This window comes from Astatotilapia calliptera, chromosome 19, assembly GCF_900246225.1.
Source record: "Astatotilapia calliptera chromosome 19, fAstCal1.2, whole genome shotgun sequence".
NCBI classification, from domain to species: domain Eukaryota; kingdom Metazoa; phylum Chordata; class Actinopteri; order Cichliformes; family Cichlidae; genus Astatotilapia; species Astatotilapia calliptera.
Window position 1 is genome coordinate 134,509 of NC_039320.1, and position 144,179 is coordinate 278,687.

The window sequence follows — 144,179 nt, forward strand, 5'->3', positions numbered from 1 at the left end:
ATAAATGATGGATGAACAATTTCTAAATAAAGTATTAAGTACTGAGATGTTACTTAGGAGCTGTGAACGGTTTATGGTATCATTCAGAAAGCCTAAGTAAATGATTAATGACATATTTAGATGTACATTTCTACATATACAAACTGCAAAATAAGCTATTTGATTGTTAGTATGTTAATCTGGGTTTTATATCTATTTAAATGTAATTTGTGTTTTTTTAGGCAAAGTGAGGAATACTTATATCTTACAAAGCATTTACATTTTGAACTCAAACATCTAAAAAAACCACACAAAGCATACAGGGATATGCTAAACACACATTTAATCTTTAAATAATATATTGCTCAGGCTTTATGATCTTAATTAATGATTACATAACAGCTCAAAAAAAATATGAACAGTGGTTATGGATTTCCTACTGTGTAAGTATTTTGAGAAATTGTATATTTATTGTGGCCAATATTGATGAATCTTTTATGGAATACCACCCCTGTTCTATACAGGCTGGAGTTTTGAAATTTATGGAACTGCTATTTGCTTTGGGATTCTCCAAAACCACAGCAAACTAAACTTGAGGAATTCTTAAAGAAATTCTAAATATCCATTTTCTGGACATTTTTTTCTTAGAATGCCAGATTAATATCGTGTTTTGGGATGTTTGCACTTGTTTGTGAAATTCTGTGGAATATTTCTCATTGCTTTGTGAAAAAAATATTTTATTTATTTATTTCAAGAAGCTTTAGTACATTCAGGCTACAGTACTGTGTGACTCCAGCTGCAAAGTGTTTCTCGTTCTCTCTTAGACCCCTCCAACATTCTCAGACTCTAGTCAACAAACATTTCAGTTTTTTGCAAAATGTCAGTGAGTTGTGTTTGCATCTTCTAATAAATATTTGCATGTTTTGTATCACTTTGTGCTTTTTCTGTATTGAAGATGAAACTTGACCTTCTAATTTCATTTATAATTGCTTTGTGAGGTATAGATGGTTCTCACACAAAATACTTAACTAATAACTTGGAACTGCCTGAATTAGCCATGAGTGATGAAATAAAAGTAAAACCCCTATTAACGTACTCACAAACAAACAGTTCATTCTATGTACACACATTTAATGGTGTATTTAGTCACTATTATTAATGGTTCATCAGACCATGGACCATAAACAGCTCCTAAATAACTTGTTTGTACTTAATATAATATTGTATTTATAAATAAATAAATATCTTGTAGGATGATAACACAACAAAAACACTGAACACACAACATGCCCTGAAGTGTTTGCTGAATTTTCTGTCTCTGCAAATAATCATCTCTGTCATATAAGAAGCGCTTGTGTTACTCTTTTTGTTTACAAAAATATCTTTGAGTAAAGTAAAACTGTACAAATGACCAACCGTTTACCTGATTCTCATGTGTTACAACACAGCTGCACCCAAACAGCTGATGAACGGATCCAGTGCCTGTGTGAAAGTGCTGTGGCTGAACACTTGGGGCTGTTTGTTGATGCTCTAACACACATTTAATCCACTGACCCTTCAATTATCTTGTAACACAATCTGTTCTCACCTGGGCTTGTGCCTCCTTGGCCATGTAAAGGCAAACATTCCCAATGCCAGGCCGAGCCACACGGAACTCCCCGTAGACATCGTTCCCCCTCCTCCATTCTCATCCTCCGGCACATCCCAGCAATCCTTAGATTTAACAAATGTGGTTAGGCCAATCACCTTATGCCTGTTTGAAGCTCAGATGCACTTTTGCAGAAGTTTCCTGGCGCTAATGATCAGATCAGTTATTTAATAACAGCTTGGTCTGTCTGGGAGAATCCTGTCACTGGTTTTCTCAGAGCTCCGAGTCCTGCAGGGATTATAGAACCGGTGACTGTTGCGGTAGCATGAGGAAAAAAACCAAAGCACATCCTTGGGGAAAACAGCAAAACAATAGGAGTGAAACCTGGAGAAACAGGTGATGCATCAGGGACTTTCATTTTTCTTAAATGGGCAAGGCATGTTGGCTTTCCTGCAGAAAACCCTAGTGGGCTCCATATAGGCTAGCCCAAAATTGGCCCAAAATTACATAAGACTGAATGTCAGTGGCAACAGGTCTTATGGGAAAATTAATCTAAATTTGAACTTTATAGATTAAAAAGGCTGCCAAAAAGCTCTAAGACAATTCAAGCTGTGGTAAAGAGTAATTGTGGTCATACCAAATACTGACTTTCAAGTTCATCAGAACTGGAAAAACTGTTTTGGTTGTACATACTTAATTTCCACATATTCTTGCCTCAATTACTCTCTGCACCTAATTCCCATTTTCCTATCAGCTTTAAAATAAGCCTACCTTAGCATTCTGATTGGCGGACATGTGCCCCTGGCCCCTCTCCTCTCATTAATCCCTCACATTTCAACTATAAGTATGAGTTTTGCAACACATCTCTCACTGGTATTTGGAGTCACTGATTTGAGAGGTTGAAATCAAAGAGTTGTGCAAATAGTTTAAAAAAAAAACGAAAGAAAGAAAATTTGCAGGGCTCATTAGGATGTGTGGTTTTTTTTGTTTTGGGTAAATCAGTCTACACATTTGTGAACATATTCAGAAGAAAAGTAAAGCAAACGTTTCAAAAGTTAGATTTTTTTCTACAAGCTCTTGTTTTGTATTCTGTGACTACACATTCAGTCTGCGTGTAAATATGACATGCACTGTAGGATTTTATTTGAAATATTTTTGCACTTTATAAATTCTCACACGATGTCTAAAGGTGCTCGTGTTTTGCAACATATTTGCCTTCATATTTGAGCCCAACCCAAAGTGAGTCAGTTCGCATAGACTTGTATCAAAATCTCTAAAATTATAGTTTTAAAAAGCATTTTTAAAGCCTGTTATACAAAATGCTTTTGGCCTCTATGATTAGGTCCGACATTTAAAGCAAGTGCTAAAGATTTTCTTTATATTTCATCCATCCTGACATTGGAGTTAATTGTCACATGTCGGATAGACAGCTGTAACCAAAGTCATATACTACACCTCACCTGGGCAAAGTGGCATCTGTTAGTGCTTTGTAGAGCAATTTCAACAGGATTACCTGACAAATAATATGACCTGCTGTGAGGTACAGCAGGTCATACCTGCTATTTCATACCTGCTATTTCCGGTTTCGGGCAGGTCATGGCGGACATGCGATAGTTCACGCTGATGGACGTAGGAAGTGTTATGAACAGCTGATCGGATCGGCAAAGCGTGTTTCTGGAATATTATGTTTTTGTTGCTACAAGTGCTTTTCATGCAGTTTTTGCAAAGCTATATGTGGAAGGACACTGTGACATAGGAAAGCTGATGTCATAAGATGTAAGTACAACTCCTCCGGTTTCATATGAAAAAAAAAATTATTGCGCTAGCTCACGTGGTTGCAGAGCTGCCAGGATTTAAAAATAGTTACGCAAAATGGAGCGTGTCCGCTCCGACCGGCTTTAAAGGGTTAAAACTTGTGTATTTTTCTTTGTTCATTGTTTAGCAGTAATGAGCAATGTCCCTGTATAAATCCTTTGCAGAACAACTTTGCTCGCACGAGTAGTTGATTACCACTCTGTCATCCAAAGATTAGAGAATGAAGTTGTGGTTACAAATAACCAACCTGTTTATGGAACATGTTGAATATTTTAGGTAATGTTCACAAGCAATGCTACTACAAACTGGGAACCTCTCTGTGTTGGTGTTCCTAAAAAGATTAGACTACTTTAATAGAAAGACAAAAAACACAACTTCTCTTAAAGATGCAAGCTTAATATTGTGTCGTTAATATCACTAATCATTAACCTCAGAACATCGATTTTTTTTTCAGTACATACACTTATATATATATACATACATATACACATACATACAAGAATTTAGTTACTCTGTTACTCAGTTGTATTCTTATATACTCTTTTCCCTCTTTCATCTTCATAGTTCCTTTAACAGAAAGCCTTCAGACATTCATCTTCACCATCTTGTGTTTACTCAGGTGGGCTACCTGGTGTTAGCTTTCACCTTCACAATGCTACTGCTTAGAGAGATTTTAAAGTGATAGGGAAAAAAGTGAGTCTGGTTTCTGCAGTCAGATCAAACACATATAATAACTGTAACTGTAATAACCACTTACTGTAAATGAAACAGTTTCATTGCTTATGCAAAGGAAAGTGTTCTGGTTTCGGTTAAAATACAACATTTTACAACATTAAATACACAGTAGAAAGCTCTATTATCTAATTTACCAGTTAGTGACACTGTACTAGCGCACATTTCATGCACTATTCTCACAGCAGCTGGAGATGACTTAACTTTAAAATATGACATTTTATCACTTTCTAGAAATGTGTCTTGAACACTAAATAAATGATAATGGTTTGACGTGCAGACTCTGGGACCAACCCTAAATACCCTCTACTGGTCATACATTTTTTTTCTAACCAAATCAGGCATCTGTGTTGCAGCTGACTACAAAAGTCATGACCCCCTTTTCCAGGACTGTAGCGTACGTGTGCAGGAGTTAAAATAAATGTGCACACTCACAGATTGTACAATTGTAACCACTGCTCTGTGCAGGCTGTCAGAGAGCAGCAGCTGGGTTTTCTCTTGGTTCCTGTCGTTTTCTGGCTGTTTGGATCTAAACAGGGCTGGCTGTGTGCTCAGGTTACAGCCTTTGTTCCTGCAGCAGAGTTCAGATATCTGACAATCCTCCTCCTTCCTTTCTGCTAACCAGCCATTAGCTGATTGGAGGGCGTCAGTGTGTAATAATATTCCAGCAAGTCGTCGTCAGCGCTGGAGATACTGGTGTTGGTGTGGTGGGTATGGTGTGGTGGGGAGAAGGGGGTCCAGCTATCCCTCCATCCATCCAAATCAGCATTAATCAACACTGCTTGGTTCATTCTTCTTCATATCAAATCAGACAAATGATTACTGGCATTCAGGCGACGAGGGCCGTCAGCGGCGAGGGGCAGCACCGCAATCAGCCCGCCGCTCGCTTCCTGGAGATCCTGCTGTAAAATCACTGTGTTTTTCTTTTCTTAACTAATCGTTTAATAAAAGTGACGAAGACTGACAGACGGGGAATAAAGGCAATGCATGCTTCTGAGGGAATACACGCCTTAAATCTGCACATCACAAACCCGAAGCTGAGAGTATTTAGATCGGCAAAGATCAGCCCAACCTGAAAATACTCATTCTGTTTTTGCCCCTTTTCTTTTCTTTTTTTTTTAAAATCTCATCTTCTTTTAATCAAGCTCTGTTTCAGAAGGGATAATTTCATTTCCAATGTAGTGTAAATACTGCAGACGACACCACAGAAGAAGAAAGCGAATCACAGGTATATTTGTGCTGAGTATGTTTTGTGGCAGCATATTTTTGATTTGTGCACTTTTTTCATATTAAAGGCAAAAACAAGCAGATTTGAACCTGCCAATACAAAGATAGAACAGACACACATTCATACACTTTATAAACCACGACCTTAATCTTAACCTGAGATAAGTGAGAGCCAGATTAAATATCAATCTCCTGGAGTCAAACCGAGAACCAAAACATTCAGTTTCGAAACAACATGTTCACTTTTCAGCAACAGTAATGTTTTTTCAGAACCCACCTTACATTTTTATACACTAAAAAACTGATAAATTAAGAGCTTGGAATGTTGAAACCCTGTAAGTGTCACGGCGAGTGAGAGGAGCCGTGTGGAGGAGGAAAAGGAGGATCCACACGCAGGCAGTCGTGAAGGTGTAAAAGGTGATTTATTGAACACAAAAGGAGAGGCAAACGGCAACACGGAGAACTAAACTATACTGGGAAACAACTAAAACTACAAAGCACAAACCTGAATGAGCAGAGGAGAATGATGATGGACAGCAGGGAGAACACACGGGTGAGACATGGTAGATACACAGACGGACCAGCAACAACAATGACGAAAGACATGACATAAATACCCAGAGAACCACAGGGGAATTACACACAGGTGGTGGACACAGCTGGGAATAATCAACAAGACGAGACAAAGGTAAAACTGAACACACTCACATGAGACGCAGACCTTCACAATAAAACAGGAAACAAAACACACTTTACTAAGACACAGACTAGACAGAGACAGACTTGAAATGACATATGAAACTAAACCCACATCTTAAACCCAGATAAACAGAAACATGGAACTCTAACAATAGACATAAACATTACCATAACACGACAAGAGAACAAGAACACAATCCCTGATGCAAACTTAAATCAAAACACAATAAACTCAAAATACTGGGTCCAACGGACCCAGAACCGTGACAGTACCCCCCCTCTAAGGGCTGGCTCCCGACAGCCCTAAACAAAATAAAAAAAGCATGAAGCACCAAGCCAGGGCAGGCGGAGGGGGTCCAGGAAGGAGGGTCCGAAACAAAAAACAAGGAGCACAAGAGACCAGAACAAACCAAAAACAGGTCAACACAAAACAAGACTATTCACGAGTCCACAGCAAAGCACGGGGGTCGACCGTGCACACGGCAACGGCGGCAACGGGCAAACAGTTCTGGAGGCTGACCGTGCGTGCAGCAACGGCGGCGAGGAAGCAGGTCCGGGGGCCAACCGTGCGGACGGCAACGGCGGCGCGAATGCAGTTCTGGAGGCCGGCAATGCGGAAGGCAGTGGCGGCGCGTAGGAGGTCGTCCACGCAGAAGGCGGGGGTGGCAACAGAAGTCCGGAGGGCGGCCACGATGCCAGCGGCGGCGACAAACCTTTTCCGGAGGCCGTCCCCAAAGGCCATGATGCCACCTTATAGGCCTGGAAAATGGCCGGCAGAGGCTAGGCGGAACAGGTCGAGCTGGCTCTGATGGCGGCGTGGCAACCACAGGACCAGGCGAGGCCGGACCAGGCGAGGCCGGACCAGGCGAGGCCGGACCAGGCGAGGCTGAAGTGAAGGCACGGAGGCCGGACCAGACGAGGCTGAAGTGAAGGCTGGACCAGACGAGGCTGAAGCTGAAGCCGAAGCGGAGGCTGGACCAGGCGAAGCTGAAGCTGAAGCCGAAGCGGAGGCTGGACCAGACGACGGCGTGGGCGGAGCTGATGGAGCAGCAGGCAGCTGAATGGGCCCCTCGGACCCTCCAGCGGAGACGGGAGGCTGGACGGGCCCCTCGGACCCTCCAGCTGACGTGGCATGAGGCTGGACGGGCTCCTCGGGCCCTCCAGCTGACGTGGCATGAGGCTGGACGGGCTCCTCGGGCCCTCCAGCTGACGTGGCATGAGGCTGGACGGGCTCCTCGGGCCCTCCAGCTGACGTGGCATGAGGCTGGACGGGCTCCTCGGGCCCTCCAGCTGACGTGGCATGAGGCTGGACGGGCTCCTCGGGCCCTCCAGCCGACGAGGCAGGACGCTGGCTGGGTTCACCTGAACCCCCAGCTAACATGGCCTGAGCCTGGACGGGCTCCTCTGGCCCTCCAGTGGAAACAGACACTGAAGCAGCAGGTACGGAGACCTCTGCCAGTGTGGACACTGGCTGGGACTGAGCAGCACAGTGGCTAAACTCAGGCAGCAACAGTGGGATGCAGTCCTCAGAGGGCTGAAAGTGTTCCCCAATACGCTCAGCAGAGGACTGAGGCGGACGGGTGAACTCACTTGAACTCTCAGGGGGTGCTGAGAGCTGAGACTGGTCAGGTGAGTTCTCCGGTGAGGCTGCTGGCACTGGCGTCCTGACCTCTAGGGGTCCAGAGTTGGCTGGTGACTGACACCCAGCCTCTGGGGAGGCCCTAGAGGGAGCAACTGTCTCTGACATGGCCAGCGTAAGAGAACCAGCAGATGTTGTGGTGGAGTGTGTTCCCTGCTTGTAATGAACAGATGAAAAACAGTTCTTTTCGGGTTGAATGGACTTAACTTGTTGTGCAGGAGGAGTTGGTGAAGATGATGGCTGAATAGGTGGCTGAGCTGATAATAAGGCTGATGAGTCTTCTACCAACTGAGCTATTGACTGGGCTATGGATTGTAACATAGTGTCTACTAAGTCTGGCTGAGACTGTAACTGGGCTATGGGTAGTGAGGCTGAATGTGATGGAGGTGACGGCTGGGCAGCTAACTGAGCTTCTGGCTGGGAAACTAACTCAACAAACCCAGCCCCGGTATAAACAGTCACAAGATCTGGCGAAACAGACAGTGTGTCTTTTCCACTCACCACAGCCGGCAACTCAGGAGTCCTAATCTCCGGCTGTGGGGTGACGCGATCGTTGCTTCCTCCTGGGCAAAACATCCAGCGGGCCGGGCAAAACCTCCGGCGGGCTGGGAAAAACCCCCGGCGGGCCGGGAAAAACCCCCGGCGGGCCGGGAAAAACCCCCGGCGGGCCGGGAAAAACCTTCACCGCCCGGCTGGGTTGGGAAGCGGTAGCGGCTGGAGGATGGAGGTGAAGTTCGTGGAGAACGTAATCCTGCACGAGCGGATGCAAAGAGTCCAGTAGCCAGGGATAACAGGTAAGGAGGTGTTGTAGATCGGCTTCAACGGAGTGAAGAGGCGCCCCTCCCTCATGCTCAAGCAGCCGGTAAACCAACTTAGAGGCGGAGCGGATAACGGCCTCCTGAAGCTCCCTGGGTGGGGTGACTGCCGCTGGATCCATATCTGGCTGGTCCGTACTGTCACGGCGAGTGAGAGGAGCCGTGTGGAGGAGGAAAAGGAGGATCCACACGCAGGCAGTCGTGAAGGTGTAAAAGGTGATTTATTGAACACAAAAGGAGAGGCAAACGGCAACACGGAGAACTAAACTATACTGGGAAACAACTAAAACTACAAAGCACAAACCTGAATGAGCAGAGGAGAATGATGATGGCCAGCAGGGAGAACACACGGGTGAGACATGGTAGATACACAGACGGACCAGCAACAACAATGACGGAAGACATGACTTAAATACCCAGAGAACCACAGGGGAATTACACACAGGTGGTGGACACAGCTGGGAATAATCAACAAGACGAGACAAAGGTAAAACTGAACACACTCACATGAGACGCAGACCTTCACAATAAAACAGGAAACAAAACACACTTTACTAAGACACAGACTAGACAGAGACAGACTTGAAATGACATATGAAACTAAACCCACATCTTAAACCCAGATAAACAGAAACATGGAACTCTAATAATAGACATAAACATTACCATAACACGACAAGAGAACAAGAACACAATCCCTGATGCAAACTTAAATCAAAACACAATAAACTCAAAATACTGGGTCCAACGGACCCAGAACCGTGACAGTAAGGTACCTCCATTCTACCCTTTACTGGGATTACTTATTTGAACTCTTCTGTTTTGTAACTTAATGGCCTTCTGGTGACAATAAAGCCGCTTTTACTTGCCACAGCAGGTATCTCCACATGTTTGATTTTACAGCAGGTCCTTCCTGACACAATCCCAAAAGAGCCTGCTCACTTTCCAAACAAATATGTTAACCACTACACCAGTGGAGGAATCTGAAGGTAGCAAAATGCATCTTTCTAGGAGTAAATATGGATTTGTTACTTGGGAATGGACTAGTACTTGTGTAATGTTATCATTTACCACTAATATCTACACCTACTGTATGACTAATGTAGAATCACCATTTAATATTTGTCAACTGTGTTGGCACACAGTTGTCCACACAGTCTGATAACCAGTAATTAGCCTTAGTTTGTACATTTATAAGGATTTTACCTGTACCTGAAACCTTGTTTCTGAGAGTGTGACTCCAAAGTGAGGACTATAAGTCTTCACTTTAACAAAACTATTTATACACGTACAGGGACATGTTCCTATAAGATTCATATTTTGTCTTTGCTGATGTCTGTTCCTCTTCGGTCTTAAACAGCATGGTGAAAAGAGATGGAATCAAGCACAAATATCCAAAAAAAGGATGAATCTGCTGCACTCTTAGGTACTGTATGTTGATTCATTTGCTGACCTTCATCCTCTTCTCAAATTTCAGATTCCCATAAACCTGCTGGTTGGATGGTTGGACGAAACCAGTGCTGGTTTTGTTGGTGTTTGTGACATTTTCTGCTCACATGGGTTCAGCCTGAGCCTCTCCATCAGCTGTGGGCGCCACGCTCTGCAGAGCGAAATAAACGCCTTCATTTTTTATTCAGGAAACAACTTTGATGAAATTTGCTTTACCCAGTGGTGCTTGAATCAAAGTGCAAATCAGGGACACCGAGAGCTGGCTGCAGGTCGGTGATGGAGATGATGGAAAAGACATCTGATCAAGAAAAATCAAAGTGTGGCTGCCTCACCTCTCAGGAGGGGGAGAATCAATTTATCCTGACTCCTGTAGCCTGATGATGATGATCTAAAAATACTTTTTTGGTGCAGAATAATCTGCATGTTTTGGCAGAAAGCCTCCATCAGTGTTACATGACAGACATGCAATTGATTTTAAATACCTTCTAAAAAATGGGCACTTCTTCTTGTCCGTCGTGTAGTTCTGCTCGTTGAGATTATTTCAGCAACTTTAACAACAAAATGAAAAATAAATTAAAACATTTATCTTGCCATTATTTTGACTCCCGTAGATACTGATTAATGATCTTTATTATTCACGAAGAAGACCAAGGAGGTAGAGGTGAGGTTACTGTTAAGGGTGGTCGTGATGGAGGAATATGAAATGGTAAGTTTTCATTTTAATTAGCAACTAGTCTTTTTGCTTTTTTTTCAGTCTAACAAAAGTGTTTGAAAGGAGCCAGAAATGTGTCAGATGTTTTTTCTTATTGTCACTGACAGGCAATACTTGCAATACAGACACAGTGTTACTTTTGTTTGGCACAAAAAATCTAAAAAAATTTTTACAACATTTTTAACGTTAAGAAAATATATTATTCATCACTGTTTTTACACAGTTTTTCTGTTTTTTCTTTTTAAATTCCTTAGACTGTTTTCTCTATTTTAAGTAATTTACTGATTTTATGCAATTATTGTAATCACATAGCATAAGTATTTAACCTAGAAACGGATATCATTACAAATCCCTATCTTCTCATTTACTAAACTTATTGATCAGTTAAAAATAAATAATAATATAATAAATTATTTTAATAATTTACATGAAAAACTAATTTAATTACACTTCTTTATGTGTGCTTGCATGCTTCTGTTTTGCTGAATTATCAAACTCCATGAGCATGTCAGAATGATGGCAAAATGCATTAGCCAAAAGGTCAAAATTGATTATAAAGTAAAGTTGTACTTTATTTTTTATTTTTTAAAATAGTAAAAGTACAATGATGTTAAAATATGCCATTATTCTGTGAAACCTAACATATAAAACACATATTATTATTATTATTATTATTATTATTATTATTATTATTATTATTTTAGTTTGCTATCACTGAAAAAAATTAAAACAAGCAAATGTTGACAAACTGGTTCCAAAGAATGTCATAAAAAATAAAACAAATAAAAAAATAAACTATGAAATCTCACTTGCTGGTTGGCCCACAGGTGCCGAGGGAAAGAAATGGTAGTGATGGATAGACAAACACAACTGAGAATAAAAATCAAGTGCTGTTTTAGTTCTAGTTAAGCGTAGTTAGTTTCTTTTGTGCTACAGCAACCTCACTCCTTGTCGAAGCAGTCACCTGCTATCAATAAGCAGATACAAAGTATATTAAACAATTTAAAATCACATTGTTCCAGGAAACCAATGTTTTTGTCAGAAACTTGCTGTGGATAATGTGGATCCACATGGTAATTTCACATTTGTACAATTGTTTGGATGTCAGAACAACATCCAAACAAGTGGGTTTAGCCTACATACTAAAATTAATTTACATTAATTAATTTACATGTACAAAAACTGTACATGTAGTGTATGCATTTTATTGATCCATTTCCTTCCAGAGATACCTTACAAATGTAGGCCAAAATGGATATCTGCTACATCTGCTCTGTGACCACTTTATTGTGATGCATATAATAACTAACTAAATATATTGTACCTACTACCTACCCTACTTTAGTGTTTTAAAGACTTTTTAAAGAGATCTGCAAGGAATGATTAAACATTTCAAATTTCAAATCCATCACAATATGAATGTAATATTTTTTCCCCACTTTTGGGGAAAAACAAGTTTAAGTTCCCTTTAAAATGAATCTTTGTATCTTAATCTAAATATATGAATTTTAGTCACTCGTGTTGGTAATTTCTTAACCAGAAGAATCAGTTCATTAGCCTCATATTTCTCCCCATGTCATTCTGAGAGCAGTCGAAAAGGCTAGTATTAGGTCCTGTTTTAATTATATCTGTGAATACACAAATACATTTTGCCAGATTAATTTGATGTTGCAAAAAGTAAAAATAAAATATAATTATTGTCAGTGAACTTCTGAACTTTTTAAACAGTGAAAACATCATGTTTATTGATGTTACTTTGACTTGTTCCACTGAATTTCAAAGGACCCCAGGGAACATTCCATCTAGCACTTCCCTGTAATATTAAGACCATCTGAATGGGCATTTAGTTACAGTAACTAATGGTGAGAGGGTTTAGGCTCAAGATGTGAGAGCCACTTTCATATTAAAGTTGCTTTAATTTGATTTGTTTTAATTCCAGTGAACTTAACATAAAATGTTTTCTACAGTTAGTATTTTTAGAAATGGAGAAAGTCAAATCACCTCATCAGCATAGCATGTTTACTGTTTAGACCAAAGCAGTCCAGTGTGAGGACGAGTGGAGGCCCAGTCTGAACCTGCCTCAGTCAGCTCCAATCAGCTGCTGCCTAATGGTTGTCAAAGCAGCTGGTTCAAAAGGTGTTTGAAGTGGGGAAACATGACAGTAAAGCTGCCTTGGCTTACTACACTGACCAATCAGCTGCTGCTCCCACCACTGACATGTGACAGCGCTTATAGCTCCACCTGCTGCAACCAGAGGCCTATCTAAGTGTCACAAGACTGTTTAATCTGACCAAGAGGGAAAAAAAGAGAGAGAGAGAAAAAGACTGGAAAGAAGCAGACAGCATGAGACGGGAAAAGGAATGTTTCATGTGAATAGGGCGGAGAAAAAGTAGAGGTCAGGTCTAGTCCCAGAGTTCTGTTTTCATTTTGTTTACATTTCCTTCCTTCCCCCTTCCCTGGTCCAAAGATGTTCTTACCTTACAGAAGAAGCTAGTGAATCTTAATAATTCTAAATTACATGTCTCAACTCACTATTGGCTGTCTGCAGACCTCCATATAAGAAAACACAATTGTCTTGAGATGTTGTAAAAAACTGGTGAAGCTGACTGAGAAGCCTGCATCACTAAACCACAAAAGTAGAACCAAATCCAAGAAACTGAAACAATTGCTCAAGGTGTTCAAAGAGGAAGCTTAAAAGCCTTTAGAAAACTGTTTCCCCAGGAGTGAAAATGGTTTAAAAGAAATAAATACAGCAAAAAACTGAGGCTCAAGCTGAACAAAACAAGCTTCAAGCTCATGGTCAAGGTCAAGGTTCAGTTTCTGTTTGTCTGTACAGGCATCCCAGCAGACTCTTGGGGAGAAGTGGGTACACCCTAGACGAGTCACCAGTACATCACAGGCTTAACACAGAGAGACAGAAAATCCTTCAGACTCAGATAACTGAGATTCACCAACTAATGCAGTACTCATGCCTCTGGACTGTGGGAGTACCCACATGAAAATTCCACACAGAAAGACTGCAGCTGACCAAAAGGTTCAAACTCAGAGCAATAGTTTAAACAACTGCACCACCATGCTACACCTCATTTGGCACTAAATGACAAAAAAAAAATACTACTACTAATACTATTACTAATAATGTGAATACTAATACTCAAATGTGGCTGGAACACTACTATATTTAGCTTTAGACTTTTATTGGTTCTTTTGTACCAAATACAGAAAATGTGTGTGTGTTTTCTTTAAGCTACTGGCTGACTTCTCAGTCATCCAGGTCATCGTAGTCTAAGGAGCTTGGAAAGAAAAGTGTCTGGACTTCTTTAGGTTGCTTGAAGACGTTTCACCTCTCCTCTGAGAAGCTTCTTCAGTTCTAAGGTCAAATGGTGGAGAGTCCCAGATTTAAACCCTGTGGGAGTGTCCCCCCAAAGAGGGACAAAAGGACCCCCTGATGATCCTCTACCTAATCACATGAGCCAAGGTGTGAAAGTGGGTGTGGGTCACAATCAGCCAGGGTTTCGGGTGAGCTCATTGTGCAACCTAGCCCCACCCTATCATGTGATTTCCTGAGGTCAGATGTCGTTAAGGCGTCTGGGAAGAGATCTCAAAACTGGATTATAGATGGCAGACAGTTGGTGTCGTAAACCACCGCCTCTGTTCGAAGATGGTCACTCACAGTGGACGTAAATGGCTTTTTTCACTCCTCTTTCAAACCATCTGTCTTCTGTGTCCAAAATGTGAGCGTTGGTGTCCTCGAAAGAGTGACCTTTGTCCTTTAGATGCAGATGAACAGCTGAGTCTTGTCCCGTGGAGGTGGCTCTTCTATGTTGTGCCATTCGCTTGTGAAGTGGCTGTTTGGTCTCTCCGATGAAGAGGTCTGGGCATTCCTCGCTACACTGTACAGCATACACCACATTGTTAAATTTGTGTTTTTGAGCTTTGTCCTTTGGGTGAACCAGTTTTTGTCTGAGTGTGTTGCTGGGTCTGAAATGCACTGGGATGTCATGCTTGGAGAAAACTCTCCTGAGTTTTTCTGATAAACTGGCTACATAGGGGATGACAATGTTGTTGCGTCTGTCCTTCTTATCCTCCCTCGCTGGTGTCTGATCTTCTTTTCTGTGCCTCTTTGCTGACTTTAGTAACGCCCAATTAGGATAACCGCATGTTTCAAGTGCTTCCTTTACATGTGTGTGTTCCTTCTTTTTCCCTTCAAGCTTAGAGGGAACATGTTCTGCCCGGTGGTGTAGGGTCCTGATTACTCCAAGTTTGTGTTCCAGAGGGTGATGGGAGTCTAAGAGGAGGTACTGGTCCGTGTGTGTGGGCTTCCGGTAAACTTCAATGTTGAGGTTGCCGTTCTCTTCAATGTGCACAGCGCAGTCCAGGAAAGGAAAACAGTTACAGTATCCTTTGTGTCTTCCCTGGTGAACTTGATGTTTTTATCCACGGCCTTAATGTGCGCAGTGAAGGATTCCACTTCTGTGTTTTGATTTTGATCCAGGTGTCATCTACATATTTGTACCAGTGGCTGGGTACTCTCCCTTTAAAAGAGCCAAGAGCCTTTCTTTCCACTTCTTCCACTTTCCTCTGTCAGTGCCGCCCCAGGGCAGCTGTGGCTACAATGTAGCTTGCTATCGCCAGTGTGTGAATGTTGTGTGTGAATGGGTGGATGACTGATGGGTAGTCTAAAGCGCTTTGGGGTCCTATGGACTAGAAAAGCGCTATACAAAATGCAGGCCATTTACAAATGCAGGCCATTCCGATTAAAGATTGGCACAATAGGTGACACGGGCGGCCGCCCATGGCACAGCCATGTTTTGTCTGTAGAAAACCCTCGTTGTATTTGAAAATATTGTAGTGGTGAGGCCAGAGATCTACAGTGTGCAAATCTGATCGGGTGTGAAGCTGGTCCTGTCTTTCCAAGGAGCCGTCTTCTCTGTAGGTAGTTTTCTGACAGTCTCCACTGCCTCTGTGGTGGGTATGCAAGTGAAGAGAGAGACTACATCAAAGGACACCATGGTTTCATCTGAATCCAGGGTAAGTTTCTGGGCCTTGTCGGTGAAGTCGGTGGAGTTCTTGATGTGATGTGGGGTGTTCCCCACAAGTGGTGCAAGGATGGTAGCAAGGTGTTTCGAAATGTTGTAGGTAGCTGAGTTTATGCTACTGACAATGGGTCTGAGTGGAACACCTTCTTTGTGGATCTTAGGAAGTCCGTAAATGCAGGGTATGGTATCCCCTGGGTAAAGGCGATGATATGTAAGGCGGTCAGTGATTTTGTCCTTTTCAAGGTCTTAAAGGCAAACTATAACTTTCTTTTTGTAGCTGCTTGTGGGGTCTCGCTTTAAGGCTTCGTAGGTATTGTTGTCACTGAGGAGAGTAGTGATCTTTGTGTGGTAATCCGTAGTGTTTAGGACCACGGTGCACCTTCCCTTGTCAGCTGGTAATATAGGGATGTTATGGTCTTTGCTCAGGGAAGCAATTTGCTTTGACCTCAGGAAATCATGATAGGGTGGGGCTAGGTTGCACAATGAGCTCACCCGAAACCCTGGCTGATTGTGACCCACACCCGTTTTCACACCTTGGCTCATGTGATTAGGTAGAGTATCATCAGGGGGTCCTTTTGTCCCTCTTTGGGGGGATACTCCCGTGGGTTTAAATCTGGGACTCTCCACCAATTGACCCTAGAACTGAAGAAGCTTCTCGGAGGAGAGGTGAAACGTCTTCAAGCAACCTAAAGAAGTCCAGATGCTTTTCTTTCCAAGCTCCTGTAAAACGCATTGCCAACTTCACGTTTAATTGTTTTCAGAATGACTGATACTCCGTAGTACATACAAATGGTAACAAATAAATGTATACTATTGCTACTGGGATTTAGAAAATATTGATGGCAGCAGATTCTTGGTGTAATTACATTCTTACCGTATTTCCACCAAACACATTCTAATTGAGTGAGAATAGGAGGCTGGTGGAGTTTTAATGACTTGTTTTTCTTCAGACACTTTTCAAAGTCTAAATTTGCTGCTGAAATTACTTTTTCTAACATAACTTTCAATTAAACCGAGAAACACTGAAACACCCTGACATCAGCCTTGATTCCAGCTCCCCCAGAGATCATTGTCTCATCAGCTTGTCCCTAAAATAGAACAAAAACTTGAAAAACATCTCGACAACACATTTTCACTGAACTCCGTGCATATGCATTTAAATTATTCTAAGAGGGAATAGATTTGGCACTTTAAACCTCTGTGTTTTTATTTTTTTACTGTTGCAATGGTATAACAGTGTGTTTTTCTAATTACAACTGCAGGAACCAAACTAAATAAAAACAGATATATTGGCTACGTGTAACAATATTGACACATTATATGCCCTTACTTTGTTTGTTCTGCATCTGTTTGCTTTGTTCAGACTTTAGAATTTGTTCAGATTTTACCCTGCTGTCACATGGCTGTAAAGTTTACTGTTATTTGTAATGTGAAAACAAAAACAAAGTACCACAATATAGCATACACAATGTGCAGTTTCCTGAGTGAAGTATCGGCATGGAAGGCACAAGAAGCTGGTCACATTCTCTAAGAACTAAGACAATGGGCTTTTGTGTGTCCTTTTTTATCTCCTGCAGTAAAGGATACACTAAACCATTATATATAATATTTAAAAGAATATAAAAGTGGTCCATCTTATGCCATAAATTGATTAAAAAAACAACAAACAAAGAAAAACATGTTATAAACATTCATCAAATTCAAAACATTATGCCTATTCTTGCCAGGAAGTTGTTGCCATGTGTAAAGCACATCGTAATGTGGTTTTAATTTTGAGGACTATGAACTTACATTTATATCAGATCTACTCACACTTCAGTGATGGAGCAGTGATGTTAATAAAATGATTATCTTTTTTTTTGCCACCTTTCTTCCTGGGCTTTTGATTGCAACACATCTGATGCTTTTCGCCTAGTTTATGTTTTACCTTTATATTATATATATATATATCCAAAAATACATTGGGAAGATGGCCCCAACTGACCAAGTGCTCAGTGAATACCTCAGGCAGCAGAAACCCAAGAAAGAGGAGGGAAACGAGGAACCATCATGGAAGGACAGGCCCCTGCACGGTATGTACCACCGGCAGATAGAGGAGGTGGCTGATATCCAGAAATCCTACCAGTGGCTGGACAAAGCTGGACTGAAAGACAGCACAGAGGCACTAATCATGGCAGCACAAGAACAAGCTCTGAGTACAAGATCCATAGAGGCTGGGGTCTATCACACCAGGCAAGACCCCAGGTGCAGGCTGTGTAAAGATGCCCCAGAGACAATCCAGCACATAACAGCAGGGTGCAAGATGCTAGCAGGCAAGGCATACATGGAACGCCATAACCAAGTGGCCGGCATAGTGTACAGGAACATCTGTGCCGAGTATAACCTGGAAGTCCCGAGGTCAAAATGGGAGATGCCCCCAAGGGTGGTGGAGAATGACAGAGCTAAGATCCTGTGGGACTTCCAGATACAGACGGACAAAATGGTGGTGGCTAACCAACCGGACATAGTGGTGGTAGACAAACAGAAGAAGACGGCCGTAGTGATCGATGTAGCGGTTCCGAATGACAGCAATATCAGGAAGAAGGAACACGAGAAGCTGGAGAAATACCAAGGGCTCAGAGAAGAGCTCGAGAGGATGTGGAGGGTGAAGGTAACGGTGGTCCCCGTGGTAATTGGAGCACTAGGTGCGGTGACTCCCAAGCTAGGCGAGTGGCTCCAGCAGATCCCGGGAACAACATCGGAGATCTCTGTCCAGAAGAGCGCAGTCCTGGGAACAGCTAAGATACTGCGCAGGACCCTCAAGCTCCCAGGCCTCTGGTAGAGGACCCGAGCTTGAAGGATAAACCGCCCGCAGGGGCGTGCTGGGTGTTTTTTTATATATATATATATATATATATATATGCATTCCTGAGTGAAGTATCGGCATTGTATTTCTGTTGGGAAAATAATAATTTGATCCCCTGCTGAGATTCTAAGTTTTCTAAATTACAAAGAAATGATGAAATGAAATGAAAATGTTGCAAATTTTTATTGTAGTTTTAATGAAGTTGACAAAAAAAAACAAACAATAAAAATACATTTAATTTCCAATGCGTCTTTTAGGACACTCAAGGACATTTACAAGTCATTAAATACCAAAACTGCTGTATTCCTAAAATAAATAACAGTTTGAAAAATTGTACAATTAAAAACATGTGCTTTATGAACAGCTTTAAAGATAGGGAGAGTCCCAAAGTTAAGTGTTCAGCTCAGGTTTTAGGCTGCAAGCTCTAAAACCTATGAGACAGAGAAGGAGAATCTCTGGGTATGGGAAGATTAAAGGGATACGGAAGTCTGAGACTACGGAGAGACTCTCGGTTGGCAGTTCTCTCAGATCACATCCTCATCTCCATTTTCTGATTATCTCTGCAAAGGTCACATCTAGAAGTTTCACCCTCTCCTAAATTTTTTTTTTTTTTTTACACAAGCTCCCTAAGAAGTACATGCGTGCCTTAAACAATGTCCATATTTTACTCCTTTTCTATCCAAATAATAAATACATTCCATCTGTATAATGAATAAATCTATACATACAATTTTGCACAAGTGAAACAAAAATCAACACAAAGGTGATATTGCTCTATGGAGAACGTGTTGACTTTTCCTCATCATCGTCTTAGCTGAGATTCTTGACCACTGTTCAATGTCAATTTTCTTCAGCAGGAAGATGCTTGAAGGTTTTCTTTCAAAGCCTCTAATCACATGTCATGGATTCATACAGTGGCTTGCAAAAGTATTTGGCCCCCTTGAACTTTTCCACATTTTGTCACATTACAGCCACAAACATGAATCAATTTTATTGGAATTCCACGTGAAAGACCAACACAAAGTGGTGCACACGTGAGAAGTGGAACGAAAATCATACATGATTCCAAACATTTTTTACAAATAAAAAACTGCAAAGTGGGGTGTGCGTAATTATTCAGCCCCCTTTGGTCTGAGTGCAGTCAGTTGCCCATAGACATTGGCTGATGAGTGCTAATGACTTAATAGAGTGCACCTGTGTGCAATCTAATGTAAATAGCCTGTATTTATATAGCGCTTTACTAGTCCCTAAGGACCCCAAAGCGCTTTACATATCCAGTCATCCACCCATTCACACACTGGTGATGGCAAGCTACATTGTAGCCACAGCCAGCCTGGGGCGCACTGACAGAGGCGAGGCTGCCGGACACTGGCGCCACCGGGCCCTCTGACCACCACCAGTAGGCAACGGGTGAAGTGTCTTGCCCAAGGACACAACGACCGAGACTGTCCAAGCCAGGGCTCGAACCGGCAACCTTCCGATTACAAGGCGAACTCCCAACTCTTGAGCCACGATCGCCCCTGTGTCAGTACAAATACAGCTGCTCTGTGTAGGCCTCAGAGGTTGTCTAAGAGAATATTGGGAGCAACAACACCATGAAGTCCAAAGAACACACCAGACAGGTCAGGGATAAAGTTAAAGAAATTTAAAGCAGGCTTAGGCTACAAAAAGATTTCCCAAGCCTTGAACATCCCACGGAGCACTGTTCAAGCGATCATTCAGAAATGGAAGGAGTATGGCACAACTGTAAACCTATCAAGACAAGGCCGTCCACCTAAACTCACAGGCCGAACAAGGAGAGCGCTGATCAGAAATGCAGCCAAGAGGCCTATGGTGACTCTGGACGAGCTGCAGAGATCTACAGCTCAGGTGGGGGAATCTACAGCTGCTGTCTTAGTCGTGCACTGCACAAAGTTGGCCTTTATGGAAGAGTGGCAAGAAGAAAGCCATTGTTAACAGAAAACCATAAGAAGTCCCGTTTGCAGTTTGCCACAAGCCATGTGGGGGACACAGCAAACATGTGGAAGAAGGTGCTCTGGTCAGATGAGACCAAAATGGAACTTTTTGGCCAAAATGCAAAATGCTATGTGTGGCGGAAAACTAACACTGCACATCACTCTGAACACACCATCCCCACTGTCAAATATGGGGGTAGAAGCATCATGCTCTGGGGGTGCTTCTCTTCAGCAGGGACAGGGAAGCTGCTCAGAGTTGATGGGAAGACGGATGGAGCCAAATACGGGGCAATCTTGGAAGAAAACCTCTTGGAGTCTGCAAAAGACTTGAGACTGGGGCGGAGGTTCACCTTCCAGCAGGACAACGACCCTGAACATAAAGCCAGGGCAACAATGGAGTGGTTTAAAACAAAACATATCCATGTGTTAGAGCGGCCCAGTCAAAGTCCAGATCTAAATCCAATCGAGAATCTGTGGCAAGATCTGAAAACTGCTGTTCACAAACGCTGTCCATCTAATCTGACTGAGCTGGAGCTGTTTTGCAAAGAAGAATGGGCAAGAGTTTCAGTCTCTAGATGTGCAAAGCTGGTAGAGACAGACCCTAAAAGACTGGCAGCTGTAATTGCAGTAAAAGGTGGTTCTACAAAGTATTGACTCAGGGGGCTGAATAATTACGCACACCCCACTTTGCAGTTATTTATTTGTAAAAGATGTTTGGAATCATGTATGATTTTTGTTCCACTTCTCACATGTACACCACTTTGTGTTGGTCTTTCACGTGGAATTCCAATAAAACTGATTCATGTTTGTGGCTGTAATGTGACAAAATGTGGAAAAGTTCAAGGGGACCAAATACTTTGCCACTGTATATGGTGTTTGACTGTGTTTTAATAGTCCCTCATTTCCTAGTGCATTTTTCATTTGTTATTATGTTAAGGAGTATTGTGGTGTTGAAAGGTTGATTTTCAGTTTTGCTTTTTGATAGATGATTTCATATCACCTTCAAGTACTTTTACGATATAGAACTGAGAGAATCAGAATCAGAATCAGAATACTTTATTGATCCCTGGGGGAAATTATTTTTTGTTACAGTGCTCCATTTTAAACCAACATTAAGACAAGACAGACAATACACTAACTAAGAATAGTACAATATATACATATATATACATACATACATACATAAGTCACTCATAAATAAATAGTTGGAAATAAATAAATAGTTGAATCAATGCGTGATTTTTTTCAACATGAACATGTCCCAGCCAACAAAGTTGAAAAAGTAACATTTTAATGCCAGTGAAATCTGGTTGCAGTACAATGGCAAAAACTGGTGACACTCTTTCCACGTACCACAGTGGTCCAGTCAGTGAATGGACCTTAAAATCAAGTAAGCAAATGAGACATAATTTGATTTTTCATTAGCAAATGATATAAGTTATCAGCCACATAATATATAAAACTACCATCACCATATGCTTTAAAAAACACAAACATTCATGACAGTTATTAATTATGAGTATTATCAGTGATCACACTGTTGATCTGTTAACTCAGTAGAAGTCAGTATCTGCAGACCAAGTGGTCATCAGTTTGTGTCTCTGTCACAGCAAGTTTTTTATCCTTCAGTTTCATTTCTAATTGATATGAGGATGAGAGCTGTACACAAACATTACCTTGCTAGAAAGTCCATGAAGGATATCCACCTGCCATTTAAGGTGAGCAAACAGCAACAGTAACCCTATAGGCACAACAGTGGAAATTATTTTTCAACCAAAGTGACAGAATACAAAGTCAGCATATACAAACCTACAATCTATGTGTGGCAGGGATAACAGAAAGTGAAGCATTAGTACTGTTGTATTATGTACCTGCAGGGTGACACTGTATATATTACTCCTCTAGAGTGATGTAAATTAAACAGAACTGTACTTCAGGAGTTCTGAAGATAACAGAAGCCTGTCAGCCAAAGTCGGAAATAACTATTTTCTGCAGCCATAAGTACAAGTCGAAAAAAATAATCCACAAAAATTATTTAGCTAATGAAAACTAGTTGCATATGAAGGTAATTCTCGGGAGAAAAGGTTACATTAGCCTTCTAATTCACATCTGATTGGTAGGGGGAGCGGAGTCACCCTGAGAGCCAGAGAGACAAAGACTGGTTTAATTCCCTTAGTGAACGCCGGAGCTGCATGAGAAACCAATCTGAGAGCTATTATCTTCCCTTCTCTCATCAAATTGGAAGCAGGTCTGATTTGGCCTTAATCGAGCTAATCTCCCCTGCTGCTCTTTCACAAAACTGGCTGCAGCTCAAATCATTTCCCTGCCTGACGAAGAGTATTGGTCATTTTCTTTTAGCACCAGGATCCTTATTAAGAGCCATCTCTAATTTTCTCTCTGTCTCACTGAGGGGTTCATGTGAGGAGGAGGAGGAGGAGGAATGGGGACCGGGCGTCGGCACGGTGATTACAGTTACCTAGACGACAGTCCAGCAGTGCTCCTGGGATCATGGCCGGGCAGGGTGATAGAGAGCAGAGGGAGAACTGAAATTGCATTCCATTAGTGCTAATACAAAGACATTAAGAGTCTGTCTGAAGCATGGCCGCTAACGATTACGGTCACTAATTCATCCAATCAGCTCGTGAGCAGACGCCTCATGAAGTCATAACGACCTTGCTGCCTCTCCTCGCTGGCTATTACCATGTGATTGACAGCAGCCAATGCTTTGTTTTAAACTGAGCGAGAGAGGAGAGAAAAGGCCAAGATCGGAAACATTATTCTCCCACTGAACAAGACTTTTTCTATTTGATTTCTCCCTATATGGATACTTCCTTAAGAATAAACAAAAGTGACATTTTAATTCATAAAGCACAATTTTGCATTCTGCTTTTCCTGCTGGTCATCTCCCCAAATCAGTCTCAGATGCAGTTCCCATTGGTTTTTATAAATGACTATTTCTGGTTCAGTTCAATTCAATATTTATTTATACAAGACCAAATCATAACAACAGCCCCCTCAAAATGCTTTATATTGTAAGGTCTAAAGGAAGTTTAAAGTGTTCAGTGAACAAGTATGTGGAGTTACCTTTCAACAACACATAATAGACAGATAGAGATGTTGCTGCATTAATATATCAGCCAATTCTGCATCAAATGTGTACTTTATACACTCAATAATAATGATACTTTTTGTGATCTCTATGGAAAATTTGTTGAGTTCAATATGTGTTTTATCCTTTTTCATCTGAGATAATTTTGGATGACTGAAATTTGTACTTACCTTTCAAGGTATTCATTGGTTATGGGTAAACTAAATGTGTAGCGCAAAATTTACCTGCTAGCCCCTTAATCAGGAATTATAAATAGATAACAAAAGGTAGTACATCGTTGATATACAGTCTGTTATTTTGGAGCTGACCCCTTCTGTGATGAGTTGTAAGTGGAAAAAAATAAACAGCTGATATCCATGCTAACTAGCATAGGTCTCATACACTTTACTAAAAAAAATGAGTGGCTGTATGTCAGCTGTGTCATAAAAATAATTGGAAAATGTGAATGCTAACACTGAAGTAAACAAGTCAACTGTTGATAGCTAAGGTTAGCTAAGCATGAAAACATTACACAAAATGCTGCATATTTAAAACATTAATTTACAAGGTTAACAAGGTTTGTGAGGCACAGTTCAATATAACTCCTAAAAGTATTTGTTTGGTTTGGTCTTTAAGGTGGTCGTGAGTTTGTGTCTATCATTTCATTTTTATCCATTGTTTGATTATATTTAGGCATCTTCATTTAACTAGTTTAATACTAGTTTAATGCCAAACAAACAACGCATTCTGTGATGTCGCTGTAATTTTTTATCCAGAAACACTCGAGGTTGTTGTGATTGAGTTGAGCCACATTCATCCTTAACCACTAACGATTTTGCTCATTTTATTACTTTATCAGGCTGTTGTTTTGCCATCTTTGTTGTGTTTCGCTGTCTTCCCCCTCTCTCTCTCACACACACACATATTCTTACAAACACAGATCTTTAGGTTTTCAGTTGTTGTGGCCAGCAAACACTGTAAACGGTCAGCTGGTGTGTATTCAAAACTAGCAAACTCCTTTCTAAACCTCCCCTGGGAGCATAACAACAGCACTGACACAAAATCGATCCGGCTGACAGAACATGAAAGAGTCTGGCTGAGAGTGAGAGGCCACATGTCAGTCTGACTCAGGAATTTTTTGTAGAGGGATAGCTTGGACTGAAGAAAAAACGTGAAGCGAAAAGGAAGTGTTCTAACATCCACTGGATCACACAGAGAGGAAGTTAAGGCCACTTTAGGCTTCATTTTTTAGCCACAGTCATAAACAAGCAGCTGCAGTGCATACTGGTCTTGGTCTAGTGTTGCTCCTATATTTAATGCTGCATGTAGCTAATTGTAGAGTGGGGCCCATTATTTGGTCATGGAATGAGAAAAAAAAAACCATAAAGATGCTTTAGGTGGTTGCTTTTTAGTTTTTGTTACGATTTAGAAATATATTTGAAGTATTTATTATTAACTTCATTCCAACAAGTTATTTTGCAGATCCCGTGTTTCCCTGGGGTGTGTTATTCAGAGGTTCTTGGCTCAGTCACAGAAGTATTTTTATATTTCTTTTGTGTATTTCTTCAAGGTAGTGAAATGCATAACTGCTCTGTAATTTATATCAAAAGTTTCCTCATGCTTCTAAAAAGACTTTATGTAATCAGGACTGGAAATCTATGCTCCTCATGCGTGGTGTTTTTTCACTGACTCATGATTCCTGTTTTCAGTGGAGGACATCTCCTTCCATAACATCTATCTCGGGGTATTTATTTGGTGGAAGATATTCTAGGCATGATCAGGATGTTCCTGACATTACACTAGATTGAAATCATGTTTGTGTATCCTGTAGTTTGATTAAACTGACGTAATAGGGGTGTCTATTCTCCGTTTTTTGTCTTCAGTAGGTATTTTTTGACACATTTTGTTTTTAGTGCATATATTGTGTTTTTCTAATATCTTAATTGTTTTTTTTTTTTTATTTCACATAGTTGGTGTCAAGGAGATCTGGAAACTAAGCTTGAAATCTTAGGCTTTTCTATGGACATTTATGTAAATGCTTTGACCAACAATTGGAGGATCTTTGGTAGTGACGAGATCCATAACTAAACTATCTAGAAATGAAAAGACTGTGTAAGATAGACTTAATTTAATTAATCCACATTAGACAGTTGAACTGAGAAGCTAATGGCAGTGCACTGGACAGTCAGTGTAATCGTCTCTTCAGTCCCGGCTTGCCTTCTTCTAGAACTGTCCCAGTATGCTTAACCCCAAGGAATCTAAACCAAGGAGATTCCATAGGTTCCTCCTACAGTCCAAAGACAGACAGCTGGCTGGGTTAGTTTAACTGGTGAATCTAAATTGCCCATAGGTGTGAATGTGAGTGCGAATGGTTGTCTGTGTGTGTTAGCCCTGCGTCAAGATGGTGATCTGTTTAGAGTGTACCCCACCTCTCACCCTATGGCAGCTGGGATAGGCTCCAGCTCCGCCACGCCCCTGACAAGGATAAGCAGAAAAGAATGGATGCATGGATGGATAACATGGTGGTGATGCATTGTTGCCTTATAGCAAGAAGGTCCTGAGTTTGCATCCTACACGCACCCTAAGTTTCAAATGTAGAAGAAAATGGTGGGATGTTGGTGGGAGTCTTTCTGTTGCCACATCTGGATCCAAGACGTTTGTGAAGAAATCTTTAATATATCACATATATTAATGTTTATAAAATGGGGCATATAATCTCGATAGTGTCAGGAAAATATCATAAACTAAGGTCAAAATTGTGACATGTTGCCACTGCCTTAACAGGGTGTTGGATTTCTCATGTTTCTGTATTTTTTATTTTTTTTTATTGTTTGAAATTTGAATGCTGTTAAAATGCATGAAGAAAACGGCTGGATGGATACATAGATGAAATAAATAGCAAAGATTATCATACATCTGTCATCTCAAAATATTATCTGTTGTGTACTTGTGCTGAAGATTGTCTGGAAACATTAACCAGAAATGAAAACATATATGGAAAAAAAAAATCAGCACTGTCTCACTTTATTATGTGTTGGGGGAAGAGTTTGCCTTTCAGCGTGTCGTATCATGCCTTGTTCCTGTTTATTTTCTGTATGTGCATCAGGTAATTTTCTTTGTCTCTGCGTATCAGTCAATAATGTCTCATCTCATCTCAATGAAACAATAAACATCTGAGAGGAGAAGCAGGCACTCTGAGAGGAAAAATGAGTCGATGGTGGGGTGATAATTGTGAGGCTCAGTTCATTTGTTTTTATTCTTCTGTTGTCTTTGCTTGTGCTGTGTGTAATCAACATGTGAGCGAGTATAGCGGACAGATGGATGGATGAGGGAAAGATGGAGGGATGGATAGAGTGAGGGAGGGGTGTTCATGTTGTCTAGTCTCATTTTGTTTCCTAACAGACACAACTAAATCAATTTGACGTGGGAAAACTGTTGTATTTGTATGTCGTCACTGGGTGATGCTGCTGGTGCCAACAGAGAGAGGCTGAATGAAGGAGTTACTACGGCAACAAACCCATCATCCCTCTGTCTGCCAGATCGAGAGAGAGAGAGAGACAGAGAGAGAATAGACAAGTGCAAGGAGCTGGAGAGTCAGAGAGAGAGAGAAAGAAAAGTGAAAGACGGTGATCAGATGAAGAGGAGGGAGTGAATAAAAGAGTGAAAGATGAAGACAAAGAGACAGTGGAAGAGAAAAATTGTGCGAGACAGTAGCGGAATAAAAAACAGAGAAATGAAGAGGCTGAAAGGTGCTGAAAACTGAGATAAAGAGCCAGAGAGAGAACAGTTCTCTCCTGTTTCTCCCTTTGTATTGCGAATGTTTGTTACATATTTCGCAAGGAAAAAAGAGGCAAGAAAACAATAAAAGTGCTATTGCAGCTACATTTAAAAAGTGTTTTTATTCATGGATTATTCATGCTTTACAAAAACACACAGATCTATTGAAGATACTGAGATTTTATCATTCTAATTTTAAAAAAATAAGATGTCTTGGATCTAAGTAGCATAATTTAGTGACCTCCACAAAGGTTCGAGTCAGGGTGACCAGCCAGGTAAACTCTGACAATAAACATTCAAGCCTTGAGTTTACTATTGCAGATCTAACTGAAACAAATGAAACATCAAAACTATTTCAGTATTTAGCTATAGTATATGAGGCCACCCTGAAGCATCCGAAGTATTTGGAAGCACAATTCACAACTTGAAATCTGTAAATCTAAAAAAGGGAATCATCAATAATGCAGAATTGTAAATGTAAATGCATTTTTCTACAGTTTGTTATTTGTGGGAATTACTTTAGTAGGAGTGATTTTCTGTATATGTGTAAGTGATTGAAAACATTATGCACCCTTGCACAGTTTCTGTTTGGACACGTTGCATTTTTTTTTGGGGGGGGGGGGGGGGGGGGGGGGTTGGTGTGAGCTGGAATTTGCTCAGACAACTGGTGTAGTAAGTCTCAGGACGTGAGTGTGTGGTTGTCAAACATACACATAAATTAAAAGTATACTGTACAGGTGACCACTCTTTAGCCACCTAGCTGTTCCTCTGTGCTTGAGACTTGTAAGTGTGCACTAGGCATTGTTGAGATTTGGGAAGTGTGCATCTTTTTCTTCCCATTAAATATTCAAATGTTTCTTTTTTAAAACAAAATAGAGCTATTATATCATGAAACAGGACTGTAAATTATCCACAATATGGCTAACATTTAACCACAAATAATCTGCAGTCAACAGTCACCTTGTGTTTTAAAAAATGAAAATGTGGACAAATTGTCTCATGTTGTGTGTGCACTTTTTCATCACATTAGATGTGTTTACAACATCAAAGTGCTCAACTCAAGATGTTTAATAGGAGGTTGTCGTTTATTTATTTATTTAATTTTTTTTTTTTAATTTAAAGTCACACCACAGCATGGTTGTGTATACAGAGCCTGATATTAAACAAAGTGGGCAACTGTGTGAGACTCCCTGGGGTCCTAGAAGCTCTGGGTTCACTGCTTGTCAGTTAGTTTTGGTAATTTGATTAATTGCAAACTTACTGGGGAATTTGCAGCTCTTAAGTATTATATTAACAAGGGGGGTCCTGCATTATTAGTTCACCTAGTGATCTTGCATCAGAATCAGATTTGAAGAGCTTTATTAGTTTAGTTTATATTTTACTTGATAAATATGTGGAGTGCGAATTATCATAAAGTAATGACTGAGTAGTACTAGATTTAAGGGGACTATTTTGAGCAGCGGACCGATCCACAGTTGTTGTCTTAGTGAGGTGTATGCAGAAACAGCAGATACCGTCATGCTGACAGTCAGTCGGGTTTATATCTCTGATTAGCTGACAAAAAAAATTAAATCACAGCAGAATAATCAATATCCATGTATTGTTTTATTATTAGTGCATTTAAATGTACAGCAAAAGTGTCTTGTTCTGTTTTCTATGAAGAGAGATCTAAAAAAAATATATAATAAAGAGGTAAGAGCATGAACGATTGAAGGGAACGAAAAGAGAGTAATGAAGCGAGAAAACGACAGAGAGCGAGGAAGAGACATATGGTGGCTTGTGGTTTGCAGACTTTTCTGCCTGGCGGCGTTGAGCTGACAGCTCGCCTCACCGCTCCGAATAACATGAGAACACAACATGTAAAAATAGAAAGAAAAGGTAGAGACAATAGAACGAGGCAGGAGCGCCAAACTAAAAGCAGCAGCAGCAGCAGCAGCAGCAGCAAATGGAGATGAAAGAGCAGAAAGCAAATGTACGTGCAAGGCTGTGTGTGCAGAATGTAATGTCAGTTAAATGAAGAAGGAGAGGAAAATAAAAGAAAACATACGAATTAGATTCAATTATAAATAAAGGCTAGAATAAAATAAAAATGTAAAAAACACTTGTACAGAAAGCAAGGTTATTTTTACTCAGAAATGTACTCTGAAATATAAACTTTGAATAATTTACAGGAAAAAAAAAAGAATTTACAGGACATTTTAATAGCTCAAACTGTAGAGAAATCAAATAAATACGGTTCAGTTCAATTCAGTGGTTTACAATATTATCACTTTAAATACTTAAAGTAATAATTTATTAAATATTTATTATTATTATCATCATTAAATAATGTGCTGCATTTCTTCCCAAATGTAAAGTTTACCCTTGTAAGCAGCTTTGTAACAAAATCTTAAAATAAAGACAAAAAGAAAAATAACCTAAAAAAGCATAATCTGTTAAATAATAATCTAAGAAATTATTATCTATTAAAACATTTTGATATGTTGCAAATAAATACAGATATATGGTGTTTATCTATACGATTTATTAAAAAGAAGCAAATATTTTATTATTTTTAGATATTTATATACATATATATTTTGCAAATTAATTATAAATGTGGTGTGTACCAGCCTCTGCTGAATTAAATACAATATTAATAAAATAAGATTTAAGAAAACACACACACACACACAAATAAACTTTTACACAAGTCATAATTAGTCCTAAAATATATTTTCTATTTCACCATTGTAAATAATTTAAACCTTTCTTTCATAATAAAACAATAATAAATAATAAACATGCATTTTTCTTTTGATTAACAGAATTTTATTCCTTGTTTAAACCTTCCTGAGTTTTTGAATTCCCTGACTGTACATATAGAATCATCGATGACGAGCTACATGTAGCTTTCTTTCTGATTTGGTTGCCATCTCAGCAGGCAAATACTTAACACAGAGAGCCACAGCACAAAGAATGTGGAGAACGGACTGAAGGTTCTTTCTGCTGCAAGAAACAAATCGGCAGACAGAAAACGGAAGCAGAAGGGACTGAACGAGCAAGAGAAGGACAGAGAAATTCAGCTCAGTGTAAAGACTATTTCAGTGAATTTAGTAACACTTATAATACACCGTGTGATCATACAGGTCCATTTGATTTCCTAATATAATTGGTCTTGCTGATCACAATATTAGCGGGTTGGGTGTAATTATTTTTTCAACTGTCTGATGTTTTTCATTATCCAGTTTTTATTTATTTACTTTGAGATTTAAGAACAACCAAGCCTACAACACTGTGTGACTATGGTGGATATAGATTCTGATACCTTGATTTCTTTTTTTATTTAAATGAAATAAACAAACTAAAGCTTTAAAGCTTTAAAAAAAAACTCAAATTAGTCCCTAAAAAATAAACATGTAAAAATAGAAATGATACAAACCACTTCTTTTAACATCATTATACGATCACACTTATTTTTTTGACATTTCTTTTAGAATAAAAAACATTTTCGTTGTTAAACAGTTTACATATATAGTGAGATATATTTATATAAATTTAGTAGTTTATAAATATATATAATATGAATCTTTTAAATAAAAAACACTTAATAGATATAAACCTAGAAGCAGACAACATGACATCAGAAAAAAAGAGTTTTAAGTAAATTCACTAATGCAAGGCAGTTTGAATCATCTCAAACCACACAATCAATAAAAAAAGTTTACACACACACACACACACACACACACACACACACATATATATTTTTATAAACAAAGTGAACTGAAGTTCAACCTGATTGACTTGTTTGGCTTAGAAAATCTATGTTTGTTACACAAGATGTGATTTAATATGGTTCAGTGTTGGAAATTAATACCAACTACTACTGGACTTTACTTTGAGATTTTGAGAATGAAATCCAAACACAGACACACACGTGCGCACACACACACTCTGTCTGAAGACAAAGAGGATTCAGACATCAAGTAAGGAATTCAGTTCTGTTTTCCTGCAGCTGCTTTTACTCGCCTCATTGACACACATGTGACAGCTTTCAATGTGTGTGTGTGTGTGTGTGTGTGTGTGTGTGTGTGTGTGTGTGTGTGTGTGTGTGTGCGTGTACAGGGAGAGAGAGCGAGAGAGTAGAAACATGAAGCCTAGCTATCAACGGGTGTTTTGCTGCATTAAAAATAAAAAACAAAGTCACAAAACCCTAAAAAACAGAAACCAAACTGAACCACATGTGGGCTGTTTGGACTTCACTCTCAAGCTAAAATCCACAAGTCTCAAGGTTTGCTTGTTGGTCATTTTCAAGTAAACTTTCAGAGTTGGCGGATTTCAGCCTGATGACTGTCGTTTTTCTTTAATTGCTCACAGACTCTCAAAAATAATTCAGTTTTTTGTCTTAAACACGCCTCCCTCTCTCCCACTCTCTCTCTCTGTCCCTGTGTTTTTTAATTGGCATATAGGGAGGCTTGTTTGTTTTTGTTGTCTGCTGTTTCTTAAATGTGTGTGTTCGTGTTCATGTGGCCCCCAGTGTCCCAACAAGCACCGCGGTAGGTGTTGGGAGGCGCTTTCGGCGGCAACAACAAAACAACACAGAAAACACACGCAGGAATACACACAGCAAAATACATAACAAACACACAGACATAGACAGACACACACCGCTCAGACACAAAAACCTGTTAAAACACACGAAAGCATAAAACACACAGACACACACACACACACACACAAATGTGCACATCCTCACAGAAACACTGAAAAACACATAAACAGTAAACGGAGACAGTGACACGCACACACACACACACACACAAACGCACACACTTCTGTTGCCTCTCATGGGGCGCCATCTTGTGGCGATAGAAGAACCAACAGACACTTGTAGAAAGGCTTTTTTGTGCTTTTTGTGCAAATATGCCACTTTGAAAATACAAAAAGGAGAAGAAATTCAAACTTTAATCGTTAGAAGGATTCTGATATATTTTGTAACACATAAAGATTATTAAATACAACACACCATTGGATAAATCTTTATATATGAGAATTGTTTTCATTTTTGTTTGAAAAACATTCAACATTTAAAAATCCTCAAATTAAACACTTTATGCAGATATTTGACAAAGAAAAAGACAATTTCATATTTTTGAAGCTGCAAACTAAATTAATTCATGATATTACTGCTGTAAACAGTCTCAGAAAAATATCATTATTTATGACATGTGTTACTAGTTAGTTTTGTTATGTGTTTTTGCATTTATGTATTGCTTTTTTCAGAGTATTGCAGCATAGCTAAGGTAAGACGGGGAGTTGTGTGCTTTGTCTGTTTGTAAGACAGGTTTAAACTGAGTAAGATTAAAGTTTCATTTGTAACAGTGATATGTAAAATAACATATTTTTCACATTTTTTACTGTAAAACATGTACAAATTTTGTGTACATAAAGATAGACACACTACTTCTCATATATATACATTCAGTTGGTAGACAAAGGATTGAAAGTCAGTTACAAATAGAAATATATCCATTAATCAGTGTTAAACCAGTGTTTAACATGTATCTATGTTCACATCTTTAAGCTGCTCCTTCTGTGAGATAAGGCTTTATGTTTGTGGGTTTTTCATTGTCCCATTCCTCTGAAGACACTAACTCAGTAGCACCATTAGCAATTTTTCTCCAAACAGCAAAAATGCTCCCATGGACTTGTGGATAAACCAATCAGAATTTGGTGTTCACAAGGGACAGTAATTTCATTGCAGATAACTCAATAATTCATGTATAAATTGTGACAAAAAGCCATGCAAATGTGTAATAGGATTAAATCATAATGACCTATTATTTCCAAAAGTTCAAAGATCACACATTTTGTATCATAAAGAGCACGCACTTCACATTTTGTATCACTTTCACATCTCTGTGAATATCCTTCTTATATGCTCAGACACTGAATATGTTCCCACTATGAAACTATTGTGTGCTTCTGTGCTGCTGGACTGTTGTGTCTAAGCATCTTTAAAGTATGTCTAAGCATATTTTCTTGGTTCTTTGCAGCAACATACATGCATTTGAGGCACTCAAATTGTTATATCAAAATCAGCTTTAATTGTGAAGCGTGTGAATTCATCTAAGGAATGTGTTTATTTCTTATGTATCTGTCTGAGAACTTACACAAAGACATAGAGCATCAGAAGAAAAAAGGCTTCACAAAGTCAGGTCCAACCACAAATCAAATGGGTGCTTCATTGTCTGGGCACCAAATGAGATCTTCTGCCCCTTGACCTTCACATCAGATGATTGTCTCACTGCATTCAGCAATAGCATCCACAAAAATAAGTAATACTGTGTTTTAATGTCATAAATTACTGGCATTTGTAGAAGTACATATATTACTAATACTAGCATTTAGAGTATTTTATTAGTGCCTGTTACTACTAATAGATGTTGCAGTAAGGGTGTCAACAGCATGTACAGTACAGTGTATTTACACCATGGTTGTTACAATAGCTGTAATGGGACAATATTAACAGGACCTTTTCAAATCACTTTTAAAGTACTCTACAACAGTACTACTGTAGGTACTGGGTTACCTTGTTATATTATTATTTGTCTCTGGCATATTTAGCAATAGCATCATTTGACTGGTTTGGCACCATCAGCAAGTAAAACAGTTCCTAACAGCAGCAGGGCTACTCTTGCTGCTGCTCTATTCTACATTTCCACTGTGTTTCTACTTCAGGCAGAATAAAATAGATTTAATGTTTTTTATTTCTATTTGAAAATGTACGTTACAAATTAAAATGGATTTTCATGCCGCAATCATGTCAGTAGTCTTGACTTCTGGTTTCACCTCTCTGTGTCAGACAGAGGGATTACTTGGTGTCAGTGTTGTTGACCCTCTCAACTTGTCTCTCTAAAAAGCTGTTTCCTCCTCGTACCCCTTATGCCTCCCCGAGGCCTCATTTCTGCCACCAGCCATTACCATCAAACTCAGAAAACAGAGGAAAAAAACCAGGCGGCTTCAAAAAGTCTGCTGACAGGGCGCTCTAGTTCGGCAGCCTCTTATGCTTCGTCCAGCATAAGTGTGGAAAAGGCAAAATAAGGAATATTTGAGCATTGTCTAATCATAATCAAAAATAAAAACAATGTTGTGAAAAGTTATATAAAGAGTAGTTAGTACTTAGCATCTATATGCTTAGCAGAACAGCTGGAAGTAGGAGGAAGCTCCTAGCTTTGGAAATTATTTCTGCAACTCTACAAGTTTGTTGCTACACAACTATGACTGATTGTTTTCCAGTCAGTCTGGAAATTAGAATTTAGATTTTTATCAATGTGTTTTATCAAATACTTTCAGAGGAGCCACAGTATCCAGGAGGATGTAACATTTTTAACAACATCTGCCTCTGTGTGAGAAGAGTTTAGGTAGCTGCCCTCCACTGTGATTAAACAGTAGATGAATCACTTCCTTAAACCTAGTAGCAGCGCTCTATACAACATGCAACATTCACACAAGCATTAACTTGCCTTGAGGCGACTTTTGTTGTGATTTGGCGCTATATAAATAAAATTATATTGAATTGAACTTCTATGCTTTTAACTGCTTACCATTCCTACTCCCATGGATGCATCAAAGAACAACTTGGGATATTTGGCATGCAGACTGGGGGAGCCAGGGATCAAACCTCTAATCTGCTGATCAGTAGATGACCTGCTCCACCTCCTGAGCTACGCAAGTCTTCTGGCAACATCACTGTGGTTTTCTGCTTGATGACAACCAATATGTCTGGTTGGTTGGTGAATCCCTCAGGGCCATAGCCCTGTTGTTCCAGCCATATTTGGCTGTATCTCCCATCAAGAACTGGGGACTTCTAACTCATATGTGGCAAAGATGTTCTCATACAGGATCCTAACCACTTGGTTGTAACTCTCAGTTTATGCTTTTACAGCTTGCAACTGAGATCCGGCTACCATGTGCCGGACCTTGGGTTTATTGCATAACGTAGTAGAAACCACTAATGATGATGAAATGTGAGATTTAGGTAATCCTAGAAACTAAATGGAACCTAATATACACATAAAATCCAATTGCCTTTGTATTTAACCTTAAATTTTCATTTGTACAAACTCATACATTATGGCATTTGCCATCCTTACGTACTGGTCATAAAAATCTCATCCAATGATTGACTTGTAGAAATGTTAGTTGGCTATTTGAAGCAGAATATATTTGGATTTGAGTTAATGAAAAAAAAACTCAACACACTACCAAGAAGATTTTAAAATATCTTTATTTGAACATGGTCCGAAAAAATACATCTTTAAAGTTTCTGTAGATAGCAAATGCTTTGTGAGCACTTCAGGCAGGCTGTTCAGAGCGCAGACAGCAAAGGGATGAAGCCATACAGCATCAGGAAACAGCTGGACGTTCTGCACATTGACAGACACTTCAACAGCTCAAAGCGAAACACATTCAGAGAAAACCTTTAGACCTTCTTCTACTAATACATTTCATGTTTTCTGACCAACAGGCCAGGCAATAGTTCTTCATTATATTTTAATATAACTACACTTCATCCAATATCCACTGCTGGTGAATATCAAAATCTTCAGTGATTGTTCATAAAATGAAAATAAGCTAGTTAAGTAGATTGTACTAAAAGTAGACAGTTTATGTAAAGTCAGGTAAAGTATATACTCGTGTTTGTTCTCACTGAGTTAGATAATAATGGATAGGGATCTTATTTCAGTCTGTAATACAAAGCTGAAGCACAGCAATGACTAACTTAGCTTAGCAGAACGCAGGAGCAAACAGCTAGCATATCTTTGTGGAATGGTTGAAAAAACAAAACAATGAATTCTCACATCATATACATTTTTTTTAAATCCACAAAAATACTACAGTGTAAAAACATGAATTTGTCTTTTTTTTTCAAGCATTATATGTGGTAATATTAACTACAGATATATCAGTCTGTCCAATTAGGAAGCATAAACTGGTTTCACCTGATCTGGTGCAAATGAAAGTGTTAACAGGTGCTCTGGAGAGCCAACAACAAGACAACCCCCAAAAGGGGAATTGTTTTGCAGATGGCGGCCGCACACCATTCACATCTTCTTATCCCTCCTGACTGATTTTTCTCCTGTTTTGCTTTTTTCTAGTGTCCTTGTCACTGCCGGTACCATAAGACAGTACCTGCAGCCCATACAGGTACTTCTGTGTCTCCCAGCACAGTCTTAAGTTTGTGAAATGGCACATCTACTGCAACACTAGATTTGCCATTCCACAAAAAGAGCTGGAAAGGGCCACAGGGGCCATGAACACTATTGAGCCATATTACAAGGCAAGTCGGATCAGTAAATGATTTCAATTTTAAACTTGGATTTTTGGTGTCATTTTAAATCCAGCCCTAAATGCGTTGATGATTTTGGTTTCCTATGATTTTCCCGTTGTTCTCAACAAATTACGTTGTATATCTGTAAGAATTACTTACTGATAGTAAGAATGAGTAATTAAGATCCATGTGATCACTGATTTAAGTGTTTCTTTAATTTGTTCAAGCACTGAAATAAATAGCAATAAAAGATTTTTGGATTCTGTAACATGAAAACTAACAGTTTTATTTTTTTAAACCAAGTTAAACTTCTGAAATTCCCAGAGACACAAGTACAAATATCTAATACCTAATTTCTGAGAAAGGCTTAATACCTGTAAGAAAATTATCAGGTTTAACAGTCTTTGCTTTCTGTATCAAACTTTCGCTTAGTTAAAAAGTGTACATAACCTAGAGCTCTACTTCTGCTTGCAGTCATCTACAGATTCTTCACAATAAAACATGTACAATGGTTTAAGCATGTTATAAACAAAATACTTAATTGAATGCTTTATAAGTCAACCCTTTACAGAGACAAGACACAAGACACTTAACATTTCAATTCCAGTTAAAGCTGGAATGCCAATTTTGGAGTGTACAGAAGTTTGATCTGTATGAAAGAGGCACAAAGAAGATGATGCCATAGAGTCTTGAGAGAAACAGCCCTTATGTTTAAGACTAATGGCAGTATCATGATATAAAAAAAAAAACCAATGCATACTGTTCTCCTTTGTTTCTGTGTGGGACAGGTTAAAATAACCGGTGTTCAACTTTGCCTTGCTTATCAGTAAACAAGTATCTTGCAGAGCCTGGTAGGAGCCCTCTCCTAAACTATTATTTATTGTCTGGGCAGAACTCAGGCCGATAAACTATAACCTTCTAAAATCAACTTGCAGTAATTGCTGGCCACCATTTTTTCTGCGGGGGAGAAAAACAAAGAAAACGACAAAACAAAGCAAAGCAAAGCAAAACAAAACCAAGCTTAAAAAAAGGAATTGTCATCAATAATTATCGATTATGGAAAAGATTGCCATGGGTGTATGTGTGGACCTGAGAGCTTTGCTTCACTCCCTCAACCTCTCTATCATATGCTCTGCAAACAGTCTTCTGACTGCAGCGATGCATGTCCTACAGAAGGTTAGCTGGTTAGACACAGCAGCTAATTTTACCACGGGCAACAACAGCAACACATGTAAGCAGGATCACACCTTTTATTTGGCTTTGACCACATGTTCAACCACCTTACAGAACTGCAGGAACATAGTCAACAAACACTCTGTCTGTGTCCCCCAAACACACATATACTTTGTTCTCTTAGTCTTAGTCCTTAGTTAGATCTTTGCATGTTTGCAGTCATTACTTTTGTAAATAAATTCTCATTAATACATATCCTGGTGTAATTAATGTTGTATAGGAGGATGTTGACCACGGCTGGTAGACACAATTCTCAAATCCCTCATCGTTACTGATTCAGATATAACTTTAAATGTAATTTTAAATTTAATTATTAACCAGTTTCAAATAACTCATTTAGTATATTTTGTGGGTCTGATATATTAATAACTTTTCTTGATTTGATTGTTTTACTCATTCAAGTCCCCAAATTAATGGTTAATCAATTGAGAAGAGGTTAGTTGTTTTATCAGTGTATGTTCATTTGAAGGTGGTGTCTCAAAAAAGTAAATTCTTTTTCAGGGACAAATTCTGAGGTACAGCGATAACGCTGGTTGCTACTAACCTCTACACTACAATAACAGTAGATAGTTATTTCAGTACAGTGGCACAAACCACCTTGCGCACAAAGGGCTTGTTCTGTAAACAGTAGGTAGTAGCGATAGTACCCATGTACCACAGTTGCTCTCTCCTGAATTCTGAAAGCTGAAAGATGTCCAACATATCCATCCTTACAGACTGAGCTGATCACAAGCGACTGGTCCCTCATCGAATATGTGAATACGGAAATGCCTTTCCGAAGTGACTGAATGGCAAGATTGAGTATTTAAACCCAGGAAGAGTGGTTGATGTAAAAACATCAAGTTAAGGTAATTTTCTTTACTTGCTGGTGTGAATATTAATAAGCTGGATAAATGCAAACTTGTCCTAATTTTATGGAGTATTTATTTAGTATGGGATCAAGAGAACAGCAGCATTTTTAACTAACAAATATCCAGATGTTTTGGCTGGATGACATTCTGCTGTTTCAGCTAAATAAGTTATTGCCAGATGACCCAGAGCGACCTGCACTGATGAAGATGATAAGGATCTTCATGGATCTGAGGAAGTGCTTCAAAAAGTAGAAGGAAACAATTATGCTAGTGCACAAAGGTAGCTTTTTGATTCCTTTGGCTTGACTTTCTACTAGGAAGAACTGAAATGGGAAGTGGAGGTGGCTAGGAGAGGAGATACGAGGATTGAGGTTGAACTGGGTGCCTGAGTTAAGCAAACTGGTGACAAAACTGCTTTACTGTGGGGGGTCCATTGAGAGAAATTTTGAATGAGAAGTAAAACACACTGGTACTTCAAAAAGGTCGTCGTATGAACAGGATCTCTGACACATTGTCAACAAAATCTTGTCCTACACAATATCTTTCGCACCTGATTCAAAGTATGCTCCACACGTCTTATCCTCTGCTAGTAATTTAGTTAACAAACAGAGATAGGAAATGGAATCTTGACACAGGGACTGGCTTGTCTTTTGTCCAAAAGATGGTATAAGCCTTTAATCCTCAGTCTTAAAAAAGTTTCTACATAGAAGTATTTTTGGATAAATTGGTATTTGCTAAGTATTAACATACAGCATATTACCAGGAATGCATCAGCTCCAGTCTCTCAACTGTATAGAAAGAAGACATGAAACCTGCTGATTAAAGCTTTATTCAAATTCCAAAATTTTAAATATTAAATATTTTCATATGTTTACTAGTAAGCAAGGCAGAGGTGGACAGTCAAGACCATAAACAGGGAGATGAAAACTAGTTTGTGTGTTATTTTATATGAATGTTTCAAAAAGATTCAGAAGGTTAACTAAATGTTGAGCTAAAGATGGAGCATTTCCTGAAAAGCTTAGGTGAAAACATGGCCTTGATGTTGTCCCTTACAAAATCAAAAGAGCATGTATTTGGGTCCTAGATTGTGCTGAGACACTAACATTTATACTGTTTACAGAAGGCAAAACATAGCATTCAAGTGAACTTCCTGTCAAACGAAACCAGACACATCACCTTTTATCTCATCTCATAGGAAAAGAAAGAAAACCACAGCAATGCAAATGTATCAGTGTAATCATATATTCCCATTTGGATTAGATATTTGTGGCTCCACTGTTAAAAAAAAATACTGACACATTAAAACATTTATCTTGTTGTTTTTGGTATGTCACTGGCAGTGTGTTTTTAGCAACTGAGGATTTTCATTCCAAAATGCTACATATCCATTTTTGGAAAACATGGGGAAAGTAAAAACGTCTCAAATCATAGTAAATTACTTTTCACTGAGCAGTCACTTTATCTGTAAATGACTTAATGACAGTACCTTGGATATCTCTTTTTGGAATGAAACCCGAACTCGTGACTTTTCATTGCTACAAAGGAAAATTAGGAATTATGTTTCAGTTGTGAAGATCAACTGTCCTTCTACTTTGTGTTTATCAGACAGAAGACAAACGTTACCTTAAATAATTTTACATGACGAGCAAAAGAAACGACTTTTGTCAAGGTTGAAGAAAAATGCTGTTTCCTTTTTTTAAAATCAAGTTTAGAACTTTTTTTTATAATGAATAATGTATATACATTTTTAAAGAATTGTAAGGATTTAATCTACACAACATCCAGAGTGAATACTCTTTACTTTAATCTGACGATATGAGTGTAAACACTTGGTAAGTTTTGATGGTGAATGAGCTCTGTGTTTTGTTTTGAATTTGTTGTGAAGGAAGCCATGGCTTATTTCCACATCTGCAAAATCTTGTGCAAGCTGCAGGAAACTCGTGAATATGTGACAAGCCCTAAATAGCAAGTTTCATGTTTGTACAGTATAAATTAAATATTAGTTTATGATCGCCTTCTGACACACTTTCTGATGTGTCATTTTCAGTGATTTACTATGATTTATGGTGAAAAAAATGTAGTGGTTCCTAACAATTCACATTCATCTTTTTATTTTCTAAGTATAACTCATATACGCTACTGTGCAAATTTCCTGAGCCACCCCTCATTTCTTTATATATTGCTTCCAAGGACCCAAACTTGATTGTAATTGGTCTTTTGTATTTCTCCAGGATTTCTGAAGGCCTTTTTCTTTGGACAATGGCTGCTTGTTCACTCATTTTCAGTCCAGTCCAGATCATTTTCAGGAGAATATTCTTTTGTTTGATGAGCCATTTAACAATGACCCACGAATCACAGAAAAGGCATAGACCGTAACACATGAACCGGTGTTGTATCTTCACATTAAAGACAACTTAGTACAGAACCAATTTTACACTTTATCCTTAGCACTTTGTTGTCATTTTCCCTACGTCATTAGTTTGTTCTATGAAAATGGCAAAGATTGCACAGGCTTGCAGGCATAAAACAGTACTTGTGCACCAACGAGGCGATTTGGAAAGAAAAATTCACAGAAAACTTGGCAAATCTTGGCATACAGTGTTCAGTGTTCCCTTAACCCTCCTGCCATCCTTTAAAAAACTCACACCCATCACCCTAGGGACCATTCTCAGCCACGCCATAAAAAGACCATATATCCATATTTTATTCCACTTTAAATTAGCCAACCTTGTAAAACTACTTCTCCCTGAAATATTCATGTAAAGTTTTAATTATATTTTCGTTGTTTTAACCCTTCAAATCCCAGTGTTATTACATGAGCGCCCTGTGTTATAAGCCCCAAAAACCAAAAAAACGAAACTAAATATTTCCACAAAAAACCAGTTGAAGTAATATGTGATTGTCATTATAAGTAGGCCTTTAGATGGACCAAAGATTGGCACCAACATACATTTTGACCTGCCATTATTTTTTTTGCATTTTTTTTGCAATTTAAAAATTAAAACTTCAAGGCCCTGAGTCTTCATTGACATCCAAGAAAAGAAGAAAAAATAAAATCATATGATGATAATTTGGGGTTGAAAAATAGCGTTTGTAATGGAAGTCAATGGGCAGAAAATGGTCCCCAGGGTGATGGGTGTGGGGATTTCTGCTGCTCAGCCATTTTAGGCTGATTTAAGGAATTCACACTGGAATATTAACATTGACAGGTAAAAACTATCCTGTGGCAAGTTTGGTTATATTCCACTGAACACAGTGGAAATGGCAGCCATTTAACACATAGCAGTGGCACAAAAAGGTCCCAAGAAGGCAGGAAGGTTAAGAAATCGGAGGAAACAGGACATGTGGAGTACAAAAGAAGAAGTGGCAGACCTCAAAACTATCTACAGCAGATCATCAGTATATGAAATCATGTCATTAAGAAATAGGAAAAGATCAGTCAGTCAGATGATGGTTTTTGGGATCTTACCAAAATTTATGAAAATATGGTTGCATCAGATTTTGATGCACTATTATACTTGCCAGTGGCGTCATCATCCAGGACGACAATGATCCTAAACACATAGTCAGTATAGTAAAGCATACTTTGGTAGAAAAAGCCCCACCTGCCATGAATTGGCCTAGCCACAACCCAGACCTCAACATTACTGAAGCAGTGTGCGCACAGGTGTTTTCACCTTACATTCTGTTCCCATTCAACAGAATTCTGTTCTATAAATCACTGCACGGATCTGCCATTTCCCAAGCAAAACATAAAGAATTGAGAGATGTCTCAAGATTTCTGCCCAGTACTGTAATTTGTAGCTCTTCATGGAGAAATGACATTTTTGTTTCATAGCAACAAATTAAGGATGGAACGATTATGTTGTTTTAAATTTATTTTACTACATTTAATAAGGATAAAGATTACAAAGGGAAAAAAATTGCATGAAATAATGATCCAGTAATTACAACAGTGGATCATATGTGTCTCCACTGTATATTTCGTAATTATACTATCTTGCATGACGTTAACTTTTTTAAAGTCAAAATTAAGAAGTCATTTGAAAAATTCGCACCTCTTAATCAAAAATCAATATTGCCTTAACATAGGATTTTTGTTTTGGTATTCTGGGATAGGGTGAGTTTATCAAGGTGCTTATTCATCTACGAGATTTAAAAGGAGCAAATGTTGCATTTGTAAATTGCGAGAATAATTCTTTGAAATCAGGAAACAAAAGACTTGTAATTACATAAAAATAATTACAAGATCCTTACATATAACAATAATCTCAAATATATTTGAAAGTTCTGTGCCTTGTAAAGGTAATAAATAGTTTGAGCTTCACAACCCTATTGAAAAAAAAACTATGGGATAAATAACACAAGGACCTTCTAATTAAATACAAAATTGTTAACTCCTAATTATGCAGTGACTCTAGCATTACAGATGTAATTCTAAGAGCCTTATCTTGCAAATACGAAACAACTACTTGTTAATTAGATTAATTAGAATAAGATTCGTTATGATTTATGGAAGTAAAGTAAGGATCTAATTTTTTGTAAGTTTTCATTTTGTGCTTTTTTCATTTTGTGATAGTCATTGTTTCTCATGTTGTTTGGAAAATAAGTCTTCTTACTTCCTCATAGTTCACTCACCCTCTCACTGAGGGTCTCCAGCTCTTCCTCCTTTTCCTTGTAACGCTTCATCCCCTGTCCAACTTCACCACAGGGGCTGTTGGTTAGGTGCATGGGGTAGTCTAGGCCGCTGAGCTGGGCGTGATGATGCCATCGCAGGTCATCACTCTCATGGGTGATATAGCGCTCGTTTATCCGAGACTCAAGGTTTCTTAGATCCAGCCACATCTGGTAGTCCTGGCGGAGAAAATGAACACACCCATAGCCTAAATAATTTAATAACACCATTATCTTGTCTTTTCTCTTTTACAAAAAACACAAATAGCAAACACTTTTGAAATCAGATAATGGGTGGCTGGTTGTATTTTCTCGTTGTCTGCGTTTGTCTGAAAACTTTGTGGTGAAAGTCTGAAAACCACAAACTTTGGTTGTGGTGACAAATACATAATATATAGATAATTGTGTTCCATTTACTTCTGATTAGTGTCATTCAAAATACTATCATTTATAAGTGTACAAAGCAAGTGTACTTTCAGTTGGGACAGTGGTTAGCACTTTTGCCTTGCAGCAAGGTTTTGGGTTCACATCCACCATCTAACCAGGGACTTCCTTTATAGAGCTTCCATGTTCTCCTAATGGTTGCCCAGGTTTGCTCCAGGTACTTCAGTTTCCTCAAACAGGCCATAGGCAGTTAGTAAGGTTAACTGTTTGTTCCAAAATGCCTGTATTTGGATTTGCATGTGAAAAGTTGTCTGTTTCTCTGTGTTAGCCCTGCAACGGCCTGGCGACCTGTTCAGGGTCCTGTGATAGTTGAAAGAGAATGAAGGGATGGATATATTGTTATCTAGTGACCTCCTAAATCCCCTACTGAATTCCTTACAGAGTATTCAAATCTCTTTGCATGCCACCAGATATGTTAATACTGCAAAATTGTTTTATTAGGTCCATCATGGTTAATGGTCCAACTCATGATGTTGGACACATCCTGGACCTTGTTTTTGCTCCTGTCCTATCCTTAAACTCGCTCTTCATGTCTGTTCTACAACCAGTTTGTCTTCACAGAGGTAGATGCAAATTATCTTTAATTAGATTTGGGCAGCTAGATTTTCAACTCTGAATTGATTTAATAATCTGTGTACATTAGCCCTTGATAATGTAAAAATCCAAATTAGCTCATGCTGTAATTTCCTCCCCTTGGATGAGTGGTTATATTCATCATCACAGAACAGACTGCAGAAAAGCTGAACCAAATACAACCTTCTATGTGCACTAGCAGCACATAAAGGACCTACTAACCACATTCACTCAACTTGTAAAATATGCATAACATCCTACTTGTTTGGCTTGACTAACAATAATAAGTGCAATGCAAGCTTCCTCTTTAGCACTATCAACAGACTTTTTACGCCTGCTCTGTGCAGTTTTCCTACAACATCATCTGATGATTGTGGAAATTTCTTAATTGTTTTCCTGGCAAAAATCAGTGGAATCAGATCAAAGTTCAAGCCTGGAACCTGTCACTCTGTTTTAAAATAGTTTTTATCATACTTCTCCAATCTTCTCCAATCATCAGATCAGGATCTCCTAACTGTTCCACACTCTAAACCAGAGGTGACCACGCATCTGAGGTTGTAGCACCTAAACTTTCGAACAGTTTAGGCACTACAACTTCACGCCTAAACTGGTCCATAACTACATGAACAGATTTTCTGGCTCAGTGGGGGAAGCAAAACTGGCTGTAAACACAAAAATTGTTTGTTTGTTTTTTTTACCTACACTATATTTTCTGATTATCATCAACATAAGATATAAATCTAACAGATAGCAAATAAAATGCAGCATTAGCATTATTGTGGAATTGTGCCTCTGGTTTTTATCCCATACCAAAGTGAAATGCATTGTGATTCAACAACTAGATGTTTAATTCTTATTCACTACATATCATTCAAAGAATGTGAGATTACATGTTCTCAGCTCATTCAGTTAATTCAGTTTGGAACTTCATGTGTGTCAGAAGTCTAGTCGGGTTGCTATACCAGAATGAAATCCTTTTCACAATACAGCATTTCCTGATTACTGCAGAAGCTGTGACCTTAATGTGGCCCCACTTACTTTGCCTGCAGACAATAAAGTTTAGTTAAACAAGATGGATTAAGGTTGCTGATGTTAAGTAAACAAAAAGAAAAAAATTCCCAAAACTCCAAAATGTTTTTACATGCTACACATATGGGGTTAATGAAAGCTCTAAATCTTAACTGAAACAGTAATCATATAAAGTGAACCCTTTATATGATTTGGATGATGCTATATTAATCTGAAATGTATTATTGACTGATTCTTGATTGTTATGTTACAGATTTGTATTGAACTTGAAAAATGCTCCCAAATTGATTTTAATGGAGTTATTCAAATGACTGATTTCCTACCTGCAACCAGGGGTGGCTTAGTGTCTTGTCAACACTATATCTCTTTCTCATCTTCACTTGCAGCAAGTTGTTGATCAGGTCAATCGCTGCATGGAGGAATACAAGAATGTAAGAAAGAAAGAACATAGGGAACACAGGGGGAGAATGGAAGTGCAGAGTATTAGTAGGAGGAGAATTTGGGGTTGAGGCCCACCCATGGTCATGGGCCAGTCAGGGCTAATGAGCAAAGCTAACATGATGTTAACCTCTCTTTAGGGGTCAGTGGTCTGAACAGCTCTGGGACCCCAAGGCCCCTCAGGTCTACAGAGGCCTCCATCACTTGGTATTATGCACATGAATGGACTACCATATGAACCCACCCCCCCTACAAACCTAAGATCCTCATTCCACAAACTGATGGACTCTCCTAGTTCTTCAAGTTTCTTTACCACATACATTCACCTCTCCTTAACTCCTCAGCAGCACTGGCTCTCTCCTGTTTCCCAGACCTGTCTCATGACCTCATAATTTGGATAATCCAAACCAAAGGCCAAAGAATAACAATGTTAGTTTACAGTCATTCTAAACAGTTATTGAACTGCAGTGTTTAGTCTCACAAGAAACCTGATTTAAAGACATACAACTGTGAATAAATAATGAGAAATAGTTTATTGTTATTACTTGACCAGATCGACATCCCAGGGACACCTTTTATACCCTATCCATACCCTATTTTGAAATGTAGTTGTTTCCTTACTTTTAAGCTAAATCCACCTAAAGTATAGATTTCAGAAAATTCTGTCATGTAGATATAGAATATTTGATTCCTGTGTTGACAAGGGGTTCAGAGAAGAGTGGAGAGGGCAGTGGGGAAGAGAAGGGCATGGATGTGTGAATTTCTTGGTGACATTTGGAAAAACATCTATAAAGTTCTCAGTCATCCAGGTTATGGTTATATCTAAGGAGGTTGGAAAGAAAGCAACTGGACTTTTTTCCACAAAACTTAAAGAAGTCAGAAGGGCCCCAAAACAAACAAAGCAAAACAAAAACAAATCCTATTAAAGAGATCAAAAGTTTTGAAACTAAGATTAACCAGAATTATATAAAGAGAAAGGTATGGAAAAGAAAAGGAACTTCTCATGCCGTCAAGCAGATCATCTGTCAAACATGGTGGAGCCAATGCTATGTCATGGTCATGTATAACTGCCATTGGAACTAGGTCATTAGTATTTGTTAATCCTGATAAAAGTAGCAGAATGACTCCTGAAGTGTTAAGGCCGATACTCTACTGACAGACCTGGTAGAGCATTTCAAAAGAGCAACAACATTTGTTGATATCTATGGACTCTAGACTTCAATCAGTCACTGACTGCAAAGGCTTTTCATCACAGTATTAAAAACAATTCTCATGTTTAAAGCTATCTTAGATTGTCATTTTGAGCCCTATAAAATAGCTAAAATGAAAATAACTATAATCCCTGAAATAATATCTGCAACATTTTGTTAAATGCCTTAAATTAAATATTTAAAAGCTGCACTCTATGGTGATGTGCAGAGAATAACAAAATCTGTGTCAAATATTTATGGTCCTAAATAAACCTAAATATGAAGTAGTGCAATCCCAGTGAAAGAGAGGATATGAACTGTATATAACTGTAAATGATAAATTATACAACATATATCTCTCATGTAGTGTGATATGCATATGTAGGAATTAAACATTTTTTTAAAACAAATGAATGAATTGTAAAATGCAAACAATTTAAATAATTGTCAATAATTAAATCAACTTTAATTAATATTTTCCCTATTGTTGCCTCTCCAAGGAATCCTTTATCGCTTTTATTTGGATCAAAGGAAGTGAACTAGGTTCACAATAGATTATGCCTTCTAACTGGGTAGATACATATACCTGAAGTTTACCAGACTTTGTGCTATATTGTAATTCTCAAGTGTTCCCTTAACTTTTTTGAGCAGTGTACAAAATATCCTTGCACTAATGTGTGAACACAGTGCTCTGTCTTTGGTCTTTCTTTTCCGTTTATCACAAATAGACCTGCTACTAGAGAGCTCGGTCTTTTCTCTTTGCAATTTACGATTTAGAAATGAGGATTGCATCATCATTAAAAGCTGCAGATATTAAAAAAGTTATTAGTGTATACTTCTGTTAATTTTGGCTGCTTCTTTATATCAATTATATTTTATAAATGTACTAGTATAATATCATCTGAAGCCCCAGCATGCTTTAAAAACAACTTGTATTATTTGGGATGTGCAAGAAGGTTGGCTAATGCAATCTTATTGAGTCTCAGGTAATGGCAGTTAAAGAGTAGCACCTTCATCAATGAATGGGTAACAAGTGTCCCCTTCATTAAGGTGCAGAATTGTAGTCAGAGTTTCATGACTGCACCACCAGCTACAAAAAAGAAGCATACAAAGTTTTTGCCCCATAAAGGGCTCAATGGCAATACCTTAGAGGGTACCACTAAGGTAATGCTGGTATATAATGGCACAGTGATGTGCCATTATACCTTTAAAGGTAAAACAAAATACTTTTTTCCTGGGGGAGGAAGACTACCTCTGCATGACCATAAATGTGGTAGACTTTCAAAACTTTATTTCATCTCCATTTAAAAACTTGAATTGTGTATGCTTGTAGGCAAAAGGGTCTTATTTAAAACTGATCTTTGCAAACGCACATTTCTTGGCGCACTTAGAGTTTATTCCCTGACATTTAATCCTCCTGTGGCCAACAGAAATGGCTTGTATTTATTTTGAAGCACAGCTCAAGTCATTCTGGCAGCATGAGGAGGTGGAGGGAAGGTTAAGAGCACTTCGGGGATCCGGTTTAGGAGTGAGTGAGTCAGGCGATTTTAAATCTGTCTCATAGTCAACAGGACAATTCCAGCCAACACACACGGCAGACACATTTAGAGACAATGACGGCAACAACATGAGTCATACAGCAGCAGAGAATGGCTTGAACTGATTTCAAGGAAATGTTGGAGTTATTATACTGCAACATAAAACATAATTACCTCTGCTTGTATGCTGTCATACATGGTGTCATACAGAAAGATGAAACAAGCAATTCATCTTTGATCACACATTCAACATTTCAGTCAGTCTCGCAGACATGAATCTGCCTGTTTAATATATTCTAATTTAAAAATCCAGACATAGAAATAAACAGGTATTGGTCTCTAAATTTTGAAGCTTTGGTATTAATGCTTTGGCTGCTGTTTTGTTAGTTTTAGTGTCAGAAGCAGTGTTGGGAAGGTTACTTTTAAAATGTATTCCATTACAGAATACAGAATACATGCCCTAAAATGTATTCTGTAACGTATTCCGTTACGTTACTCAATGAGAGTAACATATTCTGAATACTTTGGATTACTTAACATACTATCTTACATTTTACAACTACGTGAATGTACTATTGCTGTGATTTATTACTATTACTGAAGGTCCGCGGCTCCGAACCGTAGTAAAGGGACCTCTGACTAATATGGGTTCCGTGTCGGGCTCGTAGCCGAAAAATAGCTTTACTTTGTTGTCTGGGTCAACTCTGTTTACGAGAGACAGAGAGAGGTGTTGAAAGGCTGCTCCAACGGAACTTATTGTTTCGGAGGAAAACACGAACAAAGCGTACAGTCGAGTCTTAATAGCTTACTTACAACTGGGCTCGTCAGGCACTCTTCTTGGCTGCAGTGGTTATTATTATATTTACATGCTTCCAGCTCCCGTTTTTGCTCGATGACAACTCGTACCTTTCGACTCTCCTTTTTCTCCCACCTCGCGCTCACAGACACATAACGAGTATGGCAGTCCATTCTCCCTGCAGCACGGACTACACTGCCTATGATGCTACATTCTGCATTCTGCCTATTAGCTTAGCACAACAACAACAACAAAAAGGCGCTCTCTCACCCAGGAAACACGCAGAGCGAAAGCGTCACCCTGTAACCATGGCAACCGCAACGCTGCCGCCTGGAACTACAGAACGTAGCTGTCAAACAAAACCGAAACAGTCCTGACCCACCACAATATGAAACAGGAAAGTACCGCAGTGTAATCCATTTATTTCAACAAAGTAACTGTATTCTGAATACCACCTTTTTAAACGGTAACTGTAACGGAATACAGTTACTCATATTTTGTATTTTAAATACGTAACGGCGGTACATGTATTCCGTTACTCCCAAACACTGGTCAAAAGTGACTATGGTCGTGTCCAAATTCATGGGCTGCATCCTCCTGAGGCCGCATTTGTAGACCGATTACGTCACAGCGACGCGCCGAAGGCTGTCCAAATTCGTAGACTCCTCCGAATGCAGCCGACAAATGCGTCCTCCTTTTCCCCAAATTTGAAGGATGGGTCGGGTGTGTCCTTCGTGGCCCACCATATCCCAGAATTCATAGCGCGGCCCAGCCAAACTCCAGTTTCCAACAATGGCGGCCGCTACTAAGTTTTAAAATTACTCATACTAATCTTTCTGGGTCACAAAATAAACTTTTAACATTTTTTTAGGCGAGAAAGTAGCTGTGTAAACATCAAATATCTGCTCGGTTTATCAAGATATCGCATATTTGCAAAAGTGCTTTGACGTTTTCGGAGACGTCTGCTACCCACCAGCTCGATAGCTAACCGGGAGCTCGAGGGTCACTGATGCGGCCGAGAACGGCACAACTCCCGGCACATCATTTTCAGATCACCGCGGACTTTCGCTACTCGGGTTAAGTCACTTAGAAAACCTAAAAATGTTATTGTTGGGCTTTTTTCAGTGTTTTGTTTGTTCGTGAGTAAATCGGTTTGGCTGAGATTAAAGTTATTAGATTAGATAAAATAAAACTTTATTAATCCCCCGGGTGGGTCCCTCCTTGGTTTTTACACAGCTGACTAAACGTCAAATAGAAAACTGATTAAACAGAAGTATGAGACGGTCGAGAATTTACGCCAGTGTCCTGTTATATTTTAGATAGCAAGGAGCAGACAGCTGAGTTTATTAAACTCCACCGAGACAGCGGTGACACTAATCAGAAGGCTAGACCATCCAATTTCCCCAGCCGTTTCCGGCCTACCCGACCTTCTGACGACCCGGCCCACGTAGACCGCGAAGGCTGGGTCCTCAGCCCATGAATTTGGACACGACCTATATTTGGATAAGATTCCAGAGTGCCATGTCATAAGCTAAGGCTAGCAAGCTCTGTTAGCAACTAGTGTCCATAACATACAAGCTAATGACAGGCTAATAAAATACCAAAACTAGAGCACTGATTTCTTTGACAGTCTGAACCTTGCAACTATTTTTCTCAGATAATTCCAGTAAAAATGCTTTAGAAGAAACTGACACCAGCAATGTTCAGCTCATCTTTGAAACCAGGGAAGCTATCCTCTGCTGGCTGAAAGAATAGGCTTCTTTATTAGTGATGCATGCATTAACCTAGCTTGTTGCGCCCCTCTGCAGCCCCTAATCTCTTTGAAGTGGTAGTGAAGGAGTGTTCAGCTGTTGCTAATTGACCACACCTAGTCAGGTGTGGATAAAGGCATATATGAGGCAGGCTTTCATGGAGGCACAGTAGTCTCTGTTTTAGTATTACCAGCTATTTTAGCTAATGTGTTACATAAATAATAAAAGGTGCTATATATAATAATAAAACCTCTTCTCATTTAAATTCTGGTATTAGTCTCCATATTTGTCATGGCTGCGGCAACAGACATGTGGAATGATAGAAGAATGAGGACCCAAATGCAGACACGGATGCAGGAGAATGTTTTGAACGGACAGCGAGGCTTCGGCTGAACAATACTGCAAACCGGTGGAACAGAGAAAACTAACAACACCTAAACTTGGGAAAACTAAGCACAACATGTAACCTGAGGGTGGAGCAGAACCGGGGGATGAGGAACTGGGAAACAGGGAAAGCTGACAGAGATAACGCTGAGGCAACATAGGGAAGACACGCAGAGGTAACACAGGTGGACCAGTAACAAGCAGAAGAAAACACAGGGCTTGAGCCAGGCCGTAAAACATAAATGGGGGCTCGTCCAGGATAGTTTGGACATTTTTGTGGAGAGATATATATGACAATTATGTCACAAATAGATGTTACTCATCATGTCAGATCTTTTTTGAATGAAGTAGGTTTTCTGTGGGTTAGCTTTAGGTCTTGTAGACTTCTGGTTGAGAGGCTCAGCAACATGCCACACCTTCTTGGGAGATTTTTTTCCAGGGGTGAGGGGGGTACATGAAGGCTGCATTCTGGATCTGATCATTAATATCTTCATCTTCATTGAAAGGGAACGTCCCACTGAGACTGCAAAAACATAAATACTTTTAGTTTTTTGCACATTTATCACTAATCTTTTCATAATAATAGAAATTCATTAAAGTATAGATAGTATCCTATAGATGTTACATTGTGTTTACAGTAACACAACTAAAAAAGGAGAAGGATGAGATAAAGGAAAAACTCAGAAATAGACAAGCAGAAAGAAGAATACAATTTTAAACCAAAATCTACTCAGACTATTATGTTTATCAGTAAAGGTATCATCCTACCTGACATAGATGATGACTCCAACTGACCACATGTCCAGAGAGCGGTTGTAGCCTTTATTTCTCAGAACTTCAGGAGCAAGATATGCTGGTGTTCCGACCACTGAACGCCTGAATGACTTCTCACCAATGATTCGAGCAAACCCAAAATCACACAGCTTCACCTGCAGCAGGAGCAATATAAATTACTAAAGCTGTTAGTAGTGGAGGTAAAAGTAAAACAATGTAAAAGCTGGCTGGTCATTTCACAGCATTATATCTATGGTCTTAACCTACACAACTGTCAGACTGGTAATACTAGACTATAGCAGTGATATGTAGTAAAAACATGGGGTTTGTCACAAAAAATGTCTAAAACAGTCAATTTTTCTGTGTAGTGTGACACATTTGACATTCATTTGTCTTTATAATGTGAGGCTTATCAGTGTCTTGGACAGGAATTTATTACTCTTTAACCACCTGATCTAACATAGTAACCATCTAGCCAGAAAGAAATATCATGTAGCCAGAACCTGGTGTTAGTATTTAAATGGACATGTGGATTGATTCTAAGTGTAACGAAGCTACTAAAAGTTAAAAAAAAAACTGTTGGCTGTTAGCTTGCTGGATGATTCACTCACACTCAGGAGGAAGATGGAAATTATTATGGATATGTTGGCTCTTTTCAAGGTTGTGATGAATCATTTCTCTTTTGCAGACCTAAACATGCAATCTCACATCGTTGTCTAAATGTATTTCGAGTTGTTTCATGGGCTGTCTCTCCATCCTGATACATCCTGATACTCAAATACTGAGACTTAGTTTTGGAGTCTTAATGTAGGAAAAATCAATAACTATTTATCGAGCAATAACCACACAAGGTGGTTTCAGTGGATATCAAAATTGTCTCTCTGTAAGGTTGTAGAACCACATGGATTTATCAGGTTATGTCAGGGGTCACCAACCTTTTTGAAAGTGAGAGCTACTTCTTGGGTACCGATTAATGTGAAGGGCTACCAGTTTGACACACACTTCTCAAATAACAAATTTCCTCAGTTTAACTTAATTATGTGTTATCATTAATAATTAATGATATTCATCTATGTACGGACACTAATTATGTTAATTATTTTTCACCATAATTATAAAGAATGCAATTAGGAAACAAGGTAGGAAACATAAATATCAATATGCAACGCTTTATTTCTATATATCTCTGCAAGTATTTACATTTTGAAGTGATCACTTCTACAACATTTTCACTTACCACTAACAAATTTTAACAAATCATGCACTGTTACATACATTATTTTTGTATGCATGTAACATACAAAAAATCAACTTTCAAATTTTACAGAACTTTTCACCAAATTGGCAGCATTTTAAAGCAAATTGTCACATGTTACACTTAACAAACACATTTGTTTTTCAATAATTAAATTCAACTTTGACATGACACTGTAATGTTGCCACTGAGAACATCTAATATGGCTTTCTTTGTCTGTTAGTGGGAAACCTGGCATTGCATGCTCTTCACCAGTGTGTTGTAATCTGGGGTATAACTTGACACTGCAACTCTGAGTGAGTCTTGCAGATGTGCATCGGAGAGGCGTGTTCTGTGTTTGTTCTTGATGAAGTTCATGTCAGAAAAGGCTGATTCACAAAGATAGGTTGAACCAAACAGGCTGGCAACCTTCATAGCTGCTGTGCACACACCACTGTACTTTTCTGTGTCAACAAGGCACCAAAAGTTTGGTGCACCCAGATAGGCTTTGAGGTGGACGTCATTTTGCAATGTTACAATTTCGATTTCCACCTGTCCAGCATCCAAGCTGAACATTGAACTTAGTTGCTCAGCAATGCATGTTGTGTCCACATTCATGAAAGGATTGGAAACAAATGAGACACATGGCTCAAGCTGATCAAGGTCACAAAACCTGTTCTCAAACTCTTGACCAAGTCGGTTTATGACTTGAGTGTACTTTTCTGCAACTTTGTCAAAAGTCTCAGATGCAGAAGCATTGTCTTTCAGCACCATCTGCACAGAGGGAAAGTGCAGCACCTTTTTTCTCTGTAAATGCACAGAGAAAATGTTCATCTGGGCTTTAAATCCATTTAAAGCACTAATCATGTCAGCAACAGTCTTACCTTTGCCTTGCAGCTCACAGTTCAAATGGTTCAGTTTCCCAGTAATGTCTGTTAAAAACGCAAGGTCAAGTGTCCACTCAGTGTCCTCCAGCAGAGATGTGTCTTCCCCTTTGGATTGCATGAACTCCTTGATTTCACCCAAAAGTGACAAAAAACGAAGCAAAATCCGTCCCCTGCTGAGCCATCGGATTTCCGTATGTAGTATCAGGTCACCATATTCAGCTGACAGCTCCTCCAATAGCACCTTGAATGTTCTGTGCTGTTTAGCTCTGGAGCGGATGCTGTTTATGATCTTCACGACGGGAGTCATGACGTGCTCGAAGCCGATCACCTTTGCGCATAACGCCTGCTGGTGAATGATGCAGTGGTAATGCATGAAGTTTGGGAACTCTGTGTCACCTTTACAGTGAGCGATGAATCCCGTATGTCGGCCGATCATAGCAGGAGCCCCGTCGGTAGTCACTGATACCAGCTTTTCCAACGGTACCTTTTTCTTCGCGAAAAACTCCTTCACCGCGTTATAGATGTCAACTCCCTTCGTTGTTGTCTTTAGCGGCAGTAGTGTCAGAAGTTCTTCTTTTGTGGAGAAACCATCAAATACCATCCGGATAAAGACCACCAGCTGTGCTGTACTGCTGCTGTCGACGGACTCGTCACACTGGATGCTAAACCAACTGCACTTTGCCAGATCCTGATCCAACTGATCGGCCAAGTTCCCGGACATAGCCGACACTCTTCTAACAATTGTAGTTGCCCCCAGCTGGACATCAGAGAGAGTGGAGATTACATCGTTTCCATATTTCTCGTCTTTAAGCACAGTTTTTGCAATTATCATCATTGCTTCTTTGAAATACTCCCCGTCTAAAAATGCCTTCTTTTTCTTAATCATGAAATGTGTAGCTCTAAATGAGGCTTCGGTTGCTTTTTGAGAGTTTTTCACCGGTCTCGTGAAAAAAGACTGCTGTTTGCTCAAACCTGCCTTTAATTCGCGGGCCTTTTCCGCTCGCAGTGTGCTGCCCTTTGGATAGTTAGCATGGTAGCTTGTGTGACACGTTCGGAAATGTCTCTCCACGTTGTGCCGCTTTGCCGTTGCCACAGTTGCCCCGCAAATGAGACACACGCATGAATCTTTCACAGAGGTAAAAAAGAACTCTTCCTCTCATTCACTGTGAAAATTATATGTATCCTTCCTTTTTTCCGCCATGTTTTCCTCATCTCCTCACCTTTGCCTTTGCTGGTCTTCACGGCAACTGTTTCCGTGGAGACCAGCTAGCACTAAATATTAGATCATGATCTAATATTTAATAATAAACATTTTTTTTATATATTATCTCTAACAAATTAACGCCAATGCAATTGTGATTAAAAAAAAAAATAGCAAGAAAAAATAAAAATAGATGCAGCTTACTGGTAAGTTGTTATGGTGAGCTATTTTTAGAACAGGCCCGCGGGCGACTCATGTGGTCCTTGCGGGCGACCTGGTGCCTGCGGGCACCGTGTTGGTGACCCCTGGGTTATGTGATATAGTGACATTGTTGCATCTCATCAATCAGCATCTGGGCAGAGCATTTTCAAACTTTAGTGTTCTTCCAGAATTCAGGAAATTCAGTTTTTCACCCTAACCTATTCCCACACCTGTGGTCATAACTAAAAATGGTAGGCTGATGAAACTGGCACATTATATGAATGAATAGTTATACTAAATGTTTACATATGCATTGCTTGGTTTTGGTTTCTAAAAATTACATTTGATGCCTGGAAATTTGAGATGCTCTAGTCACCTGAAACCATCTCAAGTGATGCAAATTATTTTTAGGCATACATCAGATGCATCAACTAAGTCATACTTGTGTTTTTAATTTATTTCTATATTAAATATAACACATAAAAACTTAACTTATAACTTTTAGCATAGTAGAGCTCAGTAGTCACAGAGCCACAGTGATCTAGCAGATCTTCTAGCAGTAGTTTACCTCATTTTTAGAGCTTTTCAAACTATAAATAATGTGATTTTACCGTGTTTTATGACCTTATAGTACTTCCCACCAAAAAAGAAATATCATATGTTCATAGTTTTCAGTCACATTATTGACTGAATTGACTATTATTCTCTAGCTGACAAAAATTTACTCCATTATGACAGACAAAACTGGACAAAAATGTTTTGGGAGGTCTTGGATCATCTATCCGTGGAGGAAAAACAATAATATACAGAGAAACTATGAATTTTACAGACTTGTGATCCATACCCCCCCCCCCCCCCCCCCCAAGCGACTTTATTTCAAAGTACAGACAATTACATGTATTTTTAAATATTCTTTGTGCATTTTTCTGGATAGGTAAATTATGCCGCCATGTGGAACAAGAAATTGTTCAGCGTTCAAATAAAGGTAAGCGCTACATAGACACGTAAATCTTTCATTTTGACATTTGCTGACTTGCACTTTTATAGTGTAGAACCAGAGAAGTTACTATAGTATTCATTTGTCACATAAATGTTATGTCATAACAATAAAGCTGAGTGAGTATTTTTCCATTGTCAGGCTAGGAATGTGTTTTCTCTCTATATGATTCAAAATATCAAACTTGAGTTCAAACTTTTTGACCTACTTAATATTCCTTTCTTAACATATGCTAAATATATTGTTAGCTTTCTAGCTACCTGTAGCACAAACTAACTGTGTACATTAGTTATATAGACTAAACAGAACTGTAACTGACAGTTTTATTCAGCTATGCCAACAACATCTCTCTTTCTCCCAGTCGTATTAAACTAGTTTACATACTTTCTCTTTACTAACACAGACATAAATCTGATGCCAATTACCTCAACTGATTCTGAGAAAGATAAAAAAAGAGGATTTTGATAAAAGTCATATTATTCTTTAAAATTATTGATTTCACTTGTTTATGGCAACCGGCTGACACGCGAACGTTAACACATCTCTTCCAAACGGAGCCAGATATTTGTATTTTGTTTGTTTCATGATATTTCAGAGGAACAGGCTGTGCAGATGATACACACTAAGTATCATGTGAGGAATTATGAGCCAAACAGCTAAATGATGCATCACTAGAGTTAACAGTTAGTCTGTCTGACACTAACAGCTATTTCTAAAGACCGAACACTGAAGGAAGCTGCTAATAGTTACACTGACAGCTAATGGAGTGTCTATGTCCAACTTTTATTGCTTGCATCCACAAATACTAATACGTGTGCGTGTTTTGTATTTTCTGTTTCTATCACTGCATAACTTCACTCTTTCTGCAGCTCGGAACTCAACACACATCATTTTTTTTACTACTGTTGTTTGCCAGTGTTGTCAAGACATGCAAATTTTTCTGTAGATAATTCAGATAAAATTAGAAATTAGAAGAATTCTGACACAACTTTTAAACAGCTATACTAAAAGTTACAAGATATTAATAACTGAGAATTTGAAACCTTTAACAGATTATTTGCATAAGCCTGAATAAAGGTAGTCAATATTATCTAAACGGTGCAGGACCTGGGTGGAAACACAACATCTATTTAACAGTCTCACAAATATCATCTTCAGCCTTAGCAAAAACATCTACTTGACAGAGCAGTTCTATTACTATTACATATTGTCATGAATAATATGCAGAACCAAGGCTGAATCATGATAGAGCACCTGCAGCAACACGCCAGCAGCTGAATTGAGAAAAACAGTGAGTGCTGATGAGGATATTGGGTTTAATGTTTAAAACATTAAGATAGTAATACTCCATTTCAGTCCACCATACAATGCCTGAAAGATACGCTTTGTGCCTTGCTTTCCCAACTGGCTTCAGCAAGTTCAGGTTCAGAACATGCTTGCTCTGTTGATCTGATTGTTTGAGGTTTACCTAGGATAACTGACTTCTTTTGGAAGCGCTTGCATTTTTCCACTGAAAACTTCGTCACAAACACTTTAATCAACTGGCTCCTTTCGATGTAGAGGAGTAGCGAGTCTACTCTAACCCCATCGCTGATTGCGAAGCTCTTTAAGGGAGAGGCAGCTTGTATCCATGATCTTGTTGTTCTGGTCATTACCCAGAGTTCGTGTGCATAGTTGAGGGTGAGAACGTAGATCAACGGGTAAATACAGAGCTTATACTCTCAGCTCTCCCTTCACCACGATGCACTGGTACAACACCCACATCACCGCAGCCACAGCCACAGCCCCAATCTGTCTGCTGATCTCCCATTTCCCTCACTCGTGAACAAGACCCCGAGATACTTACACTTAGGGTGGATACACATCTCCATTTGAAAAACAGGTACTGTCCAAGCACATAAACATACTACCTGGGGGAAAGAGTCTGCAGAAGCCAGCAGGACGTTTTCAGGTTTCAGATCACAGTGGACAATGTTCTTGAAGTGGAGATGACGCAACGCCACCAAGATCTGACAGTGAGACAGAAAAACACAGATTGCATTTGCTATAATAATGTTGGACCTCTTGTCAAACACTCAATGCTAATGGCACCGGTCAGGCAGTAAATCTATGCAAGGGGAACACTAAAATACTATGATCAGGCCGTAATTCAATTCAATTCAGTTTTAATTTCAATTTTAGTCCCCAGTCAAAAGTACAAACATAACTGACAAAAGCACAATGCAACATAACACAAATGAGACTCACTTACTGTCTGAACTTTACAACCTCCCTTTGAGATGCTCTGCCAGGCCTTTACTGAATCCATCTTTAGTTACTGCTGGTTTGCGAGTCTCTGCCTTCAATTATGTTCTATTCGTTTTCTTACCCATTGTTCATGTGCACAGTGAAGTGTCTGATCAGTGTTGCATCATTTGGCTGAATGTGAGCAGAGATTATAGACCTATACAATCAGAATTTTTCCAGTAATTCCTATCAGCAGTAACATGATTATTAAACACTCTAAGCTCAGGAGGTAGAGCAGGTCACCTACTGATCGGAAGGTTGGTGGTCCGATCCTTGGCTCCTCCAATCTGCATATCAAGTATCCTTGTGCAAGATACTAACCTAAAGTTGCTCTCCGATGCAGCTATTGGAGTATGAATGTGTGTAAATGTACTGAGAAAGCACTAAGTTCAGAGAAAGTGCTGGTGAGAATGGGTGTGATTGGGTCAATCAATCAATCAATCAATCAATCAATCAATCAATCAATCAATCAAGGCTTTATTCGCCACGTGCAGTGAAATAGGATTCCCCCCCCCCCGACCTTACACACACAACACAGACATCACATGGGGATACAGGTCGGAGATCGTTAGCATTACATAAATGTCCACAGCACAACATTATGGAACACGTGACAAGCCACAGGGTTGGGTGGGGGGTGAGGAGTAATCCACAGCAAACACAGTAGCCATCCTGCCCAGCGCTACCATTCCAGCGCGGGCTCAGACCCACCGTGTTCCCAGGAGGGAACAAGCATCGAAGGCGTTGTACAGAGTGCTTTGAGTACTCCAGGAGAGTAGAAAGGCGCTATATAAGAATCAATCCATTTACCATTTGTCCTGGATGTTGTCACTGGATTTTTCTTAATTAACAAAGGCTAAATTTATGGACCCAAACCTTTGTGACTTTGTTTTTACAGTTAGGGTCAGACAGGGTGATGTTATAATTGAGGCAAAGTATCACCTGTGTCACCAGGAACTTTGTGATCCTCTCAGGAAGTCGGCCTTTCTCACTGGACAGGATCATCTCCAACATGTCTCCATGAAGCTTCTCCATGACCACAAACACTCGCTCTGGTGTCTCAAACATACAGTCCAGGTTGACCACCCCTGGATGATGCAGGCTCTGAAAGGACAAGAGAGATCAGTTTAGACAGTTTAAGAACAGTTTACAATCTCCTGGGTGGGAGATTCAGTTAAAGATTTTTAAAATTGGATTTCTTCAGGTGAACCTACCATATTTGGTAATAAAAATGCTTTAATCCTAAGTATTTACTATGAATTGCATACTTTTTAGCATTTATGTTATTTGTATGCAGTGATGGTTTAATTAAACTGGAATACAGATTAAGATGAATTGTGAATAGAGTTATGTCCACATCTAAATTTAACAACACAAGCACCTTCTTCTTCATTTTAACCCTTGCATGCTTTTTGGGACAAATTGGACCTGTTTTGTTTTTTGACACCAGAAGAACTAGGTGTACTTCTTTTATTCTGAAATTTGATGGTTTAAAGTTCAAATATGATATTAATGAAACATTTTATACAGTTTTAAAGGTGGTAAAAATATTTGTACACTGAGGCTGTTTCAGTTTGACTGAACGAAAATCAACGAGTTTGAGGATTCTTGAAACTCTGAAAACTGTACATGCCATGTCTTTGTAACATTTTTAAGGGACAGTGATAACAGACTTCAAGAGTTACCCTGACACTGTCACAAGAACTGTCTGTGTTCTCACTGCATGTGTCTAGGTTCCAATGACAGGCACCTAAAGGTCTTTGAAGTGTTATGGGTGAGTCTCAAAACAGTGAAATAGTAAAACAGCACAGGACTGATCACATATGATGCACATGAGGAACAGAAGTCAGACGTCAGAGACTGCCATGACACAAACACAATATGTAACAAAATAATCTAACACGTTACAGTCTTTTATCCTAATCTGAGATTAAAACAGAGATCTAATGAGGGGTTTTACATATAAGTAAATATTAGTATAAAATAAATTCATCTGAGCTGTGAATTTAAGAGTGGGAAAGTTATAACATCAAGATTTTCTGTTCAAAAAACGCTTCACCTAATCTTCCAAGATGAACGATGAAGATAGCTCTGAGGCAGCAAAGGAAACATTTATGTCAAAGGCCCTCATGACTCTTTGCATGCAAAAATGACACCATCTTCCCTGCGTGGGAGCTTTAGCAGCAGTGGCAATGGCAGCACAGCAATCTGAGCCTGGCCCTGATCAACACGTCACACAAGAAGCCAACACAAGGAGACAGAAGGGAAAGAGATGCAACTTCTGCTCTGCAATAGATGACTGCGAAACAGGGACAGCGTGCTTCAAACGTGGGAAATACATGTCGAAGTCCCTAATCCCACAGATGCAAGGTTTCCCACCATTGCTTTGAATGCACTGACTGGTTTGCAATAAGCCACTGATATGGAATATTAACAATCACGATGGCACTTGTGAGTATTTTTAATGGCCTCGGAGGATGGATAGCGCTGTTTTTGCTATTTTCACTTTCAATAAACTAATATTTAAATTATTATGGCTTTTATGTTGTCATTTTTGGGAAACAGAGAGCATAATATCGTGTTATCATAGATGTATTTGATCAAGAACAAGTGTGCCTGCTTCTCACCCTGGGAGGTACGGTGGCAAATATATTACTTCTTTACTTGTACTTCCTGTCCTGGCTCACATTATAATTTATATTTAGCAAACCAAAGCAAAAACATGATGCTCATGAGATGAAGAAGAGAGAGCAGGATGGGTATAGCGCCAGGATGTTGAACTTAAGCAGTGCTGGCATGACTTGGCTAAGTGAAAGGCATGAAACACGCAGTTCTGAGAGTGTTTATATAAAGGAATGCCACGGCTTATATTTTGAAAAAAACACTGTCATACTGTAATATGTGTGGGTGGTTTATGTAGACGCTGCAGTTGTATAAATGAGCGTGCTTGTTTGGTTCAACGATCCCATCCAACCAATCTGTGAAGAGCTCTGGTTGTTCCAAGCTCATAGACATTACTTTATGTCACTTCAGCGAGGATAAATCTGTTTTGGGTGAACATGATATGACTTTATACAATAAGCTTAAGTAAATGTGCCAGTGTACACTGACCACAACTCTTTCTCTAATATGAAGAACGTAAAATTGTATCCACTGTACTTTGCCTCTTATAGAAACGATATTAATGATTAAAGATTCAAAGATCCGAAAGCATCCTCACCCATTTCCCTAACGGCTACAACAATCATTCAAATAAAATGCCAAAAAAGCTGATATGGACCCCAAAGGTAGCAGGAAGCCATTTCCCAAACAGCTCCAGTCTGCTGAGCAGCCAAGCAGAACAGATATCAGCTGAGGTGAACTCAAGTGTGTTTTATGTGCAGGTGTGTGTAGCAGCAGCGGTGGCAGAGCAGGAATATTTTCAGATGTCACACCCCTACAGTGTTGCCACGGTTCACAACAGGAACTTTTACTCCCTGCCAACAGTATCCTGAGCAGCATGGATGTGTGTGTGTGTGTGTGTGTGTGTTTACCTGCAGGATGGCCACCTCATTGCGCAGCTGACTCTCCTGTTTGGTGGGGAAGCGGAGTTTGTCGATGATTTTGATGGCAACGTCTCGGCCGGACTTCCTGTGCTTACCTGCGTGGAATAAAACCCCAATCTGAGTCACAAACACACTCAGCTGTTCCAGAATGTAATCAAAGCAACAAGTTGAAGAACCTGAATGTGAGAATTGGTTTTCATGGGTTTAAACACTGTAAATGTAATATTCTTCAATATTCTCGATTTCTGGAGCGTTGGTTAGGTAAACTTTGACATCTGAAGAATGTTTCCAAAGTTTATCTTACCTTGTGTCCTCCAGGATCCCCTTTTAATGGGAGCTTTTCTTTACCAACATAATCATTATTAACATATGTGTTTAAGCACCACTGTGAATACAGAAAGTTCTACATCCTTATGGTCTTACTTTTAGTATCCTCAAAATCTAACCACATATCTGTGATATGGGTATGGTGTTGGCAAACACAACGACAGCCAAGCCTCAGCTAAGGAGTTTTGAGCTTGTGTGCTTGTGTGTGTGCGTATAATTTTTCTGTGATACTGGATTGGAAGAAGAGAGCAGAATTAAATAACTGTAGTAAGTGAAGCTGGTGCCCTGAGATAAAGCTGCAGTGATTTCTACTACAGAATCGTGTCTTTTTGTTGCATGTGGACCTGGCGGTCACAATTACTCCCTGATCTTATCCCATGCTTAAAGATATTTCTCAGGATTATTGAACTTTTTAAACATCGGGCACCACAGATGAAATTTCCAATTTTTTTGCAGTTTTATGTCGACAAACAAAATCACTGAACTTTTTCCCTGCACTGTGTTTCACAGAGGTTACATTTCATCTTAATGAATCGGGCTCTTTGTGACACGTTTTACAAAACCTTTTTCTGAAACAACAAAAACGAATTGTGATTAAGTTTCATGTTGCCCAACTGATTTTTTGTCTCTCTCTCTAAGTTAAAACCAAGTAATATTTCCTGTGTTTTTAGCTGTGCAGAGTCTCATAGATGAAGAATGCGTTCCACAGGAGAATAAAGTCACAGAATTTTAAAAAATACATTTACATGTATTGGAAATAGAAGATTAATTTTTTTGTGCTGAAAAAGAAAACATTATGCATTTGGTGCAATGACAGCGTGTCTCAAATTCAGGTTTTACCTCCATACACAATGCCAAACTGTCCTGAGCCAAGAACCTCGTCTGGGAAGATTTGATACACTGAGTTGATGTCCTGGAAAACACAAAACACAGTCTGAGTAGCAATTCATAAATCATCAGATAGGGTCCAAGAAAAGGGTCAAATGAAAGTGAAATAAATGACTGAGACCAGTGTAGCGAAGCCTAAACCCCCTGCCAAAGGATAATGGATGCAGGGAGAGGCTGAAGTTCAGGGTGTCCAAATCTATGAGCCCATGGAGATAAAAGAGCTGGTTGCAGGGGCATGCCACCCTGAGGATGGAACTGAAGTTTAATGTTTTGTCCTCAGTCTTTTTACAAATGGACGCATTAGGAAATGCTTGTTGGGCGATGGCAGATGTTTTGAAACCAAGCATAACATATGCAGATCCAAAATGAGAAGATGGAAACTAAAAAAAAATCCTTTAGTCAAGTTAGCAGAGCAAACACCGTCCGCTATGACGTCACCCATTGGTGCTTTTACTGAGGTGCTCTGGTGTTAACATCACAAGTGACTTTTACCAATTGGAATACAGAATAGGTCCATCCTGAAGCATGACCTTCTTTGGGATTCTGTTTGACTATAACGGGGACCACAACCTACAAAAGACTAATAATAAAAAGATGATAAAAAATAAAAATCTTGAAACTACTGATTGAGACCATAACCTCATTCTCCTCGTTGTTTCCTGAGGTCATAGATCAAATTAAGTGCCAATACAACTCATTTTAAAATTGAGAAGTTTCCCCCCCCACCTACTGGGAAAGAAACAATGTCTCAGTCTCAATGAACTGGTCCCACCCAACTTAACTAAACATTTATAGCCCTACACCACAGCACTTAGGTCTACAGACCAACTAAGTTGGATGTTCTCTGAGCCAGGCTTAAATAGAGGTGACAGAGCGTTTTTGGTGTCAGCCTCTAATCTTTGGAACCACCTACCATTGCACGTAAGAGCTAACCCAGTCACCCTGTGATTTGTAAAATGTGGTTAAAAACCTACGTATTCTCTTTGGCTTTCAGCTCTAGCTAAGCTGTATATCATAGCTTTTACTGTGTAAACCCTGTTTGTTGTTTTGATTATGTCTTACTGAGACTGTGTATTTTAGCACATATTTGTTGCTAATTTAGTCATCATTTGTATAGCTTGTATAGTACTTTTCTCTATTAAGTTTTTTGTTTTACGTGTGCTACAGAAATAAACATTAACTTGACTTGACTTACATTTTCACACACAGGAGACACCGTAGGTCCTTTTTTATATAAAGTCTATGACAACAAGTTGTAAAACATTCTTATGCACTCTGGGCCATAAAACATACCTTTCTCGGGTTTAAAATAGCCTGAAACTGCAAGTTTCTGTAATTAAAGTTTCAGGTCATGGTTAAGTTCCTTGAATGGAAAACTGCAATGAAGGAAAGCAAGGGAGGCTCACAGAAAGTGGGTTCAACAACAAAAAAAGTGAATGCATCAATTCATCACCTGGCAGAGAAGATTTCCGGAATTAATTTTTTGGTAGAGAAAGCCTACTGTGCACCTCTCTCAGTGTAACTACACAACGTCAGTGATCCTCCACAGCTTTGACACCAAAGCTGCAAAATATTTTCTCCTTCATTTGTCTGTAATTACGTCTCCTTTTTCTCCCCTGTTAGCTGACAGCCTAATATCACACCTCAAGCAAAGAGAACAGAAATACAATATTATAAACTTCCTCCCCCTTCCCCGAGCTCACTGCGTAATTACCATCGTCACCATGGAAACCGTTTGGCTGAGTGAGTAATCACAGTAATCTCCATTTGAGGTGTTTGAAGACGTGCTCACCTTGGAGACGGCGAGGTGCACGTCTGCATAGAAATGGGACTTGATGTTCTCTGCAGTTGCATTTATATGCAATGCAATGAATAGAAAAATGAATAGAATTTGCAGATATTGGAGCCTGATGTAAATCTTTTTGATGTAAATGTAGTGTTTCAAGCATAGTGACACGCTCTGGGAATCTCTGCAACATGACCCAGAAGTCTTCAAATGCAAATTAAGAAGAAAGTGACAGAAAGCAGGAAAAAAAAGAACTGGATGGAGGTGATTTGAGTATGAACAGGATGTTGTGTTGTCTGTCAGAGGTTGAAGATGGGGACTCTGTTTATAAGTGTGGGTATACAAACAACATGTCCTGATGCTGGTTTGAGTGCAGTGTCAGTTGGAGTGCCAGGAAATAAAGCATGAATGAAAGCATGGTGCTGATGTAACATCTAATTCAGGTTTGGGTCATCCATGTAAAACATTAGCTGTCCAATATCATCATGCCTAGGGGGACACATCCTACCACATGACTTAACTGACTGACCGTTAGTGGAAGGTCGGGTGAAACCTCGGTGCAAAAATGTCTCAAAGGTTCAGTCAAAGCAAGTCAGTGTCTCATTTAAAATGAGAGAAAAACACAATATGCACTCTTGCCTGATGAAGATTGTGACATGCTTTGTTTGCCCTGTGAACTTGTAGATCTTGAAAGAACACTGTCACTTTCTTTAACTCTTATTTACAGAGCAGGTATCTGCAAGGAAGTTTATTTGCCAGTGACATTCTGCAATTCAGTGTTTCTCAGCTTTATTACTTTGATCTCAAATAAAAATTGGTTGGCTCCCTTACTTTGTGACATCACTTTCCTGATGGTTTTATAGGCTAGTTTGAGATTAGTTAAGGAATCCTCATTGGTTAAGAAATTGTCAGAGAAAAGTCATTACCCTCAAGTCTCAAAACACCAAGACAGCAAAGGTGAAAATGCTCAGCACAAGGCTTCATGATATAACATAAGGACTTTACTAACCAGCGGGTGACATGGAGATAGACGGCCATGTCAGTAGTTTTAGAGGCTCTTGGTATTTTGATGTCGTCGATGTCATGGGGTGCATGAATGTGTGAACCAAATTTTAAGAAATTCCACTGAACAGTTTTTATTCGCATAGCGATTTCATTTTGTCCTCAAATGCCAGAAAACACTTTACAAGAGAATTAAACCTTGTAATATGGTGCACGAAGAAGAAGCTTCCTTAAGCTACACCCTTGTTACAAGGGGTCATCACTGCAATGGATGGCCTTACTTCCTGATCTGGCTTTCCAGCTGGACTCAAACCACAAAGCTTTGGCTTAACAAGCAAATATGTTATCCACTACATTATGGAGCCACAGACTTTATGCAAAAGCAATCCAAAAATGTGTGTGTGTTTTGTTTGGGGTGGGGGGTGGGGTGGGGGGTTTTAAATTTGGGTTTTTTAAATTTTTTCTCTTACGCATCATTTTCCCTGGACTGGCAGTTGGAAACTGAAATACTGATTGAAATCTCCTCTGTTAATGAGAGACACAAGTAAGATTAGAATTAAAAAAAAACAGGATAACAAAAAACAGTGAATTAGCATCCTCCTGTTATTCTGAGGTCTTTACCTATCAATGTGAAGTTGACTGTTGTTGTGATTTTGTATGATTAAAAAAGCATCTGAGATAATATACATTGTGAAACACAGTCTTTCAGTTGAAATGAGATTTTTTTTCATCAACATCAGAAGGACAGATTTCAGCGGATGCACATCTCTCTGTGAAGCAAAAACAATAAAAACAGGGCATCTGTAAAAGGATATTAACTTGTTTACTCTAAGCCACACTTCTGGTGTGCATTAGAAATAAATATGTGATAAATGTGAACCAGTTAGCAATCTGCTAGTTGAGACACATTTCTTTAATCATAAAAGGTACTACGACCACACTGAAGTGTTAGTCATGATGGTTTGACGTCAGTGAAATGCCTGAAATATCTCTGATGGGTTTTGTGTGGGTGTTGTTGGCCCTGAATGGATCTGAGACTCTCTGGGAGAATTCAGTAGCAACATGGATACAAATACTTGAGTTGAAAGAAATCATACATTGAATTTGTGATTTATCTGTTCCAAATAGTCTCTGGCTGGAGACAAAGTGAAAACTGTGCTGGAAATACTTTAATGTGGTTGAGATAGGTGTGACCCTGTACATGTATACAGCTTTGAGACTTCAACTCATTTTTTCAATGAGTGGCTGAGATTGTCTGCTACTAGTTCATCACTTAATTTGTTGAAATCAAGTGGTTGTAACAGCACATTTTTATTTGAACTCCCTTTAAGCTTTTTGTTAAAAAGATAGAAAGAAAAAATCTTCAAAAAATGCTAACTTATACATGTAATATTAACAGGCCAATAATATTACAACAACGTACTGTGTCCACTGCGGTGGGAACTGTGGCAAATTCCTGTAGAAACCGCTGGCATCAGAGCATGCTGGATGGCCATTTCCCACATTCGAGCCACATCCTGCCCAACACCGCTGACCTGAAATCACAATTCTGGTACTCACAATTTGATTCAGTAAAAGGACTAGATGTTACAATCCCTGATAATACATTGCTTCAAATGGAGAAAATCTTGGCTGTTATGAGGAAAGGCAGCTCAGAAACTTTATCAGCGGCATACAGCGTTGTGTGCCTGAGCTTTCAGTCTTTTACCCAGGCTAATCTGCCATTTTTTTCTTCCTTGGTTAGGTTTAGGGATTAGGGATCTTATAGTGGACCTTAGATTCATTGGGTGTTTCGGCCCTTATCACTAGGCACCCTCATCTAAGAAGGCCCTGCCAGTGTGTCACTGGTTTTTGTTATTTTTCTTCTTCTTTCTTCTGTTTAGTTTTCTACAGTTTATTTTCTTCTATCTCATCACTGAAACTGAGAAATAATACTTACCTCTTTAACATTTATGGAGCCTCACTTCTTCAAAGGGATAGAAAAGGTGATAGAGAGAAGTAAGACAAAAAGGGACAAGATAGGAGAGAGCAGAGAGGAGAGCCGGAAGGGGGGCGCCCAATCTGGCTTCCCACACCTCGCTGCCAGATCGGGCTGTACGCTTTACCTCCCCACTGGGAGGAAGAGCAGAGGGGAGAAGAGCAGAATATTTTTCTTTTCTTTCATTCCTCCTTTTGGTTTCACTACCATGAGGTTAACTGCACAGTCCCCAGGAGGCCCTGAGACAGCTGTATCAGTCAACCAGCAAAATTTCTAATGTTATATTTTACCCTTTTGACGCCCCCTGTTGAGGTAGGCACACCACGGGTTGATAAATCCTGGGCTTGTGTCTTGCGGTTAGCTGACTGCCTTAGCTACCCAAGGCAGCCCTTTTTAGTAGGGCTGGGTATCGTCACTGATTTCTAGAATCGATTCGATTCCGATTCACAAGGTCCTGAATCGATTCGATCCACGATTCGATTCAATTGGATTTGAATCTGGGAAATTTTGCCTCAGACAGTCAGAAATATTATAATTCAGATCAGTACATTTACATATTTTTGTATCTATAAAAAGGAAGCTGACACTTTCGAGACTTTATCAAAGGTGTGAGCATGACAGCAGATGCCTTTGTGTCAAAGTAGCTGAAGATAAAACACAGAAAAACATGAAGGTGATTTTCCTGGCCTGGGATTTTATAAAAATATTCCACAGTACATCAAAAACCAAAGAAAACCATTAACCAGCACATGAACATTACCTCTGAAGTTACAGCGGTTTTATTACAGACACAGCTGAGCGTTTTGCATTTTGCATAATTTTAAAAAGTTCAGAAGCCTATTGAATGGCAGAAATTAGGTTTTCTTTTCGGAAGTAAGTAAAAGGGAAAAAAAACATCAGCCGACAGCACTGTAAATAACGGTAGTCTTGTGCGTAACAAGCAAGCGAATAATGCAGAAAACAGATTTCGGGGATAGACGGGAAACTGTTCTTGAAGTACACTGAGAGAGAGAGAGAGCTGTGCATGAAGTGTGATTTTATTGTGGTGGAAGCAAAACAGCAAAAGTAAGAGTGAATTCATGACGATGTTTATGTGAAGCGTAGTTTGGATCTTCTTTTGCTGCTGGTTTGGTCAATATTGTTTGGAGAGAGATAAAACTAACAGCTTTAGAATCAGCGCAAAAAGGGCGCGAACACAAAGCGCGGACCAGCCGAAACATCAGAATCAGCGAGCTGTTGGCTTTCAGCCCCGACCGTGTCCGTGCCGTCGGATGAGAAAGTCACATCTCACTGATTCTGATCCGCGGGTCCGCGCTTTGTGTTTACGTCTTTGTGCAGAAGCCGTGTACCTGCTCTCATTTACTGTTTTAGCTGTTTGGTGGTTGTCAAAATTTTGTGACGTTTCACCTGAGATTCTGGAATTTCGGGCAAAATACATTTATATTAAAAAATCGATTCAGGATTTTAATGAATCGATATCACGTTATCCAAGCCAGAATCGATTTTAATCGATGAATCGATTATTAAAACCCACCCCTACTTTTTAGCCATAGCCAGTGACTGGTCCTCTCAGCAGTGTTAGCCAATTCTCTTATAGCCTGCCATTGCGCCTGTCCTCTGATCCCAATCTCTCTAAGCAGTTTTGCTGTTGGACTGGCAACAAAGCCCCTGCATCCCACTTCCACCGGGCGCACCTTGATCTTCCAGCCTCTGTCCTCTGCCTCAGCTGCCAAGTTGGCATACCACAGCTTCTTACGCACAAATGTTTCCTCAATTGCTTCCTCCCATGGTACCGTCAGCTCAATGACATACGCAAGTTTTTGGGAGTTAGACCAAAGGACGAGGTCTGGTCGCAGAGTAGGTGCTACGATCTCTGTGGGATCCAAGTCCACTTGCATCTGCCAATCCCTGGCAACCTTCAGTGGGCCCATTTCTGGGGTTAAGGGGCTTGTACTCGGCCACAGAGGAAGACAGGGGGAGCCCTCATGGCTAATTGAATGGAGAATTCATGCTTTTATTTTGTCTTTTGTTTTTATATATTTATTTTAAATATTTAGTTATTTAGTTCCTATCAGAAAAACATAAATTCACAAATGCAAAGAGTTTAAAAAACAAGTCTTTAGAGCAGTCTGAATCCTGAATGAGACATATAGGAATTATTAGTACTGTACTTTGATCTAACTTTATCTGAAAAGATTTTTAAAATCGCACTTCATCACTTTAAACAAACTTTAAAAATATTAGTAGTTTCTGATTTTTTTTAAAGTAAGTTATGTAAAATTTTAACTTGAAAGTATTTCTCATTGCAGAAATAACTAAGTATGAATGGTAGAAGAAGACTGTAATCCATGTACCACAGAGGGGAAACGTCACTTTTTCGATTTCTGTCTTTTAGTTTAATATTTTTATAGCTGACATTTTTTAAACTTTCACCCCCTTAATTTTTACACCAATATCTCTCAAATATCTTTCTTAACATGATTGCATTTGAGGGGTGTTATTATTTCATGTCACCAGTGTTGGGGAGTAACAGAATACATGTACCGGCGTTACGTATTTAAAATACAAAATATGAGCAACTGTATTCTGTTACAGTTACTGCTTAAATAGGTGATAATTAGAATACAGTTACTTTGTTGAAATAAACGGATTACACAGCAATCTTTTCCTGTTTCATATGTTATGCTATCCCCTCTCTAATTTTGGTAATTCCACACATTGCCGGAAACCCAAACAAAGCACACAATAAGAGGCTCTAATGTGAGCGTCCAGTTAATGTTGGTGGTGTCAGTTACACAATGAACCCAGAGCCAGCACAACAGAGCCAGCAGTGAACGGGCAGGAAGGCATTTCTTACTTGGAAATTCTGACACCACTTCATGAGAAGAATGGGATGGGCAAAATCTGACCTTGCAATGCAAACTTTGTTTGCCAGCAACCAAGCTGCTCTCAGCATCAAAAGACTCCAACCTAAAGAAACATCTGGAAGTAAGTTCTTTATTTAAAAACTAACATTAGCCTACTGCAACTACCTTGTTCGAGTTATGGTAGCTACCATAGCTATGGTAGTTATGTCCCACTTCAGTATCTTCGATGTACTATTGCTGTGTGATTTATTACTATTACTGATGGCTACAACCTGCTAGCTGCAAATAATCATCACATTTGAACTGAACTGAACTGAATGAAGAAAGATGTAAGAAAGAACAGAGTTGGAGAAAAAGAGATTTTAGTAAGGAGTACTCAGTGACATTTGATCAACTGTGAATTTAAATCTTTCATGTAAATGTGAGTTTTTCAAAATTTTGAAAAACAAATGTGACAAATGTCTTGATTTTGCCAGCTCTGACGTATCCGATTTAAGACTTTGTTGAAAAACATTTCTCCTTAAAGTGTTTGCATGATATCATGCAAGCACATTAAGGATGATATCAAATCTATCAATAATATCAAATCTAATTATGATCTTAGAGAACCTATCTTGCATCATATCAGATTAAATCTGCATCTCACCAGAATGCTGCTGCCTGTCACAGATGATTCAGGTCTCTGCAGGTTCTCTCCAACATAATAAACCAGTGATGCCGTGGCGATCTCAAAGCAATGAGGATTGGCTCCATCAGGAAGTAGAGAAAAATTCTGAGCAGGCTCCAGAGACAAGATTTCAGACAGAGGGATTTCCTGCAGAGAGGATGAAGTAAAGGGGTCTGGGTGGAATACAGTTTACAGTATCAGCACCAGTACACCATACATGATGTACCTCCTGAATCTGTAGTTGAGGGGTGTGCTGTGTTGCAAGTAATTTACATTCAAATATGAATTAACATATATCTCATACCAGTAGATCACATTGCTCTCAGACTGCTGAGTTTAGAAAGTAGAATAGGTATATCAGGCCTCTCTCAGCAGACTCAAGTTCAAAAAAGACTACTACTGTAAACTTAGCAGTTAGTCTTTAAAAGACAGGCACACCTGCAGTGATGACTTTGCAGCAACAAATAAACTGCTGGAAGGTAGTGGTCTTACCTTGTAATATTTACTTCCTGTGTCGTTCTGAAACAGCGTAATGCATTTACTGTCTAGCCTCCAGTAATGTCTTTTCCTCTGAAACATTGGAAGAGAGAAGAGGAAGAAAAATAAGGGAATACCACAAAGAAAAAAGAGTGACATTAAAGAGCAAAACAACTGAGGAAAGAAAAGAGAGCAAATAAGTATGAAGCAGACAAACAATGACAACCTGTAAATGCCTCTCAACTTGTTTTTAACACTCTGAAGAATTTCAGAACAGCAACACATCCTCAAACCACAAGTGGCAGTTTTCTCAGAAATAACTCTTGCTTCTATTAGGAATGAGTTTAACATTTATTATTTCTCACTATTTGTTTCTTCGATATTTCCTACCATCTCCGTTATTTAAATAGGAAGAAGCACAAACACTTAAGACAATCTTTGTACGATTCAAAGTGTATATTTATAATAATGTGTCAAACAAAGTTGGAAGCAGCACTTTGATTACAAATAGTGAAATATCTGCAACGCGTTCTGTCCTGTTTCTGAGTCCTCTTATCCTTCACTCAAAGACTTCAGAAACAGCATCACAACTGGATTCTTTGCTTGTTCTTGAAATGTAATGAGAATAAACTGTGTTTTTCCACATGGTTCAGGTCTTTTTTTTATAATTTAATTATGAATTAAATTATAATTCTAAAGTGTACCATCTTTAAGTAATTGGGAAAAATTTAACAATTACACGAATTCTCCCCAGGGTGCTGATTGACTAATCATTAGACTGAGAAGCCACTGTTTCATGTCACAAAGACAGAGGAATCGGTGAAATTAAAGGAGTAGATGACAAAGCTAAGACTGAGGCAAAGCCTGATAACATCCGAACCAGTGAACAGAACGAAAACAAAACAAACAAACAAAAAACCCTGAGGGCGCTAGCTGTTTGCTTCATGTAAGACAACATCCACAACACAAATTTGGTGAGGTAAATAGACTGTTAAACATAAAAAGAAAGATGTACCAGAGTGTCCTTGCTGGTGTAGTGGACCATCCAGCCCTCTTTCATCACATTGCTGCTCTTCCTCTTTGTGTGTTTGACAGACTGGACGACTCGCATCAAAGGAATGTTGTTGCTGGTGGAGGGGCTTTAAGGGGCACGAAAAAAAACACAGCCTCAGAAACATCTCAGTACTATATATTTTTCTTTGTGTGTAATTGTTCTGTGAGTACCTGATGGCTCGGTTGGACTCATCTAGGTCAGGGTCGTGCATGTCACAGAGATCGCTGGGTCCTGCCTCTAGCAGCAAGCCACTCTCTGAGGCCAGCGCTTCATCCATGTCATCCAAGAGGCTACCCCCTCTGTCAATATCATGGTCATCAAGGCAACCCTCCACCATGAGGGCATCCGATTCTGCACCTGGGCTCAGAAGTTCTATGCAACAATAGAATTCAGGACCTTCATTTTGTGTTTCTAAACCATTCAGAGGTGGACTTATGTGTTATGCTAATGTGTTTCAAACCCTTGTATTGATACATAATCCGAGTGTGCTAAGCTTCAGGACAGGAAATTCTCCTTCAGAGTTTTAGGTTGAGAGCAGAATTCAAGATTCCATCAATTACAGAAAGTCATTCAGATCCTCACTCTACTACCACCACGTTTGACTGTTGGTCTTTTTATGGCTTCCTGTTTTACTCTCATGCCAGAAGTAACGGGACACAAACTTTTCAAAAAGTTCAGCTGTCTTGTCAGCCCACAAGTGGTGTTGTGGAGGTCAAGAGTGTCAGACACTATCATGAGTTTGAAACTAGATCGAAGGAGTGACGTTGAATGTTATCATTGAAATTTTAGAATATATTCAACAACCTGTAGAGAGTATCCCAGAGATGAGACAGTAGTGATTAGACCTCAGTAGAAATGTATGTGAAGAGTAGGGAGCGGATGAGGTGTTGGGAAAGTATGATGTAAGGAATTGCAGAAGAGCAGGTAGTAGTGGTGATCACATGCTTTAAGAAAAAACAAAACAAAAGGTGACGTATAAGAGTGGAGAAAGGTGCACAGAGGTTGATTTTTGTAGAAGGCGTCATATGCTAAATTGGCAATACAGCTAACAAGGCTGCAAAACAGGACCCAACACTGACAAGTCTAAAGTTCAACAGGTTTATTGAGTTAAAGTAAGTGAGAAGTTGAAAGGGGAGGTAAACACACGGATTCCTGACAAAACAAAGCAGGTAGGAGGACCTGTCACTGAGTCACTGAGAGAGTTAGCCTTGGATAATCCACAGAATAGCTCCAGAGAGTGTTGTTTAGAGTGAATTTGACTGCCTACTTGGTTGGTCTGGAAGAGATACTTGCAGGGGGACAGAGTCGTAGGAAGGTGAAGAGGCAGGTGAGTTGAAATTGAGAGTTTCTTGATCAAGGATTTCAGGAGGAGGAGAAGACCAGTTTGACAGAGACAGTTAGGGGACACTGGAGGTGGAGCTGCTCTTAAGGCAGGGGACAAATGGGACACATGGCAATGAAGGTGTTACACTTGAAAGCTTGTGTCACCACAGGAGACACGGAGGAGCCAGATTACCAGTTAAAGGAGGCATAAAATCTGGTGGAGAGTGAACCCTGGATCTGGTCATACCAAGATCTGCCCAACCCAGCATAAACCCAAAACAGCAAACAGACCATGAAGGACCATGACAAAGATTGGAGACTGCAAGGTAGTATCAGAAATCTAGCTAGGCAGCATTAGGTGGTAGTCTGCAGGATGACTTTGGAACTCAAGAAGAGTAAGGGAATGAGAAAAGGACTAAGTTATGGAAGCTGAAGGAAGAATGTTATGCAGCATTTAGGAAGGAGTTAAGGGTTGTAGGGAAGAACTGCCAGATGACTGGGAAAAGTACAGCTGACGTGGTTAGGGAAACTGCCAAGAAAGTATTTGTCTACAGCCCCTTCTTGCTCTGGCCCCTTTACACTGAATACATGTGTGAATGAGAGACAGGTAGGAGTAACAGTGAAACCGGGGCAAAAGGAGTTAAAGTACATGACTGGTCCATTACCAGGGATCAATCATCCAAAGCATTGGTCAGTGCACAAAGGTGTTGGTGGAGATGAGTGTCAGGGTTGAATGGACAAAATTAGGAATGAGAATTAATAATGCAACGGAGTGATAGCTTAGGTTGAGTTGTTTGGAGACAAAGCTAGAGAGGCAAGGTTTAGACATGTTAGACGTGTGCAGTGGTGGGATGGTGACTACATTGCGCAAAGGGTGTTGAACATGGAGGCAGGAGGGAAATAGGATAAGCACAGAAAAGATACATGAATGTAGTGAAAGTGCATATACAGAGGGTTGGTTGTGAGAAGGATACTAGGGATAGCAAGAGACTGAGCCAGATGAAACACTGGGAGAATATATATATATATATATATATATATATATATATATATATGTGTGTGTGTGTGTGTGTGAAAAAGAAATTAAAGCATCATTTTTATTCAGTCTCAAGCCTGATTTTAAAATAAAATTTTAAGTTATGATGGGGTTTATGGATGTTGTAGCGGTGGCTAAAGTAACGCTCTGTGTTCATATAATACAAAAACAAAGAAATGTGTTTGTGTGTCGGTAGGTACCTCCATTTTTTGATACTTCTCCCAGGCAGTTGTTTGGCACTTTTTGCGCACATCGTTTATGACAATTAAATTTACAGTCTGAGAGAGAAACAAGAAAGAGGAACACAAGGCTTAGGAAGAGGCTTTGACATCAGCTCCACAGTAACTGTTCAAAATCTTAATACAGATGAAGACATGATGCAGTTAAAACTCCAAAACGGCCAGATTACACTATATTGCTAAAAGCATTTCCTCGTATGCCTTTATGAAGTTGAGGGATATCCTATTCTTAATCCATAGGGTTTGATGTTGGCCCAACCTTTGCAACCTTACACCTTGGCTCACAGTCCCCACTCATTTATACTGAAGGTGTTCTATCATGTTGAGGTCAAGACTGTCCATGTCTTTATGTTACTTGATTTGTGCACTGGTTTGCACACCAGTTGTACGCCCTTTCATTTACGACGTCTGATGATGCAGTTCTATATCTCCCTGTTCCAACATAAGTGCAATTATGTTGGAACAGGGAGATATAGAACTGCATCATCAGACGTCTTAAATGAAAGGGCGTACAACATGATGTCTATAACCAAGGTTCTAGAAACTGTTAAACAAAGCTCTGGTGATTAGGATGGATTTTCTCCAAAGATCCATCCAGGGTGTACTCTAAGCCAGCGGTCCCCAACCCCGGGCTTCGGCCCGGTACCGGTCTGTGAATCGTTTGGTACCGGGCCGCGAGAGTTGAGGCTCAGGTGTGAAATGTATGGTTTTCAGGGTTTTTATCGGTTTTCAGCGTTATTTTGTTATCGTTTTTATCGTTAACTTGGTTTTCCTGGGTCTTTTCACATGTGCTATGAATAAATCTTCTTTTTTTCATTACCGGTACTAGTTTTATTTTGTTGTATTTATCCGCGACACCTTAAAGGCCGGTCCCTGAAAATATTGTCGGGCATAAACCGGTCCGTGGCGCAAAAAAGGTTGGGGACCGCTGCTCTAAGCTACAAGAGAAAAATAGCACAGGAGCAGACCTACCCAGAGCTGAAAAAGATGTGTCACACAACACCAATGCTAAGTAACCTCCCAGCAAGAGCCAGTCAACATCACAAAGTGGACAGTGTTGGGGAGTAACGGAATACATGTGCCGACGTTACGTATTTAAAATACAAAATAAGAGTAACTGTATTCCATTACAGTTACTGTTTAAAAAGGTGGTATTCAGAATAGTTTGTTGAATTAAAGGGATTACACAGCGGTCTTTTCCTGTTTCATTTGTTAGGCTATGCCCTCTCTATTTCTGGTAATTCCACGCCGGTGGAAACTCAAACAAAACACACAATAAGAGGCTCTAATGCATGTGTGTCAATCTCGCGGCCCATGTTACCTGTACTTGCGCCCGCATAATGATGTGAAGAAATATTTTTAAAAATTACTTTTCAACAAATTATTTATTATGAAGGCAATATGAGCAGAGTGTTACAGGCATAGCCCTGGAGAATGTAGCCTCATGGGCAGTGTAGCCCAGTTGTAAGTAAGCTGTTAAGACTCGACTGTACACTGTGTTCATGTTTTCCTCCGAAACAATAAGCTCCGTTGGAGCAGCCTTTCAACGCCTCTCTCTGTCTCTCGCTAGCAAAGTTGACCCAGACAACAAAGTAAAGCTAGTTTTCGGTTACGAGCCCGACACGGAACCCGACGTATTAGCCAGAGGTCCCTTTACTACAGTTCGGAGCCGCGGACCTGAAAAAATATGCGCGCAATAGTTTTCTATATGAGATCGCTGCAAAAAGTGCAGCCTTACCTAATGTCCACCCTACTGTTACTCATTTATATTAAGATTTAAAAATCTAGTTGGTATTGGTATGGCGAGTATTCTTCAGTAATAGTAAAAGATCACAGAGCAATAGTACATTCATTTAGTTGCCTACATAATTGCCTGATAATATATTAAGTAATCCAAATTATTCAGAATAAGTTACTCTAATTGAGTAACGTAACGGAATAGGTTACAAAATACATTTTGGGGCATGTATTCTGTAATCAGTAGTGGAATACATTGTAAAAGTAACCTTCCCATCACTGATTGTGGAATATATCTGCTATTCCTCCTTTGCACTATGTCACTTTGTCTACAAACCACTCAACCTGAGCTGTCCCTAGAATTTACTAACTTTCAGTCCCAATGAAAATCTTAACATCTTCATTACTCTACCACTACCAGCTTGGCCTCCTATCTGTTTGTCACTGTGTCTTAACCATACATAGCAAGTCTCGCGAACATCTCATAAACTTCCCATTCACTATCCTTCTGTAACAAATCAGCCCTGACATTTGTCTCTAACAGCTCCCCCCATTTGCACACTCTTCTTCACCTCTCCTCAACACTGCTTCTGTTGCCTGGAATTTATCCCAGGTACTTAAAATAATCTACCTACATTATCTAAACTCTATATTTTAATAGTACAATCAGCAGAGTCTTTATTTATCCAGGTAATGTTTTTACACATTCAGTATTCAGTCTCTCTACTAGTCCTTTTACAGCAACATTACATGTAGCACCATGGCAAATCATTATTCTGTATTATACTGTATTACAGTATCTAATGGTTACATTAACAAGTAAACAGTAAACCTACTGGTAGTTTTTACATGGTTGAGCCAAAGAAATGTCTCAATGATTCTGAAAGGACAAGGTTTCTTTAAGCATCTTAATGCAAAATGTTTTGGACACTGGACAAGCTGTGCTACAAGCAGAGACAGTTTTAAGTTTGACATCTAGAGCTTTGAAAAACATCTACAGCAGGTTTTCAGAACAACAGCTCACCTTTGCACTGCAGGCCCTGCCTGAAGAGGCCTTTGAGCAGCTTCTTGCAGTGCTGGCAGACAGTAGGCCGGGTGTAAGAGTGAATCAGGAATGTGTGGGGAACTTTGACTTTTGACAGTAAGATCTTGTCAAGCTCAATGGGACGGCCAACATATGATTGTGAGCTGGATCGCCGCTCTCTACCAGGAAAGTAATCTAACTGGTTCTTCTGCTGTTGGGAGAAACAAGCAAAGCATTTCAAAGTTTTTCATACGTTTCTAGTTTTTGCCAGTGGACCTGTTTTCCATGATAAGTCACACTTAAAATGATTTTTTATGGCAGCAGATTTAGAGTTTGGTTTCTCAGCTCTGGGGTTACCGTTGCCTGCAAGAACTATATGATAAATAGACTAACAGATGGGAGAATGAATTGCACAGTATAATTTAACTTGGCTGTCTGTATTTCTATGTAAAAAGATGGGAGGACTTACCTCCATGCTAGGACTGACTGGAGACTGGACAACAAAAAAAGAACAAAAAAAGTTACTTCAACATTTCTGAAAAACTGTGTTCCACAGGTCTGTGCTTTTGTACTGACCAATAAAGCATCATCACTGTAGTGGGGAGGTGAAGGCTCAGCAGAGAGCGGACGCCCGGTGTTGATTATCCCGCCTGTCAATGAGACATTGGAGGGACGACGCCTCCTCACCCCGCTGCAGTTGTTGGGGATCTTAAAGGCACAGCGCTTGTGGTAATTCAGACCACAACCTGGAGAATAGGATAGTGTCTCTTTTTAAAATTTTACCTCAGCCATAATGTTCTCATGATTTCATCTTATGGGAGTAGGATATTTTACCTTCACATTTAAGTCCTTGGCGTACAAGTCCCCACAGCATTTCCCCACAGTGGTCGCAGAAGGCTGGAGCTCGGTACGAATGGACAAACAGGCAGTGTGGACGAATCTGGAAGTCCTCTACTGTGGCTGAAGCTGTAGAAAATTATAAGATATAAATGAATTCCAACTACAAGTTTTTGTGTCTGTCAAGTAAGGTTATATGTGTACTAGGGGGTTGATGCACTTAAAAGAGTTGTAGTTGCACTTATTGAAAACTGAAAAAAGTTTAAGTGTAAGTAATAAAATAGAAGTATAGAAGGGTCAGCTGAAATGTAAATCTGAAATAAAAGCAATGACTTGAGCTTAAATTTCAGGTAAAGTGTAGTGATGGGATTTCCGGATCTTTTTAGAGAACCGGCTCTTTCGGCTCGGCTCACTAAAAAGAGCTGGCTCTTTCGGCTCCCAACTGGCTCTTCAGGTTGTTTTGTTGCTTTAATTAATTAATTATTGACAACAATATAAAATTATTCACAAAAGGAATTACTAATGTAAAAAAAAGTGGTTTTATTTATATATGTTTATATATAAATATATACGGTGGCCCCCAGAGACAAAACACGTACAAACTCCAAAACACATTTCTAGCGTTAACTGAACTTCCAAAACAGAGCTACCTAGATCACTTAAATTACACAATTGAAAGCATATGTGTATTGTTTGTGTATTTATACACAAGCACTCATATGTATTCAAATAATTTTAAAAAAATGTTAATTTTTGTTACTACCACACACCAAATCCGGTCGTTGATACTTCCTGGCTTGTGTGGCCACTAGGTAACAAAGCTCAACACTGCCCCTAGCATCCTGGAGCACTTCTGTTGTGTTTTGGAGTTTTTACGTGATTTGGAGTTTTTACATGTTTTGAAGTTTTGTGCTTTGTCTCGAGGGGCCACCGTAAATATACTTTTATTTATTCACTCCACATAAAATTTAATAAATAAATCGTATAATACAAAAACCAACTATTTACATTTCAACTTTAACTATTTAAATTTTCAGCTTTTTCCTTTTAAACAAGTTTAAAGTGAAACAACACAAAACACTGCAAACCACAACACAATTAAATATAAATATGAAAAAATATGAAAACAAAAAGAACATGCACATTCTCTGTCATATGGGCCTGCATGAATAAACTTTCTGAATCCTTTATCATCTGCAACTGAAAATAGTTGCGGATGATTACTATACCTTTCTAATGTGACGTTGTTGTCCCTGGCTCTTTCTCTCTCTCTCCCTCCCGCTCTGTTCCTGTGCTACTGCGAGTGTAACTACCGCCCCTCCCCCCTCTGCCCAGCGCAAAGCACAAGGCTCATATACGGAGTGAAGCGGGAAAAAAGTGTGTGTGAGAGAGAGGGTGAGAGAAAGGAAAAAAAAACCCATGGCTCCCAAAAAGGAGTCGGCTCGTGTTGTCCATGTCAAAGTGTCGGCTCTAAGAGCCGTTTCGTTCCCCATCACCAGTAAAGTGTAAACATGACAAAAACTTTAGGGCAGCTGGTGCTCAGGAGGTGGCAAAAGTTGTTCACTATTCAGAAGATCGGTGGTTTTAGTCCCTGACACTTACAGTGCACACATCAAATTGTCCTCAGGCAAGTAGAACCTCAAATTGCACTTGTGAGGGTAACACATTACACACTAATGAATGGCTGTACATATGCATCAGAAATCATATTACAAAAGTTTTTCAAATATTTGCAAAACAAAAACATTACGTGAAATGTAAGTGCTTAAGAAACTGAAATGTCAGTACACACTGTACTTTCATATTTGTGTTGAACTGTTTCAGTTAAAAATAAAGGTTAAAAGAAAGAATAAATATATTCTTTCTTAAACATTGTTTACTTCTTTGTGTATTAACTAAGGAAGTAAAAGTGACAGTTAAAAAAAGAACTGCAGATAAACCTGGAGATTCATTAAAACATGGGTTAAGAGTCACTTGAAAACATATAACACAACATAAAATGTAAAACTCGGAGAAGTGGAAAAGTGAAGACAAATGGTGTGTGAATGCACTGAAATTAATGGGGTTTAATCATAAGAAGCTGAAATGTGAGCTGGACTGTACGCTGTTACATCACCTGAAATCCATTTTCACATGTCAGCTATGAAGTTTGCAGTTGAAGAGAAAGTGTCACTTCAAATGAAGGATAAGCATAATTTTTTAAAGGGATTTCTACGATAACGACCTGAGATGTACCTGAGTCAGTGTAAGTGGACATTATACATTATACACACACTAAATGTGATGTTGTCTGCCAAAGTGTCATTAGACATATCAGCAGTGAAAGCAGCTGAAGTGTTGCATGAAATGAAAAAGTGTACTGTTCTTTAACAAACACGTTGCAGTATTTAGTGATGAATTTTAGCGATGAACTTACTACTGTATTGTACCGTAACTATCAATACTCATGATACGTAGTAAAATTATGTTCAGTGGTTTAGTGTAAGGACTGGGAGCAGTTACAGTACATTTTGAAACTCCATTTCTGACATTATACATATGAGTCATTCCACATTTCAATAAACAGATGAAACCCTTTTTATACACATTGCTCTATGGTGTACTTGAGAGTTCAAATGCACTGCAACTTAGGAAAACACCAGCAAATAGAAAAATGCTGCAAAAGCACACAAATCACAACAAAAGTTAAATCAAAAAGTTGGATCAATAAAAGTAACTTTCAGCAAAATCTCACAAAACACAACTTAAAGAAAGTGACGAAAGGATTACACTGATACATGGTTAAGAAAAGCAGAAGCTTCATCAGTGTTGTAAGAAGCTGTTTAGTATTAGCTTGTCATTTCCACAACTGTTTCGTCATGTTATTGTCTCACCTAAAACACTTCTGTTGTGTTTTTTTTAAGGTTTTTTTTTAAACTATGTGGTGTTTTTTTTCTTTTATTCAGCTTCCATAGTGTTTTTTTTTCTTATTTCCAATGATTTTATTCAACTTCCATTTTCTTTAATGTCTTTCTACAGCATTTCTATTTGATGGTGTTGCAGTGCATCTGAACTGTCACCAAAACATTAGTTTTTCCGACTTGAGAACACTCCATAAAGTTATGAGCAATTTTCCCACTTAAAGGATAACAATATTCAAATCAAGGAAAACTGAAAGTGAAAAATAAGAACATTCCAACATAATAGCAATCCTGAATGTTAGACTTTTAATCACTGCTGACAAACCAATCTGTGGCACCATATTTTCCTCCACATTTTCCAGTGTTTCTCCATGCTTTTAATTTTATTTCAGAGATGAGCAGCTGCTTATCTGGGGTGACTGGGCTCTTGGCCACAGCAGCCATCTGAGCCCAAATATCCTCCAGCTGTTTTGACAAAAACCCAGTTGGGTGTACAGGCAGTGCCGATAACCCCTGCTGTGACACTCGTAATGTCAAACAAAGAATCAGTTTTTGCTGTTTTTATAATATCACAAAAACAAACAAAAAAAAAAAAGACAATGAAAACAGGGGCAAAGTGAATGGGATTTCTGGTAGAAACAGCTACTGACTCTGCAGCTTTACATTTAAAGTTTTTAAATAGAAAGCATTAAAGCTCACTTTGTACTACAGTCATTGGCACCAAACTACTGATTCAGACTTAGAACTGGCATGTGTAGCTCCAAAGGAGTTTGGTAGTAATTCAAAAAAAGAAATTAAAACAGAGCGCAATTTAAGGAATGCAAACTTTAGTCAGTAGCTGCTGAGTCTACAAACAGCCAACTTTGGCCAATCAGCTCAACATAAAAACTAGAAAAATGTAATTGTAATATTTACAACTTGTTTTTGCCTATTTATTGGATTAAATATGTGGGTGAGAAATGTGAAAAGAAAGTCTCAGAAATAAAGAAAAAAGAAATACTGAAAAAAGATAAACCAGATAAACCAGAAACATTTACCACTCAGATTTTATTTTATTTTACTTTTGTACTTCTGTCAAAGCTTCATGGGTAACTGAGATTACCCATGAACTGGGATTAATAGTTACTTATAGTTTAGACTCCATTAAATTTCTTGTTTCTTTGATTTCTTTTGACATCTGATATTTTTTGATTTTGGAGCATGTACAAAGTTTTACTTTTAGTGTTCTTATACATTTGAGAAAAAGACAAGCCACATTTCTAAAGCTTGTTTCATGCTAGACCTTATTCACATATCTTCACATTAAACCTTTTTTTAAGGATTGAGTGGGTGTGTAAAGCCTGTGCTTGATTAACATTTCCCATTACACCTGTTAGGGTGGAAAAATGTTTATCGTTATTTAGATTGTTAACGCCTGTTGGCTCAAAGAGTATAGGAACTTTGACATTTTCGTATTAGATTGTATTTTACAAAAAGTTAACACATATTTTTGAAACTTGTTATACAAGTCAGATTCCCAACTAAGAAAATAAAAATTTCCTGTAAATAACGTAGTTGATAAAATAGATATTTATTTATTCTAGATGTGTCAAATTAATATGATAATAATAGCGTTGCATTTGCCACACTGACTGGGAAAAAAAAAGAATACATTTAAACCTAGAAACACTGAGGCAGTCAATGCGACCCTGATAGAAATCCATGTAAAACGCTGGGTTTAACATGCACCCCTGATAGTGTAGCAAAACATGATATAACAGGAGCCATAAGTAAATATATAGGGGGCTGTGGTAAAAGATGAAAAAACCTAGCCAACTTAATTGTGTCTTCTTGCTTGACTTTCTCAATGTTTGTACAAACCAAATTCAACAAATTCCTACTTTAAGTTGATGAGATAATAGGTATTATGGTGTTATCATAGTAAACTCCAATAATCTATTTTCTAATCTGTTGTCTATTAGTTTTAATACTATCAGTGTAAATTGGCAGCAAATCAGAACCAATTATGAAATTATCTTTTTTTTCTACATTATTAACACACTGCATATAAATTTTCAATACTGCCAGTGCATGGGTTTGGATATATCATGTATTCTGTCTGCTGAGACTGATTCAGTCAGATGTAATTCTGTAAGAAATTTATTGTTGAAATGTGCCACATATATGTTATATGTAATAACCTTACTTATTGTTTATTAATTGATTTGCTTTTTTTCTGCCTGAATTCTTTCTAAAAATGTTGTGAATTTGAGAAAGGAGTAAACATGGAGGATGCTTGTAAAGATGAAGTGCATCAAACACACCTAATTGATTACATGATGACGAATACATAGAGGAAGAAGGCACATTTTGTAGAGGATTGGATGCTTCTCCTGTATAGGGGTGTGGGTGGATGTAGAGTTGGAGACACGGGTGTTGGGATCCTGACTTGAATGGCCTGACTAAAGCAGATTTTGTTCAAAATTCCAAAATATGACAGGACACTTAACCACATACATCTGTCAGCACCTCTTCAAAGGACTTTCCTGTAAAGACAGTCTGCCAAGGTGATCCATCTCCCAGAGAAAGTGTGTAGGAACTGAACTGGCTTGTAATGGCTGGCAACAGGTGCTGATTATACAGATATAGGTGGAGTAGCATTATTACCGATGTGAGTGTTCAACCTGTTTGTACTGCAGGACAGTCAGATCTGTCAGACCTAAGACTACGGATGGAAGTGAACCAAATCTAAATGGAAAAGGTGACTCATGGTTTTCACACGGTTTTCTAACACATTTTGAGTTAAGCCACCTTTGCCTGCAGTCTGATCAAGAAGTGAGTTGTCAATTAACAATTTCACCAAAGATCTGTTCTCTGATCACTTCCTTTTCCCCATGCTGTTAAATTTACATCGTTCAACATTTCAGCATCACTACAATTGTCCAATAATCAACCTTCCTGGGTTCCCAGAGCCAGTTGGTTTCCACTCCATGCTGTTTCTAATTCATTGTGATCTGTCGCTCCTTTACACCAGCTCCTCCTCATCCATGTTGTCTAGAACATCTCATCCAAACTCTCCATGAACCATCTGCTTACTCTGCTACACTGCCACCAACGTTTAGTGTCGGGGGAGGGGGCCCACTTACTATGGTGTCTCCATAATGTTGCTTCTCCTTGGCGTAATTGCCAAAAATACTTGGATGTCAGAGCTTACTCTTTTCTCCCAAATTATTTCACCTTGACGAAAATCATAACTGCTGTAATGCAAACTTTTGCTAGTAGGAGTTAGTTAAAGGAACTGTGTGGCTCCCTGAGATTTTTCGGGATAACAGTGGAGCTAAAAGGAATAGTCAGTATCAGGTTCTGATACACACACACACATTTGTTAGTAGATACTTGGAGCGCCACATGGGATTTGTTGGAAAAAAAGGAAAACTACAGAATATATTCAACTAGCCGGAGATAGAGGAAGAGAGAAGAAGGGAGGGAGATAAACAGAACAACAGAGACAAAGACTAATGAATGGGTTGTTAGTGGGTATTTTGTAAATGTTTTGGAGGTAGGAGAGGCTCTTAGTGGGCACAGATGGACTGAATGTCTTTTAAGTTGGCCAGCAGGCTTGGCAAGGCAGGATGGGTAGTTTATGGTACACAGTTTTCGGTCATTTTCTTTCTTTTTCTCTCTCTCTGCATGTATTTCCGATTCTCTATCGCCTTTTCGTTTTCGTTTACATACACACACATTAACACACCCACACACACAACCCCGCACACACACACACACACACACACTCGGCCTGTGTCGCGGTCCTCCAGTAGAATACAGCTCTGATTAGACATTCTGCTGTAGGAAATTACCTCCATTTATTCAAATTATTGTTTATGGCTTTTGTTTGGAGGGCCAACATACGTCTGGATGTGTGAACAAGCTCCCAAACTGTTATTATATGCTTCAGAAAATGACTTATGTGCATGTGTGTGCATGTATTTGTGTGTTTGAGTGAGGTTTCCTAGGTAGCCCTTGTTTGGATATAAATGCCTGTGTTTATGGCTGTGTGGTAGAATTAGGAGTGCTCGTTGCTAACTTGTTATCCTACAACTAGAAAACAAACACTGCAGGGGAAGAAAGTGTAGACCAGCGGCGGTGGCATAAGCAGGTGCGGTGTGTTAAGTTTACTTTCATGTGTTTGCTTTCATATGTCAAAATAGGCTGTATGTACAGTAAAATAAACATTTCAGCACCCTGCAAATAAAACAAATAAAAAAAAAAAAAAAGATGTGGAGACATTTCATTCAATAACTTTTGCTGGTGCTGTGTTCTACTTTTGACGCTGTTACTGCTCACAGAAGAAATATGTCATGAAATTGACCCAGGGATGTTTTGCCTGCTAAGAGTCAACATGACAAGATATTAATTAGCAAGCAGCTAAAAAACTGCTCTTATCTGTAGCAATAAGAGCTGCTTTTCACAGTTTCAAAACCTGAAAGGCCAGCAGGCTCCAGGTAAGGCAGAAAACCGGGCTCATGATTGTTGCAACTGTTCAAGGATTAGAGACTGAAAATGCCGGCTCCTAAAGGTCAGCAGAAATGTCTGAGCTGTTGTACGTGCCAGCATGTGATAGCACAGTGAGCATTTTCATTCATTTTCTTTCCACACTTGGCTCCATGCAACTTTGTAAACAACAAAAATTAATCAAGTGGAAAGATTACAGTTTTCACACACTGGAAAAAATCCAGCACATATTACAGATGCGCAATTACAAGGGGACATAACATGATTTCCATGAAGTGATCTATTAATAGCAACTATACTGAAAATGGTCCAGATGTCCATGAGAAGCTGATGTGGAATGAAAGATGAGCCAGATTGAAATCAGAAAAAAATGTAATGACTTACAGTATTATAGGTCCTTGAATGTACCATGACTTGGCAAGTTAAGAAAATAATAAAAAAAATGTAAAACAGCTTTACCACAAATGCAGCTAAATGCTGGACAATAAGCTTAAGTGTCTGGGTGGACAACTATGGAGATCTTGCTCACTAAGCTTTAGTGCTTTTGTTTACTGTAGATTAATATAATGGACAAACATAATGGTACCATTATATTAAAAGAACAGTTACTCCCTGTTCTGTGACCTGGTATGAAACACAGTTCCTTAGGCTTGAACTATGGCACGACTGGGGGCTAATTTTGGGTTAGATGTGAGGTCATTAAAGGTTTTTTGCTTCGCTTCGTGTACCACCCGAGCCTTTATTATTGTTTTAGTCCACCCCTGCTTACTATATGACAGAACATGCATTCTGTTGGAGTTTGCATCTCTGTTTTGTGTTAATTTCCTGTTTGTTTCCACCACATTTTCAGCTGTTGCTGAGACTGGCACGGAGCTGTTAACAAATGTGTTTTTAACTGAGTGGCAGCATCCTGACGGAGGAGGAGAGAGAGAGAGAGAAGTTAAAGAGGACTGAGTCAGAGAAGGGGAAGGTACGAAGGATTAGTCAAACATGTAGGGTGTTGTAAACAAGATGGAAAATACCAGGCGTGAATGCTAAAAGATACAAAAAGAAAATGATTATTTCACATCATTAGTGCTTAATTCAGCTGGCAACTTTCGGTGCTTCCGTGTCTTTAAATGCTTGAATGTCATCTGTTGCGTGTATGTATTTGTTACACTTTAGGACCTTTTCCAGTTCCAATTTATTATTTTCAGCTGAACTGCATGTCACCAAGCTTTAGAGCTTTTGTTGTAACTGACACTTTCAGCACCTAAAGTTCTTTCATTGCTTCTGTTTCAGCAAGCAGTTCCTTTGTGTCAGTCCTTTAAATCTGGTACAATTATAACACAATAATTTACCATTGAAATGGATATTACACTACACTACAAGTATTAAAGCTAATTTACACAAGCCCTACTCTGAAAAACTGTCACAGAGTTAACACTGTCTGTGAAGCTGGATTTAAAAGGTAAATGTTTAAAGTTTCCGTTTTTCAGCCCATGTCTAGCGGCATGTTGTGTGAGTACAAAGTGTGATTTCCCTGGTTGGTTGGCTGGTTGCTGCTAATAGACTTACTTTCTTTTATGCTAGCTAACTAGTGACAGAAGTGATAATTCAATGCAAAACAAGGAAAATAAAACTAAAAAGCAGTCTAAGGGGGTCACTGGTACTCAGTGTTGGGTAAGTTACTTTAAATAAGTAACTTAGTTACATTACTAGTTACTTCTATCAAAAGTAACTCCGTTACTTCAAGTTACTCGTTACTTTCAAAGTAACTAGTTACTAGGGAAAGTAAATTTGGTTTTACTCAGAATTCTCTTGTTAATGTGTTGCTTCCATAACTTTACCAGTCTTCTAGCTTGCTTACTTGCCACAAGTGCCCTGTGCCACCTACCAATAGAAAGGAAAAAATAATGTGCATATTTCTACGAGAGAAATCCCACACCTGGACCATCATTGACCGCTGCCATGATTCTAGCCTACGTCACAGCATGATGTGCGCTTTTTACATCCAACACAAAAACTGCAGTCGTGGTGCTTTCGATTGTACTCAGAACTCGGAAATTCTGCCTTCCGAATAGGAAGATGTAGGTAACACCAGACTGAAGATGGGCTGCATACAGGGCTGGTTTGGGACAAAAAATTGGCCCGGGCTTTTTGACTAGCCATTATAGGAAAAATCATAAAGCCTTTGAATGAAAACAAACGCTGTTGTGACAGTGATGTACACTGTTTTGATGGTATATATGTATCAATCTATCAATCGTTTGTTGTAAGATTCAGATAATTATTTTTTAAAAGTGAGACATTTTAAATGAGAATAAGAAAGAAAAGTATTTCTTTGTGCCCCTCTCTCCCTGTTAATGCCCTAATTGCCCCCCCCCTGGCAAAACTTTGCTAGATCCGGCCCTGCACAGTTACCAGCTGTCAGCTACATAAAAAAGGATCCTGGTGTATTTGTTTCTCAGAAACAGAGATCATCTTCATGTTTCCCTCTCACCAAATATCCAAACCGACATCATGACCAGCAGGTTTACAGCTGTGGCTCCAGCAAACATCAGCTGATAATAGAAATTAATATTAAATAAACTCTAACAACAGCTGATCAAGCTTAAACATGCTGCTGTTGTTTAACGCGACATCGGCTGGTTTCCTCTTTCTGGCGCAAAGCGGGCGATAAACAAACAAGAGAGAAAAGCCGATCAGCTGATCATTGATCAGTTTTCATGATTGAAGTAGAAACAGGAGAGGGAGGGGAGAGAATGAGAGAAGAAGAGGCAGCTGTGCAGCTCCACCTTTGTGTCTTTTTCATTGTAGCTGAAGTACCGGACAAACTGTGTTCCTTTTCACCTCAATACGAAACGCGTAATATTTTCTCTGAATACGAGACGATTCTGTTTTTTACGGGACGGTTGGCAACTCTAATAATTAACCTTATGAACAAAATAAAGTTCAACGGTTCATCATTAACTTCATAGCACCCACCCAGCTGTATAGAAACTCCATCATGCTAGCTAGTACGCAGTACGGAAAAAGTCAGCACAACGAAAATAAACTCCACCTAAACTTGGTTTATATCTGACCCAGATAGACTGCAGGTCATAACTTCTTACCTGAAGTTCAGTTCACACTCGGACCGATGGCCGCCTCGGGTCTCTCATCCACCTGCTGGCCTCCACCACTTGCTAATGTTACTGAATCTGTGGAAGCTCCGCGATAGCCACCACCCGAAGTAACGAATAACGACCATATCTAAATCCCAATAACGATTAACACGTTCCTGATTTTGGCATAATAACTAGTTACCGTGCTCGTTACCACAATAATAACGTAGTTACTGTAACGCATTACTTAATAACGCGTTATGCTGCAATGAGTTTTATATTAAAAAACAATGCCATACTGTCCACCCTCACTCTGTCCCTTAAACAGTAAGTGATTCTTCATTGTTGGCTAGCAGCATTGAAATGGCACAATCTACCTGTTAGCCACAAGTACTGTGTGGAGAAGAGCCTGTTTAAGTCAGATGCTTTTGTAGTTCACCAGACCGACCACAGATCCCAGTGGCACAATCAGCTGGCCACTAACTATAAAGAGATCGCTTCTCAGACAAATATATTTTCTCACTTTGCATCCATCCTTTAAACTGCTTCCATATTGCTGCCAGGGTAGGATATTATCCTTGGAAGCATGTTTGATTTCCTTCTTGTCCATGCCCCTTTAAAAAGACTGACCCTAAATGACACAACTGTTGCCTGCAGGTGATTTATGCTGTAAGGTAAAGGCCCTACAATAATACAGACAAAAACAGTCAACAATCATATGACACCCTATAAGCAAGCTTTGGTGACTGTAGGAAGGAAAAACTCCAGGGGAACAGGAAGAAGCTCCGGCAGAACCAGGCCATTTGGGGCAATCTGCTGCCAAAAGTTGGGGATCATGGGAGGAAGACAGAACAAAGACAGTGCGGAAGAGAGCTTGAGATGAATAATAATTAATGATTAAATGTAGAGTGGTGTAAAAACACATATTGAGTGAAAAAGGTAAGAGAGAAACACTCTTGGGAAGCCTCCGCAGCCTACACCTATTGCAACATAACTTAGTAATGTATCTTTATCAAAAAGGAAACTTAAAACCTAATCTTAAAATACTCAGAATACTGATGCTAAGACTGATGGGGAATACTTTTCCACAGAATAACTTTTTTTTTAAATCCCCATCCATCCCATCCATTTCTTTTTTTCCCCCACTTACCAGTCATGACAACAGCAGGCTAATCATAGAAGCTGAGACTTCCTTCCTCCTACACATCTCCAGGTTATCTGGGGAAATGGTGACACATTCCCATCCCAGCTAAGAGATCTAATCTCTCTAGTGAATCCTGGGTCTACCTCAGGGTTTCCTTCCGGTAGGATACCTAAACCCTCAACGAGAATGTACCCTGGAGGAATAACATGCAGACTCCCACCTAAAAACCAGCAGTTTCCGACTTTGATTGATAACATAAGAAAAAAAAACCCCTATGTGACAGTGGAGAGCATATTTAATTACTTATTACATTTTTTTATAGATGTTCCTTCAAGATAAATCACAACCATGGATGAAAAATGGGAAAGGGGGAAAACACTTCCAGTAGGGAGCTGGTTGCCAATCTTTCCTTGATAACCAAAAACTATTTGAACCTGCTCCCAACTGTTAACAGATTGTGGTGCCAGTCATAGATTTGCATTCATTTTTTACAGTGTAGATTTGATTTTTTTTTTCATTCCTTTTCTTTCTCTGTTACTTTCTCTATGTTTGTCTTGTTTAACTTTGGATGCCATTTTTTCAGTGCATACATTTCCTCTATTACAATGTTGCTAACACCTGTTTTGCACTTCTTTGGCTTTTTGGGGGTTTTTTTATCTTCAAAAGTTTGTGCACATATAGTATGCTAAGTACAGTGTTAAAGTACACAATATATAATTTGTTATCACCATTAAAATTTATTGTTAAAGAGAAGCTAAATTTGTAGACAAAGAGAAAAATGTAAACATATTAATTAAAGCAAACACACACAAATGTAGACAAACGATATGCAAATGTTCGCACATACTACAGTTGATGGTGAAAGAAAGGCAGGAAATTAGGGAGAAGCAGCTGTCGGGCCATTAGCATAGCATCGTGTGAACACCTGAGTCCTGAGCTGGATGACAGCCAGAAAGACAAGCCTAATAAAGAATTCTCCAAAATGAGATAATCATTACACACATCTGGACATTTTTTAATTCATTTCAGGCAACCAGATTACACTAACAGTACATGCTGTTGTTGTTGAACATGGAGCTTGCTTTTTTTGCTGTTGTTCTTTTTAATAAGGCAAGTGTGTGTGTGTGTGTGTGTGTGTGTGTGTGTGTGTGTGTGTGTGTGTGTGTGTGTGAGATAGATTATTTTGGAGACATAGTACAATACATATGTTTCCACAGGTACACTATGGGATGTCAGTTTCCCTGTGGGGCACACAAACATTTCCCCAAAGAGAGACTAAGTTACACAGTCTGAGTAAGAGAAGTTGGAAAAACTTAAGAACACATGTAGCTCTAGCTTATCGGCAGGTTAGAATAGCTTTCAGTTAAGATTACAGTTACAGCATGGTGACATCTAGGTTAGAAGAGAATGATTGATGCCAAGGCAGCTTTAATATGACATGAGTTATTGTTAATCTCTGGCTCTTTTCCACAGTGTGTCTTTTGTCCCATCTTCCTCCCCTCACCCCCACCATGCCGGTAGATGTCTGCCCCTCCCTGGTTCTGTCAGAGGTTTCTTCTTGTAAAAGGGGAGTTTTTCCTTCCCACTGTCACCAAGTGCTTGCTCAGAATTGGTTGTCTGATTGTTGGAGTTTCTTCTGTAGTATATAAATAAAGAGGGCATGTCCACACTAATATGTTTTTGTTTGAAATCACATCTTTTTCTCTACGTCTTGGCCTTCCGTCCACACAGACGGCATTTTTGGTCAAGGAAAATGCAGCGCATTGAAAACGCTCTCCAAAGTGGATACATTTGAAAACGCCGTTTTCGTGTCGCAGTGTGGACAGCAACCCCGGAGCCTTTTCGAAAACGATGATGCATTTTAGTCATGTGATGCAGTCATGAGACCAATTAAACTAAGATAGCGGAGGGCATTATACAGCAGTTGGTTTGTTTGCTCTCAATTTTGGCAGCCCTATTAAAGATTAATATCAGTCTGTACATGCTCCAGATAGCTTTTCTTCAAGTTCTTTAATTCTCACTCACTTTTGCAACTTTGTACTTTTGTGTTACTCGCAGCAACAACTCCACTTCGTTCTTAGTCCATTTAAAACACTCTGTGCTTTTCCTCAAAGTTTTGCAGCAATGTTTCAAAGAGCCAGAAAGTAAATAAACAGCAGACAGAAATGAGGCAGGTCGAATCGTCTTGCGCTTCACGCATGCGCAGTACTGGAATGTAAACGTTTTCGGCTGTTTCAATGTGGACGCACAACTCTGTGAAATTGACTAAAACGATAATGTGGACGCGGAGTGTTTTCAGACGAAAACGCTGTTTTCAAATTTATCCGGGCTAGTGTGGACTTGGCTGCATTCGATTTGATTCTCCAACTCTGGTGTGATGGTAGAAGCACTGTGTTACATAAATTCTAGGAACATTTCATTATAGCATAAAGCTGATTAAAATTTGTGTTTATTTGTGGTAACCCTTCAATGTTTGGGCCATGAGCTTCTAGTTGGATGTGCTCAGAAAACAGCCAGTGATCTTGTTCCTTACCTCATGACGTAAATATTGCCATCGTATAATACAGAGTGACTGTTACATGGGACAAAATTCCCAGGGGTACAGTCATTTATCTGTCTGTCCTAAGCTCATTGTTACTGTGCTCACATGACTCTTAAGCTCCTTCACACTTATAATTTTATACTCCTCCTTGCTTTTACCTGACAGTATGGCTTCCACCAAGTCACCCTCCTGGATCTGAGAAGCAGAGCGCAGTAGCTGCAGCACGTTGTCTGATGTAGGATCATGACGGAATAGGAGGATCTTCTCGTACATCCCATAGAAGCCGCACTCTGGTAACTAACAGAGACAGAAAGGCATATTATCTCAGCAAAATCTGTATTTCAAAAAAAGTTATGTTAGTTGTAACTACGTCTTTTTCATAATTGCTAATATGGGGATTTGTTGATCGTATAACCATTCTTTATCATAGTTTTGAGTAACTTTGTACTCATTGCATATCTGCATTTGGTCTAGTATGTCCACTTTTTCTCTTTATAACAGTTTTCTGTTATTTTCTCCTTATGGTCATTTCATGTGGGTATTTTGTGTCTCTGTACGAGCTTTTTATCTGTGCACAATTGGTTCCTGCACAAAGCTGTGAATCAGGACAATGTCATCAGTTGACTGCTCTGAAAATAAAAACATTTTACACACAGACTTTTAAAATAGCATGAGCCTGTCTTTCTACTGCGATCACGTCAAAGTAAATTCAAATTTGAGAGAGCTGATGAAAAGAGACAAAAAAATGAAGAGTAGTGACGCAGAGAAAGAGAAGAGCTTTGATCTCTATCAACAGATTAATAATAGACTGAGATTATCATCAGAAGGAGATGGACAGACCGATCTCACCAAATAAATTAACACAAATACAATGATGTTGTAAATTTGCAGAGACAGAACTCTATCAAAGATATTCATGTTCCTAATTGTGTTATGATGATATAATAACAAACAGCAGCCTGATAGTCCTCCTACTATTTGACAGTAAATTTGATTCAAATCTACTACTTTTAATTCAAACTGCTACATTTTTGACAGGCTTCCATTTCAGGAATACAAAATCTGTATTAAAGCTGCATATATTATATCATATCAACATCATCTATTACTGGAAAACAATGTTACTTTTATTTTGAAAGTTTAGTTTCTGCTAACTATCGTCTCTTTTACATATCATGTGACGTTGTGGTAGTGATGGATGGCATTCGGCTGTTTCCATTGTCAGATCAAACTCCAACTGCCTTAAAGTGCTATTCCCACTAACTGTACTGCTACCAGTTCTGCTGGAAACCATGCAGGCCATGAAATTGAAAAAATTAATAATAATAATAATTAATAATAAAATAAATAAAAAGGACCAAAGCAACGAGAGACTAGGGGCACAAATGTATGAGTAAGAGATGCAAAGTAACCACAGAGAAACACACAACAAAGTGGAATAGATATGAAACCCAACTCTAGAATCTGTAGCTGTTCTTTCTATTTCAGTCTTTGGTTCCTCTCTGGTGGGTGGGGGGCAATTCACAGGTCTGTGCCCAGGGACTATCTGTCTCATAATCACTGGATACAGAAGACGATAACACTGCAGGAGAAGTTTCAGATGTTTCACTTAAATCGCTAAAAGTGTTGGAGTTGCCAAAGTGCTAAAAGGTGTTAAAATCAGTAAGACTTCAAGCCTCGACTCTACATGGAGTTGTCACTTTAAAAACACAAACAGAAGATTAATTGCTCAAACTAGTCCCCACAAAGACAGGTGTATGTGAGCAAACGCACAAACGCAGCCGAGTGTAACCACAGGAAGTTAAAGGTGCAGTTCGCTGTTATGTTAAAGATCGATGAGGCACTGCTGAAAGGAGCAACACATTGACCAAGTGTAGAACACCACTGAGATTGTTATCGACCACAAAAACACACAAACACTCTTCCACGGTAGAAGAAGACACACACACCATAGCATACAATAGCATACATGAAAACAAAGATTTATATCAAACTTCTATTTTTTTTTTTTTACATACGTCACTTCCATTGCTACATATATGTGGTCAGACCAAATCAAATTTTTTTAAGATACCACAGCACTGAAATGTGATTGAAAGCATCCATTTTTTCCAGTTATGTGGTTAGGAAGTCATTGTTTTCTTTCTTTCTCCTTATAAATTATAAAATTATGAATTCAGCATATGTATAAGAATTACCCACGAGTGCCATACACCTTGTAGTATTCATTTTCTTCTACTCTTGGATCTGTCTGGTAGTCAGAAAACTGAATATTTGATGTACGACGTGGAAGTTTTATTGGAGTAACCTACAGTTAGTGTGTCACTGCAGCTACAGCTATTTTTCTGCCTTTTCTTTCTGGCTCCTTCATGATCAGAAACTTGTCTGTGTGAGCAAATATCAGAGAAGGACAGACACTGTATATTTGTGTGTTTTTTGTGCACTAGATTTTGAGTAGCAGTGAGTAAGGATTTGGCAATGGTATGAACTCCTTATCCATATTTAAGTTTTGGGAGTGAAAATAAAGTCACACAGCGGCACTACTACCTTGGTAAGTAATGTTAGTTTTTATTTTTTCTAAATAAGCTCTAAAAATACTGGAATGTTGTGTCCCCCTGATTTTACTCTGAAATTTCCACCTATGGTGGAGGCTATGGGAGTACAGAGAAGTTACTGTCATTCCCAGAAAAACACTCTGATATGGACATGGTCATGCGCTCAGGCGCTGCTGTTAACATGAGCCTCAGTCTATAGAGTGACTCAGAGTGTGTCAAAACAATATTGGCGCACCATTACAGCAGCAGCAGCGGTCAGAATGAATAAAGGTGGGGAGGATTCCCTGCATTCATATCATTTACACCAAATTATCCAGTTTTGATGAGCCACTGCCCTCAGTATATTCTTCTTGGCCGAGTGTGTTCTTCTTCTACAGCAGTCCATCTTTAGTGTCCCTTGTACCTGAATTACTGTTAACATTCTAGTCATTATTGTTTGACTTCTGCCATCAACAAGATATTTTGCCCACATTAGCATCACTCCTTGAAGCTGACATGCAAGAATTAGCAGTTTCTGTCACCCTAAATGATGAATTTCAAGGACAGCAGTAGGAGAGAGAAGGGTGAGGAGAGGAAACAGAGAGGAAAGAAGTTGAAAATGAGGTACATAAGAGCAAGAACATAATAGAACAAAAAAGTGGAGACGCTTTATCATACTGCCCTGAACCTTCCTTTCGATCAGCACGCTTGCATCATTATGTGTGTGTGGTGTCACCATAGCAGCGGTGTCGCCGTTGTTGTCATGGCAACAGGAATTCAGGGCCGATTCCTTTCCATCTCCTCCAGCTCTCTTTATCCAATTCAGCTCAGTTCAAGACTTCCTGTGCTGAATATGTTGAACTACAGCATCGTGGATGCTGGAGCCTGACTGACTGTTCTCTTAACATCTTGTTGTCCAACAAATATCTCTAAAGCAAAATAAAATTTCTTAAATTAAGAACATGTGATAAAGGTCCTGATGTCACTTCCTCTATAATTTTCGCCATGAGCTTATTTTATTTCCCCAAATTTTTAAGGCATGTATTCTCATTTTTCTAATCTCTTTACTCCAGACCATGCCCTGAATCATTGTTCCAATTTTTAGGACTACTGATGTATTGGAGTTAAAGTACTCCTCACTATCAGATTCTGAAGTAGAAGTTAATGTTTGTATATACTGAAAAATGCTAATTTGACAGTGAATTAAACTTAGCAGAAAAAATATATATTTATGAATGAAAAACTGATTCAATATTTTGGTTTTACATGATATGGGCTCACCACCTGCAGGAGGAATCATAAGGGTTGGGTGCAGTGTTTGGTTGCAGCCATTGAGGGTCAAACTTTGGCAATACGATCCCCAGCAGAGAAGGAAGGAGTCTTAGGTAGTGTGTGAGGTTAAGAGTTGGATTTACCTCAACACACAGCATGGGTTTTAGAACCAGTCTCCTAGAGGAGGGGCTGGACTTTGTTCTAGTCTGAATTTTCCATCAGTGAAAATTCTTGACATTCTTGCTGGCGCCCGTGTAGTAATTGTCAAACCAGTAGGCAGACAACAGAAGTGAAGGTAGCCGTCAAGCTAAATGAGTCTTTGGTGTGGTACTCAACAAAAAGATATTCAACCAAGCAGTGTGCAGCTCTTACAGTAGCCGAATCACAAGCCGAATCAAAATAGTAGGGGTTCAGTGAGGCCATGGAACAAGACTTTCGGTCAATCTTGAAGCTTCCATCCATCCATTCTCTTTTACTTATCAAATTCAGAGTTGGTGGGGGCTGGAGCCTATCGCAGATGCCATAGGGTGAAAGGCAGGGTACACCCTGGACAGGTCGCTAGTCTGTCACAGGGCTAACGCAGAGAGACAGACAACCATTTTCACTCACATTCACACCTATGGGGTATTTAGAATCACCAATTAACCTACGCCCATATGATGAAATCAGAGTACCAAGAGGAAACAGAAAAGCCCAGCAAGATGATAGATTCAAAACTAGGGCCTTCTTTGTGTGAGGCAACAGTGCTAACCACCACAGCAGCGTGTTCCCCTGGTCTCCAAGCAATTCAGGGAAATTATCAGGTTATTCCGAAGGGGAATACAGTTCTCTAATCACACAGTATATAATGTGTGCAGGGTGCTGTTAACTTCAACTCAGGAAGGTCAAAGGGATACTTTGAGGATCTCCTCAGTTCTTCTGTAGCAGAGGCGGAGTCTGGAGATGAGGTGGGTGATTTGCCCATCACTGGAGGTGAGGTCACTGAAATCGTTAACTCCTTGGCAGAGATGGGCAGTAACGCGTTACTTGTAATGCGTTACTGTAATCTGATTACCTTTTTCAGGTAACGAGTAAAGTAAGGGATTACTATTGCAAAAACAGTAATTAGATTACCGTTACTTTCCCGTAGAAACGCTGCGTTACTGCGTTACTAAAACCATGATTTTTTTGCAAGAATGTCTCATGACAGTGACGTAAGCGAGTGCGACGTTCGTGACAACAGCTGTGTGCAGATCAACAGTGGATCATATATATCGAGTTAAAACTAATAAAACAAGTTTTAAAAAGGGACTTTTCCATTTGTTTACATTTTGTATGATGGATTATGTAGAAAAAGTAGAATTGGGCTGAAAGATCTATCGCTTTATCACCTATTCAGGTTGTAAATCGTGTTTTTAAAAGGTAACTAAGTAACTAAGTAATTAATTACTTTTTAAAATAAGTAATCAGTAAAGTAACGGGATTACTTTTTGGGGGGAGTAATCGGTAATTAGTTACTGATTACTTTTTTCAAGTAACTTGACCAACACTGCTCCTTGGTAGCAGAACCCCTTGGGTGGATAAGGCTCACTCTAAAGAGTTCATAAAGGTCCTGGATGTTTTAGGGTTTTCCTGGTTGATACCCCTTTGTGATATCACATGGAGATCTGGGGCAGTGCCTCTGTATTGGCAGACTGAGGTCATAGTTCCCATTTTTAAGAAGAGGGACTGGAGGGTGTGCTCTGCCAAACCACACTACTCAGCCTCAAGGTGTATGTCATAGTACTGGAAAGGAGAGTCCATCTCTTAGCTGAACCTTGAACTCAGGAAGAGCAATACAACTTTTATCCTGGCTGTCAAATGCTGATCCAGCTCAGTGTCCTCTCGAGTGTTTGTGGGCGTTTGCCCAACCAATCCGCATGTGTTTTGCGGACATATGACTGCATCTCTCAGGGGATCCTGTGAGAGATACTTCAGGACAATCAGATGTCTTGGTTGTTGTTACAATCCATTCAGTCCCTATACAACCCCATAGCTTGGTCCACATTGGCAGCAGTAACCCTGAATAACCCAACTGCATTCATAACTTTATAAACAAAGGCTGGATGTGTTTGAGGAACAAACACTGCAGTGTGCTACCTGTTCTTTTTCAGCAACTGACATGTTTTTCACAGCCGTTGTAGGTTCAACTGTTTAAACAAAAAAGCAAAAATAAAACCAAACCAAAAAGTTTTATCAATCAATAGGCCAAAATTTGTCACAAATACTGAATGTAGTACTTTAGTAAGTTAGGTTCAGCTATGCCCCATAATAAGCTGGTTACCTATCCAGGATGTACCCCACCTTTTTCCCTATGACAGCAGAAAAAGGGCCCAGGACCCTCATGACTAAATTGGATAAGTGGTTAAAAAACAATAACTCATGGATCCGATCCATGGACTCATGGATAGATCTTTTTTTTAATGGAAACTGTGTCCATCTTGTCTAATCAATATATCAATATATAATGTCTACTTAAAAATAACAGTTATATATTTTAACTGAGGTCAGTCAACCCATCCATTCTCTTCAGGTTATCCTCATCAGGGTTATTGACATAAGCCCATAAGACAAGAGGCAGGGTATATCATAAACAGGTAGCCAGTGTGACCCAGGGATAACACAGACAACCATTCACACTCACAATCACACCTATGGACAATGTAGAATCAACAATTACCTATCCCCACTTGGGAAGAACATGCACACTCCACAGAGAAAGATCCCAGTCACACGGTGAAGTCAAACTCAGAACTTACTTGCTGTGAGGCAACAGTGCTAACCACCGTGCCTCTGTGCTGTAAAGATTTTATGATTAGGCAGATGGGCTTAAAAAGCCGTACCAGAAAGGGGTATACCCTTTAGTCCAGCATGTACTTAATTAAATATAGAAATACGTATCTATTTTTATCTCAGCACAAGAAAAAAGCACAAGAATGATCAGTGACATTAATATCAACTGAATCCTGTTAGGTTAGCTAATTCTAAGGACCTGCTGTCACTGAGCCATCACTGATATTATTTAGTTATTTTATTTGTGATGGTGCTGCTAAGGAACACGGGGGTGTTAAAAGAGCCCATGGATGCTGTTACATTTGAACATAAACACAGCAATCCATCCTTATAACATAATGAGGACAAGAGTAGGCTGTCACTATAAAAACAGAACATGAACATCTTCAAATGTGCATGTACTTGTTTTACTTGTAGGAACTTGAATCCATATGTGGAACTCGACTTCAAAGTCAACCCAATGCAGAAAACTACATGTGTGGTATTTATAAAAATTAATGTTCCTGCAAAGGTGAGTAAAATCTACAATTAGCTCCTTAACAACACAACAAGACTGCTATCAAAAATGATTTAAAGTCTCAGTCTAAATGCATTACTATTTGTAAATTTTGTAAACAATTTAAAGTTAAAACTTAATAGCAAATAAGTATGAGACATCTAAATAGTCTAACGTGTAATTTGGTTGCTTACGTGCCTATAAATAATATGAATAATATATGTTAATCAGATTATGCACCACTGCATGATTTTCATTTAAAAAACAAAACAAAAAACAAAATATTTATTTTTTATAAAAGGGCATCAGACCAGACCCATGGCAGTGTGCATATGCACATTATCAGGTTAAACTTTGTCCAACAGCTTTTTAAAAGATTTCTACTTGATAGTGAAAATTAAATTTTACAAAACACAAGAATGATCGGTTACAAATGTGAAAAAAAAATAATTTTTTTAAAATAATGGAAGACAAAATGAGATGAAGAGAAGACGGAAGAATAAAGAGGCATGAATGGATAAATAAAAAGTAAGGAGATGAAAGAGAGCAAGAGCGAGGACAATGACATGGACAGAAAACACACATACATCTGTTCATCTTCTGTCTCATTCAAAGTGTGTGTGTCTCATAATGGCCCTCAGAAGGACACTTCACAGCTGCAATCATCATCAGTTGCCAGGCAACAAGGAGAAACCACTACCGACAGAAACACAGCACACTCGGCTTCATTATTATTGTTACAGAGTGGCAGAGGCGCGTGTGTGTGCGTCCATTGTGTGTGTGTGTGTGCATGTGTGTGTGTCTGTGGTATATGGTAAGAAAACCAATCCTTGGTGAAACCCAAAGTCTTTTCTGGCATGCTATATCATAATGTTCATAGAGCTGTTCATTACATTACCATTGACCACAGTGCATGGTATGTTTTTGAACAAGACTGAAAAAAACGTTCATACCAACATCACTTTTAAACTGTGCAGACTGTGGTGCTATGCTGATGCTAATATAACAACTTCCCACATAGCAAGTAGGTCTGGCCCGAATCTGGTATCAAGCTGGCACTGCTGGCTGACTTCTGGCATGATAAGACGTATGTCATCCAGATATGGGCCAGGCCTGGCATAGATGGCACTGTCTATGTGATGGCATGCCACATCTGGCTCGATTGTGGTTTGGGTTATGTGGCCCAGTCTCATAGAAAACAGGCCTCTGGCATCAAGCTGGCACTTCTGACTGACTGGTGTCATGGCAGAGTGTATGTCAACCAGATGTGCGCCAGGTCTGGTAATGACACCACTGTTTATGCGATGGCATGCCATATCTGGCCCGATTATGGTTTGGTTTATGTGGGCCAGGCTCATAGAAAACAGCTCTGGCTGGGATCCGGCATCAAGCTGTCACCTCTGACTGACTAGTGTCATGGCAGGGTGTATGCCCAGATGTGGGCCAGGTCTGGCAATGATGCACTATTTATGTTCCTATTTTAGTTAGAAGACCCAAATGCCATGTTGCAATACTATACTGCTATGGTAGCCTACGTTTCAAATGCAGATTTGACAGGTTTGTGAGTGTACACTTTATCCAAAACCTAGTGACGGTTTACTCATCTTTGCCAGTGGGTGGCTGTAACTCAGGAGGTAGAGCAGGTCACCTACTGATCGGAAGGTTAGTGGTTTGATCCCTGGCTTCTCCAGTCTGCATGTCGTGAGTGTGAATGTAGTTAGGAGGCACTCAGTTAAGAGAAAGTGTGTGGTTGGGTGAATGTGGTATGTTGTATAGAGCACTTTGAGTAATCTGGGAGACTCGAAAAATGCTATATAAGAATCAGTCCATTCACTGTCTGAACAGAGTTTCGTCGTGTTACTTTTGCACTATTACGCACGTTGTTATTACATGGCTTAATTAAGGTACACATTAGGCTGACATTTAGGGCCAGAGCTGAAACTGCTCTGGGCCAGCACAGGGCCAGCAGTGTGTCTGCAACTGGCCTTGTGTGGGCCACCTTTCGCAAACCAGATCTGGGCCCCCAAAGGGCCCTCATTCTTTGTGGTATGTGGGCCATGTGTAAGCACATTGTCTGCCATCCTTGTCCATAGTCTTATTACATCCCGTATTGATTACTGTAATTCCCTCCTATTTGGTCTCCCTAAAAAGGTCCCTTCATAAACTCCAACTTCTTCAAAATTCTGCAGCTCGGGTCATAACTTGCACTCCGTTAAGTGCTCATATTACCCCAGTTCTTCAGCAGCTTCACTGGTTGCCCATAGAAGCCAGGATAAATTTTAAAATCTTACTTCTTGCATACAAGTGTATCCATAAATCTGCTCCTTCATATTTGTGTGACCTGCTCCATATCACCACTGTTTCCCGCACTCTCAGATCATCATCTGCTATTCATCTTACTGTTCCGTCCTCACACCTTATCACTATGGGGAACAGAGCTTTCAGTCGCTCTGCTCCTCGGCTCTGGAACTCTCTTCCTCCTGCACTAAGAAATATTGACTCCCTCTCCGTATTTAAGACACAGCTCAAAACACATCTGTTTAAACTGGCTTATTCGCTTTAATGCTGATTTTATCTGTTGTCACGCTCTGTTTTGTAATTTTAACTTATTTTATGTATTTTATGACTATTGTTCCTTTTATTAATTGTGTTTTTTGTAAGGTGACCTTGGGTTTCTGAAAGGCGTCCTCAAATAAAATGTATTATTATTATTATTATTATTATAAAATCCCACATAGCAAAATTGGCATGGCCCAGACCTGGCCCACACAATATGCTTACACATGGCCCACATACCGCAAATAATGAGGGCCCTTTGGTGGCCCAGATCTGGTTTACCAGAGGTGGCCTACACATGGGCCAGCACAAGGCCAGTTGCAGACACACTGGTGGTCCTGTGCCGGCCCATGTGTGGACTACCTCTGGCAGACCCTGATTTGGGCCACCAAAGGGCCGTCATTCTTTGCGGTATGTGGGCCATGTGTAAGTTGTGTGCAGCCACGGGCCAGTTGCAGACACACTGCTGGCCCTGTGCTGGCCCAGATGTCAGCCTAATGTGTACCTTAATCAAGCCATGTAATAACAATGTACCGGAACATAACAGTGCAAAAGTAACATGACAAAACACTGTTCAGACAGTGAATGGACTGATTCTTTTATAGCGCTTTTCTGCTCTCTTGGATTACTCAACGTGCTCTATACAACATGCCACATTCACCCAATCTCTCTAAACTGAGTGCTTCCTAACTACATTCATACACATGCAGACTGGAGGAGCCAGGGATCAAACCACTAACCTTCCGATCAGTAGGTGACCTGCTCTACCTCCTGAGTTACAGCCACCCACTGGCAGAGATGGGTAAACCGTCACTAGGTTTTGGATAAAGTGTACACTCACAAACCTGTCAAATCTGCATTTGAAACGTTGGCTACCATAGCTGTATAGTATTGCAACATGGCATTTGGGTCTTCTAACCCGATCCTAGTTCTAGCAACATTCTCTTTCCCTTTCTGAACTCATCTGAATAAGCGCTTGCAGACAAATCAGATCTTCACTGTCAATTATTATGGAATTTTTACTATTTAACATAGCCAGAACATATAATGTAATGTAATTGTAAGGCATAAGTACATTCTAAGACACCTGGAAGGTAACATCTACTATACTCCAAAACTATGGCAAAATGCAACCTAACTTTTCTTACACATCTTAAGCATCTTAAACATTTTGTTAGTCAGTTGAAATAAACTGAGTGCTTAAAAACACACATTCAACAAGCTTAAAAATAGAGAAAAGCAATTGTTTGACCTGAGTCACCACAAATATTATTTACTCTAACATCAACCTAAGACATAAAAAGACCATTATTGTATTCCCACTTTAACATTATTCCTGGTAAATACTGAATTGATAAAGTGACTCTGCTGCTGAAATGATGAAATGCACTATAGAAATAAAACACAAAATTCAACTGGTTCCTCTATCACAAGTCATATTTTTATCACAACAGAATGTCATTGTGCATGGCATATTACTCTCATATTATGGACGTTTATTACTAATGATCAGAGTGTTGGGGTCTCACTGTTGAAAGTAAGTCTATTACTGTTACATTACTTCCACAGTACTCCATAAAATGACCTGCAACCCATTGTCACATAATTAATAATGAGGACATATTTATGATCTTTCTTTTAGTTTTTGTTATCTATGAACACAAAACTGACAACAAAATGCACAGTTAAAAATCATCCCACAGTGATTCTACTGGTAGAAATGGAGGCTACAATGCTGCAAGCCTGACTGCTCATCACTGTGTTTATTACTCGAATTTGCCTTAGTTCCTGGCTGCTGGGGCCAGCATACATTTAGCTATAACATCCCTGTAGGTTTTTCACTAGCTTTTTGTTAGCATGCTATCTGCGCAGATGTTTGCAAAGAATTGTGTTAGGAACACAATGCAATTGTTTTTGTCCTAGAGGCAGTTTGCACTTTACCATTGCATTCTTGTTCTTTTGTGCAATAAAAATAAAAGTACTGTCTGTATCTCTACTCCCCAAAAACTGTAGCTCAGCTCATACAACCCAGTGCACAGGAAGAAAAAACTTTGTAACTTTCTGTCAACAGTTACAATTTTTTTGTCAACAGTTACAATTAACTGTAATGTAATTACTTAACTTCGTGCTGCATTACTGAAAAAATGTGATGTGATTACAATACACGACACTTTGGAATGCACTACACGCACAACAGCTAAGGGGCCACTGGTATATATTACCCAGTCCCATTTATAAAATTAAAATTAAGATAAAATAATAGACATTAATTGCAATTATATTGATACTGAAGGGCTTGATGTTTTACATTGTAGCTTTTGGAGTGGACGTTGGTTTGATTAGGTGTTGGAGAAAGAGAAAAAGTAATTTGCAACAACATTATTGTTATTTGTGGAAATAAGAGAATAAAAACACGCCTGCATTCATAAACTCCTCTGAGATTTCTCTCTGCTTGCCTATGTGAGAAATAGGACATCTATCACATTCATAAGGACATCGACACTGTCTGTGTGTGTGTCAGCGTGGTTTAATTATGAGTGCTCGGTAACAGCTTTGCAGTTCAATTCAGTTCATAAAGCAAAAGCCAGAAAAACAGAAAAACCCCTGCAGAGCGAGTGAACAAAGGCAGAATTAATCATGTTTCCAATGAGAAACAAGCCTCAGAGTGAGTCACCAACTGACTAACACTCCTTTCCAGACTCACATACTGTAGGCTTTACACATAGAGTGAAAAACTGCTAAACACACTGCATGCCATCAGAGAAATGTTGTGTGTTCATGTGTTAGTCTGTTCAGCAGCAAAGGCTTGCTGCTGCACCTCAAATCTCCTGCTGCATGTAACAAATAAAAAACACTGTATCAAAAGTCTAAAAATGCAGCCATGTTTGCGAGGATGGATACATTCGAATGCCTTATTTGAGCATCTGATACATTGTCAATACAGTTATTTTAAAACAAACAATTCATGAAACTGTTTGTCAACAATAAATCTTTTTTAACAGCAATTAACTTAAACAAATTACCCTCGGTGATATACTAAATTCTTTTGTGCCAAATTTTGTTTCATCTGCTGGTGAAAGAATCGAATGGAAACCACCATCCTTATTATTGTTGACGTATATAACAAAGCTTAATATAAGCTTTGTCACAACTAGTCAGCATTCCTGAGGTAAAGTTGCTGTACTGGAAACAAACCTGTATAGTGTATAAAAACTGATTTTTAAAGGTGTGGAAAGTGACATAGCAACAGTATTCCCCTTTCTACTATTCTAAGCCTATGTGTTAGTTCAGTATTAAGCTCTGCAATCATCTGCCCACTTCCCTAGGTGTTCAGCTTCTTTACATCACTACCGCTCTCCCACACTGTCAAACTCAACACTGGCATCGTTGTTCCAGTCCAATCATCTTCTTCCTCAACTGAGCCAATCAGACTCACTTCTGTGTGGTTTAAATCACAAACCACTTCTGTCATTCTGCCTTTCATACATGCAGTGGTGTTTATGATGTTTCTTTTGTCATGCTATCACATTTTTAATCATGTGTCCCCCTCTTAGTGACATCCTCGAACCTATTCCTGATCAAGATCAGCCAGAGCCATTTGAATCCTCATCTGTGTGAAATTCTAGTAGAGGGAGCTCCTGTATTGTGTCCCATCAGAAGTACTCTTCTCTGCATCTTCTTGCCCGATCATAGTGCATGAGAAAATATGAGAGCTTGCTGTTGCATTAGACATGACTCAGTCTGGACTGCAAGTCAGTCCACCTCCTCAACAAACCCCCATTCCTGCTGTTTCTGCTCCTTCTAAAACAATTACGTGCAAGCAAAATAGAACCAGGAAGTCTGCTGCATCACCTCCCCTTCCACAGGAAAAGCATAAAATTCCGTGAAGCTCGGATCCTTGGCCATCTACCAGCAACATGGATGTGACGCAGTTATGCCTTTTCTAAATGCCGTCGACTTTCACCTTCAAGTGATGGAGAACCCAAACTGCGTACACTCACCTTTGATCTCTTCCACTCAGCCAGTTTTGCTCCTTGGGCTCAGTGGCATCCTTCTGGAATTCAAAATGTTACTTTGCTGTTATTTTAATGTTCAGGTGTAAAAGACGTCATTTTCAACCTAGTCTTTGAAACTCTCTGATGGATTGTGTTGAATAAAGTTAAGCTTCCAGCTGTGTGTCACCTCTTGGATGATTTCTTCTCATTGATCCTCAGTTCAAGAATTCCAGCTTCTATTCTCAAATTAAAATCCCCATTTCATCATTTAGAGATTGCCTTTTCAATATTCAGTCTTTTGGTATTTGATTGATTCAGTCTCATTAGGTAAGGGTTGTGGCTCAGATTTAAGGTTCTGGTCTATGCTGCTGAATAACTGGTACAGAGTAAGTTTTTTTATGATGACATAGTATTTTTTTCTGACTCTCTCAAGCCCTTCACAGTTGCACCATCATCTATAAGTTTTGAAGGTATTCTCAAAGGGTAAAACTGAGTTCTCAGTTTCAAAAAGTTATTTTACAAAAAGTGCAAAAACAGTGAGGTGAAACACCTGCATATGAACATTACTTTTATTTTAACATCCAGGACGGAAACAATTGCATTATGCTGCTAACATAACTTTGGCTCTTTGCAAGCATAAACAACGTGCTACTGTATTGTTAAACTAGCCAAGAGCTATGTTGAAGCTGAGTGAAAGCCAACTCAGCAGCCAGACCCTGAACTTCTACAGGAAAAAAAGAAAGAACAAGAAGTGATGAGCAGTCAGACTGCTGCCTCCATTTCTACCTGTTCTTGTTTCTAATATAGAATCACCATGGCGATTGTTTTAAAGTATCTTTGTGCTGGTTTTCATGTTTGCTTTGTTCTGTTGGTTTTGTTTTCATACCTAAATACTAAGAGAAAAATCATGTATGTGTGTCCTTGTTAGGATAGAGATTTGTGCTGATATGTGGTACTGTAGACTGTGTTTAATTGTAATTATGAGACAATGTGTTTTAGTTCATTTCAATGTAACCAGTAGTGTAAAAACTTTCTCCTGGAATTAATTAATATTTTGAATTACTTTTTAAGAAAACTGTTCTGTGTCAACACGTTTTCATCCCAACACGTAACATGCAGACACTATGTGACAAATCATCAGCATGTTGCGCGTTCTGAGGCATGAGAGCAGGTTGGAATAAATCTATAAATTTAAGATTATGGTTAGGGTTGCAATAGAAAGCTGGCAAGAGAATAAAAAGGAAGCAAATAGAAAGCCACGAAGCAGCTTTCTATTCACTTCAATTAGGAATCTGGAGCGTTTAATAAGGACACGGAGGGGTAGCTTTCGCGTTACTATGACACGCCTTGGACCGCGACAAATCGTCGGTATGTTACGCGTTGGGAATGTGAATGCTCTGTCTGTGTAATGTGCAACACATTACTTTGTTGAATGATGAGCCCAACACTGATCACAACAAAGATGAGAAATACCTCCAACATGCACAAACATTTGACTACACAGCACGCAATTAATCTGCATGACTGTAATGCCTTTGAGATGCTGCTTAGCGATGGTGGTGAGTCTAAAAGCCAAAGAGAACCTAATGAGAATCAGTAAAAGAATTAAATCAATAAGTGATATCCGTAACGGAATCGGAATTGGTAAATTCTTATTAATGCCCTTCCCTGCTCATCTCACTCACTTTTTAATCCTTTTTCTTGATACAGGATTGATGAGTAAATGTTTCCCTTGGTCTACCCTTGGGCATGACTCTCTCTGCCTTCTACACCTGTTCTGAATTTCCTTATCATCCAGGAAGGACAACAGATTGTTACACCACCCACAGTCTCACTCTGTGGATGTGATTTCTGACTTACCTGTATTCCCAGTGAGTTCCACTCAAGCCTCCAACCCCACTGACCTGCCTTCCCACTCTCCACCACCACTTGTCTCTTCTTGCTGGATACTTGCCTGTAACGTATAACCTCCTCTATGATTCATGTCCGGATAATCCACAAGTAAGGCAATTCCATTGCTTCACAAGATTCTTCCGATATTAAGATTGGCCAGAAATAACACTCTCTTTCCTCTTGTACAGATTATCCACTTGTTTTCTGATAACCAGTATCCCTTTCTGAACTACTCTCCAGTTCCCAGAACTATCCAACAACTTGTTCAATAATCCTTTTAAATCTGACACATGTGAGATAAATCTCTCTTTGGAGTCTGACCTGTAGTTCTGAAAGCTGGCACCACTGTGCCAAGAATAGCAATGCATTTTATTTAAGAAATGGATGTCTTCCCACTATTGATGGCTGACTACTCATTATTGATGACTTCCTAATTTGCAAAGTAATCCAGTGGCTGGTTTGTACCCAGTTGCGGGTCAATTTGATTAATATATGTCTGACACCCCCAATTAAAAAATAAACTAAAACAAACAATAACCTACAACATTAACCTTCAAATGTTTTTGTTTGTTTGTTTTATTGAAGGAAGAAAACCAAACCAGAAAGTGTTTAAAAATTCAAGAAAAAAATTATGATCTGTAGATCATATTCGTTTTAAATACTGTAGTGCAGTGTCCACTTCCCTTTTTAAAAAAAAAAAACTAAAATATATACTGGGTCAGAGAGGACTGTGACATCATCTGTGAGGTCACGAAACCCCCAAATAAGAAACCCACTGAAAAATCCAAACTCCTTATTGCACTTCCTTTGGTCCTCAACAAAACACTTGGCAAGTTTAAAGTAGATCAGAGAGACGAAAAGCGTGAAATGAAATTATCTGTGTTTATGGTCTATATTTAATGAATTTTAAACCCGTGAAAGATTTATGTCACCAATGTAACTTCTTTACATTATGATTACTCTGTCAGGACTTAGAGGATTTTAGAACTTGATTTTAGAACTTGGTTTAAACTCTTTAGTTACCTTTTGGTCCACGATGGAGCACGCCACCTCCCGGACCTGACTGAGGCTGAACTCCGCGGCATCCAGCAGCACGGGCTCCCGGCTCAGACCGATCTGGATGTGGAAGGAGATCACACCACCACCTCCTCCTCCTCCTCCTACACCACCACCACCCCCTCCCCCGGCGCCGGTGTTGGTGTTGTTTGTGCCCCCTGAGAACGGGAGAGGGCTGGGCGCACGGATCAGCGGAGGCGCACTCATATGAGCCTTTTCACCACCGGTTTCTAACTCTGCCAAGAAACAATTAGGAGTCACGACGACGTGAAACGACCGCACGGGTGAATGAATAGGGAAATTAGCGACACGTCCAGGTGGAGCAGCCAGAGCAGGGATTTACACCGTGGAGAGGTGCGAGAGGCTCGGACGCACGGAACTCCCCAAAGCGTCAGAAAAGTGCAAGAGGATAAAAAGAGTTTCCGACAAAAAAGACGACTGATTAACTAAAATAAAACTAACTGAAAAAAGAAAGGGAGCCGCGAGAAGACAAACAGCGCGGGTGTGAACACAGAGGCAATTAGAAGAGCCATAATGACTACATGACTGGACCAGAGAGCAGCGTGGAAACCGGTGATGCGGGTGACAGAGCCATGGACGTCAACAGTGGCTGGAGAGGAGGAGGAGGGGAGTAAAGGAAAGGAGAGGAGAGAGGGAAATGTCCTGGACTGAGGGATGGTGGATGAATGATGGATGAATGGAGAGGTTTAGAATTCAGAAGCTGATGAGACTGTGCGTTCTGTTCACTTATGTAAATCCAGATATTTGCAGATTTTCAAAATCCCAAATTCTGTCTCTACTCCGTCTATCCTCTCTTCATCTACTGTCCCAGTAATTATTACTGTATTCAACTACTAATTTCTTAACAATATATGCAGTTATGGTTGACAAATTGATTTTTGGATATACTATTCTAAAACTAGTGAAATATTACCTCTTGAGTTTGTCTTTTGCTGACAAGGCATTTGTTACCCTAATATGGATGTATGGGGTGGGGGGTGGGGGGTTAGGGTGACTTTAGTAAAGTGCAGAGGAGGCAAAACACAGGTTGAAACTCTCCTCACTGGTTTGATTCGGGTAAGTGTCAGGCAGTCAGGTTACTGTCTGGGCTTGCCATTTTGCCGTAGACCCATTAATTCCCAGTAATGTTGAGATGGCTTTTTACGATTAGATTAATTATGTAGGATGTTTAATGTGGTTGCAAACGTGGGTCAAGCAGTTAAACTCAGGAGCAGATTCTTTTTTTAAAGGTAATTTTGCTTTCTTCTTGTATGCAGCCTCTTTTTTGGTTTGCAGTGCAGAAAAGCATAGACTGTACCAGAAATGGAATTTGTAATAAAGTTAATCTGTTTTCATGTAACATAATTTTGTCTGTGATTTTCTTTAATCAAGACAGAGATTATTGCCACTGGAAACAATTTAATTTTGTCCACCTAAATCTAATGGATTGCAGTCTCCGCAGACAGAAGGGAATAAATAGAATACAATTAAAAAATAGACTTGGTGAAGAACAAAGTAAGGATGCATTCATTTTCTTTGTATTATCGTGGGGTCTTTACCTTACAATATAAAGTGTGATGGTTAGTGTGATTTCATGCTATATAAATAAGACTGAATTTAAATGACTAAAAGCCCTGTGACGGACTGGCGACCTGTCCAGGGTGTACCCTTCTCTCGCCTTAAGACAACCCCCCCCCCCCCCCCCCCCCCCCCCCAAAAAAAAGGATAAGTGGAAGAGAATGGGATAATGGATGGATGGACTGACTAAATAATATTTTTTTTATTGAATTTTGACAGACTCTTACTTCTCTATTTAATAAAAATGCGAGATACCCTCCTGCTTAAAAACCTAAAATATTAACATAAAAACATGGTATTTAATAGGAATTTGAAAAATGTTAACAGAACCTAAGAAAATGAGGTGAAAAATGAATTTGATCATTTTAGTCACCTTTTCCCCCTGTTTTTATTTTATGAACTATAGAAAGTAGGACTTCCAGTAGTTGAATAAACTATAGATCTGAGAACAGACTGGGGACAGAACCACAGTAGTGTCTATGCTTGTTAGACTATGAATAATATTGTAAATGTCCTACTGTGGAGTTACAGAGAGGTCGGAGTTGTAGAGTAGTGTGTGAGTCTTACTTAGGCATCAAAATCACTTGTTCGGGGTTAAACAAACATTACAGTTCGAGGTAAATTACAACAGGATCAGGTGGTGAGTAGTAGCTGGTCTACTAAATATGCACATGCTGGAATACAGAGGTGGGAATTAAGGAAGTAGAAATACTTTAGTACTGTACTGAAATAATATTTTCAGATATCTGCACTTTACTCCAGTATTTATCTTTATTTTTAAATATCAGTACTTTCAACTCCTTACATTTCCCAAACAGGCTCTTTATTTCAGGTTTAATACATTTGAAGGACGATTTCAGAGCGCTGCATGTCTTTGAACATCAAACTGAGCCTAAATGGTGGGATGGCATATCCATCATGGTGGCTTATCACATGTAAAGTGATGAAAGAGGCAAAACCATATAATTTATACATCATTCATAGCTCTATGCTCAGGGGTTTAACTGGGCTGGAATGAGCTGGAACAGTATTTTTGGTGAAGATGTCCATAGGCTGTGGTTGCGGTGCTTCAGCATCTAGCTAGCATTACAGAAGAGAAGTGAGCATAATGTTCAGCTCAGTACTGCTCACTGCAAAACAAAGTTAAGTATACTAACTTTGTGTTATTCAAGCTCTCAACATATTAGTGCAGAACAAACAGGTGAGCTTGTTGGACTGGGGTCACTTTACAGTAAAGCACTGTGTTGGACTGGTGGGCAGAGGATGTGATGCAGCATGACACCTTAACGCTGCCAGATATCGTCGCGAATTTTGCTTGAATTTGTAGCAAATCCAGGTAATGATGCTCTTAACAGCTCAATTACCGAATGACATTCAGTAATTGATCCAGTAGGAATTCTTTTGTGACATTTTGAAAATAGATGACAGAGACTGACTGGTTCAAAGAAAATAGGCAGATATGCTCATTTTAATTTTAAAACTAAAGGATTCTATTTGTTTTAACTTGAAATTAATCATGACAATAAATAAAGTCTTCTCTACCTCATTCCAGCAGCATGTTTTACAGTGCACCTGTTGCATCTGCAGCTTGATAATGTTCTGTCGGCTCACTGCAGACTGAGAGTGAAGGGTACTGGTTGCTAGGAGACATGCACATATATATACACAAAGACACACTTCAGCCAGCCCTCCTACGCTTCAACCTTGCCTCCATTTAGTCCCGTTTATTACCAAGGATGATGCCAGAATTGTAGCATATGGTATGTGTGTGTACTTGTGTGTCCATCTTTGTGAGGACCGATTTGAGTTTCTGAGCATGAGGCGGAGGATATTTTTGGAAAACGAGAACATCCCGGTCCTCGCTTGCGGACAGAGGTTCAAAAAGCTGGGTGAGAGTTCAAATTGAGTCTAAGGATCAGGTGTAGGTTAAGGCTAGAGTTTTAAAGTTGAGCTTTGCATAAGAGGCATTGTGCCAAAAAGGGAAGTGCAAATGTGTGACTCCAGAGAGAGGAAGAGTCGTAGCAAACAACCAACAGGGTCAAAGCAACTAAATATAATTAATATTAACTTGTAAAAGATTCAGTGGATACAGAAATGTAATTAAATAAAATAGCGAGACCACATTCATGCAAGAAATTTGGCTATAGGGGATTATGTGGTGTGATTTCAAGTTTACCAACCCTGCTCAATGATTCTGAATCCCCTGAGCAACAATAATAAATCTACCTATTCATCTTCATCTGTGAAGGTTCTACCTCTCTTTCCATGCACTTTATCAGCAAAGTGTGAAATTCAGTACATTTATGTGTTAGATGCAGACATTTTAACAAAAACATATACAAAACATATATATATATATATATATATATATATATATATGAAACTGGAAAGACAATAAATCCATGTTAACATGCTGTTCGTGTATCTTTAGGCAGGTACTGCTGTTTTTCCTGAGCCCTATATTTGAGCCCTTCTGATGTCATATTGTTGTTAAAAGTACAACATTTTATTTTTAGCAACTTCAATGTAATGAATGTTACATGTAATGAATCCATACTGTAGATGTGTGAACGCATATGATTGGATTACTGTTACTCTTGCAAAAACGTCAGGACTTCCCTGTATTTTTTGTGTATTTTTTTCCAGGTTTTGCTGACATATGTTTCCTTTACTTTTGGTTTGGTTATGGATAACATCCTCTAAATTATCAGGAAGCACATAATTACACACCGTAAGCCTTTCTGTAAGAAATAAAGGTAAATGAAAATTCCCTCTTTATGTAGTGAGCCTGTAGAGCCATTAGGGTCTGTGCAGTAGCACTGAACATTAGCTTATTATTATAAAATATCATTTTAATTGTAATAATATAATCAGACAAGAGATGTCAGAAGGATTTCCTAAAACTGATTGTAAAATTTGGATTGGTGTTAGTTTTATGACCCTGTGCCAATGCAGTCAAAGTGATTTTGAAAAGTATTTGCCCCCTTCCTGATTTATTTATTTGGATATTTGTCACATTTACATGTTTTCAGATCATCAAGCAAATGTTCATATTAGACAAGATATTCATGTAAATGCAAAATGTAGTTCTTTAAATTATCATTTCATTTATTAAAGGGGAAAAAAGCTTTTCAATTCTATCTTGGCCTTTGTGAAAACCTTCCTTGGGGATCATCAAGATGTCAAGAGCCTTTGTGTTCTTTTTGGTTAGAAGTGTTTGGAACTTTATATCCAGGCATCCATAGATTCCTATGGATCGCATGTTTGCACAGTCACTTTCTTATTCTTGAATCATAAACTCTGAGCTTGACTGTGGAACGTGAGGCCTGCAGCTCTTTAGCGTCATCTACAAGGGTTTTTTGTGACCTCCTGGTCTGAACTAATTTGGTAGGTTCCTGGAAAGGTTCACTTCTGTTCCAGGTTTTAGCCTTTGAAATACTTTGATTAACCCTTTCCAGAATTTTTCCAGACACGCTTTATTTAAGCGATGTCTTCAACAGTTCTGGGAGTAATGAGGCCTTGCTGTGGCAATTAAAATTAACTCAACTTTAAAAAAAAAAACAGAGGTTAATCAGAGTTAATTCATTAGTTAGAAAGAGTGGGCAATTGAGGTGGCTGTAGTTTAGAAGGTAGAGCAGGTCATCTACGGATTAGAAGGTTAGTGGTTCAATCCCTGGCTCCTCTGCATGCCAAGTATCCTTGGGGAAGATACTAACCCCAAATTGCTCTCCGATGCATTCATCGAAGTATGAATGGTAGTTAGGAAGCACTAAGAAAGTTAGACTGGGTGAATTTGGCATGTTCTATAGAGCGCGTTGAGTACTCCGGGAGAGTAGAAAAGCGCTATTTAAGAATCAGTCCATTACCATTACTTTTTCAGATAGGGCCAGGATGGTTTGTACAGCCTTTCCCTTTGTAAATTATTCCCTTTATTTTGTATTTATTCAGATTATCTTTGTCTGATATGCAATTTCTGGTGATTTAAATGCGACAAATATGCAAAAAACAAACAAAATCAGGAAGGGTGTGTTTCTTGCTGAAAAACCTTTAGCCTGAAGGCCCTGCCTCCCATTCTATTTTTAAATGCCTTTGGAACCACAAGTAGCCAGCAGTCTTAAATTGCATAATTTTAGTTTCATTTTGTTGATTATCCTTTTTCTGCGCTGACGTGTCAGAACGTGTGCAGTAATAAGAGTCTGTTACACACCCAATATTTTTACTGAGCATGTTTGCAGTCTCTAACAGTGTTTTATAACCCAATTATAAAATCAAGCTAAAAACTGTCATGTTTTGAGAGCTGAAAGTATGGACTAATGCATGCACAGCCGGGAGGCAGGAAAAGTCGTGCTATGCTAAATTCAGGCTTAGAGGCAGGCAGAAAGAAAACAGCAACCACTAGGAACATGACAACACAAGGAAAACAACAATAGGAGACAAAATAAGTCAAACAAAACTGAGGCAAGTGTCATTTATGAATTCAGTAGGCCTGAATTGATAATTGGCAGCAGTTGTGTATGACAGCTACAACCAGAAGTCTAAATGTATGTAAGGGGTTAAGAGAAAAAATACACTCACTGTAAGCAATACCAAAAGATGGAGAAAGACTCAGTGATGTAACCTGCTGAAATGTTCCATTGTGATCCTTAAACTGAGCGTTTTCATCTCTGCCATGAAAACCATTTAAAGGTTTTTAAATGATGTAAAAAGACAAGCTTGGATCTAAACTGAAAGTCACAGCACAGTTACTGATTTTTTCTCAATCACAAAGTAAATTTTACAATCATTGTTTGTCCTAAAAAGGACCACAATTTAAAAAAAATAGGTATCATGTTGCATCCCGTAGCACTAAAAACTAGTGTCGGAGCCTATAAAAACAGGAAAGTATTAAGTAAGTTCTTAGAGCAAGGGGGTGTTGGAGTTTGTGGGAAACTCCAACACACTCTGAGTTTCCAAGAACATCCCCGAGCAGGTCAATGTTTTGGTGAGCTGGCATGACAAGGGCTCAGGCTCACTGAGAAACGTGCCCATACAGGAGCAACTTCCCAGACAGTTTTGGAATTTCAGCCAAACTTTGCTCTGCACAGTAAAGAACAATGACACTCACACAGCATATTCAAATTCACAGAAGCAAACAGTTTGTTTCAGAATTGGGTATTTGTTATAAATCATTTTTAAAAGTAAATGGATCCAGGTACACTGTGTCCCTTATGAAGGACAAATGAACTAAGAGGGAATGATTAGATTACATTTTCAGTCTGGCAGAGAGGACGTGCTGTCCAGCTATGACTACATCACAAGTTCTGCTAAGAATGCTTGTGACATCCAACAACATTTCATCTTTAACAGTCATAAATACAAATCTCTAAAATCATACTCAGCTCTGGCATGTTGTTTTCCACTCTGCGTTTACTTGCAAGCGATTCACTGTGCCAGAGTTCATCTCCCCGTGGATCCATCCAGGCTGAAAATGCACAGTTTGCAAGAATCTGTATTTTTAGAAACATTTGCTAAAGCAGGACAATGTTGATGACTCGTAGCAGATGATGCTTTGGCAGAAAACTTCACGATGGGAGAAGTTGGTAACATTTTATGATAACTACAATCATTAATAAGGTATTAGTAATACTTCATCATTTATAAAGCATGACTCCTTCTCAGTATGTCAGTTAAAAACATGGATATAAATGGATATAAACATAGTTTGGTGTTGCTTTTTATATTACATTTTAATGTCAGTATTTTTATACTTTAGCAATTTCTTAATAAAATATTATATAAATTGCAAAAAACTTTATTTATGAGCTGTTAATGGTTCAACAATGTCTTTAGATGCACATTTATACCTATTTTTTTGTGAGTGTGTTAGTGGAGGTTTTATAACGACTTATTATAGCTGGCTTTAGTCAAACAAGTCAGTGTTCAGTCTGGTTTAGTTCCAAAGTGCTCCTGGATTAAACTCAGCTGAAATGAACAAAGCAGGGATGGTCTCCTTGTCCAGCACAATGAAAACTCAGAGCAGCTCCTCACAGTAAGGAGGTGACCAGATTTAAAGGCGTCTTCCTTTGTCGTGGCATTTCCATTGAAGCTCAGTTTCTTATCTAAATTGCTTTGCGATTCTCAATGACGAAGCAGGTGGCTAACCACCCCAGGAGCCTGGTCACCTCGTTACCCGAGGAGCTGCTCTGAGTTTTCACTGTGCTAGAGGAAGAGACTATGCCTAACTTACATAATTAGAATTTAAACTGACTTGACGCTGACTTGCCTGACAGCTGAGATCAAAGGAACTGAGATCATTTGTTTTTTTTCTCTTTTTTCTTTCTCAATAGGTGATCCAGGTGATTGATATATGTATTTTTTGTCTGCTTATTTTGTTGGTTTTTGTTCTTTATCACCATTCCTCTTCCCCGCTGTTTTTCTTTCCCCATTTCTTTCTCCCCTTTCTTTTCCCCAGTCAAGTCTGTCCCGTATTTAGCAGGTTAAAATAAAATAAACAATAAAAGGTGAATCAAATAGACGAATACTGCAAGGCTGGGTTGGTCGATTTGGTAAAGTAAATCCGTTGGGCATCTTTCTTTGCCTTTAGACAATAATTCTGATGCCAAAAAATCCCAGACTTTTAAACATCCTGGAGCAATTTTCCTCTTTACATATCAGGTGATACTTTATAAATAGGGGAAAGCCTAAAGTAGCTTTTATCAGTGAAATATGCATACTTTGTTTGCAGTGGTTACCCTTGTTTGTGAAGCAGTGTGGCTTCAGGGTGTACTTATATCCACATTGATTTCATTATTTTAAACTTCAGCCTTATTAATTATGAGCGTTAACCAATGTGTTTATATTTGACAGAATATAAGAAAAAGCATTGACTCACTTTTAAGAATTCATTTTGGTTTAAAATCTCCCCCAAATAAACTGTGATTAGTTTAAAAATATTAATATAATTTTTTGTTTGACCTCTGGATTTCCTATTTTCCATGTTCTATTTAAGTTGGCTGCTGAAATTACTTGTCTCTCACATTTGTTATAAGGTGGTAGAAATGGTGTAACTGTAGCTTCCCTTCTCTGTGTTCGTTTCATTAAAATTCCTCTCTGTGTGCTTTGTGCTTGCCTTTCTGTCTGCCCCCACTCCCAGAGTTTTACCTTTAAAGGTAATATTCAGTATTTCAGACAACGATTGGATCATTTTCTATATTTTGGTCAGTATATAAATAAAAGGTATATGCAATAAGCTGATTACAATATGAAAATAGCTAATTACAAGTTGTGCATTCAAAAATGTAGATTACTTATATAAAAGTTAGAAACATTGTTTCTTTATGGCCTCTCTGAACATTTCTATGGTGATTTTCTGTTAATATAAAGTTATTTCTTAATGTTTTATGGTACTGATCTACCAACTCCTCAAAGGGTAATGAGGAGAAGACTCATGGACAGAGCGGGTAACCTCTGTCCATGAATGATGTGAAATCGGTTCATTAATAATGTGAGGTTCTGTCTTGGACCATCCAGCTCTCTCTTGAGACAGTTCATTTATGTCCAGCAGCACAAATATACATTTTGCATTTTACCAAGGGTCAACTCGAAATTAGATATTCACAGAAAATAAACCATATGATCCAAATTTGTTCCATAATTTCCATCTCCTAAGCCCTACCAACTGTCTTTAACTGTAAAGCCATAGATTTATTCCCTGAACTCGACAACACATTTGTTTTCTGAGTTAGAGACAAATGAAAGAATCTTTCTAACTGAATCATAATACGAGGTGAGTCAGCAGCTCGACAGTCTGCTTTTAGGAAATCCTCCCACTCCAAGCCTGACAGCTCTTCCTGAATACTTGCCTTCAGTGACCCACTCACTTTTTGCGTGCGTTATAAAAATAGCTTAATACATGCATGCCCACAACAGAATGTGTCTTCCCCATCAGCAAAGCTATCTACTTCCAGTTACCTTTATATGCTAATAATTTGTTTGCCATTTCCTCAACAGCTTATAAATCAGTTTCATATACAAAACTGCTAAAGAAAAACTCAGTCAGTCAATTAAAACCAATCAACCAACAAATCAGTTACACTAGTATCTCAGATTTGTCCACTGTTTCCATAGTAAAGTGAGATCAACACTGTAGCAGCTCTGGACACTGAACTGTCTCCTCCATGGTCACTATCATATAATGTGTGAAGCACACTGTGACATTAACAACTCGGAGCAGATATGTTTGTTTGAGTTCTCTCGGTCCATCTGGGGGCCCAAAAAGTTGACAGGGCCTGAAATCAGCAGCTGAGGCCCACGGTGTGAAAACATGTCGGCTGAGAGTCACAACTTAGAGCCACCAGGGTGAAACTGGACCACATGGAGTGATACAAGAATCCCGCTGCAAGTTTCATTTAGTGTGGAGCTGAATGTGACACAAGGGGGTCTTACCTTATTGAATGAAAAACCAGAGAGATGTGCATGTTTGAGCGAAATGTGTTTCTGAAGGTGTTTTTATAGTGCATCAAACAAACTGAACAAAAGGCTGGAAAGAGGACAAGAAGAGCAGCAGGGGGTGGGAATTTCCCTGATTCCGCACAGAGAACCAAATAAAGCCTGTTATGGGAGAATTCTGGTTTAGTTGGTGCACTTTCTTTGGAACTAGCTTTGCATTCAATTACATCCCAAAAAAGTGATGTGATTTTTAAATGAACCATTTTGAATGTTTGTTATAATTTAGAAAAATAAACATGGAACTTGACATGGATTGGACATTTGCTAACTACACTAGGGATTTTATTTCAGGGGCACTGCCTGATGTAAACACCATTGCTCACACTCACCTTTTTTCTTCAAGTAAGGCTCGTGCTAAGCTAATTATATCCCATTATATAACACACAAAATTGCATATAGTTATAGTTGAAAATAACGTACCCTTTCTATCATGGAAGGGATGCACAGATGAAAACAAACAATTACTTGGCAAAAGTTGTCATACTATTGCAACTGTGCACTTTCTTATTTCACTGCTAAAATAATGGAAGCTCATATTAAACGTGGACAAAGTTTTACGTTATGAGGTCAGCATACATGAAAGTAATTTTTATAATGTCAGTGAAAACATTATTCTCAGTTATGTACCTCTGGCTGTGAGCAGTGAAACCTCTCCTATTTGTTATATATATTTTTTTCTTTTCTTTTCGAGAGGGGGCAACCACTGAGTAGTTGGCTTAAAGTGAGTCCGCAGTATGGTTCAGAAGTCCATGAACTGACCAAGAGGCTGAAACAAACAAAACTAAGTTGAGTCTGATGTGTAAAAATGTACAGAATATGGACAAAACGAATAAGACAACCGTGTTGCATCATCACAAACAGCAGTTGCTTGTTTTTTAAGTCCCTCTGACTCTACAAGCAATCATCCTGGAAAAACAAAAGACTAAGGATGTACATCAATGTGTGAAACCCCAAACAAATACTCAGCAGGAGGTGCCGACAAAAAGAAATTGTCAAAAACAAAAGGTAACAGGGTGCACAAGTTGTTGAACAAATAAAATGAAATGTAAATGTCTTTGCTTTTACATGACAGGGACTCCTTCCTGTCCCTCTCTCTCCTTCAAAGTTGTAGATGTCTGCCTCGCTCCACTGAGCAACCTCAGGATGATTGGACTTCCTGCAACACCTCAAAACACACTCACGCACCACTTGGTTACTCTCAGTTATTCACACACCATTGTGGCAAAATGAACACAAACCGCTTATTCACACGCGTACACACATATACACTTGTGTCAGAATGAACACACTCCACTTCGGCAGATTTGACACCCACCACCCGTCGTTACATTTTTGCAGCCCCCTCCTCCCTCCATGGGTGCTATTCCCGTCACCGTGGGGTGTGTGAGATGCGGAAAAAGTGCTAAAAAGCTGTCGTCTTTTCCCAGTAAACTTGGTGCCGTTGTTGTATGTTGTTGTGCAAATGTTTTGAGAGGAAGTTTGCTGATGCCGACGCATGGCGAGGCACAACAGTAGTCAAAGGGCAGCAGTAGGAGGGGATTGGAGTACTCCGCAGGAAGTCCACACGTGTCAGTGTGCAGGTCACAGGGCACGCCTCCTGAATGTTACAGTTTGTCTTAATTATTTTCACATTTTCTGAAATCATACTTCACTTTCACAAAACATTCAAAACAAAGACACAAACATAAGACACCCTGTTTGTGTGTGCGTGTGTGTTTTCTTACACCCAGTAATATTCTGTTCCTCCCAAAGTACTCGCATTCTTTCTTCAGCATTGTGCAAAACTTAAGCCACAATGTCCCAAATGTTTTTGTGCATGCATCCTTCAATATTAGATTTTATATACCTCAGTCCTATACCACAGTTAACATTTAATATCTGCCATAACTGCTGACCTGTTTAAAGTTAGGAATGGGGTGGTTATTACCTTAAAATGCTTACTTATCCCTTTTGTAAGGGAACATCACCCATTTTCTTGTTTTCTTTTGTTTCCTTTTGGTAGTATAATTGTTTATTTTTGCAACATTATTCCTTTTTATTTTGGACATGACCTCTATGATTTTGAAATTCTGATATACGTTGCTGGGAGAGGGGAGTCATATTTATGTGATGCTTATATTTCCATCCAGTAACCTGCTGAATGCTAATTACTAAATTAACCTAAATATTAAACATTAGGAATCAAATTTGCTAAGTGCAAAGCCACATTTGCAAAAATGTGTAGAAATGTAGATGATCTGTGAGTAGAAAAATGATTAAACTAGTGTCAATTCCAAACTCGTACTGAATGTTGATTCATCAAAAGAACGCTCCAATAAGTGAGGCTGCTAACCCTCTAAGCCTAACCCCTGCACCTAAACCTAACACCCCCCTCCCTGCAAAAAAGAAAAAAAAGAAAACCATTGAAAAAACCAGAAAACTGTTTGAACAGTGATTTATGGCTCAGGTGTTTTTTTGTGTGTTTTCATCTTCTATCATCCTCTGAATAGCAACTAACATCCATGACATCTATAGCTTGAGGACTGTCAAAGGACAAGTTAAAGCTGAGTTTCTTTCTTTCATGTCAGTGAGCAAGAGGCAGCAACATGTAAAGAGAAGCTGATGATGTGAAATTAAAGGCTGAGGTGACGTTAGCAAAGAGTTTCTATCCTAAAGCAATAATATCACTTAATGTTGAATAAATGCACTTAGGCTGCTGTTTTCGAGAGGAATACGAGGGGAATGTGTTTATTTGTGTTGCTTTACTTATTTATTATATAATTATTTTATTTTTCTTGCTTTATTCTTTTACTTGCTAATCGCCATACCAATACCAACTAGATTTTTAAATCTTAATATAAAATGAGTAACAGTAAGGTGGACATTAGGTAAGGCTACACTTTTTGCAGTGGACTCGTAAAAATATTTCTGTATCAGTAATATGTTTTCTTTTTGTCTGCTTTCAGAACTGCACATGATTATTTGCAGCTAGCAGGTTGTTGATGCTAACCATCAAGTCTATGAACTAACCTCAACTAACACCAGCTAACAGTGTTAGCTCGGTGGCGAATAGCCTTCAGTAATAGTAATAAATCCCACAGCAATAGTACTTCAAAGATACTGAAGTGGCACATAACCCAGGTAGCTACCTCAACTAAAACAAGGTAGTTGCAGAAGGCTGACATTAGTTTTTAAAAAAGAACTTACTTCCAGATGTTTCTTTAGGTTGGAGTCTTTTGATGCTGAGAGCAGCTTGGTTTCTGGCAAACAGAAGTTGCATTGCACGGTGAGATTTCACCCATCTCTTTCTTCTATGATTATGAAGTGGTGTTGGAATTTCCAAGTAAGAAATGCATTCCTGCCCATGCACTGCTGGCTCTGTTGTGCTGGCTTCGGGTCCATTGTGTAACTGACATCATCAATATTAACAAGACGCTTACATTAGAGCCTCTTATTGTGTGTTTTGTTTGGGTTTCAGTGAGTGGAATCACGAGAGTTAGAGAGGGGATAGCCTAAAATATGACACAGGAAAAGATCGCCGTGTAATCCATTTATTTCAACAAAGTAACTGTATTCTAATTATCATCTATTTAAACTGTAACTGTGACGGAATACTGTTACTCATATTTTGTATTTTAAATACGGTGCATGTACTCCGTTACTCCCCAACACTGCAGAAAACTGAGGTTTGAGGCACTTTGTTACTAGCAGCCTGTTGCAAAAACAAATATTTTTGTTCCAATTTCCCTTTTTTTGAATCTATACAAATGGCAACGATATTATACTGTGGCATCAGTGTACCTTTTAATGCATTAGTGATTCATTTACAAATTAATGTTTAATTGTGCTTATTTATTTAGAAATTAGTAAAATAATTCATTTTTTAGATGTAAACAAAGGGATTATAAATAAATATTTTGAAATAACAATTAACCTTATTAATCAACTAACAACTGTTAATTAATTAATGAGCTATTAAACATGAAAAAAGATTTACAGACACTCTCAGTAAAAACCTAAAAAAAATCCACTTTCAGATGCAGATTTAAAAAAATAGATTTTCAACATATTTTAAAGAGAAATAAGTAAATGAATTCAAAAACTAAATTAGGAATACAGATTTTTTTCCCCAACATATTAAAATGGCGATTCCGTTCAGTTCAGATTTTAAAAAAAGCAACAAAATCCAGGCTGCTAGCCTTTGTGTCTATAACTAATTTGCATTGCTTTTTTTTTCTACAAGGACCAAAAGAGTCATGGAAATGCTAAATGGAGACGCTAATTTGTATTTTACGGCATATTTCATTGTTAAATCACAAAATGCTTTATTTCAATGCAAGCGATTGTCTGGTCCTTTCCACTTGACCAATAAACATGCAGCATTATCGTGTCCACCATTTTGGATGTGTAACAATTGAAGGAGGCCCCAGTGACACAGAGCTAGAGACTGCTGAACAATCATGTGTCTGCTAGTAATCTGGGAGAAATAAGTATTCCTGACAACCTGCCAGTGGTTGGGGAAAATGACTGCAAAATCCCCAGTTCCACAGACCTACATACTGGTCAGTGACCCCCCAGCAACCACTAGTCGCTATGGAAAATGTGTATTTCCAAACCAAATATTGTGATTGCTTTGGCCACTGCCATATTACTGCAGGCTTGAATGGAAGTAATGGTAAGAGCACCTTTTTTAAGTTTCTAGTGTTTTCAGTTTTTTTCACCAAACAACACCTTCCAGGAACTATTGCCAACCAGTCATTTCAGAGGTACAGTAAAAGTGACAATAAACTTATACAAATAATTAAATTAATTATTTGTATAATTAATTATATGTATTATATTTATTAATTATAATTAATCAATAAACGTATACTTTGAGTCAAGTATCCTTTATACATTTCTATATTTAAAAGCATAACCACCCAGACACGCATCCACATACAAACAAAGAAAAACCAAAGTGTACCGCAATAGAAAAAAAATCAGCTATTAATGGTCCTATAAGAAGAAAAATTCAAAACCATGTCACATGTATTTCATGGCAAAATTGATATTGATATGAACATAACATTCATCTTACAAAGTCCATTCAACAGCAGCAAGAAAAAGACTCATTTTAAACGGTTACAGGGATGGAAGTAGGCCCATTTTTGCATGTTTAAAACAAATCAGGTTTCTGCTACAGATGGGCAATCAAGGAACCACATCAGAGAAAAAAGATGTTTACTGTTACCATGCAACTGTTGCCTAGCAACTGTGTCATTAAATGCCCTTAGAATGTTTTAAAAAGGAATGATGACACGAGCATGAGATTATGAGCTACGTATTACAATGAAATCAGATTTTGTTGACTGGTAGAAGATGTCTGTGTGTGCTTTGAATGTCTAACAGTAGATTAGAACTGTCTAGTCTCTACGTAGGTGCTGGAAGCTTTCTGTAAATGGTTCACAGTAAATCACAATGTATGCAGTGAATAACTGATAGTAGATCTCAACGGGTGTATTTCTATGACTGTTTATGGACATTTTACTTTAATGACTCTTAGCAGATCACAACAGGTGATTATTCTTTATTTATACATTAGATATTTGCTGTGAAGTAGGTGTTTCTTCCTTGTTTATATTCTAGATCATTTCTGTGAAGGACTGACAGTAAATCGCAATCCATGGTAGGAATGCCAAATATAAGATCAAAACAAGTGTGTACTATGTTAATACATGGTAAATGGCAAATAGACTTGTTCTTATAAAGCACTTGGGAGACACATCCTGTGAATGACTGACAGTAGATGTTAGGTTTTGTATTGTTGATTGTCATTTATGCTTAGAAATATCTACTTATATATGCTTAGTGTTTTATAATTAGTTGCAAGGTACTCTTTGTTTGTATGTAGACGTCATATGTTAATGAACCTATGTATATTCATGTAACCTCAATAGAAGAGCAGTGTTATGGGGGAGCGGACGAGAGCAACTGGGGTCAAGCGAAGGAACGGCGTTTGTCCGGTTCTCTCCCGTGCACGAGAAACATGAAGAACTTTGCCTACTTCGTGTCTTGCTTGCTGTGTAATTATACTGTCTTCAACGTTCCAGCGAATAGGTTCAAGCTACAAACCTATCAGTAGATCACATGTGTTTTCAGTAGATTTTCAGTTTTATTTATGTCGCACCAAATTGCAACAGCAGTCACCTCAAGGCTCATTATATTTATTTATTTATTATTTATTTATTTATTTATTTATTGTCATTGTCAAGAACAATGAAATTGCGTTTGGGGCTTCCATACAACCCCAAAAAAAGAAGAAAATAATAAATACCCCTTAAAACCCAAGTGTACATATTTAACCCAGTGTGACTCCAATGCAATAAGACAATCCTTAGCAATAATGTTCGTAGAAATTCAGACAAAGACCTGAGAAACATGACAAAATACAACAATGCAACCCATTCAATATTATTGTACTGTGAGATATGATATCAGATATATCAGATATATTATCACGTAGAAACCTTACAATAATACAGAGAAAACCCCAACAATCAAACAAGCCCCTTTGAGCACACACCTGGTGACAATAGAAGGGAAAAAATCCCTTTTAACAGGAAGAAACCTCCGGCAGAACCAGGCTCGGGAAGGGGTGGCCATCTGCTATGACCGATTGGGCATGATGCGAGAGACAAGGTATCCTGTGAATGACTGACAGAAGATTGCAATGCTTGCTGGAAATGAGTAATAGAAGATTATAATACTTATTTTGAATGACTTCACTTATGTGGAGTGGATCACAATGACTGATACACAATAGCTATATGGCAACATGTAACGAGACATAAGTTCTTGTTGCAAGACAAGAACTGTCACATTTCAGGGGCCCAGGAGAGATGTGGGGAAACTCATCGTTTTGCAAAAGATGCATGTGTGCAAAAGTATATCGGATAGTAAGCCACAGTGCTTCCTGGGAATGACTGATGCAGGATTGCAAGGTGTTCTGTGAATGACTATAATCATCAATTATATCACAAACTTTAAAAGGCAATGAAAATGTAAATGATAATAATATCTGGTCTAATTAAGAAATGTTTAACAGAATGATGAAGACAGTTTCCAAGATGAACAGATTAAACTTGCACGTGTTTATGTAACTGAAAAGTATGCTACGTAAACAAATCGACTGACATCTGACAACTATTATAAAATATGTGACAACTGAAGAAACACACAAAAAGGACAAACAAAAGATGCAAAATGACTAAAGTGAAAGTGAAAATTACCACACTGAAAAGCAAGATGACTACAAAGGGCCCCAAAAGGCCCCCAAAGGCTGTGCTTAACGCACAAAACAAATACATATAAAATGGCTGCAAAGAGAATAAGAAAACCAGAAGAAATAACCATGAAAAACTGCAAATGACCAGGAAGAAATTCATATACATGAATAAATTACATGAATATAACATATTTATGAGGCCTTTGAATGTGTTCAAAAGCCTCATAAATAACTTTTTTGGTTCACCATAGTCAGATTTCTTTATTTGGACTTCTGACATCTTGATCAGACTTGCATAATTTTGTTTTATATTTCATGATTTTGTGTTCTTATTATTGCTAAGCATTTTCCCATGGTGAGTATTTTCACTATAAATGAACCAAGCAATATCTGCAATGTGTCATTTTTTAATATTTTCACAACTTCAATCAATCAATCAGCCACATAGTATAAATGATCATACTTTACTTTGTCTGCAAGTGGAAATGATCTTCTGTTAATTTCATTCCCTGTCATTTTAATTATCCATCCATATGCAGAAAATGAAAGGATAATTAATCGTGTTCCGGAGGCATTTTCATGATCACGTGTTTGCATGAACAGCTTCATTATTTTTCCCCCTAAAGGCATCAACAATAGCAAGTCCTGAAGTTTCACCAAACACAATTTGCAACCTTAACACAGGGGCATGCAAACACACACAGACACTCATCATTGTGAATATCAAGGTGACAGTGCCACCCCCTCTTCGATGCTAGCTGTTTCCCCTGTGAGTTTTATGTAAATACTGATGAGTGCCTATGCCTGCAGCTGAACTGCTGTGCAGGAGCCGTCAGCTTTCATGTTTCATTTCCTTTGACATATGTTGATGAACAACTGGGTAGACGTGGCACTGCAAAAAGTGACAATGCCTGCAATTTATTTGATCTAATCTTCAGTTATTGTTGATAACAGAAAGTGAAGTGCCTTTCATTATTTCTGTTCTTCATCTTGTTTCTCTTTTATAGAGCCTGCAAGTGTCCTCAACCTGATGTCACATGTCAATGTTAGAAGAGATCACAATCCCAATACTTCTAGCATGAAGGGAAGAAAGAACTGGTAGCCATGTTTGACCACAAACCACTATTAATATTTTTTGGTTTGGGACTATTAGAGAGAGAAAATAAAACATTAGAATACTTCATTCTGTGGAAAATTGGGGGAAAACTGCAGGTCTTACAGCGATGTAGTTAAATAGACTTTAAGTAAATAAGGCCCAAAATTCATTCAAGTAACAGTTTTAAATTACGTTACATAAAATAATACAAAGTAACCAGAGTCAGAAGTTCATATGGCTAGCTCACATAGGCTAAGATAAGATTTATTAGATCAGTGCTTCCCAAACTTTTTCCAGCCACGTACCCCTTGAGACATGTCACCCTCAGCCGCATACCCCCTACTACGAACGACTCTTAATTAGTGTCTATAAATACATTGCAATATCGCATGCATAAAGATAAATACTGCACAGTCGATTATTTCTCACCACCAAATGAATTTATCAATATTTTTTAGTAATGACAGAGTTTTAATAACAAACTTTACTACTTAATACTAGCAGTGTATCAAAGGATTTATTAGAATTCACTTTTTTGTCGAGAGCATAAAGGCCATGAACTTTCATTAAACAGAACTTTATTTAATGTGATGGATGTGCTTGAGCAGAGGCACACAGCTCTTCAATGTTTGGCTCAATTTGGGAAAGGCTGAGTCTTAAATCGTTTTCCACACAAAGTCTTGCTCTGTATTTTGTTTTCATGTTTGTTAAAGCAGAAAATCCCTTTTCGCATAAGTATGTGGTGGCGAAAGGCATCAGAGTCTTGACAGCGCGCTTAGCCAGCGCGGGCTGTTCAGTGCGCAGCCCTATCCAGAAATCCGCCAGGTTCTTTTGAGCGTGTTCAACTTTTAGAGATCCATCTGTGGCGATTTCAATTAGGCTCTCCTGGTCAGACGGTGATAACGAAGTAGGCACGGCGGTGAACGGGTGACGTATCCAATCATTTGAGCCGTCCGTCTCTGGGAAGTATCGGCGTAACTGCACCGCCAGCTCCTCAAGGTGCACGTTACATTCGCGCTTTACACTTTTAGATAGTGTGAGATCATTAGAGCACAGAAAATCATGCAGCACAGGAAAGACTTCAGTGTTGTTTGTATCCAAGCAGTTCTTCCAAAGGTTTAACTTCTTTATCATGGCCTCAACTTTATCTTGAACATTGAATATAGTTGCAGAAACGCCTTGTAATCCGAGATTGAGCTCGTTCAGACGAGAAAATATATCACACAGATAAGCCAGGCAGGTAAGGTACTCTTCATCATGCAAATGTTCAGACAGCTCAAAGGGATGGTTACTGAAGAAAACTTTAAGTTCATCCCTCAACTCAAAGAAACTGGTCAGCACTTTCCCTCTAGATAGCCAGCGAACCTCTGTGTGGAGTAATAATGTCTCATGCTCGCTGCCCATCTCATTGCACAACGCAGCAAATAAGCGGGAGTTCAGTGGCCTGGCTTTCACAAAGTTAACCATTTTTACACTCGTGTCCAAAACATGTTTCAAACGGACAGGTATTCCCTTTGCAGCAAGAGCCTCTCGGTGGATGCTGCAGTGTACCCAGGAGGCATCTGGCGCGACTGCTTGCACACGCGAAACCACACCTCCGTGTCTCCCAGTCATGGCCCGTGCGCCATCAGTACAGATGCCAACACATCTGTCCCACACGAGTCCATGTGTGTTCATGAATGTGTCCAGCTTTTGAAAAATATCTGCGGCAGTTGTCCTTTGTTCCAGCGGTTTACAGAACAGCATGTCCTTTTTTTTTTTTTTTTTTTTTTTTTTCTAAATGACATCAGAAACAGCAGTATGCGACATTACGTGATGGCAGAGCTTCAGTTCATCCTTTGTCATTTTTTTTTTTTTTTTAATAAATAGGACAGGGGGAATGAATGAGAGAGAGAGGGGGAGAGAAAGAAAGAAAACCAAAGGGGAGAAGAGACGGTGAGAAGGGGGGGGAAGAGAGAGAAAAAAAAAAAACTCCTGGGTCACCTGTATGGAGAAAAAAACAAACAAACAAACAAACAAAAACAAACAGAGGAGACAGCAAACAACAAAGAGCAACATAATAATAGAGAAAACAAAGCACCATCACAATAAACTAGCTAGTCATAGATATCAGTATTTACTAAGTAATAAACGATATTGTGCAGCACGCAAGATAGACAGCGCACAGTGTGCTTTGAGGCAGCAGCCAAGAAAGCTTTAGTCCGCGTCTGTGAATACCCGTGTGCATACCTGTGTGGATCAGCATGCTTGCATTCCAAAGGTTTCTCCATTTAATGATCTGCTAGGGAGTGTGGGGGGGCCACAGCCCCGTCCTCCAGGGTGTGAAGCGGGTATGGAGGAGATCAAAACTCCAGACATCCAGAGGCCCCCAGAACACAAGAGAACCCAGAACAGCATGTCCTCCTTGATGGTTCCTTCATGAATGTAGCGCACATATACGAGAAGATGCGCCAGGCCAGCCACATCCGTGGACTCATCTAGCTGTATTGCATAACATTCACTGTGGCGTATGCGCAGAAGTAGCTGCTGTAAAACATTTTCTGACATTGCATTGATGCGCCGTAAGACAGTATTGTTTGATGATGGAATGGACTGTATCGTCTTTTTTGCCTTTTCCCCCAACATTGTCCCTACCATATCTAAAGCAGCAGGGAGAATGAGGTCCTCCACAATAGTGTGGGGTTTGTTGTTTTTAGCCACTCTGTAACTGACCATGTAAGATGCTTGTAGTCTGTTTTTATTCATAAGATCTGGCACCTGAATGCAGGTTTTACTTGTTGAAAGTGATTTTAGCTGTCGCTCAAAATATTCCCTTGGTTTATTTTTCAAATGGGGATGATTTGTCTCTAAATATCTGCGCAAAAGTGAAGGTTTCATTGAGTTCTGAGACAATACTTTTGCACAAATAACACACTGTGGCCGGGGAAATCCACCAATATTTATACACGTAAACCCCAGTGTTACGCCCCTAGTCTAGGCGGGTAGGGACGCACATAAGGTTGGAGGAGAGAGAGACAAATCCCCGCCCTGGTTCCCAAGCCAAACATCCAAACCAGTTGTGAGTAAAAAAAGGGATTTTATTTAAGGACAAGAAGCATAGCTCCAGGGTGAGCCCAGGCCAAAATAATAAACAAAACCAACTAAGTCCCACCAGAAAAGACTAACTAAACCCTAAGAAAGAAAAAAGAACAAACAAATGCCAGAGCTATCCCTCGCTCCCTGACCAAGAAAACAGGAGAAAACGATTCCAAAAGAAAAGGCAGCTCACCCCTTCCGCTTCAGCCCACGAGTGCTTTTACAATTCACACTCCCACAAATACACAAGATAAACACAGGCTGGGAAAACCAGGGTCAGGACTGCGACGGCTCCACACTCTCTCTCTCTCTCTCTGGAGCTGTCAGAGCGGCTTTTTGAATGTGGTCACCTGTTCCATGGTCCAATCAGCTGCTCACTACTCTTCATTAGGGGAGGGACCTGTAAAGAGTCTTAAACACAGTAAAGAGACAGAACAAACAGCCCACACAGTGTTCTTATGGCCACAGCCGTAACACCCAGCGAAATATAATTGTCATCATATTTGCGCTTCTTTGATGAGGTTGTGTTACAGTCCGTGCTGTCATGCTTTCTCCCACTTTGACGCTCCGCATCAGACACTTCATCACTTTCCACATGGCTGGCTCCAGCTATGCTAGCCACTTGGCTAGTAACCACAGATACATCCCTGCTAGCACTGCTAGCATCCAAATCTGACGAACACATTGTTGTTGAACAATCACCTGTGCGGTCACTGGAAAATGCATCTTCAGATATGAGCTTATTGGTTGTTGTGGCCGGTGTCTCTGTGGTAGGGCCTTTTTTTCTTGTTAACCACTTGTCCATTTTCGCGCTGCACTGAATGCTTGGAGGCAACTTCAACTGTTAGGTGTCAGTCATTTGGGCAAATCACGCCCATGTATTTTGTCAGAGCTATTTTTTTGCTGAACACCAGAGGGTGGTATATAGTCATGTATTTGACAGGCAAAAAAAACTGCATTAGCGCAAATTTCGGCTTTTAAAACTTTTGATCCCCACTCCAACCCCAACCCACGCGTACCCCCTACAGCCACTTGCGTACCCCCGAGGGTACGCGTACGGTAGTTTGGGAACTACTGTATTAGATCATTATTAGTCCCAATAGAATAAAATAAGATAAAAGAAAAGAAAAGAATAACATACTATACAAAATAGAACAAAATGCTTGGCACAAGGTTATTATCGTTAACGAAAACTAACGAAATAACGAAAACTAGAAGTGAAAAAACATTTTCGTTAACGGAAATAAAAATTTATAAAAAAAAAAAGAAAACTAACTAAAACTGTAATGAGTGTTCACATAACTAACTAAAATTAACTGAATTTATAGCAAAAATGTGTTTAGTTTTCATTGATGTGTGCGTGTCATACAATAGTCAAGGGTGAAAATGAAGTTTAGTTTCCAGATTTTTTTCTTGCTGTGTCTCATTATGCCAGCAGGTGGCAGTACGTTAGTCGAGTCGTCTGTGTTGCTGCTCCGTCCACGCACAGAATCATGTCAGGAAAAGTCGGGAGAAAGCGCCAGAGTCCAATTTGGGATTACTTTGAATATGACTGTGTTTTGGCTAAAGCAAGTGTCTTGTAGTGGAAAGAGACAAATTATGAGGGACATTTCTAAAGGGAAAAAAATCCCACAAACCTTAAAGTGCACTTGAAAAGCTCACACAAGAAGGCTAACCTAGCTTATCTTGAGAAGGGAGCACACTCAACCCTCATCCCCAGAAACAGACGCTAACCCCAGGCAAGGCAGCGTGATGCATCCCGAGACAACAGGACTGGGATATCTACATAACTGTGTGAGTCAATTGCCTTCAAAAAGTTTATCAATTCACTTGAAACAAAATTACGAACACCCGGTGCTGCAAGAGTTAATAGTCTCATTGGGGCCAAGATATAACTTTATAGTTGCCTGGTATCAATGGTTGTTCATCTGCCTATATTTATTTATTTATTTAAAGAACCCATAGGTGGGAATGTGAGTTGTCTGTCTCTGCGTGTTAGCCCTGCGACAGACAGGCGACCTGTCCAGGGTGCAGGGTATGGTAGCTGGAATAGCAACATACCCGGGTATGTTGCTATTCCAGCTACCATACCCTGCACCCTGCTTATGCAGAAGAGAATGAGTGATATGATGAAACTGGGATTTTGTTACACTTAATTATTGCAAACACAACTAAAACTATAACTGAAACTAATCAAAACTAAACTGAAACTAAGGATTTTCAAAAAAAATAAAAACTAAACTAAACTAGCAAACAATTGGTAAAAACTAATTAAAACTGATATAAAATTGAAAATCTGAAGTCAAAACTAAATAAAAATAAAAACTAATGAAAATTGCAAAACTATTAAAACCCTGGTTTGGCACACTTGGTACTATTACACATCAGGGAGACAGGACGAAAAGTTACCATTGGGTATGGGATGTGTGTGTGGTCATCTGCAGTGACCATGTTGTGGAGTCTGACAGCAGCTGGATGGAAAGACCTGCGAAATCTCTCCGTCCCACATCGTGGGTGCAGCAGCCTGCCACTGAAGGAGCTGCTCAGTGCTGTCAGTGTCATGGTCCTGGGTCGTTGACCCAGCGTTTTGTGTTTCCTTGAAGTTCATTTTTGTGCCTTGTGTTTATTCTGATTTTGTATTAGTTTAGGGTTGAACCTGAAGTTTGGTGCATATTCAGCTCTACCTGTGTCTGTCCTTGGTGCTCTGTTCATGTCCCCGTGTTGTGTTGTAAATCAGTCTGTGTGTTTCCTGCTTTACTTTGAAGGCTCGTGTCCTAGAGTTCCTGTTTTGTTCTGAAAGTCTGTGTCTGTTGTCATTGTGTTCAGCTTGTCTCCTCCGGTCCTCATGTGTATTGGGTTCAGCTGTTCTTCCCTCCTGTGTGTGATTACCTGGTTACCTTAGGGCGACCGTGGCTCAGGGGGTTGGGAATCGCATCTGTAACCGGAAGGTCGCCAGTTCTATCCCTGGGATCTCTGTCCTGGTCGTTGTGTCCTTGGGCAAGACACTTTACCCTACTTGCCTACTGGTGTTGGCCAGAGGGGCCGATGGCGCGATATGGCAGCCTCGCTTCTGTCAGTCTGCCCCAGGGCAGCTGTGGCTACAACTGTAGTTTGCCTCCACCAGTGTGTGAATGTGAGAGTGAATGAATAGTGGAATTGTAAAGCACTTTGGGTGCCTTGAAAAGCGCTATATAAATCCAATCCATTATTATTATTACCTTGTGTTTGTATATTTAGTGGGTGTCGGTCTGTGTTCGTTGTCGGCTCGTCTGCGTTCATCTGCGTTCATCTATTTATCTCTGCGTTCTATGGTGTTCCTGTCTCTGCGTCTCTCTGCCCCGCACCCCTTTTGTATGGTCTCAGGTTTGTCAGTTAGTTTCTCCCAGTTTAGGTTTCCGTTTGTAATTACTCACGCTTCGTTGCCTGTTTTTGCCACTACCACTTTGTAAATAAACATCACTCGTATCATCAGTCACTGCTGCATTTTGGGTCCTCCTTTTCCTCCACACCACACGGCTCACTCCGCCAGCCGTGACAGTCAGAGACCTATTTTTAGGTGTCTAACTACTTGGTTAGACTTAAACACCCCAAAATATCAAGGTTAAAATTTAGCATTTGCAACCTGTTTCAAGGTTTGTAATTTTAGGATTCCTGCCTGAAATATACATGTACAAGTAAATTATCCTTATAGGCACAAAAAAGTAAAAACTGATGTCCATTTTGTCATGCTCCATGCTAGTGTGTCAAGAACTGTAGTTCTAACACACAAGCTGGACCCAGAAGCAAACACAATACGCAGGAAATGCACGCAGAATAAACTTTATTTCTTAACTAGGTGACCTGGAATAACCAAAGGGAAATGTTAGAACAGAAGAGACCGGGAGATAAACGATTCAGGAACACCGTGATCAGGACCGTGGGAGGCTGCAACAGAAAAGGGAGAGGGTTACTGGGGAGCAGGGAAATGACAGCATACAAAGGGGTAGAGCTATTTATCTTACGTTCGGGACCGGACCGTGGGGACCGGAGGGAGGGGTGAGTGTCCACGGGAGAGGATTGCAGGGAGACGGAGAGGATGATGACAGGTGGTTTATCTGAACTCCAGGCGGGCAGGAGGACAGGCAGGTGAAGGGTCGAACACGCCGGACAATAACCTGAGCATGCGGTAACAGGATTAACACAGTTCATAGAAACCAGCAATTCCACATCAACCTTCGTGAGCGGCCAAGTTACCACTGAATGGTGACTGACGGACTGGCGTGGAGCAGCCGGCCGTGCGGGGTTAGTCCTCCTGATGATCACCCGGAATGGGATGCAGGTGTGAAGACGACAGCCACACCCGTAGGCGTGGGCATCCCCACCGCTCCTCAGACACCGAGCCGTGGACCATGACATAGTGTGTCTGGGGTTTATGCTGTTTGTGCGGGAGGACTTCCAGGGTTCATCCTCTGGGGAGGAGTTTCCTGCATCTCACCTGCTCCTGATTCCAGAGTGATCAGCAGGAGGGTTTTAAAACCAGTGCTGCATTCCACTCTCTGCCAGTTCGTCCTGCTATTTTTGGTGGTAACTAGGCCTCCATGTTGCCTTTCTGTGTCTCTACTCCAGTTTGCAGTTCCATCAGATTCTCTCCCTGCTGTGCTCTCCAGCGCTGGTCCTATTTGTTTCCGCTTCTACAGCCAGTCTACAATCCAAGGGTTCCACACTCACCTTGCTTACCTGCCTGCCCTCCTGCCCATTGTGACTCTCCTGTACCCCCTCTGGACTCTCTGGAACAGTACCTTTACCTCTCACTGTGCTCTCTCCCTACAGGACTCCCATGGACACCCTCCCCATGGAGGACTAATCAATACTGCTCTGCAAAGTTCCCGTTCCGTCCCTCTCCTTGTGTTCCCAGTGATTAAGCATTGTCCAGCTACAACTGATTGTGAATTTGGCCAACTTTATTTTCAAAATTGTGAAATTGTTGAACTGCTCTTATGTTGCTGGAATGGTATGTGGGTTAAATTAGTTAGTTTAACACAGTGGACTAAACCCATGAGCTACATAGGTTGTGCATAGCAGTATAACTAAAGATTAGTTGTAAAAAAGCTTATGAAAGTGCTACTACTGAGAAAAAATACAAAATGAGATTTATCTATCTTCTGTTTACCTGCTTTAAGGAGTTTGTGAACTTCAGAGAAGCCAGAGGCTCTAGTGTCATATGCTCTGAGGTTCAAGCATCATTAACAAAATAGTCAACTTGCAGGTACCTGACACTGTAGGAAACAATAGGGAAAACAATTTCTCAAAGCACATTGATGGCCTGTTAGATCAATGATTTTATTTATATTGTTCATTTATAATGTACTGATACATGTTGGGGCAATCACACCATGTGTGTGTGTAAAACCGAACATTCCTAATGGCAATCACATTCTTTTGTATTTCTTTGATACATCAAAGATATTCCTCTAAGAATGGAGTTAGCTTTCTCCACAAACACGACTTGAGTTATGTTAAACAGTTATGTTAATTGTTGACATCTATCCACATCTTTCTTCCAGCATTGCAGATGTTCTACCAAGAAATTCAGAGCAACCTGCACACACTTTTGGAAAGCTGAAAGAGTCCAGAATACTTTGGAAAACTGTAATGAAAAGGTATTCTGTAGCAATTACACAAGAATATCCAGTAATGTCCCTGCCTACAATTAAACACATTCACTTACCGAAAATCGTGGGCATCTGCTGTGGCAAATGGGTGCAAGCCTTTTACCACAAACTTAGTCACTGCTCGGTGACATTCGTCTATCCTGGCCTGAAAGGAGACACTACCGACAGACTGCAGCGAGAACTGCCAGCATCTGAGCCAGCCAGACTCTGTCTGTCTCTCTCATCATGGTCACCTAAATGCACAGTAATGGCAGGTTTTGTAATAAGGCAGATCGCGCTAACATAATATGCACTGTTAGTTGATTATTTACCTGCCGCATTAGGACGTGCAAACATTACCGCTGCTGCTGGGTTGAGATTCACGAGTCCGGAGCGGAATTAAAAACATGACATTCATTTAAGGTCATCGTGTGTTTTGTGAGCAAATGCTTTTGCATATTCGTAGTGTTTCCTCCCTTAAATGAAATATCTACTTTGCAAGTATTGCAAGTTGCCCTGTTGTCATCCGTTCTCGTAAAGTATAATCAAACTTTTGAGCGTTTGAGCCGACATGTTTCCTGCCAGGTAAATGACGCTCCGCAATGTGGTGACGTCATTCGGGGCGACTGGAATCGATAAGGGAATCAGACCAGACTGACCAACCTGTGCACTGCCTGGATTGATTACAAGAAGGCCTATGATTCAATGCCCCACACCTGGATCCTGGAATGCCTTGAACTATATAAGATCAACAGGACCCTAAGAGCCTTCATCAGGAACTCAATGGGAATGTGGCGTACAACACTAGAGGCCAAGCCCATAGCACAAGTCACCATCAAGTGCGGGATCTACCAAGGAGATGCTCTGTCCCCAATGCTGTTCTGCATAGGCCTTAACCCGCTCAGTGAGATCATTAACAAGACTGGCTACGGATACCAACTACGGAACGGACCAGTTGTCAGCCACCTCCTGTACATGGATGACATCAAGCTGTATCCCAAGAGTGAACGATACATTGATTCACTGATCCACAATATCAGGATATACAGCAATGACATCGGGATGTCATTCGGGCTGGAGAAATGTAGTCGGATGATAACAAAGAGAGGGAAGGTAGTCAGAACTGAGGGGATCGAGCTACCAGAAGGCAACATTGGAGACATAGAGGACAGTTACAAGTACCTGGGGATCCCGCAGGCGAATGGGAACCACGAAGAGGCTGCTAGGAAAGCTGCAACCACCAAGTACCTGCAGAGGATCAGGCAAGTCCTGAGGAGTCAGCTGAACGGTAAGAACAAGATCCGGGCTATCAACACCTACACCCTGCCCGTGATCCGGTAACCAGCTGGTATAATAAGTTGGCGAAAGGAGGAGATAGAAGCCACTGACATAAAGACAAGAAAGCTCCTTACCATGCATGGAGGGTTTCACCCCAAGTCCAGCACAGCACCCTGAGGCTGTACGCTAAGCGGAAGGAAGGGGGCCGGGGACTGGTGAGTGTCAGCACCACAGTCCAGGATGAGACAACGAACATCCAAGAATACATTGGGAAGATGGCCCCAACTGACCGAGTGCTCAGTGAATACCTCAGGCAGCAGAAACCCAAGGAGGAGGGAGACGAGGAACCATCATGGGAGAACAAGCCCCTGCACGGTATGTACCACCGGCAAATAGAGGAGGTGGCTGGGATCCAGAAATCCTACCAGTGGCTGGACAAAGCGGGCCTGAAAAAAAGCACAGAGGCACTAATCATGTCAGCACAGAACAAGATCTGAGTACAAGATCCATAGAGGCTGGGGTCTACCACACTAGACAAGACCCCAGGTGCAGGCTGTTTAAAGATGCCCCTGAGACAACCCAGCACATAACAGCAGGGTGTAAGATGCTAGCAGGTAGGGCACACCTGGAACGCCAGTGGTAATCGGAGCACTAGGTGCGGTGACTCTCAAGCTAGGTGAGTAGCTCCAGAAGATGCCTGGAACAACATTGGAGATCTCTGTCCAGAAGAGCACAGTCCTAGGAACAGCTAAAATACTGCAAAGGACCCTCAAGTGCCCAGGCCTCTGGTAGATGACAAAAGGGCGAGAGGGGAATTCTTGGTTATTTATATACCGGTCAAAAGTTTTAGAACACCCCAATTATTTATTTCAATTTAGGTTGGCTTCATCGGGTGAGGGCCTCCAGCTCGCACTGGAACGGTTCGCAGCCGAGTGTGAAGCAGCGGGAATGAGGATCAGCACCTCCAAATCTGAGGCCATGGTTCTCACCCGGAAAAGGGTGGAGTGCCCACTCCGGGTCGGGGATGAGTTCCTGCCCCAAGTGGAGGAGTTCAAGTATCTCGGGGTCTTGTTCGCGAGTGATGGGAGAAGGGAGCTGGAGATCGACAGACGGATTGGGGCTGCAGCTGCAGTAATGCGGACGCTGCACCGGTCCGTCGTGGTGAAGAGGGAGCTGAGTGTAAAAGCGAAGCTCTCAATTTACCGGTCGATCTACGTCCCTACCCTCACCTATGGCCACGAGCTGTGGGTAGTGACCGAAAGAACGAGATCGCGGATACAAGCAGCAGAAATGAGCTTCCTCCGAAGGGTGGCTGGCCTCTCCCTTAGAGATAGGGTGAGAAGTTCGGCCATCCGGGAGGGGCTCAGAGTAGAGCAGCTGCTGCTCCACATCGAAAGGAGCCAGCTGAGGTGGTTCGGGCATCTGACAAGGATGCCCCCTGGGCGCCTCCTGTGTTCCAGGCATGTCCCACCGGGAGGAGGCCCCGGGGCAGACCCAGGACACGCTGGAGAGATTATATCTCTCGGCTGGCCTGGGAACGCCTTGGTGTTCCCCCGGATAAGCTGGAGGAGGTGGCTGGGGAGAGGGAGGTCTGGGCCTCTTTGCTTAGGCTGCTGCCCCCGCGACCCGGCCCCGGACAAAGCGGATGAAGATGGATGGATGGATGGATGGAGGTTGTTCAAATCCAAATACCTTGAAATGGCTACAAAGGTTAGTGGTGATCTGCCAGAGGTTAAAAAAAAGGGTAAGGTTACCCCCAAACTGAAAATAATGTACATTTCAGGATTATACAAAAAAGGCCTTTTTCAAGGAACACAAAATGGGTTAACAATTTAAAACTGTTCTGCCACAGTGGCGTTTGATCAAGCCTTGAAAATTAATGGTGAGAAAAAGGCAATTAACAATGGAAGAGACAGACCATCATAACACTTAAAAATGTAGGTCTTTGCTACAGAGAAGAGTCAAGGTGCACAGTACACAGTTTCCTTGCACAATCAAACAGCACTCAGAAATTGGGGAAAACACTGACAGGAAGAGGTCTGACAGACCTAAAGCCACAAGTGAATCAGAGGACAAGTTAAAAGCTTGCGTGATTGGCGGGACAAAGCTTCATAGTGGTCACAGTACGCAAGTCTCAGTTTATATAGAAATGAACTCAAGACTAACCAAATGAACTTAACCATAATACAAGATGATGTGAAAATACAAGAACACAAAACACTGGGTCAAATGACCCAGGACCATGACAAAAAGCAAAGCAACTAGCAAGTACCACACATTTATGGGAACTTCTGCAAAAGATATAGGAATAACTTCTATTGTAAAAACAATTCCATGGGTGTGTTCAGCTGTTATATCTGCCAAAGGTGACTACTTTAATGAGTCAAAGGTTTAGAATACATTTGATTCCATGATTTATTTAAAAAAAATGTTAACTCCATTTGCGTATATGTATTATGCTTTGATTTCAGAGTGCAATGAGACACTGCATATTTTTCCAATAAAAATAATCTAGAAACATTGGGGTGTCCTAAAACTTTTGACCAGTAGTATTTTTCATATGCTACTTCTGCATTGTGGCTCAATTTTGTTCACTTGTTCACAGGCGTTGTCATTTTGCCTTTATTCATTCATTTCTGTTGTCAAAATTACATCCTTGGTGTTTATAAGTATAACCCACTATATTGTGAATGAACCTATTCTAGTAAAACATGGCATGATGGCATTTGATTTCAGTACACTAGAACTGCCAAGGGGATTATTTTGATAGGTGAAAAACAGGTTCAGATGCTGGGTGTGCAGAGCAATGAGGAAACCATAGCTGAATTATGCAGAAGTGTGTAGAACTAAACTTAGGAAATAAAGAGTAAAATCTGGAGCACAGCAGCCAAATCGAATGGGTTTCAGTCCTAAACAAGATACATGAGGAGCTGAGGGCTGCAAACTGAGGCAGAGCAGTGTGAACAGTGGATGAAAGAGAGGGGGTGCAGGTCTGGTGCAAATTTGGATGCTGTTGTACTTTTATACTAATCAGTTTTTTAAAATATGTTTTCAATTTTGTTGTCGCCAATTGTGAGGTCAATTTTAAAATGTGTGTTTCACAATGAGCACTCTGTTTTTATTTTGGTTAAGTGTATAACTAATACTACACTTAACCAAAATACATTTTTAAATCCACAATCCATCCATAATATTTGATAATAATTACTAAATGTAATTCCATCCAAAAAACCTATAAAGGAACTCAAAATAACAAATCCAGCCTGCTCTGTTGACTTTGATGCAACTAAAATGTTATTCATTTTTATTTTATTTCATGTCATTACTCTTTTTCTCATTTACTCTGAAAATAGTAAAGTACGTAAGGAGAAAGCCAGGTGTCAATTCATAAATTTTCACTTGTACAATGTAAACATGTCAATATTATCACAACAGCGCTGCAGCTTGTTGTGAAAGTGCTGACATATGAACCGCAAGGCTTCTGTGAAAGGTCTGCAGATGCTCTTTGCTTCTTATGCATTTCACTTGACGACCACAAGTCTGTGGAAAATCCTGCTGTGGCTGCTTCTGACTGTGACCCATCCTGCTGTGAATCAATTATCAATTTGCAAATGACAACACACATTTTATGTCACAGATATACACAAACCAAAGGGCACAAACATCCAACAAAAAGAAGCATTTATTCAGAGTAAAATTAAATAATGCACTGGAAAAAAGAATCTGACATATGGTGAGATGAATGTATGCTTCCTGCTGTGATTAGAGCGAAGTTGAATTAAGCTTTTTGTCTATATAATGAATATTTAACATTTAAATGCTACATCAATAAAGAAGAAAAGGCAGGCAGAGTGGAGGTGAGGCTTTAATCAGCCTGTTAGTGATTGTGTTGTGTTTAAGAAACAGACCTCCCACTGGAAACACACACGCCGTTGTGTTTCCCTCACTCCAGAGGACATTACTTAGGCTTACATTCATTTCCTGAAGACTTGACCTAAGCCTAACCTTACATCCCCTTTGCTTTACCTTAAACAATGCCTTAACCCTGAGGATGCGACCTCACAAGCTAATTCAAACTTGACGGTTTAACTACGTAAACAGATCTGTGTCCTCACAAGATGAACAATACCACTATGCACACACACTTTGCTTGTTTACAGACAAACATTCGAGGAAAACATGATGTGAAATAATCATCTGGAGAAAAACAACAGTTGATATTCATCAAAACAATTCATCAACGCAAGATTTATGAATTTATTTGAATGTTACTGTTACTCTTACTGTGGATTGATTCTTCACTTTATTTTGTTGGTAATTATACAAAAAAAACATGTTCTTTTATTTATATTCAAAACGCTTCTCAGAAATTTCTTCTTTGGCAGTGGTTAAAAGTGCTATTTTTTTGAGTTTACTCACCAAGTTTGAACAGTTTATCTCACTCACCTGACTAATCAGCCAAATCATCTCTAGGCCCATTCACGGACGCTCTTTGGCGTTTATGTCTGAGCTTTGGCTAGACCAGTCTAGAGCTCTCTCTGGCGGTACGTGGGAAATCTCCATTGTTTTTAAGATTAAATAATATACTATTGTGGAGGTATGCAAAGATGACACGAGAGTTCCCGAGGCTCTTCTGGGAGCCGGAGTCAACCAGAAAACGTGTCCCCGAGCGTGAGTCCCCTATAAAGAGTAGTAGTAGGGCGGCGGAGGGAGCTACTTAATTAAACTCCCGGAGAGCAGCCATTTGGCTTTTCTACTTTTAAAACCCGGAGAGCAGCCAAATGGCTGGTAGGCTTTTAGCTAAGCTTTAGCTTCAGCCAAGTGGAAGCTAAATTGGCTAGTCATTCATATGTATATTAGGTTGTTACCTGGGAATTCTGGAGGGAGGGGAGTGGGGGTGTGTGATTGAGGGGGTGGGGGAGCTGCTAAAAGCTGTGAACTTCCTTTTGTGTTTCATCTTGATGCATTCTCAATCATCCAGGGAAATAAATCTCCAAAAGTCACCAACTTGGAGTGTTTCAGTTTGCCATCTTAGGGAGAAATCAACACACATGGGTGTATGTCCTTGC

General features: G+C 39.5%; 1 protein-coding gene across 1 annotated transcript; it reads right to left on the reverse strand.

Moving 5' to 3' along the window:
• Positions 1-42,030: 42,030 nt before the first annotated feature.
• On the reverse strand, positions 42,031-111,649 carry prkd1 (protein kinase D1). The gene is made up of 21 exons (XM_026151870.1): positions 110,687-111,649; positions 94,265-94,403; positions 79,941-80,072; positions 79,683-79,852; positions 79,576-79,599; positions 79,107-79,317; positions 76,307-76,384; positions 73,918-74,119; positions 73,709-73,832; positions 72,709-72,786; positions 72,196-72,363; positions 68,128-68,239; positions 67,177-67,229; positions 63,869-63,941; positions 62,690-62,796; positions 60,099-60,260; positions 58,781-58,879; positions 52,345-52,505; positions 51,993-52,099; positions 45,803-45,888; positions 42,031-43,613 (listed from the first exon to the last, which is right to left on the reverse strand). The coding sequence occupies exons 1-21, from the start codon at positions 110,924-110,926 to the stop codon at positions 43,383-43,385; spliced, it is 2,757 nt and encodes a 918-aa protein (XP_026007655.1). The 5' UTR covers positions 110,927-111,649; the 3' UTR covers positions 42,031-43,382.
• Between the last annotated feature and the right edge of the window lie 32,530 nt (positions 111,650-144,179).

What these genes read in the sequence shown, in the direction of transcription:
- prkd1 (XM_026151870.1), bottom strand. Translation starts at nt 110,926, where the DNA reads ATGAGTGCGCCTCCGCTGATCCGTGCGCCCAGCCCTCTCCCGTTCTCA. An exon ending in CAGGAAGTAAATATTACAAG is followed by an intron (nt 72,364 to 72,708) that starts GTAAGACCACTA and finishes TCCTCTCTGCAG; the next exon opens with GAAATCCCTCTGTCTGAAAT. An exon ending in TTCCCACCGCAGTGGACACA is followed by an intron (nt 67,230 to 68,127) that starts GTACGTTGTTGT and finishes TCTCATTAACAG; the next exon opens with AGGAGATTTCAATCAGTATT.